Source organism: Phocoena sinus, chromosome 2 (assembly GCF_008692025.1).
Source record: "Phocoena sinus isolate mPhoSin1 chromosome 2, mPhoSin1.pri, whole genome shotgun sequence".
NCBI lineage: Eukaryota > Metazoa > Chordata > Mammalia > Artiodactyla > Phocoenidae > Phocoena > Phocoena sinus.
This window is the reverse complement of record NC_045764.1, coordinates 3306459-3450637: the sequence shown is the minus strand read 5'-3', so window position 1 is coordinate 3450637 and position 144179 is coordinate 3306459. Positions and strand designations below refer to the sequence as shown.

General features: G+C 46.4%; 1 long non-coding RNA gene across 2 annotated transcripts; it reads left to right on the top strand.

The window, feature by feature from the left end:
* The first annotated feature begins 27280 nt into the window (after positions 1-27280).
* Positions 27281-73594, top strand: LOC116746985. 2 transcript variants are annotated; one of them, XR_004347942.1, is made up of 6 exons: positions 27281-27465; positions 69734-69821; positions 69929-70044; positions 71490-71564; positions 72048-72133; positions 72361-73594. It is a non-coding gene; the product is annotated as an uncharacterized LOC116746985 (long non-coding RNA). The 2 variants fall into 2 exon arrangements; XR_004347943.1 differs by lacking the exon at positions 27281-27465 and adding an exon at positions 65850-66015 and having other exon boundaries at positions 72361-73077.
* The last annotated feature ends 70585 nt before the right edge of the window (positions 73595-144179 follow it).

Genomic DNA, 144179 nt, shown 5'->3' with positions numbered 1-144179 from the left:
AGTTGGAAATGTCTCTTTGCAGAAAGTAAACTTAGTATGTGTATATTTAAAATAAAATATCTACCCACTCATAACCCACATAGATGTAGGCACTTACTGTTTGGAATTGTTCATAGTAATTAATCTTACGGTCCTAGAAAACAATAGTGGAAACTCTTCTGGTTGTCACTCTTTAAAAAAAAATTAAAAAAATTTTTTTTCTGGTTGTCACTTGTTACCCCCGAGACGCACTGAATGCAGAGGGTTCTTCTGCTCCTTGGGTGATGGACATTGAAAAAAACTTTGCCATAAACACAGAGCAAAGAACAAAATGGAAACTGTAAACAACTGATTCCAAAGTGGACGGACGAGGTGTGGTTCTATTCAAAAACTTAGGAAACAGGGCTTTTGGATCTGGAGACAATGGCAAAAATTTAAAGCTGGTTTTTGTCTTAGGTTGAAAAATCACTTTTAGAAAACCTTTTGTAAATTGAAAAAGAACTTCCTTTGGTATCACCGTCTCCTTGCACGATCTTTTAGACACTCAAGGGCTGCTTGAACACGCCTGTGAGTGGAAGGCAGGGTGAGTGATCGTGAACTGAAGCAGATCTGGGGCGACCTGAGGCCGGTGGCCCCCGTCACCAAAGTCAGGGAGATGCTCTGCAGACCTGGGTTTCCCCAGGAGATCTGGGTTCTTGCCCAGCTGCCCTTATACTGGGGAATGCTGTGCTCTGGTGACTCTAAACTTCTAGTGAATTTGGAAGGGACATGGAAAGCAGAGACCCTCTGGCGCTCCCTCCCTGATTCCAGCCACAGGCAGCCAGCCAGTCAGTTCCAGAGCAGCTCTGGGCGAGGGGGAGCTTGGAGAAGACCCCGAGGCTGGGGGTCAGGAGAGTGCAAGGCGCTGGGATCAGAGAGACCTGAGTTCCGATCCCATATTTCTCAGCCGGAGTCAAAGCAAATTTCTTGAACTTCTAAGAACTTCAATTTCTTCATATGTAGAATTCAGACAATCACACCTTCTTTGCAGTTTTTAAGACAAGGATTAAATGAGAAAATGTCTTGGAAGCACCTTGCACAGTGTCTGGTTTACAGTAAGTGCCTAGTCAGTGTTAATCACAGGGCATATTACTCCAGCTGCAATCCTGTAATAAAACTTACATTTTTCATATATTGCGTTTTATTTGGTCCTTATAAGAACCCCGGGAATTGTGGTGTTTAACAGACATCCTTGCAGTTTAAGATGACACTTTTAAAATAAAATTCTCTCCTAATGATAACTTGAGCCCTGCCACTCCATGGAGACCCGGCAGGACCTGTAGGCCCTTATGTGCAACTGACATTTTCTATTGCAATTTTGTTCCTGTTTATTTTTCGATTTTTCTTTTTGTTTCACTGGAGAGGAAAGATGTCACTCAGTTTTAAATGTTAAAAGAGTACCAGTTGCTTTGCTACAATAAAACTAAATGTGTACACACAAATATAAGTCATGTTATTCCATTATACGAGAAGGGAAACCAAATTTCAGAAAGATCAGTGGCTGACGAAGGTCATAAGACAAGTGGCAAAGCTGGAACAAACCCCAAGTCTTCTGAGCGATTTGTTCAAAAACAATTTTGAGTCCATCCAATGTGTTAGGCACTGGGATTATGATGAATATTACCAGATATATTTCCTGCTGTCAGGGTGTTTATAGTCTAGTGAGGGATAGAGATATTAATTGAATGATCCCACTAATAAAAGTATAATTCAAAACTGATTTAAGTGCTCTGAAAGCAAGGAACCAGGTTTATAAAAGTGTATTTAAAAAGGGGTTTAGGCCTGGGATCAGAGCAAGCTTCCCTGAGGAAATGCCTTTGGGGCTGAGGTCAAAAGGATGAGTAGGGTTGCTGGTGGCAGAGAGAATGTCCAGCCCACGTGGGGGCCAGGGCGAGAGAGCAGGGGCTCCCAGGAAACGGGAGGAAGCAGAGCTGTGACGGAAGAGGGAGAGGGGTCAGAGGGGGTATGGAGGGGGTGATGGGGAGGCCGTCACGCTGGCGGTGTGGTGGGCATGGCTGCTAGCATCCCTTGACCTGTACCTGCCGAGCAGGCCCATCTGGGACCCCCTGACACCCATGCTTGGCTCGAGTTTCCCTGTGAATCTAGGCTGCAAGTTCAATCTAGGGCCAAGTGGTCAGGCCTGGGTCGTCCGCTTTCCTTGCTAGCTGCCAAGGCCATTGACACATGGGCCCCGTGGTGAGTGTGCTTCCGGGGGTGGAGAATGGGTGCAGCCCCGGGGCAGGCCTCCCTGCGGGAAGGGTCTTCTGCTGGGCGCCCTATCATGGTGTGTGTGTGGGAGGCAGGATTTAGTTTCTCTTTCTTTGCCCCAGGGGGCTGTTAAAGCTAAAACCCATCAGTTTGCCCATTTTAGGAACAGCTGTTAGGGTAAAAGCAGCTGAGATGCTTGGCAATGTGTCTCCTTGCAGGAGTCTGAAGTCCACCTGACCCTCTTGCCGGCTGCCCCACTCCCAGCTTGTGGACGCCTGCAGCAATCTGGGAGTGATGCGGGGTTTTTTTCTCTGCAGAGTTAAGTAACTGAAGAATTTTTTTTTAATTGTGGTAAAATATACACAACATAAAATGGACCATTTAAAGAGTGCGATTCAGTGGCATTAAGTATATACACAATTTTGTGTAACCATTACCATTATCCATTTCCAGAACTTCTTCGGCATCCCAAATAGAAACTCTGTCCCCATTAAACAGTAACTCCCCATTCCCCCTCCCCGAGCCCCTAGTAACCCCTCGCCCACTTTCTGTACGACACTGACTACTCCAGGTGCCTAGTATAAGTGGAATTGTACAATACTTGTCATTTTTTAACTGGCTTATTTCATTTATCATAACCTCCTCGAGATTCATCCATGTTGTAACGTGTGTCAGAATTTACTTCCTTCTTATGGCTGAATAATATTCCATTGTATATACACCATCTGTTGTTTATCCATTCATCCATCGATGGACACTTGGATTGTTTCCACCTTTGGCTGTTGTGAATAATGCTGCTATAAACACGAGTGTACAGGTGTCTGAGTCCCTGCTTTCAATTCTTTTAGGCATATGCCTAGGAGTGGAATTCCCGGGTCATATAGTAATCCTGTGTTAACTTTTTGAGGATCTGGTCATGTATGTTTTTCATTGAAGTATAGTTGATTTACAATATTGTGTTACTTTCAGGTGTACAGCAAAGTGATTTCATTATACATATATACGTATACATCTAGAGTCTTTTTTTCAATTCTTTTCCATTATAGGTTATTACAAGATAGTGAATGTAGTTCCCTGTCCTACACAGTAGGACCTGTTGGTTATCTATTTTATATATGGTAGTTTGCATCTGTTAATCCCAAACTCCCAATTTATCCCTCCTCCCTCCCCTTTGGTAACTATAAGTTTGTCTTCTATGTCTATGAGTCTGTTTCTTTTTTGTAAATAAGTCCATTTGTACTGCTTTCTTAGATTTCACATATGAGTGATATCATATGGTATCTGTCTTTCTTCACTTAGTATGATAATCTCTTGGTCCATCCATGTTGCTGCAAATGGCATTATTTCATCCTTTTTTATGGCTGAGTAATATTCCATTGTATATATGCACCACATCTTCTTTATCCATTCATCTGTTGATGGACACAGGTTGCTTCCATGTCTTCGCTATTGTAAATCAAATCATATATTTCTTGAAGTCAGTTTTTTCTTTTTTTTTTTTTCTTGAAGTCAGTTTTTCTGACATGAACTTCATGCCCTGGGCTCCTCCTAGCACAGCTCCTCAAGGCTGATCCTCTCTGCAACAGCGTCCTGCCTGTGTGGTCCTGTAACGCCTACACTGGCCCTGTGACCACACAGGCTTAGGTGCATCTCCTGGGATTTCCAGCAGGGCGAGGTCTGTGTCTACTGGACACGGTGCCTGGTGAGCTGAATGAATTCTCTTTGATGGCTATCTTATACTCTCCCTTTCAAGGGTTGTGGCTTTGGAACATGGCCTCTGAGAACTGTTTCCCCGTCAACTAGACTTAGTGCGGACGCAGCCTGATCTGAGTGCCCTGAGCTCAGCCCTGCCCTGACTCTGGTGCCTTGGACACGGCAGCCTTGGGTCTGCCCTGGCTTCTAAGGGTGCGGGCAGAGGGTGCGGCAGGGTGCCCCGAACTGAGGCACGTGCCGGTGCTGGGCACCACTCGCTGGCCGGGGCTGGGAGCTCGGCTGGCCTGGCCCTCTGGGCTCAATGCTGCTCCAGGCTCCTGGGAGCACAAGGGCTTGTGCCATCTCTCCAGAGGCCAGATCTGGAAACAATGGACCAGTCTTCTCTTTATTGCCCTTAGGGGTTTTCCCCATTTAAAAAATGATGGTAAAGTTCACAGAACATAAAAGCTACCATTTTAACCCTTCAGTGTCCAGCTCAGCAGTGTTAGTGCACTCACAGTGTTGTGCAACTTTCCCATCTGTTCTGGAAAGATCTTTATTTGTGCTCAGTAGAGGTTTTGCCTTTCTAAATGCTAAAGGGTTTCACGTGAAGGAGGCAGAGTGCCTCCCAGAGTGTGTGGGTCACTGGGCTGGTGAAGAGAGCATGTGGGCCACAGAACGGGCAGGGCGCCTTTCCTGGGCTCCTGTCACCCAGGCCTGCCCCCCACCCCCCACCCCTCGCACACACTTCGTTTGCACAGTATTGGAAGTCGATGTTCACCTTCCAAGGCTTCAGCATCTTTGAGAGGCTGCAGGAACAGTGCTGCTCTGTGAATAGTAGTGATTAATTCCTGCTTTTGTCTGCAGGAGGTGGTGAGGGTTAGTTGAGCCATGGCAAAACTGAAGAGCTGGAGCTGAAAGCTTTCTTATTTTTACTAAACAATCACTATTTTAAGCGGTAAACCCGTTGGCTTTTATTTCAGTGTCATTGTTTCAGAGCGCAAGTGCCATTTCAGAAATTAAGCAGTCACAAAGCAGAGCCTTGTTGCCTCGGGCACTGGGAAGGCCACCGAGGCACCTGGGTCCTGCTCTCAGCTTCATCCTTAACCTTGGGCACGTGACATCTCTGCAGCTCAGGTCTCCTCCTCTGCAAAACGCAGGAAGTAGGCTCAGTGCCTGCCGGGGTCTCTCCCCGCTCTGAGGTGCTGGGACCATCTTCCTTCCCACCATCAGGGGGAATCTCTGCACAGTTGTGGACTCAGAACTGCAGGAGCTGGAAGGGTCAGAAGGGACTAATCCTGAGCCCATTTTGTAGATGAGTTCATTGTGGTTCTCGGGGAGAAGTGCCTTTTAGCTGCGGCAGATGCAGGAGCAGAAGCAAACGCCCAGAGGGAACAAGCACACCTTCTCCCTGGCAGCTGCAGGACTGTCTGCACCAGGTGGGGCAGCTCTGGGCCCAAGTTGGCTGCCCTAGGGATTCTGTTACCAAACCGAACTTGGGTCCACTTGCCCTCGGCACAGCAAAGCCAATTTACTGACACCGGGTTGGGGGTGAAGGAAGGTATAGTGTTTATTGCAGGCATCAAACAAGGAGAATGGGCAGCTCATGATCAAAAGATTCAAGCTCCCTGATGATTTTCAGGGGAGTGTTTTTAAAGGTCACATTTGGGGGGAGGGCTGCAGGATGCATGACTTCCTTCTGACTGGTTAGTGCTGAGGTAACAGGGCGATGTTGCAGAAATCTCAATCATCAGCCAGTTCCAACCAGTCTGGGGTCTAGTGCTTGTGGTCAGCATCCTCCCCTTGGGGGCAGGGTGTCCTTAGTTCCTAAAGAACAACTAAAAGATACCCACCAGATTGTTACCCCCATCCCTGGAGGAGGAGCTAGGACCCTGTTCTGTTTCTTTGTGGCCGCACTGCACAGCATTCAGGATCTTAGTTCCCTGACCAGGGATTGAACCCGTGCCCCCTGCAGTGGAAGCACAGAGTCCTAACCACTGGACAGCCAGGGAATTTCAAACTGGGACTCTGTTTTATCCCTGAACCATTGTCGTTACTTTTTTTTTTTTTAATAAATTTATTTATTTGTTTATTTTTGGCTGCATTGGGTCTTCGTTGCTGCACATGGGCCTTCTCTCATTGTGGTGAGTGGGGGCTACTCTTCGTTGTGGTGCACGGGTTTCTCATTGCGGTGGCTTCTCGTTGCAGAGGATGGGCTCTAGGCACTCTGGCTTCAGTAGTTGTGGTGCATGGGCTTAGCTGTTACTGGGGAAGACGTGGGATCTTCCCCAACCAGGAGCTTGAACCCATATCCCCTAGCATTGGCAGCCAGATTCTTAACCACTCTGCCACCAGGGAAATCCCTGTCATTACTTTTCTTGTTTAACTGCTTTTCCTTTCTCTCTGCATTCCCTCACCTCCCTAATTAGTAACTGCTTAAATCTGCTCTTTGGAACTCAGGGAAGGCCTAGGAGACTAAAGCCTTTTTCTACAAACAAGAAATGGAGAAGCAGAGGGGCTTTTGTAGCCAGGAGGGCCCCGAGGGGTCCTGCTTGTTTTCAGTCCCCCCTTTCCTTTGACACTCCTCAGTCCTGAGGGGAGCTGGTGTAGGACAAGAAGGGGAATAAAGTTTTGGATAGAGAGGGTAATCATGAACTCAGCAGAGGACTCGGTTTTAGGGGGACTCGGGTTCAGTTCAGAGCCCCGGGATTCTCCCAGGGGCTCAGGACTGGGAGACTGGGGACCCCTGAAGTTCTCGCTCCACCTCTGCCCTCAGGGCCCTGTTCTCAGTGTTGGAGGACAGCCACTGACCCCTTCTTCCTTTTCCCCGTCTTTTCTTAGGCAGGAAGGCTGTTTGGGCCCCAGGTTTGCAGGAGCCTTCCCAAGACCTAGGCCTGATGTTGATTTATGGGGACACGGCTCCCCTGTGTGTGCTGGGCAGCATCCCTTAACGGGATCTGTCACCTTCCCTAACCGCCACGCATCTGGGGCCAGAGCAGCTGCCTCTGTGCCTTTGTCTCCACTCTCACCCGCCCAACAGCAGTGGCCCCTCTCCTCCCGCCTGCCAGGAATGAGAGCTCACGGCCCTGCCCACCAAGTGCTCGCGGTACACACAGTTTACGTGCTCGCGGTACACACAGTTTACGAGAGTGACAGTAAGCAAGTGTCCTTTGTAAACAGAGAGTCGTGGGTGGTAGCATTAGCTCTTAAACATCATAATCAACTCTCCTGGTGGCCTCTTAAATTTGTGTGAGGCTTTTCTTCTCCATGAAGTAGGAGGAGGCCCCAGAGCTGGTGAGAGTGGGGAGCACATGTGTGGCCTTTGGTGCCTCAAACTAAAGTGCAATCCCCAGCTCGGGCTGCTGAGAATCTGGGTCCCCCTCAGCACACACTTGGACGTGCACTCACAGACACACACATGTACACACACACTGCCACCCTCACTCACAGATGCATACATGAACACACGCATTCTCATATGCACACACCCACATTCACATATGCACACCCCCCCACACACATGCATACACCCACACGCACAACCCACACATTCACATATGCACACCCTCACATGAATACACTCACACATGCACACACCCACACATGTACACACACACACTCCCTCGCGTGTATCTCAGTGGGCTGAGCTGGGGGCCCAGGAGGCTGGTTCGTCGGCCACATGGGTTCATGGCAGACTCAGTTGTATTTCCCTGCATCTCGGCGCCCCTCCTCCTGTCAAATCTCAGAGGAGATCAGGTATGGACTGGGAAGGCCTGGTCTGGGGACTTCGGTGCTCGCAGCCCCGCTTGGGTCTGGGTGGGGAGTGAAGTCCCACCAGGGGGACGGGGTGTCCTGAGAGCCATGTGCCCAGCTGCTGCCCCCGGTGGCCTCGTGCCACGTAGGCCAATCTGCCCCGTCCTCGGTGGGTGCCAGAGTGTACCTTGGGACAGAGTTCACGACAGACACCCCAGTGACCTGCCTGCCGACTGGTCGGAACTCCAGCCGCGCTGCCTCAGAAATGGACTGCAGGGTCCCCAGACACACACGTGGGGCTCGCAGGTCCAGCTTCCCACTTCCGGGCTGTGAGGCGTCGGGCAATTTATTTATTCAGCTTCCCTGAGCTTGTTTCCTCATCTGTAAAAGCGAAGATGAAAGAGCCCACCTGGCCCGGGCTGTTGATGGGATTAAAGGGCAGCACGTGTGTAAAGGGCCTGTCGTCTGGGGCGCAATACACTGCAGGCGTGGGCAATAACATCTTCAGTTCCTCGTCTCTCTGGGCAGAGGCTTTGCCCCGCGAGCAGGCTGCTGGGCCCAGCGCTGGTTTCCGCAGCGTGGCCCGCGGAGCCTCAGCTTTTAGGTGAGAGTCTAAGAGGGAGCAAGCCCAGGCCTCGGGGGCGGCGCTGGGACGGCAACCCAGGGCCCCTGGCTCAGCCGCTTTGTCCCCAGGTCCCCGTGCTCCGGTGGGCGCGGGGTCTGAAGCCACCGGGATGGGCGGTCGGTCCCGGGTCACCCCAGGGATGTGCGCTGGGCCCCTGCCAGCCCTGTAAGGCCTCCCAACACGGAGATCAGGACGGAGGCCGGGGGCTCGCACCGGCTGCTCCAGGCCACCTGGGCGGGAGGCCAAAGTCAGCCCGGCTGGAGGGGGCGCAGGTGGGACCGAAGGGCTGAGCAGGCCCGGGGGGGAGCAGGGAGTGTGGCACCGCAGCCCTGGACCACCGGCCTAACGTTCCCCAGGTGCTGGCGCCTCATGTCTGCGTCGCTTGCGAAGACCGTCTCTCTCCGGACCCAGCACCCAAACCACGTTGTCGGACATGCGAGGCCAGGACGTGAAGTCTGGTGAGGTCCCCTTGGAAGAACCATGTTAGAATAACACAGGTCGTTGCTAAGACCAAGCTGACGGGCAGTCTACCGCCGGGGACAGGGCGGGATGCTGGGAAGTGGGCCGCCGCCCTGTGCTCGCCCTCCGCCGGCACCTGGTACCCGGCCGGGCTTCGCGCAGCTCCTGGCTCACGGGCTGCCCTCGTTAAGCCGAGTCCTGACTGCAGCCCCCCGTCTCCTTTCCCCCAAGCACAGAAGCACAGCTCTGCTGCTGTGTCCGCTCCCTCGCTTCCAGGAGGACGTGGGCACCCCGCACCCACTTACCTCGAGGGGGCAGGCAGACACAGGTGGTGACAGCATGAAGCATTTGCTTCCTGCCGTGTATGTGAATAAATGTCACGTGTGTGTATACACTTTTTTCGTTTTATTTTTAAAGTTATTTTATTTTTATTCATTTATTTTATGCCAGTGTGTCATTTTCATTGGCCCATTTCTGAACTTCATGGCCAGTAAAGTGGATCCCTTGGTCGCTATGGATGTCCCAGGGGTCCTATATGTCGTGCACAGCTGTTCTAGATCCTGAATAGTGGTGTTTTGCATTGCTCGACAACTCGAGTAGCCCTTTTATGATGTCTCCCACCAGTTACAATGCTTTGTGGGCCGCATGTAGCTGCTGTTCCATCACACTGCTTTGCTGCGCCGCCCGCTTCCACAGCTGGGAACAGAAGCCCAAGGGTAGTCTTATTATTTTGCCGTTGCCACAGGCCTAAGCCAAACCCTTCCAGGTAACTGGCCATGTCCAATTCACAAGGCTGTCCCTGAGTTAATGTCCCTAAAGCCTGTGTCTGTAGTTGTTTAGGGCTGGTGGCTCGGGGGTATGCTTGTCCTTCGTAGATAATTCAGGTCCTTGCGTTCTGTCTGTGTTCACCAGCCATCCCCGTGCAGTCAGATGCGCCACGAGGATGGGGCGGCTACTGTTAAACTGGAAAGAGACTGAGTTGACAGGATGTCGTCAATATTATACAGGTGATTCACAATGTTGTGCTCGTTTCTGGTATACAGCAAAGTGATTCAGTTATATATTGATATATATTCTTTTTATATTCCATTATTGTTTATTACAAGATATTGAATATATCAATAGTTCCCTGCGCTCTACAGTAGGACCTTGTTTATCCATCCTATATATAATAGTTGGCATCTGCTCATCCCAAACTCCTAATCCATCCCTCCCCCTCCCCCCGCCTTGGCAGCCACAAGTCCGTCATCTATGTCTATGAGTCAGTTTCTCTTTCATAGATAAAAGCCAGTTTCTCTTTCATTTGTGTCATATTTTAGACTCCATATATAAGTGATATCATATGGTATTTGTCTTCTCTTTCTGACTTACTTCACTTCATATGATAATCTGTAGATCCAGGCATGTTGCTGCAAATGGCATTATTACATTCATTTTTATGGCTGAGTAGTATTCCATCGTATATATGTGCCACATCTTCTTTATCCATTCATCTGTCGATAGACATTTAGGTTGTTTCCGTGTCCTGGCTATTGTGAATAGTGTTGCTTATGAACATAGGGGTGCATGGATCTTTTCGAATTATAGTTTTGTCTGAATATATGCCCAGGAGTGGGATTGCTGGATCATATGGTAGCTCTACTTTTAGTTTTTTGAGGAACTCCATAATGTTCTCCATAGTGGCTGCACCAATTTACATTCCCACCAACAGTGCAAGAGGGTTCCCTTTTCTCCACACCCTCTCCAGCATTTGTTATTTGTAGACTTTTTAATGATGGCCATTCTGACTGGTGCGAGGTGATACCTCATTGCAGTTTTGATTTGCATTTCACTAATAATTAACAACGTTGAGCATCTTGTCATTGGCCATCTGTATGTCGTCTTTGGAGAACTGTCTATTTAGGTCTTCTGCCTATCCTTTTGAGTGGGTTGTTTTTTGTTACTGAGTTGTATTAGCTGTTTGTATATTTTGAAAATTAAGCCCTCATTGGTTGCATCATTTGCAAATATTTTCTCACAGTCCATAGGTTGTCTTTTTGTTTTGTTTATGGTTTCCTTTGCTGTGCAAAAGCTTATAGTTTGATTAGGTCCCATTTGTTTATTTTTCCTTTTATTTTATTGCCTTGGGAGACTGACCTAAGAAGACATTGGTATGATGTTATGTCGGAGAATGTTTTGCCTATGTTCTCTTCTAGGAGTTCTATGGTGTCATGTCTAATATTTAAACCTTTAAGCCATTTTGAGTTTATTTTTGTGCATGGTATGAGGGTGTGTTCTAACTTCATTGATTTACGTGTGGCTATCCAGCTTTCCCAACACCACTTGCTGAAAAATGTTTTTTTCACCATTGTGTATTCTTGTCTCCGTTGTCAAAAATTAATTGACCGGGGCTTCCCTGGTGGCACCGTGGTTGGGAGTCTGCCAGCCGATGCAGGGGACCCGGGTTCGTGTCCCGGTCCGGGAAGATCCCACGTGCCACGGAGAGGCTGGGCCCGTGAGCCATGGCTGCTGAGCCTGCGCATCCGGAGCTTGTGCTCTGTAACAGGAGTGGCCACAGCAGTGGGAGGCCCGCGTGCCACACACACACAGAAAATTAATTGATCTTAGTTGTGTGGGTTTATGTCTGGGCTCTCTGTTGTGTTCTGTTGATCCATATTCTGTGTTTGTGCCAAGACCATGCTGTTTTGATTACTGTGGCTTTGTAGTATGGTCTGAAGTCTGGAAGGGTTATGTCTCCAGCTTTGTTTCCTTTCCTCAGGATTGCTTTGGCAATTCTGGTTTTTTATGGTTCCTAAAATATACATTTTAGGATTATCTGTTCCAATTCTGTGAAAAATGACATGGGTAATTTGATACAGATCACATTAAATTTGTAGATTGCTGTAGGTGGTATGGCCATTTTAACAATGTTAATTCTTCCAGTCCAAGAGCATGGGATACCTTTCCATTTCTTTGAATCATCTTGAATTACACTTTTATATACAAAAAAAATTATTGTGTATATCCTGTTTTTGAACCTGAGCTTTTCCATTTAGCATATTGTGACTCTGTTTCTGTATCTTTGTATATAGTCTTCTATAACATAATTTTTAAAAACTGCAAAGTATTCCCTTGTGGTCTCCAAAGTGAGGCACATGCAAGACAATCGCCTGGGGTGAGGGAAGGAAATGTTGCAACTTCCTCTGCTATTTATTTTTATCCCCAAATAAGCTGATGTCTGGACTCACCGTGTTGCTGCATGCAGTCTGTGAGCCTGATGGTACCAGGTGGTACCCATGGTCCTGGGGGAGGCTGGTCGGGGTGGGGAACCCCACAACTTTCTTCGCTTTTAGCAAACTGCAATTTACTGCAGTTTTTGATTTTTGGTTAGAGTGATCTCCAGATCATACTCTTTAATAACCGTCACAAAATGGACAGATGGCTGAAAAAGCTTCCTGCAAAGAAAATGTAGAAAGTGAGAGGAAAACAAGAAGATAATAGAATAGGTTCTTCAGTGTCTGGTATGAGCTTGTCATAGTTCTTGTTAGATGTAAGAACACCACCAATATAAACAGACCTGAAAATAAGTCAGCCTCAAATGTATCAACGTTTTGAGAGAATAATGGATATAGTAGCCATTCCGTTTGTAATGGCCTTACTCTAAGTGTACCTTGAGAGCTAATAAGAATATCACCATAGGCAGGACATTAAAAAAAAAAAGGCATTGAGAATATAACAACAAATTTCACCATTTTCCACCGATGTTTAAAGACAAGAAATATTTTCGAACTTATACGTTTTGACTCAGCTACTACTAATAAATGTTTAGAAGCTTAAAAGCCACTTACCAGGGTAAAACTGGCCAAAATAACATGTGGGGAAAATGTGGGGATGAACTTAAATGTAGTTTTTGCCAGAAAATACTACTGGATGATGCATAGAAAGCAGTTGCTGAATATTTGGAGAAACAAGTATTAGAACACACAACACAGTGTGGAAGTTTTGCTCTAGAGGTAGATGAAATCACACACGTTTTCAACATGATTTAGTTTACAGCATTTGCTGAGTTCTGTTTCAAAAACAAAACACATGAAGTATGTTTTTGTAAGCCACTACAAGAAGGATAACTGAAGGATATATATTCTCAATATTAAATAATGTTTGCAATAATGGTTAAAAACAGCAACAACAAATGTTGTTCTTACACATAGGTATAAGAGCAGATAGAAAATAGAGTGCCCGCTTTTTAAAAAAAATTCATTTATTTAATTTATTTACTTTTTGGCTGCATTGGGTCTTCGGTGCTGCGCGTGGACTTTCTCTAGTTGTGGCGAGCGGGGGCTACTCTTCTTTGCGGTGCGCGGGTTTCTCATTGTGGTGGCTTCTCTTGTTGTGGAGCAGGGGCTCTAGGTGCACGGGCTTCGGTAGTTGTGGCATGCGGGCTCAGTAGTTGTGTCTCGTGGGCTTTAGAGTGCAGGCTCAGTAGTTGTGGCGCACGGGCTTAGTTGCTCCGCGGCATGTGGGATCTTTCTGGACCAGGGCTGGAACCCGTGTCCCCTGCATTGGCAGGTGCATTCTTAACCACTGCACTACCAGGGAAGTCCTAGAGTGCCTGCTTGAACCACAAGGTTCTTGAACTTCAACAGATAGACGTAGACACATAGATAATAGTCTAGCAAGTGGGGAACAGTACTGTCCTTGGACCTGGACTGTCATGGTTCAAATTCCAGGGCTGCTGCTTGCTCGCTGTGAGACAGCAAGTTACTTGACCTCTCTGGGCCTCAGGTTCCTCACCTGTAAAATGGGGATAATAATTGTATCTACACGAGGGGTAGTTGAAAAAGTTAAGTGAGTTAATATATCTAAAGCGCTTAAACTGTGCCTGACCCATAGTAAGTGCTCCACTAATATCAGCTGATAATCTGCACCATGCTTGAAATTTATTTACAAACAAACTACCGTAGCAAAAGGAATTTGAAACTCGAGTGCAAAGTTCTACGCTGAATATCAGCGACGTGGCTCCATTTAGAAAATGAAGCTTTAAACATATAGTAGAATCTTTGTAATATTTTTTTAAGGACATAGGGAGTGAGCAAAAACGTCTTTTATGTACACAAAGTTTGGATGTGTATCATGTAGCAAATTACTTAAAAGAGCTAATAAATACAGGAATTTGGTGGCTTCTCATATTATGTCATTTAAGTTTCAAAACAAACACATGGGATCTGTCCCTTCAAGTTATGGTGACATTTTAACAATGAAAAATAAAATAATGCTTTTTGAGAGAAGTAGTTAGTGCATTTTGATTTCCAATGTTATGTGATTTTATTGCTGGAAAAAATGCAGTTATATATAAATACTCCCATATTTGCTCAGTTTAAAATGTGGAAACAGAAATTTCTAACTTGTTGAAAGATTTTCCCATGAAAGTTTTTGTGTTTTGGATGCATTTGTTAAAAGTATTAAAAAAATGTAGGATGGATTGACATCATAGAAATGGAAAATTTACTTAGCCCCATTCCAGAACAAATCTCTGTATGCTTAGTATATGAGAATGAAAAATTAACTTGATTTATTGTGTGCCCAATTATGCCTTCCTCCTGTTTGTATCTGCCTTCATAAAAGATTATTTTCAATCATGGCAGCTTTATAACCAAGCAGAGAAATACATTGAACTTTCAACAGTTGCATCACAAAGTGGTAATTACGGTAATTGAGCATGTACAAAATCACTTGCTCTCTCAAAGCCTAAATATTGCTGTGGTATTAATGAATAAAATAAAAATTAAAATATTGCTTAAAATGCCCATATTGTATGTTTTTTTTTTTTTTTTTTTTTTTTTTGAGTTACTCGGGCCTCTCACTGTTGTGGCCTCTCCCGTTGCGGAGCACAGGCTCCGGATGCGCGGGCTCAGCGGCCATGGCTCACGGGCGCAGCCGCTCCGCGGCATGTGGGATCTTCCCGGACCGGGGCACGAACCCATGTCCCCTGCATCGGCAGGCGGACTCTCAACCACTGCGCCACCAGGGAAGCCCCCATATTGTATGTTTTTAAGTGCACATAACATTTATAGTACCACAGTACCCATACGCAACTTATTATAAATAAATACACATTTATTTATCAGGATGTGCTCTCAAAAATTATGTTGGCTAGGGGTCTGTAACTGTTGACTCAAAGTAGGAGAGACCATTCAATCCTCTCTGATTGGGCACGTAGGTTGTTTCCCATTTTTTCTGTTTGCCTCATTCCTGGCTTATTTTTCTGGGGATGGATTCCTAGAACTGGAAGTGCTTATTCAGAGAGCCTATCCATTTTCAGGGAGTGTTTTATAGTTATTTATTTATTACAAATTGCCTGCAGAGACGGAGGAAATCCACAATATCTGATGTGCCCACAGGCATCCATGAGAGTGTTTCTCCCCAGCCCTGGGTTTGTCTTCATGTGATCTTATCTCCCTGGTGGAGGAGAGGACGGTGGTCTGTCTCAGGCAGTCATGAAGCCCAGGGGCCCCAGAGAAGGCAGTTCTGGGCAGGGAGCCTGGGTGACCTCAGACAACGGCCACCGAGAGCTTCACTTGCTTCAGGCCCTTCCTCTCTGCCAGGATGAGCTTCCCGGGGACTTAGCGGTCCAGCTCCAGGTGGTCAGGGGGGCGGGTGACGGATGGTGCGGGGGATGCGGTCACCTCCCTCAGAGGCGGGAGTGGGGTCAGCCAGTGAGGTTCTGTTTCTGGAAACTGTCTGTGGGATAATGACTGTTTACACGCTGCGGTGTCCAGGGATCAAACGCAGGGGGAAAGAAGCCTGCTGCACTCAGACCATGTGGAAAGGATTTCTCCCTCACAGGAGAACAAAAGCAACCTTGCCGAGGACGTGGGGCCCTGTCTGTCTGTCTGTCTGTCTGTCTGTCTCTCTGTCTCCCTGTCTCCCTCCCTCCCTCTCTCCCTCTCTCCGTCTTTTTGCCAACAGAGCAGAGTGGGACTTCCCACCAGAAACCAAAAAGGCCGACTTCGCAAGCAGGGTGGCCTCCCGGCAAAGTGCTGGCATTCTCTTCTCCATTTCTGGGTAGCCTCAGTCGGTGCTTTGCTCCACGTCAAGCTCGTTTCTCCCTCTGGAGGCCCAGACCTCACGAAGGAACAGCCGGTCCGACACAGGATTCCGACCAACGTATTGAAAGCGGCTCCTGGTGGAAGGTGTCAGCCTCACCCATGGCAGGCGCCTGGTGGCCTGGATCCCCTGCGCAGGGGCAGTCTGGGCAGTGGGGGACGATGGCGCGGTCAGGGAGCCTTTGGCACCGACCCTCAGCACTCTGGCACCCACCTGTGTGCAGGGAGGGTGCTTGGGGATCCGAGGGCCAGCCCTGAGGTTGGGATGGGGGTGGATTCTGCTTCCACCTTGTCTCTGGCCTCACGGGGAGCCCTGACCTGGGCTCTCAGCAGCCACACCCCCTTCTTCCTTCCTGGGCTCTCCTAACCCCGCTGCGGCTAGAGGGGACATCTAGGGATGTGGAAAAAGCCTGGGCTCCCAGAGTGGGGTGGATGCAGTTGTGGGGTCTGAAGCGAAGGCGATTTATCTGCTCTCTGGGCGCAAAGCACCTGGGGAGATTTTGACGCTTGCTTCGGGCCATTTACGTAGCCTGTCTCCAGGCAGCCAAAGAGCCTGGAAGGCAGACTGAACGCCGTCCCAGAATAAGGAGGCGGCGCTTAAGAGGTGAGATCAATCTCTCCTCTGGGGCTCTACTTGGTTTTTCATTGGTTCATTCAGCAAACATGACGATGGTTTAAAGCAGAGGGCTCCAATCCACTCACTGCTCACAGGACCTCACAGGCGGGCAGGACTTTGGACAGAATCTAGTTCATAGCTTTGCATAAGAGGTTGATTTACAAACCTGGAGGCCCAAAAGCAATACCCCAAGCTAGACTGGGTGGGATAACCGTCCCCTCCTGGGGCAGATTAAAGTCTACTCAGGCGGCTCAAGCCAAGAAGATTCCTCTCTGGATAATGCTACAGGAGCCCCAGGGCAGCCAGAGCGGGGTTTACAAATGTAAATCAGGTTATGCCTCTCTGCTGCTGAAACCCCAGGCAAAGGCTCCCGGCGGTCCAGTGGTTAAGACTCTGCGCTTCCACTGCAGGGGGCGTGGGTTTGATCCCTGGTCAGGAAGTCTTGCATGCCTCGAGGTGCGGCCAAAAATAAATAATAAAAATTTAAAAAATAAAGAATTCATTGTATTTAAAGTTCCAACTCCTCTGAGTACGAGGCTCTGGGGGATCTTGCCCTGCTTCCTCTGTGCACTTGGCTTCAGCCATGCCTCTCTCTCTGCTCCTGCCCCATCCAGCCTGAACCCTTCACGCTGTCCTGTGCCGGGAGCCCAAGCCTGCGCGCTCCGTGAGGCCTGGCCTTGCCTATCTCCTTCGCCAGTGTACCAGGGCCGGCACAGAGCAGGTGCTCGAAGTGTTGTTTAAATGAACGTGCAGTGCCCATTAGTGACAGGGTAGGCTCTGCTTTGAACCGGGTGGTAAAAGATTTTGGACTTTGTAGGGTGGAAAGGGATGCATCTTATTTTATTTTTCATTTTTATTTTATCCTGGAGTCTAGTTGATTTACAACGTTGTGTTAGTTTCAGGTGTACAGCAAAGTGACATATACATATATCTATTCTCTTTCAGCTTCTTTTCAAAAGGGATGCAGTTTAGCCCTTTGCCTTTTGTTCTTCTTCCGTTCCTCCTACCCCGCCTCCTTCTTTTGGCTAGACATCACCATCACCTTGCAGCTTCTATGCAGATGGTGAACCAGTCTGGCTGACTGCTGTGTGGCTATCTCAGAGCAGCCCTGGAGAAACCACGGAGGCACCAGCTTCCTGGAGAAGCTGGATTCCAGGAATTAACCAGAAAACTAGGAGAAACCACAGGAAGCCTGGGAAGTGTTTTGAATTGGCGCATGTGATGGGAAGGGAAGAGGCTGCAGCCCGGGTCAGAAGGTGGGCAGAGGCAGCGGGGCAAGAATAGACCAGGAGGCTTCTGAGATTTTCCCCTTGTCTCATGAGTGCTGAGATTGTGCTGGAGTTCAAGAAACACCTGTTGCTGGGGTAGAGGAGGTTGTCCGAGACGACAGGGAATGAGGTGGGTTTAGTAAAATAAAGGAATGTATCCTGGGATGGTGGTGAGACTTTGCAGGTGCCAAACCCAGTGGATTCTGTTTTGTGGATTTGGGAAATGAGAGGATCTGCTATACTGCTGAACTCCATCACTCTGATCTTTAAGGCTTCGAAAGTTTGTGAAAGCAGCTGCAAGTCCTGTAAAGCTGAAGCCTTTGTGCTGCAGAATCACTGGAATTTTCAGAGTTTCAGATTGTGGCCAAGTTAAAGGCAGCCTCTTCGTTCTTTTGAAAAGGAATGCACCAGAATCTCAGCTTGGTCCTGGCCTCTGAGGTTCCAGGGCTGGACTGTATGTTGCCAGTTATTACTGGACAGTGTGCAAGGAAGAGGAGGAAGACGAGGGGAGGCACAGCAAAAGGGGGTCCCCGAGTTAAGCAAGCAGCCAGGGCTGTCCACGATGGTGTGGCAGAAAGGATATTGATTTCCACCTGGCCCTGACAGCTGGGCGGCCTTGCACAAGTCCCCTGGCATCTCCGGACCACCCTCTCCTCATCTGTAAAGCCAGGGGGCTGGACGGGATTGTTTACGGCCGCTGTCGGCTCTGGCATCTGACGCTTCTATCAGTCCCCAGCCCAGAGCAGTCCCGGATCTCCTCGGCTTAGATGGGAAATTAATCTCCCTTGCAGATTAAACACCTATCGATTTTTTTTCCTCTGGCAAAGGGGAATGAGACAGCTATTTCTTTTCCTGCAGACAGAGGCAAAGAAAAAAAGCAAAATTAAATCAGCCTCCCATTCATTGCTTTCCTGTTCAAGTCTGAACGCTAAGCATCATTGGCTTCCGCCCGGGGGCGGGGGGCGTAACTCAGACTCCGCAGCTCAGAGAGATCTGGAGTTGGAAGGGTCCTGACAGACTATGCAGTCCTTCTCTCTAAGCTGAGGAATCAGAGACCCCCGGATGGGAAGTGACACGGAATCAGGTAGTGATGGAGCCTGAACTCCCGTCTAGACAGACAGACGTCCAGGATCAGCGCAGTCTGTTGGCTCTTCGCACAGACACCTTTCCAGGGCCGGTTACTAGGAGCTGCTCGGACTCTCGGATTGCTCCCTTATATATAGGCGATTAGATAATCTTGCTTGCTTTTTGCTTCTCCAATTGGAGTTTACGTTGACCTCAGTTAAGCCATCAGCCTAGGTTTCGTGCACAGAGCGCGGCTTCTGGCCTGAGGGGGTCTCTCCACTCTTTGTAGGGAGACGCGGCCGGTGATTGGTGGCTTCGGGGAGCGCCGGGGCGGGCGGCCAGTGGGGAGCGCCGGGAGGCGGGGCTTCCCGGGGCGGGGCGCGCGCGCGGTCGCCGTGGTTATCGCTCCCGCGGCGCCGCACGGTGGACGCCGGTTCAGTCTCCGCCTCGGTGCCCGGCCGCTTGAAGGAGGCTGAGAGCTCCTCAACGCCGCCCGGACTGTGCAGTGGTTTTAATTTCACGACTCCGTCCTCGAGTCTGTGCGAGCGCATCTGCATCACGTGCAGGGCTTCCCGACGGGACTCTGATGGTTGTGGCTCGAAGGGAGGCTGCTTCCTCGCAGGGCTCTCCCACCCGTGGTGGGAGAGCCCTGCGGCGCCTCGGGTGGTCCCTGATGGAGCAGAAACACCACCGCTCCCCGTGCGAAGGCCGTGGTCGCCCACCGGGACGCCTGCTAGGGATGCGGGGTGGGGGCTCACCTCGAGCCCCGCCCCCACCTGTGCTGCCACGCCCACCCTCCCGCGCGCAGGTGGGCGCTTACTGTCCGGCTCCCCCGGGGGCGGGCGCTGGAGGGACTTGAACCCCGCACCGCGCCGGGACTGAGGCAGTCTTGGGTATTTATCACCCTGCTGACCCCCGGGGCGAGGGCCGCGCCGTCAGACCACCAGGATGCTAAAGGTCAAGGCAATGAACATTCCTCAAGAACTTGGCCTCACAGTCCTTGTTCTCGGGACAAAACCTGGCCAGTCAGTACTCAAGGAGAGTTTCCCTCCTATCTTCCGGCCACTGAGAGAATAAAAAACTGAAAATAAAAACGAACCAGTAAGTGGAGTGTAGACGTCAGTCTCCTGTCATCTAGGACCTGTCTTGCATCCTGAGTGAGCACGGATGTGAAGGGAGTTGGTCTGCATCCTTTGCATTCAGAGTTTGTTTTCCCTCAGATCTTTAGAGAATTCCATTTTTTCCACGAGCTCTCATGACACAGTCTAACTTATGAATTGCACCAAGTAGAAAATGGACCCGTTTGACATACATCAATTCTGCAGTTTCAAATTTCACGGAGCTGGAAGGCCAGGAACAAGGTGTGTGAGCCTTTCAGGGCCTTGAACCTCCTCTCGGTCCCACCCTGGGAAAAAATGTGCTTTCATCATTACTTCTGTGCTCGAAAACCTCAGCTGATGCCCGGTTTTGCCCTCAAGTACTAAGAACACTGAGGGCTGCCCCTACCACCTGAGGCTCTAATGAAACCAAGCAGACGTGCTGTGTTGTCCCACGTCCAGACTCAGCCCCGCCCGGAATCCTTTCCTTTCCTCATCTGATTCCTCTCCACCCTGCAAACTCCCCCTTCTCCATCCGCATCTGGTCAGTCCCGCCCTTAACGGCCTTTGCCTCATTAAGTACTGGAAGAAAGGGCCTTTCAAATGGGAGGGCTGGTCCAGTCCTGGCGGAGGGCCTCCGGTTCCCACAGGGGCTGCCCCTGCCCTTCGTGTGGTCCTGGGTTTGTGGGGCAGCGTGGGAAGGGTCGAGGAGAGAGGGGTCCGTTTGGTGTCAGCGAACGGGGTGTGAAGGTGAGGTGGGAAAGTCGAGAGAGGTGCCAGCACATGTCAGCATCCTTAACTGCTGAGACCTGTTTGGGGTTTGTCCCAAGCTCCATAATAACCCTGGACAAGACACCAGAAGAATTTGGAGAGCTGGGTTCTTCCCTGTCAGTTTCTGACCGGCCGCGTCTGGCCAAGGAAAAGGACTTGGAGGGAGAGCATGCCAGGAGTGATGGGCCAGCAGGCTCCGCCACTAAGGCTGAGTCCGAGACCCAGGCAGGGCCGGAAATTGCAATTAGCTTGCAAATGCCGATCATTTCAGGAAAGAAAAAGGCCCCAGCGCTGCTTCCCTGTTGTCTCTCCCCTGCGCTGGCGCCCACCCAGACGGCCCTGGGACGGCCCCTCGGGCTTGCGGAACTGCCGCTCACCTGCTGCCGCGGGGAACCAGGCCCTCAGGCTGGGGGCAGGCCCCCCGACGGCGGGAGGAGGAGGGCCTTCTCTCCCGGGGTCCTCGCACTTTTGGGCAGCATTTGTAGCTGGCCTCCCAAGGAAACCCTGTAGCCAAATCGTGCAGAGTTTAAAACAGGGTCGGAGACCATTCACCACCTGAGAAGCAGGTGCTCTCCGTGAGAAGGCTGGGGCGCTGAGCTAACGTCAGAGGACACAGAGGTTTTCGCTGTTTTTGGCGATGGAGAGGATCGGGTGTGTTTTCACTTTCATCCTCATTTTGCTTGTAGGCTGTGGGTGGAAGGGCCTCCGTGACGCCTGCTCTAAGGATGCCGTCCATCACTTGACGGCTCGCGCAGGGCGCGTGCCCTGCACCCCTCGCACCCCTCTCCTTCATTAAGTACCGGGGTCGCAGGTGATTGTGAGTGGACCCTGACATCCAGTCAGCTTAGGGACCCCCCCCCCCCAGGAAGGCCTCCCCTAAGTCCAGGAAGAGAACGAGGTAAGGGTGTGGGCGGAGAAACAGGCTGGGAGGAAGGCGAGGGTTCTCTCGGGCCGGCCCAGACGCCCGGCGGCATCATCCGGGCGGGCACCGCCTTCTCCTCTGGCGGGGCTGCCGCGGGTCCTGGCGCAGGTACCGCTGCCTGCCCAGCCCATCAGGTGTCCCCTGAGAGCTGCCAGGAGGGACCTGTGGGCCCGGCACAGAGAGCCGGCAAAGCCAGTGGCCGTGTGGCAGGGCAGGAAGGGCTCCTGACCCGGCTGGGCTGTGGCCACAGAGTGGACGCGTAGCTTCCCTGGTGCTCCTGGAGCCTGTCCAGCTCTCGGCAGCTGTTTAAACCATACAGGCTTCTTGTCCCCAGATGATGGGCCACCTGGAACTTGGAGGCAGACGGAATGGGGTGAGCCCTGGCTCCAGCTTTATTGTCTGTGGGATGTTGGGCAGGTCTGTGTAACATAAAATGTGGAAAACGAGGTCTAAGGAGACAGGGTCACCCTGTGGATTAAATGAGATGCTGCCTGTGACGTGCCTGGCATTCAGGGGGCCGGGGGGCCCCAGCGGAGCCCGTCAGGGTCACATGCAGAAGCCCGAACGGTGCTCAAGAGCTCCCTGGAGAAGACGAGGACCCAGCGGGGCATCTGGAGACCTGCCTCTGGCTCAGTGGGTCACGGTCCGGGCGCGGCTGCCCCACCTGGAGACTGGTCTCTTGCAGTTGGATGGAGGGGCTTGGACTCCGTGACCCTCTCGGTGCCTTCCAGCTCCAACATCTTGTGATTTGTGACTCAGGGCAGAGATCTGTTTTAATGGGGCGCCACTGAAGGCTGGAAATAGCAGCAAGTGCCCATCGGACGTCACAAAGGGGGTTTCAGAGGATTTCCCCAGAGTTGGGGGGCGTTTTGTGTCGATGCACTCTGCCCTTGGAGGAGCTGTTGGTTATTTATTTTATATATAGTAGAGTGTATATTTTAATCCCAAACTCCTGATTTATCCCTCCTACCCTTTCCCCTTTGGTAAGCATAAGTTTCTTTTCTATGTCTGTGACTCTATCTCTGTTTTGTAAATAAGTTCGTTTGTATCATTTATTTTAGATTCCATGTATAAGCGATATGATATGACATTTGTCTTTGTCTGGCTTACTTCACTTAGTATGATAATCTCTAGGTCCATCCATGTTGCTGCAAATGGCATTATGTCAGTCTTTTTTTATGGCTGAGTAATATTCCATTATATATATATATAAACAACATCTCCTTTATCCATTCATCTGTCGATGGGCATTTAGGTTGCTTCCGTGTCTTGGCTATCGTATATACTGCTGCAGTGAACAGTGGGGTGCATGTATCTTTTCGAATTATAGGTTTCTCCAGATGTATGCCTAGGAGTGGGATTGCAGGATTGTATGGTAGCTCTGTGTTTCGTTTTAGGAGTCTGCATTTTGATCAACCCCCCACCCCACTGCAGGTGATGCTGACAGCTACACAAGGGCACACCTTTGGGACCCCCTGGAGCACCATGTCTGAGAAACAGAGGACACACTCTCCCAAACGTCTTAGCAGTGGGACAGAAATCGCCCCTGAAGCGGCCTTTGACTCAGAGTGTCCTGGCCAGACAGACAGGAGGGCTCTGTGACCAGCTGTCGTGAGCGCTTAGCAGAGCCTGCTGGGGGAGCGCTTCTGTGGGACAGCACCAGTGGGGCAGAAGGGGCTGTATGTGTTCGCCAGGGTGGGTGTTACGTAGTAGCACCGGCAGGGGGCTTAAGCACAGAAATCTATTTCCTCACAGTTCTAGAGGCTGGAAGTCAGAGATGGAGGTGTCGACAGGGTAGCTTTCTTCTGAGGCCTCGCTCCTCGGTTTGTAAACGGCCGGCTTCTGCTGAGCCTTTCACATGGTCATCCCTCTGTGAGCATCTGTGTCCCAATCTCCTCTTCTTCTTCTTTTCTTTTTTTTTTTTTTTTTTGTGGTACATGGGCCTCTCATGGTTGTGGCCTCTCCCGTTGCGGAGCACAGGCTCCGGACGCGCAGGCTCAGCGGCCACGGCTCACGGGCCCAGCCTCTCCGCGGCATGTGGGATCTTCCCGGACCGGGGCACGAACCCGCGTCCCCTGCATCGGCAGGCGGGCTCTCAACCACTGTGCCACCAGGGAAGCCCGCATCTCCTCTTCTTATAAGGACACTGTCGTATTGGATTAGGGCCCACCCTCATGACCGTGTTTTAACTTGATCACCTCTTTAAAGACCCCATTTCCAAATACAGTCACATTCTGAGGGGTTGGGGGGTAGGACTTCAAGCTATGAACTTTGGAGGGACACTTCAGCCTGTGGCAAGAGCACCTGGCGAAGAGGGGGGGCAACGTCCCACTCCCTCCCAGACTTGTCCCGGGGCCCACCCGGCCTCTCCTGTGCCCCGGCCTCTGAGGGCCCACCTTTGCTTGGAAGGGAGCCCTGGGCTTGCTGGAACCCTCTCCTGGTTCCTGTCCCATTTGCCCTTCACAACCATGCTGTGAGTGGGCAGGGCACGTTTATCTTTATTTTGCAGGGAAATAGAAGTTCAGAGAAGTTAAATGGTGGATTCGAGGACACCACGATTGGCGCCCAGAATACTGTTCTTTCCACGGGTCCACTGGGCACCTGCTATGCCTTCTGCGTCCTTATCCTTGGCTTCCAGGGACTTGGGTGCAATGCCTGAGGACAGCTGAGAGCTGCAAGGGGCCCACGGGATTCCATTTCTCTTTTGCTTTGATCACCTCTCACGCTCTTGTCTCTAAAGGAACTCCTGGGAGAATTATGCCCGTTCTGTGTCTGTAGCTAAGTGTTTTTCCCTTTTTGCCCCTATTAAAAGCACAGGGCTTGTCTCGTTCGTTAAAAAGACATGTTCCATTTGCCGTGGCGGGGATGGCGAGACAGCTGAAGAGCGGAGGAGACCAGGTTGGCTCACGTTGGGCTGGGCCGCGGGGCAGGGCCTCGGGGGGTGCATAGCCAAGCCGGGCACCAGTGAGCCACCTGGAGGACTTGTTCACTCTACGGGCACCGAACACGTGCTGTCCTAGGCCGCAAACAAGCACTGCCGCTGCTGCTGTCCTCGGAACTAGAAACGGAAACCGTCAAGGAGATGGACGATGACGTGGCAGTGTAGTGAGCGGAGTGATGAGATGCGAGCATCAAGGTCCTCAGTAATGGCAGCGCACACAGGGCAGCAGACGGGGAGGAGCGGGGAGGCAGGGGTAAGGAAGGAGCTGGGCAGGGAGTGATGCCTTCCCCAGCTGTGTGTGTGCGCGTGCAGACACACACGTGCGCGCACACTGGCTCTTGTGATGTCCTAGTCTGCGCCGTGTTCCCTGGAACCCGAGCCAGGCAGAGGGAAGCTCTGTGGGATTCCCAGGATTCCCAGGCTGCCCAGCTGCCCTTGGCTGGGGCTGGGGCTTCTTGGAGGCCAGCTGGAGGTGCTGCAGGCAGCAGGTGGCCAGTGGGGGAGTGACCAGGACTGGTGTCATAGGGCTCCCCACCCTGTGGTCCCCTGGTTGACAAGCTCCTCTGCCTAGGAGTTCTCCCGACACATCTCTGAGTCACCGGGGGTGGGAAGGAAGGTGGAGGCGTGATCTGCAAAACCCGGAAACCGGCAGCAAGTGGGCAGACATGGTTCCAAGCCACCAGCCTGTGCATGGGCTTGTGAGTGCAGCGTGACCACCTCTAGTGTCGTACCCTGACTTGGGGACTTCCCCAGAGGCAGGTCCTTGACGGCCTAGGCCCTCAGGACAGGGCTTTCTCCTAGACGTGGGTCCCACTAGTCACTGGGGAAGAGGTTCCCGCAGTGACAGGGCCTGGAGGTCACGTTCGGCACCACGCCACCAGCAGTTGCTTGGAGAGACGCAAAGCCCGGGTTGCCCAAGAGTCTTGGGCCACAGAAAAGTCCGGGCCCCTCAGTTTGTAAATCGCTCTCTCTGGCCAGGCCGAGGGCAGACCTGCTTGCCTGTTGGCTTTTGCACCATTGTGCTAATCAGGGGGCAATGACAGACTTTTACGCTCTCCCAGCCAGGATCATAGAATCGGGTCTGGATCCTTGATATTGGTTTCCTCCAAAAGCCAATTCCCCATCCCAGGACCGAATCCCCGCCCCCTGCTTCCCCATTTGGTCCAGGCTCTTCGGTCAAGGGCAGGAGAAGGGCTAACGGGCTCGGGGGCTGCTTCTTCACCAGCCGCCAGGGAGGCTCCAGGCTGGTGACTTGGGGGGGGACCCCTCGCTCATCTGCCGCTTGCGTCTCCAGCCCCGCAAAGCCCCCATCCCTGCGTCAGACCAGGCTGGATGGGACCCTGCCCCCAACCCCCCCACCCCAGCCCTGGCCGGGGCCCAGAGCTGCACGTCAGGGAGAGGCCCGAGGCGGAGGGGGGGCAGGGGACCGGGCAGCCTGGACGGCCGCCAGCAGACAGCTTTGTCTGTGATGCTTCTCCTTCCCCAGACGCCAGCTGAGGGGGAGGGGAGGGGAGACAGGCAAGAGAGGGGCGGGCTGGGCACAGCTGCGGGGTGGGCCCGCTCGGAGCTCCTGCATCCGCCCTCTAGATCCCGGGGCCAGGGGAGCAGATGTCTTGCTGGAGAGGCCCCCCCATCAAAGCCCCCCTGCCGGCCTCCCCGCTCCCTGCAGCCCAGCGGGGCAGGCGCCGGCCTGAGGGTCGGCCTGCCAGCTGTTGGCTCCCTCGGGCGCGGGCCTGGCCCTGCCTCGTGGGTGCCAGGCGGCAGGTGCTGGGCAGGGGCCCCGGGCCGGAGGCATCAGGGATGAGGGGCTGCTCGCGGGGCAGCAGGTGGTGGAGACGAAGGGCAGCTGCTTCTTCAGGATTCAGGCCCGGAGGGGGTCCGGAAGGTCCCCCGCCAGCAGCAGCTCCGACGTGCGCTAAATACCAGGTGGACGAGGGCATTAAGTCTTGGCCTAAACCTAAGAAGCCACGTCATCCCCTTTTCACTTGGAGAAACGCCCTCCAACCGTGGTCTCCCCCCCCCCCCGCCCCCCGCAGGCCTCAGACTTTCCCAGGACAATGCGACACAGAGGAGGCAGCACGTGGGTGCCGGGGGACGTTTCTCAGGCTGGCCTGGCGAAGCCCGCTCTGAAGCAGCCCCTGAAGCCTGCCGGGAGCCGCAGGAAAGGCTGAGCAAGTGGCCAGGGTTTCTCGAGGCTTCAGGCCTCTGCTGGGACCGCCCCGGCCCGACCTGCCTCAGGCGCCCTTCAGACACCTCCCCGAGGGCGGGCACCGCAGCAGTTGCGGGCTGCGAGGTCGCCATGGTGACAGGCGACAGCCTGCACGCCCCCACCCGGCAGGCCGGCTCCCAGCCTCCAGCCCACCGGCTGCCTGGGGCCTCTTTGCAGCGACAGCTTTCCCTCCGGCAGTTGAGTCACAGGGGCATAAAGGTGTCTCTGAAGGACTCTAAGGCTTTACAAATGTAAGCTAGTGTCCCCGTTCTAAATAAAACCAAACTCATTACTCAGGAGATAATAAACATTATGATGTTACAAAGAAGCTCGCCTGGTCAGAGTAGCCTGCTCCCTCCTGAGGGTCCCCCAGGCCCGGTGACTCATTCGTTTGTTTTCTGGTGTCCTGCTGAAATCTGTGCCTTAAGATCGTTTACTTTCATTTTGTCTTCTGAGGTGAACAATGACCGATAAGCTCCCTTCTCAGAAATCTTCAGCTGTTTTAAGGCCAATCAAATCTCCTCTTCCTTAAGCTGAGCCATCCCAATTATTCTGGCTCGGGCTTTCAATGACTGAACATCTTTTTATTCTTTCAGGAGGATATTGACGTATCTGCTCAGTAAATTAACATCAGCTGACTTTTTGGGCGCTTCCAAGTCCTCTTGCCGATAGAAAAAAGGGAGAGGACCAGAGAATCAGAGGAAAGGGTAGGGGAGCCATCTCAACATTTATCAAGGTAAGAGGACCGGCACGCATTTTTTAAAAAATGCATTACTTTTAACCGTTTTTTGAGGGTCTATTTCTCATATCTTTAATCATCTCTATTGCTCTTCCCTGAATCCCTTCTGGTTCTCAATGTCCTTTTCAAAGGATGTTCATCAGAATTCCCCATTATTCTGGTCAGGGCTCAAGGAGCTACATCAAATCATAGAAGAATTACTTTCGAACCTCTGTAAGTCATACAAGCGTCCTTTATTATAGCCCAGGTGTCAGGCTAGCTTGCTTTCTTTGCGTCTAGCAACACTCACTTGTTACTTCACGTGCAGCTGGTGGTCCACGGGGGCCCCTGGATTTTTGGTTTCGTTTTCTCTCTTCTAAACCTGTACCTAACCAGCAAGGATTTTTGTGTTTGTATGATCTCTCTGCCATTTTATTTAAAATATTTTCACTGAAGCAGAATAAACACATGCAAAAGTGCTCATATAAGTGTACAACTTAAAAAATTTTCACAAACAGAAAGAGCCCATGTAACCAACATTCAGATTAAGCGACATTACGTTGTCAACAGCACAGAAGCCCTTCCTGTGGTCTTTTACCACCTTTCCCCCAGTCCGCCTGTGATAACAGTCTCCTGATTGATAATGCCATAGATTAATTTAGCCTGTTTTCATTCCTTATAAAATGCAGTCAGTGTGTGCGCAGTTCTGTGTCTGGTCCGTGCATGGTGCCCTTCGTTTCCACTCTTTTATTAAACTCACCCTTTTCATTTGTAGGCCTAGGAGGATCTAGGGACCTGAGGACAAAAGCATTTTAGCCTCAGACCTGTCAATGTTGGCTGCAGCTAACTAAATGAGTCCCTGTGACACGCCAGAGTTCTAAGTTAGTCCCTGTGACAGGCCAGAATTCTAAGTTAAAATTTTACTTTAACCATTTATTGGTTATTTTATCCCTCTTTTTCCTCAAATCAACCATCTCCTCCCAGGTCATACTTTTATGTCAGGATACTCTCAGAAGACATTGCGTGTGTGTGTGTGTGTGTGTGTGTGTGTGTGTGTGTGTGTTACCATATAAAAAACACAGAAGGGGGTTTTAACCCTATGGGGAATTATTTCTGCTACTATGAAGGAAATGATTATAGAGAGCTGAGGCTACGTTTAGGGAGACCCTTAATTCAGTGGTTCCATTCAACATTTAGTCCCTAGTTGTGGTTTGTCTAATACACTGTAGGCATGGCAGAGGTCGAGGCAGGGAAATGAGGGTCCCCAGTACCTTAGGGCAAAGCTTCCCAACCTTTCCCACAACATGGCACCACAGAAAATACTACTACTTACATTGCAAACTGGGTACATAGAGGAGATATTTTTGTAGTAGTGGGTCACAAAACGTAATACAATGTTTTACACCATTCAGATATTTACAACAGTTACATTTATGTGTATATTTATATTTAAATATATTTAGTAAATATATGTAACGTATGTATTTCTATTATTATATGGATTTATATTTAAGGAATCGAATAACGCCTCCTTTTTCATGCCACATATAATGTTGACTTTTGTGTAGGTGATGATGTGAGTAGAATTTCAAATCCAAGCTAATTTATTTCCCATTAACCATTTTATTTTTTAAATTTAAATTTTAAAATTAATTCATTATTTTTGGCTGCGTTGGGTCTTCATTGCTGTATGTGGGCTTTTCATTGCAGTGGCTTCTCTTGTTGCGGAGCACAGGCTCTTGGCGCACAGGCTTCAGTAGTTGTGGCACACGAGCTCAGTAGTTGTGGCTCGTGGGCTCTAGAGCACAGGCTCAGTAGTTGTGGTGCACGGGTTTAGTTGCTCCACGGCATGTGGGATCTTCCCGGACCAGGGTTCGAACCTGGGTCCTCTGCATTGGCAGGTGGATTCTTAACCACTGTGCAACCAGGAAGTCCTGATACTACTTTAGAATAAAGCAGTTCTAACTTGCAGAGTGAACATGCCTTGTTAGAGCGATGCTTCTTCAGTTAGCTTAGACATGACTCAAAGGTATGTCACCCAGAATCGCAACAGAACTGTCCAATGTAAGTGAAGCTGGAGGTCGAGCTGAGCCTGCCCGGAGCCCTTGCCCACCCCCACGGTCCTTCTCCAGGCACATGGAACACAGGGTCCTCCAGCAGCTCACGGGCCCCTTGTCCATGAGCAGCAGCTGCAGACTTCGTGGCCTGCTGCCCAAGTCCAGGGCCAGGTGGTGGAGCCACGGGTGCGGGGCGTTGCTCTTGTGTGTGTGCCTGCACGACCGTGCAGCATGCCATTGGACCCCGCTCCCCCTGGCGCCTGCCCAGGAGCCTCTGGTGAGGCTGCTCCAGCTGCCCTGGAGGATGGGGTCCTCTCCCGGCTCATCCCCGGAGCTCATTTGCAGCACACTCCAGTTGGCTCACCATTTGGGACCTTCTTCCTAAGATGTTTCGGTGACTGAGCCCAGTGTTCCAGAACCCTTGACCCAGTCTGTTTGGGCTCCTGTAACAAAGTGCCATAGATGGAGTAAATTTATTTCTCAGAGTTCTGGAGGCTGGAAGTCTGAGATCAAGGTGCCAGCATGGTCGGGTTCTGGTGAGGGCCTCTTCCAGGTTGCTGACTGCAACTTTCTGTAGTAACCTCATACGGCGGAAAGAGAGGATCGCGCTCCTAGGAGTTTTTTGGTAAGGTCACTAATCCCACTCATGAGGGTACCACCCTCACGACCTAATCACTTCCTAAAGGCCCCATCTCCAAATACCATCACGTTGGGAGTTAGGATTTCAACATATGAATTTTGGGGAGACACATTCAGTCCATGGCACCCCTCCAGCAAGCAAGCTAGTGTCTGAACCAGTTGAGACCAGTAGAGCCCTGTTGGGCAACTTCTTGAGTATCTATTCAAAAGCTGGTGAAAAGGTGTCTGAACATGTGTGGGGCTGAAGACCTTTACACAGGATGCAGACGGGTGAACCATGGATTTACTTCATTTACTGCACTTTCTTCACACTTAAAGAACATTTTTTTTCCTTGTCTCAAGCAACATGAGGTCTATGGTAATGAATAAGGCATTCTGCAGGGAATGATGGTGCTGGCAGTGTCTTATGATCAGGGAAAGTGAACACTTATGTAGACTATGCATCTATTCGTACGAGGGCAAATCACTGCCCCCGCGGTGATGGAAAGGATTCAGTGTCATCAACCTGTCACCAGGTGATTGGCTATTCAGCTCAGGGAATAATACCATTTGGGGAGTCTATTCATATACTCTTCCGATCAATCTTCCGATCTCATTCTTTCTAAGTTCTTGACTAGTTGGCCAACCCATTAGTCTCTGCTCATGAAGCAGTGTAGATCCATACTTCAGTCGTTTCCCCTGTAATGGGTCAGAGCAGCAAACCCAAGTATGCTGTATGTTATCCCCCAAACCCACAGGTCTATCAAATACTGTATCTCTTTCTTTGTATTAGGAAGTGCATTTTGTCACTCATTCCTGACATCTTTCAGGGCCCTGGGTGCCTAGAAACTTTGCAATATGGAATGCTTCTAAACTTTCACAGGGTTTGTCTCCTGTTGCCTGAAATGCATGTATCTTACTAAGACACCTAAACTGTTTGCTACTTCCTGCTCACCAGGTCCAATTTGTACAGGTCATGAATTAAATACAGTGATGTTCTCTGAGAATCAAGATGATCAAGTTCTTGTGGACTATAGTACAACAGAGAACAAGATAGTCTATACAGCCCTGATACAAAGCCTCAGGTGAAAGTGTACTGTTGTCCCTGCCATGTGAAGGCCATCCGCTTAGCTGCTTGGAATTGAAGAAAAGCTTCCTGTAGCTTCATAGCAGGTGCCGGGGGTGTTTTTGATTTGTCCTAGTAATGATACCCATCTGGAACTGCTGTTGGACTTGGCATCAGCAAGTGACCAAATTCTCTACCATCTATACTCATTCTCTACGATCTATCTGGTTTCTGCCCCAGTCAAACATGAGTTAACTATTAATGTGGTCAGAATCACCACTCCTGGATCTTTTAAGTATTTGATGGTTACAGTAATCTGTGCCATTCTCCCAGGGTTATGATATCTCTTTGGGTTCTTTATCTTGGTAGTGGGGGGAGGGGGAAGTTCCTCTTGAAAGGAGACGGTTTCCCACTTGGTCCTTCCTGCCATGATGGGCTGCGTTCCATGGGTCAGGGAGCCACTGTGAGATTCTGTGAGTTACTAATGTATCTATTACTATTATGTGTTCTGGGGAGATAAGAACAGGATAGAGCCTCAGTCCTACTGAACCCACTGTAAGACAGACCTGATTTCCATGAGCTCATACTCTCACTGTGGGACCACTATGGAAATTTGAGTCTCCTGTGGTTAGCATGAGTATAGACACAGTATCTACTAGTCCCTGGAAGGTCTGGATATTTCCCTTTTCCTGTTCTGTTCAGTGGAGCCAGGGGTCTTTTGGGGAGGATTGGGGGAAGATTCATAGTATAGACCTATGGCTGCATTGCAAGCACTTGCTCAAAGAGACCCCTGCCCCCACCCCCCACCCCAGCTCCACCCCCCAAGTCAAGGGATTCTGGGCCTTTGGGTCCAAACACTGGGTAAGTTTTGATTCTCTACTATGATTTTGCCCACCAGGCCCAGAATTTTTCTGCTTATATATGTCAAGCAGCTTCTTAATAGTCTGTACATCTACTGCAGGCATAGTGACCCCATGATCAGGTAGCCAGGGCCGCAGATCCATAGAGGCCCAAACAGTCCAATGACCGCTCCAGTCTTACGTTATTACAACTGTGCACATTGTGTCTTTGAGACACCTGACCCCTCCTCTGCAGGGATCCCACTTTTTCCATTAACACCAGAGACCCTACTTCTGTTGCAGTCTCTCCCACTATCATTTCCTGCCTACAGAAAACAGACAAGAAGAGCTTTTCAAGGAGGCCTGTGAACACTTGACAGTGGAATTCTTCTGGCCTCATGAAGGGAGTTATCCTCTAGCCCTCCCAGGGAGTGTGGTTAGGTGTGGCTATGATGTTGTACAGAAGAGACCCCTCCAACATTCTTAACTTCCTGAGCCTTCAAATTTCCTCTCCTCCAGAATGTTAGAAAAGTCCTCCTTCACTGCCAGCCTCTGTGGAGTCCAGCATAGCTCTGAATGCCCCTCCCTGGGGTTCACGCCAGCACATGAAATCCTGAATCTTCAGTGAGCATGACTGTATCATCAAATTCTCTCCGACCCAGTTTTAAATTTTGTCCATCTCCATCCAATGCCCTTGGAACTCCCTCCAATAAACACGCCATGATTCCTGCTGGTTTCCCTGTGAAACTTTTGGCGTACAGTCTCTCTCCTCCTGTACCAGGCTTTGTCCTCCTCCATCTGGGCTATCCTAGGATACAACTCTGATTATGGGCCTGGAGACACTAAGTGTGTGGGATGGGTCGTGAGGCAACTTGGCAGCCACATCTGTCTCTGCTCCAACGTTCCAACCCATGAATCAGGGTCCCACCCTTCCAACCAGTGGAAAACATAAGAAATCTGGTGGGGTTGAAAATCTAATTGACTCTGTATGTCTGTCACCTTGTCCCCTTTATAATCAGTCCCTGGGCATATCTGCCCAGCAGAAGATCAGTAACTCCCTCAAGGCTACCATGGAGGATTTGGGGGTTTCCACCCATGTTCTGAGTTGGGCATTCAGGACCTTCACTTTGTCCCTTCTTTGTGTAGGTGTAGTCTCTGGGGGCTGTCAGAAAAGCCATCCACACCACAGACCTGTAATCACCATTGTCAGCACAGCCAAGGCACTCCATCTGCCAACACCTTGCCTTCTATCTGCATTCTTCCAATGCACTGCTGGTGATGGTTTGAGCAGCTTTGACGCCACCATAGTTTATAGATTACCTGTGTTCTATCTCCCTCTGGTAAGGGGGTTATCCCTGCACATCTCCAGTATGTGAGCAGTCCCATCCTAGAGTCTCACATGAGAGTTATTTTCCTCTGGGGCCATCTCTGGTACCAACGAGTTCATCAGTCAGGGTCCCAGTGGGAAAGGGAAAGCACAGTGAAGTGGTGTAACCGAAGAGGGTTTTTACAAAGAGAGATTTACAAGGTGTGAGCAGGGTAGCACCCTGGGGCTGGAAAGAGCTGGGATCCCTTGTCTTATCTAGGTCTCAGTGGTTCCCAGAACCTGGAGAGAGAGCTGTAGGTATAGGAAGCGGCCGCAGAAGAGGATCTGTGGTCTTGGGAAGGGGAATGCTGTTACTGGCAATCCTCAGCTCAAAAGGGTGAGAGCCTGAGAGGGGGAACTTCGATGTTGTCAGGCCCGGGCTGGGGAGGGGATGGGGAGGGAGAGGGACCAGCCTTTCGTCTGCGTGCTCTTCCGTGGGTACAGGAAATCCTCAAACTCTGTCTAGACTAGTCACCTCAAAACTGGTAGCGCACACTTCCTGATTTAAAAAAAGAAGTCACCTATTAAAGACACTTGGGGGGAAATTGGGGAAATTATTATTAGGTAATGTTGAAGACTGAAGTCATTCTTCTTCATTAGAGCATCTTAAGAAGATGTTGAAGATGTTTTGTTAAGTGTGACGATTTCTTGTGGATGGTAGGAAAACGTCCAGTTTTTAGGTGCAGTTTGGAAAATGTCATGTTGTCTGTAACATACGTTAAGTTGGTCCAGCCAAAAAGGAAAATATGTGGATGTAACATAGATGCTGCAACGCTAGCAGCTCCTTATTCTGGGTGGTGACTCTGTGGGTGGTCACTGATGTAGTCTTTTTCTGTATGTTTGAAATTTTTCAAAATAAAAAGTCAACAACATGGTAGGATTCTGTGGCCTCCCGTATCCTCAAAGAAGTGGTAGCAGATGGAAGCATTCAACAGCTCACAGCTGTTTGGCAACACGGGTGGGCAGCATTGCTCACCGTGGGGTCACTGTATCAGCCTGTATACAAATTACAAGGGAGCTGGATGAAATGCAGATTCCTGGGCACCGCCTGCCTGAATCAGGTTGTCCTGTGGGTGGGGCAGAGGCATTTGCATACGGGACAGCTTCCCTAGAAGAGAAGCGTAAGTGTGGTCAGTTACCAGTCCGACTAAGGGTCGAGGGCGAAGCATTTGGATTCTGTTTCCCACTAAATGGCTGTGTGACCTTGGGCAACTTGCTTAACTTCCCTGGGCCTCAATGCAAAGTGGTGACCTTACATAAAAGCTAGCTAACCAGAGCTACCTCGCTGGTTAGTTTAATTCCATATTGTATTTTTCTTAATGCTTTCCAAGGTGCTTTCCAGGTAAAGGTGATAAGCTAGGCGGTCAGAAAGAATAAGTGTTGTTTATCAAACATTCATTATGCGTATTTGTAAGCATGGTACGTAAAACACTGGGTCTGATGCTCAGAACAGTGAGAGAGACAATGGCGACCCCTCTCTTTCCAGGTGAGGAAATGTGCTTGTCCAGGTTTGTGTCAGTTTCCTGCCGCTGTGGTAACAAATTACCACAAACGGAGTGGCTTAAAACTACACAAATTTGGGACTTCCCTGGTGGTCCAGCGGTTAAGGTTCCACGTGCCCAGTGTAGGGGGCGCAGGTTCGATCCCTGGATGGTTGGGGAACTAAGATCCCGCATGCTGCACAGCGCGGCCAAAGAAAACACGACACAAATCTGCTCTCTTACAGTTCTGGAGGTCAGATGTCCTAAAATCAAATTCAGCAGTGCTGTGTTCCTTGTGGAGGCCCTGAGGGAGAATCTGTTTCCTTCCCTTTTCCAGCTTCTAGAGACAGCCGGCATGGCTGGCGAGGGCCCCTTCCTGTATCTTCAGCCTGGCAGCTCAGCATCTTCACATCTGCCCCTTGCTCTCTCTCTGACCTTTGCTTCTATTGTCACATCGCCTCCTCTGACTGTGACCCAGCTTTCCCCTTAAAGAACCCTGCGATTACACCGCCCCACCCCCCGAATAATCCAGGACCATCTCGCCACCTCAAAATCCTTAATCACACCTGCAAAATCCCGTTTGCCGTGTAAGTTGCATCATGTGCTAGGCTTACACTTTAAGATCAAAATGTAAAGCAAACATCAAGTACAGGTAAAACTAATCTTGAAAAAAATCCTTAAACTTAATTCATTAAGGCCACGGGAAGCTCAAAGCAGAGAATTAACCATTTGTAGGTCTCTTTGTTTTTCAGCTGTGGCTTCTTTCCCCAGGGCAGTGGGGAAAATATGGTTGACTAGGGAAGGTTAATGGAACAAATAGACATTTTCCTCCCTCTTTTCCTTCCTGTTTCGCTTCCTCTGCATCCCCTCCCTCCCTCTCTCCCTTCCGTTCTCAGGTACAGTTAAATACACTATAGTTAAATCCATGTTAGGGTCTTTCCCCTAGATGGATGCTCTGATGGGTAATTCCGAGACTGTGTCCGCTGGGGGCATCAGTGGGGCATCAGTAATGGCATCTCTTCCCATTTCTGTGATGAGCATCGGCTGGTGTAGGAGCAGCCTGAGCGCACCTCCCCCGGGCCTCTTGATCCCTGCCCTGGGGCTCTTCTGAAGCCTTGGCGTGGACAGCTGCTGCAAGCTGCTCTCACCCCCAGGTGTGCGATCTGGAAGCGTCGTTGCCTGGGAGGCCACTTGGATCTGTGGCGACGAGAGCCGCTGGGTGACGGCTTCCCCTTCATGCCCAGGTGGGCACTTGCAGAACTGGGTACCGGCATCCACCTCAGGGGACTTGATGACACATCGTCGGCCTGGCTTCCCTCCTTCCCTGTTTCCCACCCTGTGTCCTGCACTGCTGCTTCCTGGGATCACCTCGAAGCCAGCCGTCTCGGGCTCTGCTTTGGGTGAGACAGGCTGAGACCTGGGACGCGGGACCGTTTGCTGCAGTGCTTGCAGCTGGACAGACGTGTCCTCCAGCAACAGAACGCAAAGAAACTCTACAGGACGAGAAATAACTGCACACAGGCTCAGTCAGGGTAATTACGAACAGTAAGATTCAAAAAGGCCACAGATCAACTGCCACTTCTGAGGGGCTGGGTGCACAAGCAGGGGCGTACTGCGCATGATCCTTACCAGGGCACCACCGAGGGGGTGGGCCGACCAGCTAGGCCACGCCTCCGGCCCCACCCACCGATCTGCCTCCGCCCTCACCTTCTTTAAGGAACCAGCCCGCTCTCCTACCGGCAAGGGCACGCATTACTTGCTTTCGCTCCCTCCTGCTGCAGCAGGAAAGTCATGCCCGAATTCCTCGTCTGGCCTCTTATCAACTGCTGTTGACTAAAGAGTCCAAGGACCCGTGTCAGTAACACGGGGACACCCAAGGTAAGACTCCAGGTGCGCCCTGCTAGCAGGGTGACAGGGGCTCTTATCCTCCGTCTTAGTACCGCGAGGATCACCCTCTTCTAGTCTTCACTCGCCGTTACGCAGAACAAGGGAACCTCAGTGTTGTCCTAGCTTACATTTCTTTGACTGCTAGTGAGGTTGAGCGTTCTCTTTCCGTGGAAAGATTTTCTTCCATGTTATGTAATTCCTTCTTTTATGTTTTAATTATTGAAAGTATACTTAGAATTCTGGGGTTCTGATCTCACTGTGGATTGAGAATTATTTTTTCATACATGTTGTAATTTGGGTCACGTACCCCGTTATCTGGTTACTTGGGGGCCCCTCGGAGCAGTTCTTTTTTTTTTTTTAATGTTTTTTGTTTTTAAACGTATTTATTGGAGTATAATTGCTTTACAATGGTGTGTTAGTTTCTGCTTTACTCAGAGCAGTTTTGCATCTGTTTCTATCAGACAACAAAGGGGGATTACCATTCTAGGGCCACACTTTTGGAGGTCTAATTGACATACAACATTATATCCGTCTCAGGTGTGTGACATAATGGTTCGATATTTGTATACATGTGGGCTGATGGCCACAGTGAATCTAGTTCTTGACTCCTAACCCTACCTCTGACAACCACCAATCTCGTGTCTGTAACTATGAGTGTTTTTTTCCGTTTGGTTTTTAGATTCCACGTATGAGTGAGATCATATGGTATTCATCCTTTTCTGTTTGATTTATTTCACTTAGCATGATGCCCTCAAGATCCATCCATGATGGTGCAAATGGCAAGATTTTCTTCTTTTTTATGGCTGGATAATATTCCACATTTTCTTTAGCCACTTATCTGTTGATGGACATTTAGGTTGCTTCCATGTCTTGGCTATTGTAAATAATGCTGCTGTGAACATTGGGGGGTTATATATCTTTTCAAGTTAGAGTTCCTTTCAGATAACTAGCCAGAAGGGGAATTGCTGGGTCACATGGTATTTTTAATTTTTGGAGGAACCTCCATACTATTTTCTACAGTGGCTGCACTATTTCCATGCCCACCAGCAGTGTAAAAGGGTTTCCTTTTTTCCACATCCTGGCCAACATGTTGCATTTCCATTTGCACTTGTCTCAAGAGTTTTAAATTCTTCTTTTGATTTCTTCTTTGACCTGTTGGGCGTTCAGTAGCATGTTGTTTAATCTCCATGTATTTGTCAATTTTCCAGTTATCTTCTTGCAATTGATTTCTAGTTTCATACCATTGAGGTTGGAACAGGTTCTTGACAATTTCAGTCTTCTTAGATTTATTAAGACTTGCTTTGTGGCCTAACGTATGATCTCTCCTGAGAACATTCCATGTGCCCTTGAGAAGAGTACATGTTCTGCTGCTTTTGAATGGAAAGTTCTGTCAATGTTTGCTAAGTCCCTCTAGTCTGGTGTGTACTTTAAGTCCATGTTTCCTCATTGATTTTCTGTCTAGATGATCTGTCCATCGTTGGAAGCAGGGTATTGAAGTCCCCTGCTATTATTGTGTTTCTGTCTGTTTCTCCCTTTAGGTCTGTTATCGACCCCTTTAGAATGTTAGCTCCATGTAGGGAGGGATATTCTCTCTTGTGGTCATTGCTGGGGCCATAGCACCCAGCCTGGTATGTAGTCTGCACTCAATAAATGTATGTTGAAAGAGAGAGAGAGCGAGAGGAAGGAAGGGAGGGAGGGAGGGAGGGAGGGAGGAAGGAAGGCAGGCAGGCAGAAATGGGAGTTCCCTGATGGGGGTTCGGCATCCTCAGCTGTTGTTACCCTGGCTCCCCAGCTTCCTCTCTCTCTCCAGCCTCCCTGCCTCCATCAGCTGCCCATTCTCCTCCCACACCACTTTCAGGTATTCTGTGTTCTCTGCACTTTCACTGAGTCCATCAAACTCACCTCTGGGAAGCTTCAGGGCCAATCACTGTCTTGTTAATATCATGCTTGCTGCTGAAACACATAAAACCCAAAATTTGCTGTGACTTAACACAGTAACAGTTTATTTTCCTCTCACATTGTCATCCAGTGTGGCCATGTTTGTAGGTGACTGTAGTGAGTTGACCCACGGCCTCCAGAAAGGTGTGTTGAAGTTCTAACCCCTGGTACCTGTAGATGTGAACTTGTTGGGAAAAAGGGTCTTTGCAGATGTAATTAAGTAAGGCTCTCGAGACGAGAGCACCCTGCATTAACTGGATGGACCCCCAGTCCAATGACAAATCCTTATAAGAAGCATGAGAGGAGGGCTTCCCTGGTGGTGCAGTGCTTAAGAATCCGCCTGCCAATGCAGGGGACACGGGTTCGATCCCTGCTCTGGGAAGATCCCACATGCTGTGGAGCAGCTAAGCCCGCGTGCCACGACTACTGAAGCCTGCGAACCTAGAGCCCACGCTCTGAAACAAGAGAAGCCGCCGTAATGAGAAGCCCGCACACCGCAACGAAGAGTAGCCCCCGCTCACTGCAGCTAGAGAGAGCCTGCACGCAGCAACAAAGACGCAAAGCAGCCAAAAATAATAAGTAAAGTTTAAAAAAATTAAAAGAAAAAAGAAACACAAGAGGAGAAGACACAGAGGAGCCGACCACGTGAAGATGAAGGTAGAGAATGAAGTTATGTAGCTACGACCCTAGGAGCACCTGGAGCTACCAGAGGCTTGACGTTTCAAGGAGTCTCCTCTAGAGCTTTAGGAGCGCATGCCTCGGTTTTGAACTTCTGGCCTCCAGAGCTGTCAGACAACAGAGTTCTGTTGTTTTCAGTCATTAGGTAAGTGGTCCTTTGTTAGGCAATCCTGGGAAACTAACACGGTGACCTTCCTTGTGGTCTCCCGGGACCCAGGCCCCTTCCTTCAGGGGCTGTGCTTTTGTCTAGCTACACAGAGCCGTCTCAATGCTCCCTGCGCCTGGGGAAGACGACCATGCGTAAGGCGCCTTGATTTCTTAACCCCTTTAGCTTGGAGGGGACACGCAGCCCACCGGGTGCAACGCCATCTGGAGAACATAATTCCCTGCTGGGCAGCCACTTTCCAGTAACTGCTTGTCGCCATGAAAGGGCAGCACAGATCTTTGGTGGTCACCTGGCTGTTTCTACCAGGGTCACTTATATTTATTGTACGTTCAGATCAGTGTTCATCCTTGGCCTCAGCCATCTGCCCTTTACTATTTAGCCTAATTGGTGTCTGTCTCCCATTAAGGGAATTGATGGTAGCTGCAGGCAGATGGGTGAGGCGGAGTCCTTGAGGGTTCCTCCTTTAGCCTCTGCGATGTGAAGAAGATAATGGGTTAGAGCAGTTTTCAAAGACAGCCTTGAAAGGGGAAAGGGAACATCTCAGAAGCCCACCTGAGCATGAGAATTTTGTGAAACGGGAAGGGGAGGACAGCCTCGCTCATGTGGATCCAGGGACCATGGTCTGGGCTTAATATCGCTTCCCCTCTTACCAAGAACTGAAGTCCTAGCACTGCTACAGGGGACTCAGGGCAACTGCTGGGACCCTTCCCGGCCCCGCGCTTAGCATGGGAGGCGTGTAAGACTCAACCATTCCCGTCACCTCTTGGGCGCACCTCCTGGCCTGCCCACATCCGCGGTCGTGTAACCCGTGTGTTCACGGGCAGGACTTGTGGGTGTGTTCACAGAAGCAGTTCTGGTTTTGGTCTCCCACTGTCCCTCTGAACTTTCTCACAGCCGCTACCCTCCTTCTGCCCTGAGTGAAAAGTTCTGGTGGGTGCCCTGACTTTTCTGAGCACTGTTAGATCATTAAAATTGCTGTATGAACTTAAGTCCCAGACATAGCCTGGGTTCAGTCACTCCTAGAGAAGACCAGTCCAGACCCAGAACAAAACTCCATCTTCACCCGCAGGTCACGCTCCGCTCAGCTCCCTCAAGAGGCCTCCGCTGGCCGCAGGGGAGGTCGCCTCCATCCCAAAGACCTCCTCTTCTTTTTCCTTAGTTTGCACATCTTCCTTCCCCAGCTCGGTAATCTCTTCTGCCCTCTCCGAGGTTGGACGTGAGGGGGATGAAGAGAAGGGGACCCAGAAGTTCTTAGTCCGGTGGTGCCTCTGACTCGCTGACACCGCTGCCTTGGCTTTTCCAGGCTGGAGTCGGCACCAGCCCTGCGTCTCCAACTGCAGGGACACATCAAACTTCCTGACGGTCCCCCCGAAGCCTCTCCCAAGGCAGAGGGCAGAGACCTCCCCACTACAAAGCCACCCTTGAGATGAAGGTGGGACCCACAGCACCCAACTCTTGTTGTGAGTGAAGGGATTCGAGGTTGGGTCACCAGTTTTCAATTATCTACTTCAAAATTCTGCAAACGGCCTCAGATCTCCATCATAACGTAGCAGTTACTATAGCTTTGGTGCCTCGGCTGAAACGTCCAGTTTCACATTCTACTACGATAAGCACCATATCAAGGTGCTACACTAGGGGTTTTAGGAGCTTTGATCTTCACAGCCAAATTTCTAGGTGAGTGTCGTTATTCCCAATTTACAGATGAAGAAACTGAGGCCCGGTTCCTGAAAGAGCCAGTGCCAGAGTCTGAAGCCAAGTGTCTCCTGCTATGTGTGCTCCTTGCTGTGTCACACCCCTTAAAAGGGGTTGGGAGGAGGACCGTCCCCTGCACCCCTCTCTGAGGAAAGATGAAATGTGCTTGTCACAGTTGTCCTTAATTATTTATGTAATCATTCGCTCATAGTTCATTTTCCCGCCAGAATGTTGGCTCCATGAGCTCCACCCCTGGGTCTGTCTTGACCACAGCTGGTTCCCCAGCCTGGTCCAGCACCTGGCACCAGTGAGAGCTGCAGAAGTGCTTTTTCTATATCAGGCAGGTAGGTGCTTGGAGTGGAGATGGGCAAGGGTGGGTCTACGTGGGACATTAAGGAATCGGAGGAAAAGGGAGGAAGTAAGAGAAGAGAGGGCACTGATTTTTTTGTTTGTTTTGAATTTTGTTTAGTTTATTTTTTTATACAGCAGGTTCTTATTAGTTATCCATTTTATACATATTAGTGTATACATGTCAATCCCAATCTCCCAATTCGTCACACCACCACCACCCCACCACTTCCCCCCGTTGGTGTCCATACGATTGTTCGAGAAGAGAGGGCGCTGTTATGTGAGAAGGACAGAGGGGAGGGAAGTTTAGTTTGCTTGCAGGAAAGGATGTGTCAACAGCAGAACCATGGGGCAGAGCCTGGAGAGAAAGGTTGCAATGAGAGTGGGAGAGGCCCTCGTTCCAAGGAACTGAGGCTCAGATGGGACACCCCAGGGTGGGAGCATGGGTTTCCTGAGATGGAAATGCTTTGAACTTTTCTCTGGGCTCTACAACCAGTAAGAGTGAAATCAACGGCGGACAATCAGGGCATCCCATGATTTGTAGAGATTATTATCTCTTGGAGGTCCCTGAATGGGATCTGCCCTGATTTTTTTTTTTTTTTAAGACAAAAAGCCTATTGAGGGCCAGCACCAGAATTCTTCTTAGGGAGGAAATTCTTTTTTGTTTGGGAAAATATCTGGACTAAGCTCTTTGGGACACAAAACGAGACTGTGAAAGGCACATTTCATTTGCACAGCAAATGAAAGAGCTGTTTAAACTGGACTGCAGGAGAAGATGAAGAGAACTTGATCTCAGTGTGAGAGGCGCAGAGAGGAGGGGAGAGGACCCATGAGTTGGTGAAAGGCTGTGTGGCTGCAGGAAGCAGGAGGTCTCTCAAAGTGGCTGAAACCTGGGAGCTTAAATGGTCTCACATGAGGAGTGTCCTGAGGTCAGGGGTTCCGGAAGACCCAGGCTCTTCCCATGTCTCTGCCCCACTGGCCTTGGCCTGGGGACTCTCCCTCCTGGTTGTGCCGTATCTGTCCAACTCTGGGAAGATGGTCCTCATGCAGCTGCATTCAAAAGCAGGGCAGAGGGCTTCCCTGGTGGCGCAGTGGTTGAGAGTCCGCCTGCCAACGCAGGGGACACGGGTTCGTGCCCCGGTCCGGGAGGATCCCACGTGCCACGGAGCGGCTGGGCCCGTGAGCCATGGCCGCTGAGCCTGCGCGTCCGGAGCCTGTGCTCCGCAACGGGAGAGGCCACTACAGTGAGAGGCCGCGTACCGCAAAAACAAACAAACAAAAAAAAAGAGCAGGGAAGAAAGGGGAGTGGAAGAGAGCTTTTCCTTTCGTATCTTATTACTTTTACCAAGAAAGAAAATACGCTCCAGAAGCTTCTAGGAGACTACTACTGGCTAGCTCTGGTTTCCTGTGCCCACAGCTATTCCCATCCCTGGCCAAGGTCAATGGGATTTGAGGATCGCTCAGGCACATGGTTCACCCCCTGGTCCTGTCAAAGGGCTCACCTTTGAGAAGCAGGGCCCCATGCTTGAATAAAAATGAGGTTTCATTAGATGGGAAAAGGCAGGAGGTGGCTGTTAGGGAGACATCTAATGGTGTCTGACATGCGTGAAGAGCTCATGAGGTGGGCACTATGATGGGGGTGTAGCCACAGTGACTCTTCCAGTAAGAATGATGATATAAGATGGCTTGGTACACAGATAACCCTCCTCTGGGCTTTCAACAATTTGTACAGCTCCCTGTTCTCGCCAGCACCACGTGTGTGTGCCTGTGGGGACTCTGCCTGCTGGTGTTCATCTGGTAGCCGTGGTGGGCTCGCCCCGACGTTAACGCTGGCATCTACCTGATCGTCAGTGCCTGTGCTGTGTCACCCTGGGTGTGTGTAAGTCAAGGATGGTGTGACCGTCGTGTCTTGGTCAGAAAAAAGTGAGTCCAAGATTTCAGAGGTGGAGGCAAAAATGACATGACAACTGAAGCCCCCCAACGCACATGTGAGATCTCCGGGAATGCTCTGAACACCCGCGAGTCATGGAGAAGAAGGAGAGCCAACCTTTTCTAGATCTGAAGGGATGCGAAGATTTAGCTGACCTGCAGGTCATTGCTGCTCACCACTGAGGAGGAAGTACAGGCTCAGGGCCATTTCAGAGAAGACTCTGATGGGTTTCCCAGGTGTACTGTTAAGCACGCCTTCCATGATCTGGATTCTTCTTGCTCCTTCTCTTCAGAGACTATCAAGGTTTGGGGGAGGTCTGTGCAGCTGCAGCCCCTCAAGTCCCCCCCAGACCCCCCAGCCACAGCTTGCAGAGGAGTGGAGTCCCATTTCCCTCTCCCAGCTCTGGAAAGGACAGTGGGAGCTTCCACTTGGAAGGACCCTCTGAGAGCATGGAGGCAGGAGTCAGAGGTCCAAGGCTGGGAGGATTCTCTTGAGGTTGTCAGACAGGGGTCCCTACACCAGCCTATTTCCCATGAACTGGGCTCCTTCCCTAAAAGGAATTTTCGGGCACATCCTTCCTCCCATATGAGCTTCTGAGGCATATAGCTGCATTGGATTCTCTTGCATGTAGAGCCAAGGAGTTATTTGACAGCAATTGTGAGGAGCTCTGAACAAAACCTACAAAGACAGTTATTAAACGAATCCAGGACAAAGGCAAGAAGGGGTGTTAATTGTACCTGGCTTGACACCAGCCTAATTTCTCTGGCATCTTTCTACAAGTTGAAAGCGTGTAGGAGGTCCAGCTGATACAAAGAAGAATGGCATCTAGTTTTGCAGGGCAGGTGACAGCTGCTCTGAGGAACCAGACTCCTCTCCCAGCAGGCAAGAGGCAGAACCTCCCCTGAGGAGGCCAGTGCTGGGCCCCCACCTTCCAACCTCTTCTCCTCTTTGGTGACCCCAGATTCACAGAGCATTTGGGGGAGTTGTGCTCACCCTAAGGTTAGCCAGCTCCCTGGGCTCCTTATATCTTATTGCTCCACTGTGTTGGGCTCTGTTTCCCAAGTTTACCTCATGGCCCAAGATGGCTGCTTCAGCTCTAGCACTCACGTCTGCATTCCAGCCAGCAGGAAGGAGAAAAGGGGAAGATACGGGCCTGTCTCCTCCTTTCATGACATCTGGAAATTGTACACACCACTTCTGTTAATATCCAATTGGCCAGAACCCAGTCTCATGGCCTCGCACAGCTGTAAAGGAGGCAAGTTTGCCAAATGAGGCAAAGAGGCACCTGAGAGTAAAAATTATAACAAATGACAAAGGAGTCAGGAGCAGTACAACAGAATAAGCACAGGGCCTTAGGGAAGAAGGCAGCAGGGGCTCTGGGCTTAACACCAGCCTGCCCTTGGCCCATCCAGACCTGGCCCTGGGCTTTCTACAGGCCTGGGAAGCAGAAACTGAGGCATGGAGGGTATTCCCTGCTAGAAATTCCCTGCCTGACATCAAGGGTAGGTTGGCAACACATCTTTCTGCAGATTTCATGATTAGAACTTCTGAGGTAATAGCATATAATAAGGTTAATCATATAAACACTGTTTTGTTCTGATAATGTTTCATCATAAATGATCATGTCACCAAGTCCAAGCTCATACTGCTGACCACATGAGAGGCCAATAAATCGAGAGACAAGTTGTTGGGGGAATGAATAGCAACTTCCTTCAGAAAGCCAGCAGACTGAGAAGATGGGGGACTGCTGTCCCAAAGACGCATCTTACCAGAGTTAGAATTCAGGTTAGAATTCAGGCTTCTCTTATACTAAAAAGGGACGGGGTGTGGCTGCTTGTTGCAAACTTCCTGGTGCTGGAATCCTTTGTTCCTGCAGCTGCCCACGTAGGTCAGGTCACGATGTTCCTACAAACCTCCAACAAGACACGTGTTATTCTCTGTTCTGCAACGTTTTATCTCTATATGAAGGGAAAGGTGTTATGCCTTTAAAGGTCAGGACCTTGAGGATGGGCTATCCTGTATATTTCAGGCAATAGGTAACATTTTTAACTTGTAGCAAAAGCATAGAATACAAAGGTTAGCGTGAAAGAAACAGATCTAATATGGAGTCAGATTTGTTCTTCCCTGTCACAGTAATGCTACTGGCAACCAAGTTATACCCTTCATGGTGTACGTCACACTCAGGAGGCAGAAACATAAAGAGTTGTTTCCAGAAACGTTTAAAGTTTCTGTTTCCGCTTGCTCTCACAAACTCCACTCTCAGCATTAGTCCATCTGTCGCCAGGGAAGTGTGTGTGTGTGTGTGTGTGTGTGTGTGTGTGTGTGTGGTGGGTTTGTGGGTGGTGTGAGTGTTGCTAGAAGGATCTCACTTCTTTAAAGGCTTCACATCTACTCTTGATTATCTCCACATCATGCTCTAATAGTGCTGCATTTATTTATATTTTTATAAGTATTTAAAGTGTTTGTTAACTGTTATTATATTTGCAAAATTGCTTTGGCATTACTTAATTTTTTTTACATGGAGAGGCTCGCAAATGGAAGTGACTCACGTCTTCCTGTGTCCACCCTGCTGGGTGTATCTTGGCATTTCCTCTCCCTGCTCAGCACCACTGATCAGTGATCTGGGTGGTGTACCGCCCTCTCTCCAGCCTTGCTCACCCTGCACCAAAGATTCTCTGCCCCTCCCTCAGCCATTTTCTTTCCACCTTCATTAGATTTTGGTGTCAGGGTTATGTGATTTATTAAGTTACTTCCTTCCACTTTTTTGTACTCTCTGGAAAAGTTTGTGTGACATAGGAGTTAATCACACATCGACAATTTAAAGAAATCTATCAGGAAATCCATCAGAGTTCCAGGTCTGCTTTGAAGGTGGTTTCTGCGTAGCTTTCTCAGATGTTGTTCTTTTCAAGCCTTCTACGTGTTGTTGCATTGATTTGCATTGCAAAAGCTTTGGTTATTTATATTTACTAGGAGAAGCATTTTGGTTTTTCGTAGAGATTCTCAAATTTATTACCATAAAATTGTGAATAGTTTTAATCTCCTTTGTACCTTTATCTCAGATGTTTATCACTTTCTCATTCTAATTTATTAATTTTTTGTTAAAACTGTTTTCTTTATTATATTTGCCAAATGTTTATCAATTTTGTTTGTTGTCAAAGAACCAGGTTTTTAATTTACTTATTTAATTCATTTTTCTACTAATTCATTTTTTTCTGCTTTTATTTTCATTTTTAATGTATTTTCCTTATTAAATTTTTTTTTAATAATAAGAATATTTAAGGCTATGATGTTGCCTTTGAGTTTAACTCTTTTTAAAAACAGACTTTATTCTTTAGAGCAGTTTTAGGTTCACAGTAAAATTGAGTGGGAGGTACTGAGATTTCCCATAAACTCCCCTCACCCACACATGGCATCCCTCCCCCATTATCAACATCCCCCACCAGAGTGGTATGTTTATTACAATTGTCCAGCCTACACTGACACATAACAATTACCCAAAGTGCATAGTTTACATTAGGGTTCACTCTTACTGTTGTGAATTCTGTGGGTTTGGACAAATGCAAAATGACATGTATCCATCATTATAGTATCATAAGGTATTTTCACTGCCCTAAGATCCTCTGTGCTCTACCTGTTCATCTCTCCTCCCCTTTTATATCATCTTTGAGCCCAATTGGTTTCGATAGTGATCTCATTATTATTTTTTTTTCAAAATAGCCTGCCATTATATTCTTCAATTTCTTCTTAAACCATTGCTACTTTGAAGAGTATTTTTCAGTATCCATGGGATTAAGGTTTTAAAAATCATTGTTTTAGTGTAAAACATTGAATTTTGGATTTTTTCGTTTAAGATGGCAGATGAGGGACTGAAAATTTTATGACCAAAATTTTATTAGGAGATTTTATTTTTCTTAATTAGCATTTCATCAATTTTGTAACTGTTTCACATAAACTCCAAGAGAATGTGCATTATGTGTTTTAAAGAGCCATCAAATAAGTCAACATAAAACCATAGTGATCAGAAAATACACTGTGTATTATTTCAGTCCTTTGATATTCATGGAGACTTATTTACTGCCCAGTTTATGGTCTACTTGCTGAATGTTTCATGTGCACTTAGAAAGAATGTACACTATAGATTTGGGAGTTGTGTTATAAAAATATTACTTACGTAAAGCTAATTGAGCATGTTGTTCAAATAACCTATATTTTTACTAGTATTTTTCCCCATCAATTATTGAAAGAAGGATGTTAAAAAACCTTCCACTGGGCTTCCCTGGTGGCGCAGTGGTTGGGAGTCCGCCTGCCGATGCAGGGGACGCGGCTTCGTGCCCCGGTCCGGGAAGATCCCACATGCTGCGGAGTGGCTGGGCCCGTGAGCCATGGCCGCTGGGCCTGTGCGTCCGGAGCCTGTGCTCCGCAACGGGAGAGGCCACAGCAGTGAGAGGCCCACGTACCGCAAAAACCTTCCACTATCTTTGTGGCTTTGTCTATTCTTCCTTTAGTTCCTTGGATTTTTTAAAATTTAATTTAATTTTTTTATATATCAGGTTATTAGTCATCAATTTTATACATATCAGTGTATACATGTCAATCCCAATCGCCCAATTCATCACACCACCATCCCCACCCCACCGCGGTCTTCCCCCCTTGGTGTCCATACGTTTGTTCTCTACATCTGTGTCTCAACTTCTGCCCTGCAAACCGGTTCATCTGTACCATTTTTCTAGGTTCCCCATACATGCGTTAATATACGATATTTGTTTTTCTCTTTCTGACTTACTTCACTCTGTATGACAGTCTCTAGATCCATCCACGCCTCAACAAATGACCCAATTTTGTTCCTTTTTATGGCTGAGTAAAACTCCATTGTATATATGTACCACATCTTCTTTATCCATTCGTCTGTCGATGGGCATTTAGGTTGCTTCCATGACCTGGCTATTGTAAATAGTGCTGCAGTGAACATTGGGGTGCATGTGTCTTTTTGAATTATGTTTTTCTCTGGGTATATGCCCAGTAGTGGGATTGCTGGATCATATGGTAATTCTGTTTTTATTTTTTTAAGGAACCTCCATACTGTTCTCCATAGTGGCTGTATCAATTTACATTCCCACCAACGTGCAAGAGGGTTCCCTTTTCTCCACACCCTCTCCAGCATTTGTTGTTTGTAGATTTTCTGATGATGCCCGTTCTAACCAGTGTGAGGTGATACCTGATTGTAGTTTTGATTTGCATTTCTATAATAATTAGTGATGTTGAGCAGCTTTTCATGTGCTTCTTGGCCATCTGTATGTCTTCTTTAGAGAAATGTCTATTTAGGTCTTCTGCCCATTTTTGGATTGGGTTGTTTGTATTTTTAATATTGAGGTGCATGAGCTGTTTATATATTTTGGAGGTTAATCCTGTGTCCGTTGATTCGTTTACAAATATTTTCTCCCATTCTGAGGGTTGTCTTTTCGTCTTGTTTATGGTTTCCTTTGCTGTGCAAAAAGCTTTGAAGTTTCATTAGGTCCCATTTGTTTATTTTTATTTCCATTACTCTAGGCGGTGGATCAGAAAAGATCTTACTGTGATTTATGTCAAAGAGTGTTCCTCCTATGTTTTCCTCTAAGAGCTTTAGAGTGTCTGGTCTTACACTTAGGTCTCCAATCCATTTTGAGTTTATTTTTGTGTATGGTGTTAGGGAGTGTTCTAATATCATTCTTTTACATGTAGCTGTCCAGTTTTCCCAGCACCACTTATTGAAGAGACTGTCTTTTCTTCATTGTATATCCTTGCTTCCTTTGTCATAGATTAGTGGACCATAGGTGCATGGGTTTATCTCTGGGCTTTCTATCTTGTTCCATTGAACTATGTTTCTGTTTTTGTGCCAGTACCATGTTGTCTTGATTACTGTAGCTTTGTAGTATAGTCTGAAGTCAGGGAGTCTGATTCCTCCAGCTCCGCATTTTTCCCTCAAGACTGCTTTGGCTATTTGGGGTCTTTTCTGTCTCCACACAAATTTTAAGATTTTTTTGTTCTAGTCCCGTAAAAAATGCCATTGGTAATTTGATAGGGATTACATTGAATCTGTAGATTGCTTTGGGTAGTATAGTCATTTTCACAATGTTGATTCTTCCAATCTAAGAACATGGTATATCTCTCCATCTGTTGGTATCATCTTTAATTTCTTTCACCAGTGTCTTATAGTTTTCTGCATACAGGTCTTTTGTCTCCCTACGTAGGTTTATTCCTAGATATTTTATTCTTTCTGTTGCAGTGGTAAATGGGAGTGGTTCCTTAATTTCTCTTTCAGATTTTGCATCATTAGTGTATAGAAATGCAAGAGATTTCTGTGCATTAATTTTGTATCCTGCAACTTTACCAAATTCATTGATTAGCTTTAGTAGTTTTCTGGTAGCATCTTTAGGATTCTCTATGTATAGTATCATGTCATCTGCAAACAGTGACAGTTTTACTTCTTCTTTTCCAATTTATGTTCCTTTTATTTCTTTTTCTTCTCTGATTGCCGTGGCTAGGACTTCCAAAACTATGTTGAATAACAGTGGTGAGAGTGGACTTCCTTGTCTTGTTCCTGATCTTAGAGGAAATGGTTTCAGTTTTTCACCATTGAGAATGATGTTTGCTGTGGGTTTGTCATATATGGCATTTATTATGTTGAGGTAGGTTCCCTCTATGTCCACTTTCTGGAGAATTTTTATCATAAATGGGTATTGAATTTTGTCAAAAGCTTTTTCTGCATCTATTGAGATAATCATATGGTTTTTATTCTTCAGTTTGTTAATATGGTGTATCACATTGATTGATTTGTGTATGTTGAAGAATCCTTGCATCCCTGGGATAAATCCCATTTGATCATGGTGTATGATCCTTATTCTGTGTTGTTGGATTCTGTTTGCTAGCATTTTGTTGATGATTTTTGCATCTATATTTATCAATGATATTGGTCTGTACTTTTCTTTTTTTGTAGTATCTTTGTCTCGTTTTGGTATCAGGGTGATGGTGGCTTCATAGAATGAGTTTGGGAGTGTTCCTTCCTCTGCAATTTTCTGGAAGAGTTTGAGAAGGATGGGTGTTAGCTATTCTCTAAATGTTTGATAGAATTCACCTGTGAAGCCATCTGGTCCTGGACTTTTGTTTGTTGGAAGATTTCTAATCACAGTTTCAATTTCATTACTTGTGATTGGTCTGTTCATATTTTATATTTCTTCCTGGTTCAGTCTTGGAAGGTTATACCTTCCTATGAATTTGTCCATTTCTTCCAGGTTGTCCATTTTATTGGCATAGAGTTGCTTGTAGTAGTCTCTTAGGATGCTTTGTATTTCTGTGGTGTCTGTTGTAACTTCTCCTTTTTCATTTCTAATTTTATTGATTTGAGTCCTCTCCCTCTTTTTCTTGATGAGTCTGGTTAATGGTTTATCAATTTTGTTTATCTTCTCAAAGAACCAGCTTTTAGTTTTATTGATCTTTGCTATTGTTTTCTTTGTTTCTATTTCATTTATTTCTGCTCCGATCTTTATGATTTCTTTCCTTCTGCTAACTTTGGGTTTTGTTTGTTCTTCTTTCTCTAGTTCCTTTAGGTGTAAGGTTAGATTGTTTATTTGAAATTTTTCTTGTTTCTTGAGGTAGGCTTGTATAGCTATAAACTTCCCTCTTAGAACTGCTTTTGCTGCATCCCATAGGTTTTGGATCGTCGTGTTTTCATTGTCATTTGTCTCTAGGTATTTTTGGATTTCCTCTTTGATTTCTTTAGTGATCTCTTGTTTATTTAGTAATGTATGGTTTAGCCTCCATGTGTTTGTGTTTTTTACGTTTTTTTCCCTGTAATTCATTTCTAATCTCATAGCGTTGTGGTCAGAAAAGATGCTTGATACGATTTCAGTTTTCTTAAATTTACTGAGGCTTGGTTTGTGACCCAAGATGTGATCTATCCTGGAGAATGTTCCATGAGCACTTGAGAAGAAAGTGTAATCTGCTGTTTTTGGATGGAATGTTCTATAAATATCAATTAAACCTATCTGGTCTGTTGTGTCATTTAAAGATTCTGTTTCCTTATTTATTTTCATTTTGGATGATCTGTTCATCTGTCCATTGGTGTAAGTGAGGTGTTAAAGTCCCCTACTACAATTGTGTTACTGTTGATTTCCCCTTTTATGGTTGTTAGCATTTGCCTTATGTATTGAGGTGCTCCTATGTTGGGTGCATAAATATTTACAATTGTTATATCTTCTTCTTGGATTGATCCCTTGATCGTTATGTAGTTATGTAGTGTCCTTCTCTGTCTCTTGTAATAGTCTTTAAAGTCTATTTGATAGACTCCAGCTTTCTTTTGACTTCCATTTGCATGGGATATCTTTTTCCATCCCCTCACTTTCAGTCTGTATGCCTCCCTAGGCCTGAAGCGGGTCTCTTGTGCACAGCATATATATGGGTCTTGTTTTTGTATCCATTCAGGAAGCCTGTGTCTTTTGGTTAGAGCATTTAATCCATTCACGTTTAAGGTAATTATCGATATGTATGTTCCTATGACCATTTTCTTAATTGTTTTGGGTTTGTTTTTGTAGGTCCTTTTCTTCTCTGTGTTTCCCACTTAGAGAAGTTCCTTTAGCATTTGTTGTAGAGCCGGTTTGGTGGTGCTGAATTCTCTTAGCTTTTGCTTATCTGTAAAGCTTTTGATTTCTCCATGGAATCTGAATAAGATCCTTGCTGGGTAGAGTAATCTTGTTGTAGGTTCTTCCCTTTCATCACTTTAAGTATATCATGCCACTCCCTTCTGGCTTGTAGAGTTTCTGCTGAGAAATCAGCTATTAACCTTACGGGAGTTCCCTTGTATATTATTTGTCATTTTTCCCTTGCTGCTTTCAATAATTTTTCTTTGTATTTAATTTTTGCCAATTTGATTACTATGTGTCTCGGTGTGTTTCTCCTTGGGTTTATCCTGTATGGGACTCTCTGCACTTCCTGGAGTTGGGTGGCTATTTCCTTTCCCATGTTAGGGAATTTTTTTTTTTTTTTTTTGCCGTACGTGGGCCTCTCACTGTTGTGGCCTCTCCCATTGTGGGGCACAGGCTCCGGACGCGCAGGCTCAGCGACCATGGCTCATGGGCCCAGCCGCTCCACGGCATGTGGGATCTTCCTGGACCCGGGCACAAACCTGTGTCCCCTGCATCGGCAGGCGGACTCTCAACCACTGCGCCACCAGGGAAGCCCATGTTAGGGAATTTTTGACTATACTCTCTTCATATATTTTCTCTGGTCCCTTCTCTCTCTCTCTTCTCCTTCTGGGAGTTGCATGGTGTTGCATTTAATGTTGACCCAGAGGTCTCTTAGGCTGTCTTCATTTCTTTTCATTCTTTTTACTTCATTCTGTTCCAGAGCAGTGAATTCCACCATTCTGTCTTCCGGGTCACTTATCTGTTCTTTTGCCTCAGTTATTCTGCTATTGGTTCCTTCTAGTGTAGTTTTAATTTCAGCTCTTGTATTGTTCATCTCTGTTTGTTTGTTCTTTAATTTTTCTAGGTCTTTGTTAAACATTTCTTGCATCTTCTCGATCTTTGCCTTCATTCTTTTTCCGAGGTCCTGGATCATCTTCACTATCATTATTCTGAATTTTTTTTCTGGAAGGTTGCCTGTCTCCACTTCCTTTAGTTGTTTTTCTGGGGTTTTATCTTGTTCCTTCATCTGGTACATAGCCCTCTGCCTTTTCATCTTGTCTGTCTTTCTGTGAATGTGGTTTTTGTTCCACAGGCTGCAGGATTGTAGTTCTTCTTGCTTCTGCTCAGTTCCTTTGATTTTTCAAATGTGTTTTCAAGATCTCTTATGAGTTGCATGCATTTGTCTTCTTGAAGAATTAATCCTTTTATTATTAGGAAGGGATCCTCTTTAGTAATACTCTTTGACTAGTAATACTCTTTAACTTAATCCTCTTTGACTTAAAGAGTCAATACTCTTCAATTCAAATATTCTAGTAATACTATTTGGCTTAAAGTGTACTTTGTTTGATAAGTATATAGCCATACCAACTTTCTCATGCTTAAAATTTGCATGGTATGTTTTGTTTTCTACCCTTTTACTTTCAACCTGTCAATGTCTTTATATTTAATGGTATATACTTCATCTTGCTTCTGTATTCAGTCTGTCAAACTCTGACCCTTAATTGGAATGTTTAGTCCATTTTCATTAAATGTCATTATTATATGATTGGATTTATGTCTCCCAATTGAATTTGTTATTATCCATCTCATTAGTTCTTTATTCTTTTGATTCTTCTTTTCTAACTTAAAAAAACATTTTATTGAAATATGATTGGCATAGAAAAAACTGTCCATATTTAATGTACATACTTCATGAGTTTGGAGATAAGTACACATCTGTAAAACTGTGACCACAATCTATGCCTTAGACCTATCCATTACCTCCAGAGGTTTCCTCTTACCTTCTCTTTTCTTCTTCTCCTTTTTTCTTTTTTATTATAGGACCACTTAACATAAGATCTATACTCTTAGCAAATTTTGAAGAATACAATATGGTATTATCAACTATAGGCTTTATGCTGTACAGTAGATCTCCAGGATTTATTTACCTTGCATAGCTGAAACTTTGTACCCTTTGACTAATACCTCCTTGTTTCCCCCTCCCATATATTTTCTGCCCTTTTTGGGGTGTGGGTGAGCTGTGTAATTTTTAGTATTCCATTTTATATCCTGTATAGACTTTTTAAATCTTTGTGATATTTCTTGTAGTGGTTGCTCATGGTCAACCTTCTAATAATACACTACTTCATGAGCTGTATAAGAATTCCATTTGCTCCAGCCCATATTTTGTGTTCTTATGCTATAAAACCCACAATACATATTATTATTTTTGGTGTAAATGGCCAATAATGTTTTAAAAATTATTTTAAAGTATTATACACATGTATGCACATGCATATATGCATTACCACAAAGATGAAGTCTTTTATTTTAACTATTAGCACAGATATTTACCCTTCCTGCTGGTCTTCATTCCTTCCTGCAGATCTGGGATTCAATCTGTTCTATCTGGTGTACTGTTTCCCTTCAGAAAATACAACTCTTTAAGTCTGAAAAATCTTTTAGCATTTCTTGCAATGTAAGTATGCTGGAGACAACTTTTTAAAGTTTTTATGTGTCTGGAAATACCTTCATTTTGACTTCATTTTTGAAGCAACTTTGTATGGGGTATAGTATTTTAGGTTAACAATTTTTTTCTTTCAGTGTTAAAAAAAAAAGATATTATTCCATTGCCTTTTGCCCTCCATTGTTTCTGGTGAGAAATGACATGTTCTTTTTCTCTGGTTGCTCTTAATATTTGATTTTCAGTAGTTTGATAGTGATGTGCTGAGGTGTGGTTTTCTTTTAATTCATCCTGCATGAGATTTGCTGGGTTTCTTGGATTTGTGGATTTAGAAGTTTACTGACCATTATCTGCCCAAATATTTTTCCGCTCGTTTCCTTCTGTCCTCTCTTTCTGAGACTCCAATTACACATACATTAATATGTTTGATATTTGATATTGCCTCACAGATCTCAAATTCTTTGTTTTGTTCTTTTCACTCATTTTTCCTTTTGTTTCAACTTTAAAATTGCTATTGCTCTGTCTGTAAATTTACTGTTTTTTTCTTTGCTGAGTCCAGCCTGCCATTGAGGCCATAAATTGAGTGCTTTATTTGTAATATACTTTTTAATTTCCAGCATTTCCATTTGATTCTGTTATAGTTTCTATGTCTCTAGAAATTCCTCATCTCTTCATGCATGTTTTCCACCTTCCTACTAGGTCCTTTAGCATTTCTATCATAGTTATTTTAAAATCCCTGCCTGAAAAATTTTAAATCAGTTTCAGAGATAACTGTTTCTATTGACTGTTTCTTCTTTTGATCATAAATCATATTTTCTTGATTCTTTAGGTGTCTTGTAATTTTTTATTGATGCCAGTCATTTTATATAAAATAAAAACGGAGTGAAGTAAAGAATGTCTACCTCCAGGAAGGGGTACTAGAATTGAGGGGCTGAGTTAAAATTTGTGCGATTGGGTCTGGGATTTATTTATTTATTTATTTTTGGCTGCGTTGGGTCTTCATTGCTGCACGTGGGCTTTCTCTAGTTGTGGCGAACAGGGACTACTCTTCGTTGCAGTACGCAGGCTTCTCATTGAGGTGGCTTCTCTTGTTGCGGATCACGGGCTCTAGGTGCGCGGGCTTCAGTAGCTGTGGCTTGCGGGCTCTAGGGTGCAGGCTCAGTAGTTGTGGCACATGGGCTTAGCTGCTCTGTGGCATGTGGGATCTTCCTGGACCAGGGCTTAAGCCCGTGTCCCCTGCATTGGCAGACACTACCTCTCAATCACTGTGCCACCAGGGAAGTCCAAAATGACAGATATCAGATTTTTTAAAAATTTTTTAATTTTTTGGCCACACCATGCGGCATCCAGGGTCTTAGTTCCCTGACAAGGGATCGAACCTGTGCCCCCTGTAGTGGAAGCGCAGTCTTAACCACTGGACCACCAGGGAAGTCCCTTGGGTCTGGGTTTTATTGCAGCTTTATTTGATTGGCAAATAGATGAAAATGTTTTCAGTGTATAATCAGGACTTTCCCTTCTCTAGGCCTTGGGGATCTGAGTACTGATAAGATTCTGAGAATTCTTTGTTCTTTACAGCTTCTTTATAGGTCTCTCCCACTGCTTTATAGGTTATCAGAATTTTGAGTTATGAGGCGTCCCCCTTGCTCTCTGCTCTTGCCCCAGGCTTTTTATTCTATATAGAAAGGTTTTCCCAGAGCAGTTTCTCTCAGTTACCCTTCCCTGCCTTCGTCTCTTGGCAGTTGGAAATCCAGGGTACCTCAGACTGATTTTTCTCAGCTTTCCTGCTCTGCTCCCCGCTTCCTTCCCAGATTGGCTGCCTTGAACTTGGTGGGGGCCCCACATACTTCAGGCGATATCCTCCGAGATCTCCTGTCCTGCCTCTCATCCTTTGGCGCAGTGCTCTGAGGACTCAGTGAAATCTGTGGGGAAGCATCGGTGGTTGGGAACAGACTGACTTTGTGGCTGGGACTCACACATGGTTGTTAAAAGGCTTCTAAAGTTTCAGCTGTGTTCTCTTTATCCACAACTCTGGAGGATTCTCCCTCCTCCTGACCCTTTCCTAGAGACCAGGAGTGAGAGCAGCTGTAGGTGTCTTATCTCCCTCAAATAGCTGCTTACTTTTGGTGGTTGAACTCACTTAGGTTACTTTACATCCTCAGCTCCAAAAAACTATGGTTTTGTAGTTTATCCAGGCTGTTTTGGTTGTTAGGGTGAGAGTGAGGCTCTCTTGTGACTTTTATACCCTAATCAGAAGCAGACTCAACACAATATATTACCATTATTGTTTAAATCTTTTAATTTACTTTATCCACTATTGGTACATCAGAGATCCATTGAAATATCCCCTGGCAATTGTGTTTCTGTCAACATGTATTTGTAGTTTTCTTACATTATGTGATTTTTGCCATATTTGGCAAATAAACCTTTTGGTTATTTTGCTCAGAAAGCAATGGATTGAATAAATAAATCCCAGAATGGTTCTTTGGCACACCCCTAAACAAACAAATGAAAACCCATAAAAACAAATAATTCTCTGGCAAATTCAGTTGATTTTACCTTTGACAATATAAAATTATTTGATTCAATGATCTGTCCTAAATTCTACTTCTTCTGCTATATCAATATTGCCGATTCTGTTTTCTCTGTGTTCATGTTTCTTTTTAATCTTCATTACCACAATCTTTTTATATTTAGCACTTTTGGGCCATTTATTTTTAAAATTTTATTTATTTAATTAATTTATTTTTGGCTGTGTTGGGTCTTCGCTGCTGTGCATGGGCTTTCTCTAGTTGCGGCAAACGGGCTACTCTTCGTTGCGGTGCGTGGGCTTCTCATTGCGGTGGCTTCTCTTGTTGTGGAAAACGGGTTCTAGGTGTGTAGGCTTCAGTAGTTGTGGCACATAGGCTCAGTAGTTGTGGCTCGTGGGCTCTAGAGAGCAGGCTCAGTAGTTGTGGTGCACGGGCTTAGTTGCTCTGCGGCATGAGATCTTCCCGGACCAGGGCTCGAACCCGTGTCCCCTGCATTGGCAGGTGGATTCTTAACCAGTGTGCCACCAGGGAAGTCTGGGTCCATTTATTTTATATTTTAGGTACAACCGTTATAAGCAGAAAAGTTTTAGATTTTGTTTTTCAATTTGATCTGAGGCTTTGCAGAAATTTTAGCTATTTATGTTTATTGTCATAATTTGATGCTTAGTATGACTTTATTGATGTATTTATCAAATATTTATTGAACACCTTTCCGGAAATAAACACATGAACAAAGCAAAATCCTTGCATGTGGGGAGATCACAGTCTAGTAAGAGAGTGTGATAACCACCACTAACAATAACTTTAACCAGGGAAAATGAAAGAGTGATGTGAAAACTGGAGCGTGAAAACTTACTCCAGAGAAAAGCTGATTTTAAGTTCTAGTATATTATTCAGTCGAAATGAAATGAGGATACAAAACATATGCTTGTTCCTTGTTTCTTTTTATGGTTACATGGAGGACTTTTTTCCCTCTCAAGTAATATGTTGTATATATAAAGGAGTTTTCTTGGATCCTGTACTTGGTGTACCATGTTTCTGGAAGAATAATTTTATCTTTGCAACCGTTGGATCAGTTCAATGTTATTTCAATGTAATTTTTGCCTAGAGGTTGAGGATAAGGTATGTTATAGAATACTATTTTGTAGGCCAGTGGAGTGTTTCTACCCTAGAAAAGAATAATCTTTTTCATGGGAACGAACAAATTTCCATCAAACAGTTAAGGCCTTTCTGATTCTGGGAGGGTGGTCTGAGGAGAGAAAAGTTAAAATGTAACTACTTCAGATAATTTGCCTCTGAAGATAGAAGAAGGTGTCTTTTACAAAACTGCTGGCCGGCTGGGTTAATGGGAGGCCTAGAAGGAGATGGCATCTGATCCTCTAGCCTGCTCAGGATGGGGAAAGAGTCTAGAGCAGTGGCTCTGTCACTGTGTCTGTTAGAAGGGATGATGGAGAATGCCTTTGGCCTGGACCTTTAGACCAATAGTCAAGGATGAGTGAGTGTGGCATCCCTGAGTCTGTCTTCTGATAGACACCACAGAGGCTGGCTTGGAATTCCAGGCTGTGGACTCAGGACTCTGCTGTGTTTTGCAGCTGGAGAGAGGACGCTGGCAGAACTCAGGTACTTTGCTGAGAGCAGCTGGCAGCTCAGACAAGAAAAGGAACCTGGGTTTCCCCAGTCTGGAGCAGAGCCCCCTTTTCTGGGATGAACAAATCCCCGTTCTCCCCATTCCCGACCCCCGCATGGCTGTCAGTCAGGCGTGGTGGCTGAACCACGCCTTCATTGCCACCCTCAGCCCCTTCCACCCATCAGACGTAGGGTCACTCAGGTGTTGTACTGAAAACGAATGGATGCCCAACATTGGAGCCAGCACCAGTTTAGAGCTCACAGTTCACAGAGTGACCAAACGTCCCAGTTTGCCTGGGACAGTCACCCTCTACACTTGGTGTTTCAGCATAATTATTAATAGCTTTCCTTTTCACTCTCAACAGTGTCCACATTTAGACAACAAATGATATGGGTACTTTAGCTTCTCATCTGTGACAAGACCCATTCTTTAGCTTATACTGACACCTGTAGGCATGCAAAACGGCTTTGAAGAAAATGAAAACGTGGCAGGCTTTGCCCATCCTCAGTCTCCAGGATTTCTGCCCACCTCCTGAATATACCGAGAGCCCTAACTGAGGGGCATGTTCTAGAAAGGGGTCCAGGCAGGGAAAGACGTCCCCTGGAAGATGCTGCGTGCTCCGCTACTGTGAGCGTCCAGGGGTGCACTGACACTTGGAGTAACGTTTTGATCACTCCTATTGGTGACAGGAGTCACCCTCAGCTTCAGGTGAGAATATGAGCCCAGATGGCTCTATGAGCCGTGACAGATGTTGCCCGGGTTGGGAGATGTGATACGTGGGGCTGGTGAACCTTGAGGCTGCAGGTGTTCACAGCTGGGGAGGCTTGAGAGGAGAGTGTAGGCAGGTCAGTTTCAAGGCCCCCCGCTCATCTGCTGGAAATCAGGTGACCCTGGGTCTCCCTGGACCAAGAAGACACGCACAGTGGAGCGCGGATGTGAGCTGTGGTACCCGAGGGCCTCACATTCTCATCTCCCTCAGGCCCCATCATGACACCTGGATTCCAATCTGAACGTCAAAAACAACACGATACACTTAAAATTAAATTCTGAGGTCAGGACAGCTTCGGGCAGGTCTAATTTGTGTTCTTGGCTGTCATAATGATGGATTTGAGACAGATTAACCTGTGGGCTCCTGAGCCTAACAGCCCTGTAGGGCCCCCTCTCCCTCCATGAAACTGCCTTTAAGGGGGGGCCCCTGTCCCCCCACCGAGGCCACCCCTCCCGCTGCCTGACAGCCCTGAGCCGACGGCTCCTGCGCCCGGAGAAGTGAAAATAGACCGTTGTCGAGATAAGAAAGGAGGCTTAGCAGGCGTGTTTGCCCTACTCAGAGCAAATCAGGATGGGGAAGGGAAACACAGGATGTCTGACTTCCAGCTATTCTTGTAGGATTTTACTGCAGTTCTTGTTTTTGTCTTCTTCTTATTTTTTAAATGATGTTGTAAAGTCCCTGGCAAGATAGAGACCTTGGGCTTCACCGACTTCCTTCGAAAGGGCTTGCGCTGGATTCTTCCAGACTCTGAGAAAATCTTGGCCGTGCCCCCTGACCCGCATCTTGGGGATGGCGGCGGCTGAGCGGCCTGCCTCCTGGCTGTCACTGGCTGAATGAACAGACCAGAATGAGTCAATTCTCTGCCGTCTGCTATTTAAAACAACGGGTTCCTTCCTGTTTCCTACGCGCTGACTGAGACTTCTTCTGTGTTAGGGGAAAAAAAAGGAATTCCGGGATAGAGTGGGCCCTCCGCGACTGAATGAGCCATACATCTCAGCCCGCGGTGGCACAAAAGCTCCTAACTGTTTTATCTGTACAGATGGCTCTAATTTGGTGTTGGTGGCATGACTCCGTGAGCTAATTTTCCAAATACTTGGTTCATTGAAGTGGAAGAAAAAAAAAAAAAAAAAAAGCCCTCTAAGCCAAGCGAGACTCCTCCAAAAAACAGAAGTCCTGAATGTTTAACTGCAGCGTTGCTTCCGACGGGGCAGGAGGGGGAGTGAAAACCTCCAGGCTGCATCTGAGGGCGCCCTGGGCTCTGGTTCCTTTGTCCGCCACCCCGGGGAGATCCAAGCACCCACTGGGAGTGAGGCCCGCTCCCGCCACGACCTGGTCCCCGGGGGAGCTGGACCGGAGAGGGCCGAATGTGGCCTCAGATGATGGGCTGGGGTCTCTGCGATGCCACATCAGGGCCTAACTCGGGCTGCTTCTCTCTTTCTCCAGCCAAGTGTAAGGATGTAGGAGGGGCGTAACGGTGGTGAGTCTCAGCCGTACCTCCCGGGGCCGCTGCCGGGCCGCTGCCTGGCCGCTGCTGCGGCCCAATGGGCACCGACACCGTGCCGCTCCGGCCGCCCTGGGGCTGGGACTTCCTGGGGGCGACCGAGAAGCTCCGAGAGTGCTCGGAACACTGCGGGGACCTCGGACCCCTCGCGCATGCAGCAAGCACGCTGGGCCCCGTACCGGCCACGGGTGCTTAAGGTTAGTGGTTCCCACCCCCAACCCGAAGGGGCAGTCATCTCACCGCCCCAGGCAGGAGGGTAGGAGATGCATCAGGGTCTTCACTTGCCCAGGAAGCAGGCGAGGCGTCACAAAGGAGGCGCTGTAGAGCCGGGTCCTGAAGAAAGGGGGTGGGACCATATTAGGTGGAAAAGCACAGAAAAGCTGTGTGTGATATGCTTAAGAAACGGGCGCTTCCGTGGTGGCGCAGTGGTTGGGAGTCTGCCTGACAATGCAGGGGACACGGGTTCGAGCCCCGGTCCGGGAAGATCCCACATGCCGTGGAGCAGCTAAGCCCGTGCGCCACAACTACTGAGACTGCGCTCTAGAGCCCGCGAGCCACAACTACTGAAGCCTGCACGTCTAGAGCCCGTGCTCTGCAACAAGAGAAGCCACCGCAATGAGAAGCCCACGCACCGCAACAAGAGTAGCCCTGCTCACTGCAACTAGAGAAAGCCCGGGCGCAGCGACAAAGACCAAACACAGCCAAATATCAATCAATCAATCAATTTATTAAAAAAACAAAAACCAGTACCTACTTTATAAGAAGAAAAAGAAATGGTGACAGTGTCAGTGTCGTCTCCCAAGTGCAAATAGTTGGCACTCTGTAAATAATCGCACATGTGAAGGAATAGATGGCCGCCGTCTACATACGTGTGCGTGTGTGTGCACGTGGGTGTTCACGTGGGGGGGGCAGGGGGAGGAATATAGGACACAAGTCTTTGCCAGGTAGGCTGGAACCAGACTGAGAAAAACCTGTTGGCAAAGAAAAGCCTAGAAAAGTTTTCAAAGTCTCGAAATAGGTAAGAGTTGGCTAGAAGGAAACAACCAGACAGGTGTTTCTAAAGCTCATCGTGGACACTGTCTGGGGAAGCGCTGGAGGGGTGCAGATGAGAAGGTGACCGCTTGGGCTGAGGGGAGGGCAGTGGCCGTGGAGGCACAGCCAGCGGCCGGGCTGGAGCTGGACGGCAGGGGCAGCAGGGAAGGCAGGGGTCAGTGACCCTCAGACCCCTGGTTCGGGCAGAGGGAGGGGCTGGACACGCACTGGGTGCCGAACACAGGAAGCAGCAGGGCAGGGCAAGCAGGTGGGTTCAATGTCGTTGAATCGAGGTTCACAGGGGCAGCGGGACCAAGCCCATCCCGGGGTCGCTGGGGCTTGTAAACCTAGTGGAAGGCAAGGCAGGGCCCTGGAGGCGGGGCAAGGTCTCAGCAGCGGGGAGGGGAGGCCAGGAAGGAAGCCGGAACCGCCGGAGGAGACAGATGCTGGGGCCGAGCGGGGCGCAGAGCCCGCCTGGGGGTGGCGGCGGGGGCACGGGCTCCCAGCCACGGCCACGCGGCCCTCCTGCTTCTCCGCTCAGGTTTGGGCATCTGGACTCAGGGGGCTGGTGGGAGGGCGCAGGCACGGGGCCAGGGGCGGGCACAGGGAGGGACGTGTGTCCCTCCGACATGCTCACCCACACTCGGACCCCGAGGCCAGGTCCGCATCCTGGGCCTGAGCTCTGGCTCCTGGTTTCAGGAGGGTCCCCCTCAATGCGGTGGGAGTGAGGGCTGGAGGGCCCTGTTGCCAGGGAAGGGTGGGCACTTCCTACCATGACTCTCTCAGGACACAGGGCTCCCCCCTTTTCTCAGGGGCGTGGAGCACAGGGGGCAGGGTCCTCACAGGGAGAGGAAAGGGAAGAAGATGGTAGTTTGGACAAAGCAGAATGGCCCAAACCAGTGGGAGCCGGGAGCCCCCGTTGTGGTGGGTGGTGGAAACGCGCCCTTCCTCTGGCCCCACTGAAGGGCCACAGGCCTTTGCGAGAAAGGGTGGCCTTGGAGAAGACTTCAAAGAATAGAAGGAGGACAGGTACCCTGGTGGGGTCTCTGCTCCCGCCCCTCCAACAGCCGGACAGGCCGCCACGTCTGGATGAGGCCGGACCACCTACTCGAGACAGGGGCAGAGTGGGTGCAGGGCTGCTGTCCAGCTGGGATGGGAGAGAGAGGTGCAGGGAGGCCACAGAGGACTGGAAAGTCAGGTCTGAGCCACCCTGGAGGCGTCTCGGGCAGCCAAGAACGAGGTCTGGGACAGGCCGGTGGTGAGGTGGCCAGGAAAGTCCGAGGCGTGAGCCAACACCCAAGGGTTGTGTGCGCAAGGAAGGGAACAGGAAGCCAGTCCTGGGACGCACCTGTGGATGCGAGGCTGGCGGTCAGTGTACCCCACTGAATTCACCGAGAGCCACGATCACGGGCCAGTGGAGACGCTGGCCTCCTCCGTGGTCGGGGAGAAAAGAGCAAGGAGCTCTAGCTTGGTCTGGGGGATGAATAAGGGTGGAGTTAGAATGAGCTCAAAAGAGCAACGAAGCCGGTCAAGCCATTAGGCTGGTGCCTCTTGGCAACCCTGGGGGGGTCCCCACTCTCTGATGGAAGTAGCTTAGTCGCCTACAGGACTCACTGAGTACATGCTCCCTAAAGAATTCCCTGCACAGCTGGGGGAACCTCTGCCCCAAGCTTGTGGTCTGAAGGAGAAACCCTGGATCCCTTCAGAGAGTCTGGGGGAGCCTCCCGCCCCAGGTGCTGGCACCCAGTAAGGAACCGGCCCTGCTGAGGCCCCCCAGACTGCTTCACACGTAGAGGAGCCAAAAGGGCGCCCACACTTCAGGGCCTTCTAAGACGTTTTGTGTGTGTACGTGTGGACCATTGGACCGCTTTGTCAATGTGGTGAAGCCTATAGATATCTTCCCAGAAATGTGTGTGTTTTTTGAAAAATAAAAGGCATCTTTTGTGTGTGTGTGTGTTATTTTTAAATGGATAAAATAGAATACTAGATTAAAATTCGTACTCAAATATAGTTATTAAAGTATAAAAATCGTGATAATTTAATATGCACACCTCTTAATTAACCCATTATTTAATAAGATATAGGGGGAGGTTTCATAACCACCATCCTTTTGAAGTAGTGATGAGTATAAGTGATATTTTGATATAGGCAAAGTAACTGTATTATGATGTGAAAATATCTGACTTCTATCACAAATACTGCCAGTACTGATGTGACTTATTGACTACATTTATTATTGAAGAAAGTGCTAAGTTTAGAGAAAATAAAGATGTAAAGTTTTTTCCCGTTCAGGTTCACAGTTCTCTTGAATTCTATCTAAGGCTCCTCTGGGGATGCTGGACCTCTATTAAGAGCCTCTGTTTATCGTATAAAGCCATGGAGATTTGGGGGTCCATATGTTCCAACAGCAGCGATAGCATTAATTATCCTAACACATTCGTTGGTCTTATTTGGCCTGGAAGGGGCACCATCCCTATACAAGGAGCTTGACCTTCACATCGTCTTATTGTGGAAGCTGAATAATGCCCCCCAAAATGCCCATGTCCTCATGCCCAGAATTATGAGGATGTGACCTTATATGGCAAAAGAGACTTTGTGGCTGTGATTAAATTAAGGATTTTGAGATGGAGAGATTATTCTGGATCATCCAGATGGGCCCAAAGTTATCACAAGGAGACCAGGGACCCCCCTCCTGGTGGTCCAGTGCTTAGGACTCTCTGGGTTCAATAATCCCTGGTCAGGGAACTAAGGATCCTGCGAGCCGTGGGGCGTGGCCAAAAAACCAAATAAAAAAGAAGGAAACTGGACAGGAGTGGGGATGTGATGACGGAAGCAAGAGGTTGGAGTGATGTGAGAAGAGGCCACGAGTCAAGGGATGCAGGTAGCTTCTAGAGGTTGTGGGGGGCTCCCTGAAGGCTCCAGAAGGAACTCAGCCCTGCTGACGCGTTGGTGATAGGCTTCCGACCTCCAGTACCATCACAGATCTGGGTCGTTTTAAGCCACTATGTTCGTGGTAATTTATCACAGCGGCAGGAAGCGAATACGCTTACGTAAGACGCATCATCCCACTTCAAGACGTTTTGTGGAGGTGCCCTGTGTGCGTGAAGTGCCGTGGTCTCACTCACAAGCTGAGCGACTTTTTACACTTTCTACTCTGTGTAGCCACCCCGGAGCCAGGATATGGAGCAGCGCGGCTCCCAGAAGCCTCCCTCAGGGTCCCTCCCGGGCAGCAGCCCCGTGGGACCCCTCTTCTGACCTCAGTTCGTCTGCTGGTAAATAGGTGGAATCGTGCCTTACACACTGTCAGCGTTGCATCTGCGAGATGGATCTTTGTTGCCGCTTCTCGATGTCCGTGTTTAGTTTAGTCCTTTAATCAGTTTGGTAGGAGATTATTTTACTTATTCATTTATGTTGAAGTATAGTTGATTTGCAATGTAGAGTTTTAGGTGTACAGCACGGTGATTAAGTTATACATACATGTATATCTATTTTTTTCAGATTGTTTTCCCTCACAGGTGATTACAGCGTACTGAGTAGAGTTCCCTGTGCTACACAGTAGGTCCGTGTTTGTTATCTGTTTTATACACAGAAGCGTGTATATGTTAATCCCCAACTCCTAATTTACGCCCGCCCCCCAGGAAATTCTTACAAGCTTGCCCCCAGATAAAGGTGGAAATAGAGACACAATCCTCTACTCCCCCAGTTTCATGGCTGCCCTGAAATGGACTCCAGCCCTCAGATCTCGTCCTCGTTCCTCCCCCCAGAGACCAGGGCCTTGCTCAGCGGCCACAGGGGTGGCTATCTGGACTTGGATTTGTCTCCCTCCAGGACCCCTCTGACACCATTGCCTGAGCTTTTTGTGGTGAAGGTTGTCTTCAGCACCAGCGGTTCTGGGGACCTTTAATGTTCTCTGTCCTTCCTGCTGCCTCTGACCTTTCACCTAGGGTAAGTCTACCCAATCCCCCGGAACCACCCTGCACTCTCTCTGTCCCCTCCTCTCTCTGCATTTCCATCTACCTCCATCTGAGCCCTCCCCAGGGAGCCCCCTAGTCCTTCCCCACTTTGGCAACATTTCTTTAAGGCAACAGCCACCCTGGCCTTTCCAAGGATCCACCCGGAGGGTCCCTCACTCTGCGAGGTGACATCTTCATTGTATCCAGCCAGGGAAGCCTCATGGTGGGGGGGTGGAGGGGTGGGATTCCTCGCTGGCCCTTCCTGCCCCCTCGCCCCCGCTCAGGGTCCCCTCTGGCCTCGGCTCTGCCTGGAGAGGGTCCTCGCTGGGCCATGGGCCCCCCAGCCTGCGGCTTCCGGTTGCCAGAGCGACTCAGTGTGGCCACGCTGGGGGTTGGTTGGCGGGACAGCAGAAGAAGACGTTTCCGGAGCCACAGGGCCTGGGCCCGGAGTCCAGGGTGACGGGCCTGCTGCCGGACAGGCAGTCACCGCCCTCAGCCCCCGGTCGGCACCCTCGCCCACTGGCAATTCGCTGCTTCTGTTTCTAAGATCAAAATCTCCTGTTGATTACTAATAAAGCTGACAGGTGAATTCGGCCTTCGATCTGCAGTCAAGAGGGTTGCCGGTACCCTCACCCCCTAGTTTATTTTATTGTTTAATTTTTATTTTGTTTTGGAGTACAGTTGAATTACACGGTGTGTTGGTGTCAGGTGTGCAGCAAAGTGAGTCAGTTACACACATACACGTATCCACTCTTTCTCAGATTCTTTTCCCAAATAGGCTATTACAGAATATTGAGTTCCCTGTGCTCTACAGTAGGCCCTTGTTGGTTATCTATTTTGTATGTAGTAATGTGTTTATTTTATTTTATTTTGTTTTAAGCTTCTTTCTTTCTTTTTATTTTTTCCAGACGCGAAATCCAGTTTTAAACCATTTTTTTATTGAAGTGTACTTGATTTGCAACGTTGTGTTACTTTCAGGTGTACAGCAAAGTAATTCAGTTATACATACATATATATACCTATTCTTTTTCAGAGTCTTTTCCATTATAGGTTGTTACAGGATGTTGAGTATAGTTCCCTGTGCTATACAATTGGTCCTTGTTGTTTATCTATTTTACATATAGTAGTGTATTTCTGATAATCCCAAACTCCTACAAGAAATCCAGTTTTCAAGCTGTTGCCGTAGAGAATTTTACATTATTCCTAGTGTTTTCTCAAGCACTTTTTTTTTATGTCCAGCATTGACAAGAGTCTATTTTTATTTATTTATTTTCTGGCTGCACCGCGCGGCTTGCGGCATCTCAGTTCCCTGATCAGGGATTGAACCCAAGCCACAGCAGTGAAAGCCTGGAATCCTAACCACTAGGCCACCAGGGAACTCCTATTTTTAATTTTTAAAATTTTAATTCAATTTTTAAAGGTTACTTTCCATTGACAGTTATGACAAAATATTGGCTGTCTTCCCCGTGTTGTCTTATACCCAGTAGTCTGTGCCCTCCCCTCTCCCACCCCGTGTTGCCCCTCCCCCTCCCCACTGTAACGGCTAGTTTGTTCTCTAGATCTGCCTCACTCCCTCCTTTCATTGAACTGACTCCCTGCAAACTTCCAACGGGCCTGTGTGAGAAAGAACTACGGCCTGTGATTTGAGAATACGGGTCACAACCCAAACGGGGAGATGCAAGGAGAGTCAGGGGGGCCTTTACGAGTTTTATTTAGGGGATGACAGGGGTAGAACAGAAGAAGGGAAGCAGCTCTACCCGTGGGCATTTCCCCCTCCCTCTAAGAAACTCCCCCGTGCCAGGACCACGGACAAACCCCTCCCTGGAAGACAGCCTGCAGGGTTCTGTTTCACAAGCTGCTCCCAGGGTACAGATGCAGGCGCCTGCCTCCTTCTGCCGTCCTTGCCTCCTGGGAGTTCAGGTGCCTCGGCCTCGTCAGGGTTTCAAATAAGAAAGATTTGTTGTCCTCGCCCTCATTAGTTCTTTTTTTTTTTTTTTCTTAAAGAAAAATGAGCTCAAGAAAGAGAAGTCTGCGCATAAGAACGTCTCTAGGCCGGGCTGGAGAGGCTAGGAAGGAAAGCTACCTAGGATTCATTCTTATAAACATCATAATAAATAACACGGATTTCAACAGACGGCTATAAATAACATCTAATGTTTGCACTCAACAGTTTCAGGCTCTCAGGTGATGGCCCGGGACAAGTGGCCGCCTGGTCCTGCCCTGCTGGCTCGCCGCCCAGTCACCTAAGCCTCCCTGTTTTCAGAGGTTGTTTTCTGCATCTCTCTCAGAGACTGTAGGCGCGCCAGCCCCTCTCTCGCTGCCCCGGGCGATCTTGGGGACCTGCCCCTTGGTGGGAGGACATCTGACGGGGAGGCCACTGGGTTACCGGTTTCCTTCCTCAGCGACTCACAGGCCCGCAGCCTCGCAGATGTGCTCCCTGGGTTTGTTTTGATAGCTTGTTTGAAAAACAGTTCCTATCCACCAGCTGTTCAGATAATCATATTCCAAGTGGCAACCAACTGGGATTATTATGGTTGCTGTTTACCCTGACCAGCGTGGCTCAGCTGGAAGATATGGGCCTGGGTTGGGGGTCCCCTTTCTTGTTCTTGTGATTGCCGCCCAGATTGGCCGTAAGGAAGCCTCCTTTTCCGCTTTCCTCCCCTGGGAGCCCTGTGTTCCCCGGGGAGACGACGAGGGGCAGGGATCTGAGGGAAGCTTCGGGAACGTGGGTGTTCTTGGCATCGGTGACCCTCACCCCATATCAGACCGTTTCGCCGTCAGTACTGGGACTTTGTGTCCCCGCTTGTGCAGGGTTGGAGGGAAGGCCTGGCTCAGAGGTTGAGCGTGTCCTCTGAACTCTCCCTCCAGTGCCCCAAACCTTCCAGGCCTAAAATCAAACTTCCCACGTGCCCACCCAGCCCTAGCACCCCTACCCTCTTCCCTCAGCGTGCAGACAGCACCCACTGCTCCCCACGCACCCACACCAGGCCTGCTGTCCCCCCGGCTTTCCTGTCCCTTGACCCCCAAAGTCAGGGGTTTGCCAAGCCTGGCTGAGTTTCCTGGGGCCTTTTTTCCCTCTGCCTCTATGTCTTCTTTCCCATCTACACTGCCTCTGCCCACAGGTGCCCCGTCACCTGTCCCTTTCACCGTGGCAGGAACTTTCCATCACTGTCCCAGCCGTCTTTCCTCCTCTTCAACTGCACCCTCCCACCGCTGCTAGGCCCGGCTTCCTAACGCTGCCCTCTGTTGTCACTTACCTGCTCAAACCCCCTTAGCCCCTGCCCGCTGTGTGCAGCTCTGAGCGACGAGACCTTGTCTGCCATCCCAGGCCCTCGGCACCCTGGTTCCAACCTCACCTGATCTCCCTCTTTTGCTCGGTCCTGCTCTCTCCCGCTGTCTTGTCAAGCTCACATCTGTGCTTTCCAGCAGGGCTGATTCCAGGGGCTGCCCCTCCCTTGACAGATTCCATGAACGCACTTCCCGGAGTTGTACGGCCTGTGCGACAAGGGGGCCTCCGGGCCCTTGCACATGCTGCTTCCTTGCTCTGGAGGGCCGTCCTCCCCCAGCTGCCTGTGAAAGCCAAACAATTCTTCAAATGTCACTTCTTCCATGAAGCCTTCGGTGATCATCATTGCTTGAAAGGGTAGCTCATATTCACGGATCTCTGAAAAAAATTGTACCTTACGCTTATAATTTTCTTTGTATTTCAGACTTTGCTTAGAACACAAGCCTCCATAAAGACTATTGATTACTTTCCTGTATATCGTTTGCTGTGCCTAGCCCTGGGCCTGGCACATAGTAAGTGCTCCGTAAGTTTTTGTTGGACGAATGAAAGAATGAATGACTTATGTTGGGCTTGGCTCCGCCACAGCTCACTGTTAACCTCTGGTTGCATTTAAATTCAGGTACACGGCCTCTCCTCGTGCTTATTTACTACTAGAAGCAGAGAAGGATTGAATCAAACCCTAAAGATGGTCCCTCCATTACCCAGACTCACTTAATGCGAAGCAGAGATTCTCAGGTACATGAGTCCACAGAATACTAACTGGTCCACTGCAAACCATCGCTCAGAATGCTGGGCCCCAGGATATGTCTCCAGGGCACGGGGGTCCGGGGGGCAGAGGGCTGTGGATGAGGGAGCGTTGGGCCCCTGCCCCGCTTCAACAGGTCAGCTCTACTTGCTTCTGTGTCACACCGTGAGGTCTGGTAGAAGCTCTATTCAACCAGAGGCCCCCCGAAATTTTTTTAGGAAAAACAGAAACTAAGAAATATATATATGTAGTTCAACTGGGTAGACATCTTACAAGAAATGCCTGTCTAAACGTATTTGTAAGGTCCTTAAAGCACATCCCGCAGTGTCCAATCCAGAGCAGTCACCCACACTGCCACGGGACAGCCCCCCGCAAAGAGTCATCGGGTCCAAGTGGCCCCTCTGTCCAGGGAAAGAGCAGGAGGGTGGGAATCAGTGCCAGGCCTTAGCTCGGCTCTGCCACGAACAGGTTGTGTAACTTACACCAAGTGCTTTCCCTCCCTAGACGCTGCAGCTCATTTACAAGTGCAAGTGCGGGGTGGCCCCCCTTGGGAAGGCAGGGCCGCACAGTGGTTAGGGGCGTCCCGGGTGAGCCTGATGGGGGCGGGGGCCGCTGGGAGAGGCGCACCAGGGCAGAAGTGCCAAGTGCTGGGCGCCCCGGTCTCCGGCGAGCCTGTGGATCTGGGAGGCCCGCTCCAGCTCTGTCACTCGGAGACTGACTCAGCTGGCAGCCGTAGGGCCCGGTTGCCGGGGGAAATGCTGTCGGCACATTTATTCTGGGTTTGGATATTTAAAGAGCTGGGTGTGTGGCACGACATTTCGGAAGTGCTTGGGGAGGGAGGGGTTGCGGACCAGGGATTTTTTTTTTAACAGTTAGAGATAGCCTGTCCTGATCTCTCAGTCCACAAAGAATGATTTTCTTCCCTAAGAATCGGACGTGGGTTCTGCCCATTGTGTCTACCTGGCTGTGCAGCCTGGCAGGAAGCAGGTGGCCCAAGGTGGGACCTGGCTGCCGTGGGTCCCCATCCCAGTGCCACCCTGTCCCCTGGACGAGAAGCCTGGCAGTGGCCCCCGAGGTACCGGGAAGGAGGTAGAGCGGTGGTCCGGTTCCCCAAGGGCACCTGGGCAGTGCCATCTTCCACCTGGTGTGACACGATGGAGTGGCCTGGGCCCTCAGGAGTCTCGGGGCCCGGGTGACAGCACAGGGCCCCCGGGGACGCTGGGAGCGCGGGCTTCCTCTTCCTCACGGGCTGTTTGCACTGGCTCCGGAAACGCTGGCTGAAAGCTGGGACTTTGCGTCATTTTTTTTACTATTTGAACGGCCTCTTTGGGCTGCTTTTAGGAAGGTGGTTCTTTTGTCCCTTTTCTCACTCAGGATGTTGCTGCCAGTAGATTTCCTCACAGACGCTGTCTGCTGCCTTTGTTTTCCTTTCCAGATGCATATGGAGAAATCTTCCAGAACTGAGGCCCCCGTCAGCAAATTGCACCTGTGGTGCAGTGAGTGGCACAGGGTAATGCTTCTCTCATGACAGATTGTTTTCATTTCTGCTCACAGAGGTCATTTTGTCCACAAGCTCATGGTAGCACATTTGAGAAATAGAGGAAATAAATATAGGTGATATAGGAGGAAAATTAGTACCACCTGTAGTTCCACGCCAGCCAGAGATCTACACTTGGCAATCTGGCGTTGGTTCCTTTTTTTTTTTAATTGGGTTCATCCTGCACACAGTGTAAAGGAACTGGCGTTTCACGCCCCGCACTGTAGCATCAGCAATGTCCCCTGCCCTTGAAGCCTTGTGGGTGCAGTTTGCAAGCCTCTGTGGCTCTCCTTTAGCTCTGCCACCACCAGAGCAACCTCCAAGACATTAGCCCGCGTTAAGGAGGAAGGAGGACAGGAAAGCCACACCGCATGACCCGTGTTTGTATGTAGAGGTGAGACGGGTGGGATTGCGGGTGACTTTTATTCTATCATCGTTATCTTCTTTCTCTTCTAGAGTTTGCACGTTTTTCTGTAACAGACCTGAGAGTAGAGGCAGGTGATGTGATCCGAGGTGCAAGCTCAGTCCTGCCTCCCAACCAGGTGAGTTTCTTGGCCGCCCTGGGCCTCAGTTTCCTCGCCTCAACCTACCTCACAGGTACATTTTGAAGGTCAGGTGTAGGTGAAATGATGCATAAGAAGCCCAGTGAAGGCCCAGGGATGGGAACAATTGTGGCTTTACAGTATAATCATACCAATTCTAGAAGTTACAGGATTATAGGCTGAATTATGTCCCCAAAACATTCATCTGTTAACGTCCTAACCCCTAGGAGCTCAGAATGTGAAAGTATTTGGAGACAGGGGTCTTCACAAGGGTAATTACATGAAAATGAAGTCCCTAGGACCCTAATCCCATGTGACTGGTGTCCTTAAAAGAAGAGTTGATTAGGACGCAGACGCACACGGAGGGAAGACCACCTGAGGACACAGGGAGAAGACAGCATCTCCAAGCCAAGGAGGGAGGCCTCCAAAGAAACCATTCCTGCCGACACCCTGACATTGGACTTCCAGCCTCCGAACGGTGAGAAAATAAATTCTGTTGTTTAAGCCTCCAGCCCTTGGTCCTCTGTGATGGCTGCCCACGTGAACTGACCACAGGTCCTTAACTGGAATATCAGTGTCACCGTTGTTCATGGTCTGAATCTCCACCCTGAGGTCCTTACCATCTAAGCGCGCTGCTGAGAGAGCTCGTCTGAGCAGGACACGGCCCCGGCCCCCTTCCCACTCCTGGAGCCCCTCATCTTCCCAGGGGCCCTGCTCTCCTGCTTCCCAGGACTGTCTCTCCCAGGTGATGGCTCTCGACGACATCTGCCCTTCAATGAGGTGGATTTAAAACTCTCCAAATACCAACAGGAGACTGTGTTCGAGCCTGCTCCACTGGGATCACCAACATGAGGGTCTCTTAGGGTGGGGTTTTTTTTTTAATGTTTAACTTTATTTATTTATTCTTGACTTTGAAAATGTTTGCTGTGGTAAGAACACTTAACATGAGATCTACCCACTTAACAGAATTTTGTTTTTGTTTTTGATTTTGTTTCTTTGGCTGCACCGCACGGCTTGTGGGATCTTAGTTCCCTGACCAGGGATTGAACTCGGGCCCCGGCAGTGAAAACTCTGAGTCCTAACCACTGGACCACCAGGGAATTCCCAGCAAAATTTTAAGTCTATAATCCATCATTGTTTTTTTTAATTTATTTTACTTTTTATTGACGTAGAGTTGATTTACAATGTTGTGTTACTTTCTGCTGTACAACAAAGTGCTTCAGTTATAGATATATATTCTTTTCCATCATGGTTTGTTATAGGATATTGGATATAGTTCCCTGTGCTCTACAGTAGGTCCTTGTTGTTGTTTATCTATTTTTATCTATAGTAGTTTGTACCTGTTGATCTCAAACTCCTAATTTACTCCTCCACCATCCCCCTCCCCCTCGGCAACCACAAGTCTGTTCTCTATGTCTGTGAGTCTGTCTCTGTTTCGTAAATAAAGTCATTGGTGTCGATACGTATCGTGGATCATGTAAGTGACATCATCTGGTTGTAATCCACGACTGTTGACTATTGGTGCAGTGTCGTACAGCAGATACTTAGAGCTTGTTCATCTCACTTGACTGAAACTTTATGCCTGTCGATCGGTAATTCCCCATAATTCCCCTCTCTTTCCAGTCCCTGGCAACCAGCATTGCACTCTGATTCTGTGAATGTGACCTTTTAATTTCAGATACCTCACGTAAGTGGAACCATGTCTTTCTGTGACTTGCTTATTCACTGAGTGTAATGTCCTCAAGGTTCACCCATGTTGTCCCATTTTGCAGAATTTCTTTCTTTTTAAAGTCTGAATGGTGTTCCATCGTACGCCTCTATCACTTTTCTTTATCTGTTCGCCTATCGATGGACATCTTGACTATGGTTAGTGATGTCATAATGAATCCAGGAGTGCTAACACCTCTTTGAGATCCTGAATTCAATTCATTTGGATAAATACCCGTTAGTGGGATTGCAGGGTAGGATTCTGAAGACACGGAGAGGAGATCCCTGGAGCTGTGCCTGCAGTGCTTCCTCGGGTTACAAAGGCACCGCTAGCCCTGCACTGGGAGCACAGGAGAGTGGTTGGGGGTGCGGTTATTTTTGTCTTGCAAACTGCAGGCCAGGCCTTTCTCCTGGGCCAGGGAGTTAACCAGCGCACCTCGTCTGCTAAGTCATCCCCTTTTCGTTTTCTCAGGAGACAGTCTTATAAATCTGGCTAATAACTCCCATTTCATTTCCCCAAACTCCATGAGAGGGAAGTTATAATGAAGCTCAAATACTCGCCAGGTTATTCACGGGGAAGACCTCTGGCTTTTAAAAGATGCGTTTTAGGTGGCCAGATTAATCTAGCGGCACATTACAATACAGCCCTGCTGAAGTTCTGCGGGAGATTCCTGGCACCCGGCATTGTACCCTGCACAATGCTGCCAGCAGCGTGAATTATCTTTACAGGAAGAGGCGAGAATTCATACGTCAGGTGGAAAAGACCCACTGGTAGCGCCCGATGAAAACCCAGGACCCTCGTTCCTTGTCAGGGTTCTTCAAGGTTAGAGTCATAATCACACGACTGAGGGAGGACCAAGCACCCTCGGCCGGCCGCTCCCAGAGAAGGGCACCAGGCAGAGCAGCAGAGAATTTACGCGCTGCCTCCCTCCATCTGGCCCTGCTCACCCACAGCCTTGGAGAGAGGCACCTCCCTAGATGCGGAACGTAACTTAACGGGCAGCCACGTGGAAAACAATATGCTGATCTCATTCCTTTCATTACCTCCCTGGCAGAGCAAGTATGATCGCTGCTTTGTGTTCACTTAAGAGGTTGATTTGCAATGTAAATATATGCACTGGTATGGTATATACATCAATATAAAAGTAATAATAACGATGATGGTATCTATCACTAAATGAGCTCCGGACCCTGGGGAAGGATAACTACACAGATTATCTATAACCCCACGAAGCCAACATTATTTGGTTCATTTTATTGATGGAGAAACTGAGGCTCAGAGTGGTTAAGGAACTTGCCCAAGGTCACACAGCTGCTATGTGATGGGATTCAACCTAAGTTATAAGGTAGTATTTGTGGCAGGGTGAACCGAAGCTTCTCTCTGAACACTCGGCCCCAATCCCACTTGATCCCCACCAAGGTCAAGGGAGAAACTTGGGCATGGGAGATAGACAGGCCCCTGTTCATTGTTGTGTATATGAGGAAGCTGAGGACTGTAACGGGGAGAAGATCATATCTGCCTCCAAGAAATGCAATGTTATTAAGACACAAGTAGGTTAAGAGTAAGAGGATGAAAAAAGCTATGCTGTGCTAATCAGTAATCAAAAGGCAGCTGGAGAGAGAACATCAGTATCAGACAAAGCAGATTACAGAGCAAATAAAATATCAGGAATTAAAAAGTCATTTCATAACGATAAAGGGATCAATTAAGCCAGGGAACATAACAATTCCAAATGTTATGCACTGACTAACAAGGCTTCAAAATACATGAAGGAGAAATGAATAGAATTGCAAGAAGAAACAGACAAACCCACAATTACCGTCACAGATTTCAACACCACTCTGTCAATAATTACTAGAACAAGTGGACAAAAGATCAGCAAGGATGTAGACAACCTGGGCAACCCTCCACCAACTCAGCCTGATTGACGTTTATAGATCACATCACCCAACAACAGCAGAATACACATTCCTTGTTAGTGCACACGAAGGTTTACCAAGATGCATAATACTCCGGTCCATAAAACAAGTCTCAACACATCTAAAAAGATTCAAGTCATACAAAGTATGTTCTCTGACCACGGTGGAAGTAAATCACAAATCAGTAACAGATATTTGGAAAATCTCCAAATAATTGTACATGGAATAATACATTTATAAGTAACCAATGAGTCAAAGAAGAAATTATATGATTATCTCAGTAGCCATAGAAAAAGCATTTAACAAAGTCCAACATTTGTTCCTGATTAAAAAACAAAACTTCAGTAGTAGAAGGGAACTTTCTCAACCGAATAAGAGGCAGCTACAGAAAAAAAAAAAAAAAATGTATAGCTAACATCATGAATGGTGAAAGGCTAAATCCTTTCTTTTTCTAAAGATCAGAAATAAGACAAAGATACCTGCCTTCACAACTTCTACTCAACATTTTACTGGAGTTTCTAACCAGGGAAATTAGGAATGATTTTGTTTTAAGGGACTTTGGGTCACTTGCAAAAGTAAGCCCATGTTGCAAAAGTGAAAATGTGCTATGATGTACAATTAAAAAGAAATCTTACTGACCATGAAGATGTTTCTAGGAGCAAACTTATAGCATTGTTGCTGAAATGCATGCTGTCCTCCAAGAGAACTTGTTTATTTGGAATATCACTTCTGAAGAGATTGTTTGTCAAACAAAACCAAACAAAAATAAGTCAACTTCCTTTAGACCTAATCTCTCCCGTCTATCTTCAGTGGGTCATGGGGACTCCTGGGGGCTTCTGTATTCTTATGACTTCCTGGAGAAAGGCCAGACTTTGGCCTCAAATAAATCAACAAAAATGTGTTGTGCGCCCAGCATGGAGGTGCTGATGGAAGCAGAACATTGGCTTTATCCCTGGAAGAGTTTCAGGACTCAGTGACCAGTTTCTCCTGCAAATAAATTACCATCTCTTGTCAGTATGACAATTAATTACCAGGCACCTACGGGCTACGTTTAACAAGAAGTGCCGCATTTCTGCTAACGTTTTCTTTTCCAAACCTTCATTCATTTACTCATTCGACAGATATATACTGGGGCACTTATATTGTGCCAGGCAGTCTTCTAGGTGCTGGAGATACAGCATTGAAGAAAACAGACAAAATCTCGCCTTCATGGTAGCTTGCATTCTAGTGGGAGAAACATATGATAAACCTAATATAAATGAAGTAGATGGTATGTAAGAGGGTGATAAGGGCTCTGGAGGTGAATGAAGCTTGGGGAGGGAAATAAGAAGTACCTGCGGGTAGGGGAGGATTTACAACAAGGGAAATCCTCATGGAGAAGGCGACGTTCAAACAAGGACTTGGAGGAGGTGGGGAGTGAGACGTCTGGATTCCGGGGCAAGGACAGCCAGGCAGTAGTAATGGCCTTGAGCTGGGAGGGCTCCTGATCTTTTCAAGGGACACCAAGGAGGCAAAGGAAAAGACTGTCCGCCCGACTGAAGTCCTAGTCAGGTCAAATAAAGACGAGTCTTGCAAAGCGGGGTCCTCCAGGGAACCACCAGACAGCTACGGGAATAGGGTTTTGACCGTCTTCTGCCAGACGGCCGCTTTTCGCTGGGATTGAAGGCTGTTGGTTTTCAAGGCTACTGGGGAACTGGGGAGAGGGGGGACGAGAGTAAGGCAAGTTACAACACCATAAAGCTCACGGTTCTTCCTGAGATTCTGCCTTTTCCTTTTCCTAGTAAACACTCCCCGATAGCTGCAAGCCTTTGGTTCATTTTCTGAATTCTGCAGAAGTGGATGGTGACGATTTTTGCCACGGTTCTCAGAGAGGACGTTCAGAGGTCTTTACGCCATCCTTCCCGCCGACGCTACTCTAGAAGGGACACTTGAGGCTGGAAATGGACATAAACGAAGTTGACTAAGCAGGACGCACCCAGAGTTTTCCGTGGGTGTGCAACTGTGAGAGGGGAGAAATATTTGGCTGGCTCAGGGGTCCCAGGCGGCAGGATCGTGGGAATCAGGCAGGATGGATAGCTTGGGGCCATATCCGAACTGGCATTTGAAGCTTTTGAGGAGATAAGTGAACATGAATCTTTGAGGAAGATTAAGCTGGCAGTGGGTCCAGGAGGTGAGCTGGAATAGACGGAAGAAGACCAGTCACTTTAGACAGAAGGGAATATTTTGTGCCTGAGAGAAGCAATGGTAGCTTGGATGGGAGAGCATCCCCAAGGAAGCTTTGGTCCATGATGGGTTATTGCGGGGTGGGGGGGGCTTCTAAGTACTGTTGTTTTTTTGGAGTTATTGACAGTGAGACACCCCCGGCCCTAAGTTTCCTTCTTGCCATCCCAGAAATTATGTAGCTTCCAGTGGGGCCCTTTCGGCCTCACCCTCTTATACTGCTTGCTCTCATTAAGGACCCTCACATCTTGAGTATCTTGCAGTTCATGGCCAGTAATTCCCCCAACAGTATTACTGCTCCTGTGTGGGGAAGCACAGCTGAGTCCGCATAGCCAGGCTCTACCGTAAACACACAGGAAGTTCTTGAACCCTGTGGGGGCCCTCATTTCAGGAAATCAGTACGTTTGTCATCCGTTTGCTGGTGGGGTCACTGTGCAGAGAAAAGAGGGGCTTGGTGCTTTGCTTCGGGGATCACCGATAACCAGACCCTCCCCTGCAGGTACCGTGGCCGGAACGTCAGGGTTGGGGGAGGGGAACACACGAGACACAGCAGGTGCCGAGATTGCCCTGTGCTGTCGTGTCTCCCAGGTGGTAGGTCCAAATCCTTCTTCAGAACATTTGGGTCTTTTCAGACAACCTGAGAAAGACCTCCGGTTCCAGGCCAGCTCTGGCCCACAAAAGTGGAAAGAATGATTTGGCCAGACACTCAGCGTTTTTCCCCAGGTGTGTCCCATGGAATTCTGGTCCCACAAGTGTCTCCTCACAGAGAGGTGTGACGAGTGAGAAAGTGCTTCATTCTCCATTTCTTTCTAGAAGCCACGCAGTACATGTGAGCGCATCAAAGCTCTGAGAAGTCCTGCAGTAAAGGAACTCAGTGTATTTAACTGAGCATTTCCTAGTCGCCACTGACCCTGGGGCTGTTTCTCCACCCAGTTTGGGGTGAGGCCTTTAACAAGGGCCTCTTCGCCTACCCTGTCTTTCTCTGGTCCTACAAAGACGGCTGCCCTCTCGCATTGATGTCCGAGGGCTTCCATCAGCGCGGGCCCCTTGAAAAAAATGAGGATTTCAGTTAAATACGTAGCAAGTCACTCACCCAGAGGTCACAGCCCCGCTCTGCCTAATTGTCCCCCCAAATCCTGAAGGGCTTCCAGTTGCTCAGAAACTTGGAAGGCTCTATCCGCCGTCCTCCCTCAGACCTTCCTCCATGGAAAGTGGGGTAAATGGAACAGCACTAACCTCCCAGGATCGTGGAGGTTGCCTAACACATGTTCACGCAGGAAACGTGCTCGGAACAGCTCCTGGCACCCAGCGAGCTTTCTACGCAAGGAATGCCCACGTTTTAGCCGTTATCGGGAACTTACTATTATTCTGTGATGTTAGCGTGTGGCTCTAGTACTGTTTTTTTTTTTTTTGCACAAATGGTCAAATAGTCCAAAGCAGCAAGACATGACTGCAGGCAAACTCCCCATCTCTGTCTGTCAGTCGGTCTGTCTCTTTATACACACACACCCACACACACACTTTTACTCTGAATTCACCGACTCCCATTCACCTGTGTCTCAGGCCTGGGGGCCCAGTGACAGACCCGCTGAGGTATGAACTCAAAAGATGACCGAAAGCAAGAACAGAGGCTCTTTGGGGCAGATACAGAGGGGGAAGGGGCGGGGCCTGCCACCGTGCGGGACTGTGGTTCAGGGAAGGTCTCGACGGTTTTACGGGAACAGCGCAGCGAGCTCTGGGCCAGCCCCGCCCACCGAGGGGAAGAAGCACTGCCCCCCACACAGGAGGGAAAAGGATGTAAGCTCGGAAGGACATTCTCCCTGGAGGTAAAGGCTGGGGAAGGCCGGGCTCCCTGCCTCCGGAGGAGAGGAACGGGCAGTTTTGGAAGTGCCCGGCGCTCCCACCGGAAGCCGAGAGCTGGATTTCCCCTGTAAAAGCACCGCAGGACGGTGGGCCTTCTGCCTGTCACCAGCTAAAGAACATTTCTGAGAAAGCACAGCCTCCTTGAGGAATGGGAGAAGGGGGGAAGCCCAGGAGGCCAGGTGGAAATTTCCAAACAGAAAAGGCGTGTCCGTGACCCTCAGAGAGCAAAGAACAGGGCTAGCCAAGGAGCAGCCTGGGGAACCGGGCTGCGGGGCAAGGCGCCCTTGTCTGTGCGCGCTCGGGACGCCGGCCACCTGCTCCTATTTCATGACCAACGCTCCCCGCCCTCCATGGGTGCTTCCACTTCCATTGTCACCAGCTTACGAATTAAAGATGACAAAGGAAAAACATACTTCGGTGGCTGGCCTCTCTCCAGGCAAGAGGGAAGCTTCAGTTGGAATCGCTCTGCATGGGAGTTTTCCTCTTCCTTTTACCCGTCCCCAGGACAAGTGCAGCGCCTCTGACCCTCATCAATGCCTGGCCACCCGGGCCTGGCAATTGGGCAGATGCTCTTCACCCTGCCACCAAACAGAACGCAAGGGGGTTCCCTGTGGGCGCCTGATGTCTCACCAACAGAAAAGGGACATGTCCCGTTGCCAATGGGTCACCGTCTCCGTGCCCAGGCTGGGCGGGGCAGCAGTGCCTGGAGGGCGGGCCCTATGCCGGGGAGGCTCAGAGCTCTCGAGATGCCTGCATGCCGCCGTGTTACAGCCCAAACCCTGCTGTGGGGCCCAGGGGCCTCTGAAGGTGCTCCCCAGCAGGCTGCCAGGGCTCTCACTGCAGCGCGGGGGTGAAGATGAGCTCCCAGCTACCTCTGGGTTTACTGCTGCTCTCAGGAGGGCTTGGAGAGGACCTCAGACTGTACCCTCACTGCATCTCACAGCATCTCCTACAGCCAGGCCCCCCTGGAGCTGGCCCAGTCACCCTGGCGCCTCCAGCGAGCTGGCTGGTTCGCACGCTCTGCCCTGATTTGTGTCATTTGGTTCTGTTGGGGGAGCCTGTTATCCGCTGAGGCTTCTGCTGGGACAGGGCAGGGGGGATTCTGCAGCCCCCCGCACGCCCCCAGCCAGGCCCAGGGCTCTGCTCACAGAGACTGCCTCTCCAGTCAGGGTGCGTATCTCCCATCTGTTCTGGAAAAAGTCCCCGCAGGCAATCTGGGCCTGCCTGGGAAGCCAAAGCCCGGGTTTCCAGGATGGCTGGGGTCTGTCACAAAGCTCAGCTTGGTCTCTGCGCCACTACCAGGAGGCACGTGGACGCCAGTTCTTTGTGTCCGCTGGAAGAGACCGAAGGCCTGTGTGAGGAAGGGGGCCGCCCAGCTGGGACAAGCCATTTCATCTTGTCTTCCTGGAGGGTTAGGCAAGGCGGGACCAAGCCCTGGATCTTCCAGCACATTCTGTGCTTGGTGAGCACCCAGAGGCCCCAGCCACGTGAGGCCTGAGGCTGGATGCAGGGAGCCTGGACTGAACTGTGACCTGCGGGCCGGTGGCTTTTGTCCTCAGGGCTGGGTGACCACCTGCAGAGCTGGGCACCCACGGGCGTAGTGGGCGCCCACCTGCCCCAAGACCAAAGCCTCCAACGCCTTTGGTCCATATCACCCCTTATAAATAGCACTCACCTAGTCCCAGCGCTAAGTCAGATGAGGCTTAAAATAACCACAGAGGCAGCGCCTGGTTCACTGCTCCCGGTAACTCACAGCCCCCTCATTGCTAAATGATCATTTTCTGTGGCCAGGTCCCCTCTTTCCAAAGCTCTCGTGCTTGAATCAAACCCAAAGCTGTTTCTCTTTGGGGCCTGTTGTCGTCACGCGTTAGCAGGCAGGCCTCGTGCAGAGCAGTTCGGGAACTGTTGGCACCTTGTGCGTAAGCCTGCGTCTCCGCACTGAGTGGCCCCGGAGACGGGAGAGCTGCCGTCTATTCCTCTTTGTCCCCGGCCCCTTCCCTGTACCTGTCCCTCGGGGTTCACAGTCACGACCTGCTCTAACTCCTGGCTCTACCCACCGTAACCAGAAGTCCCAACACTCAGGACTTGGTTTCAGGTCAACCTCCCCACTCTGCTGGGGCCACAGCACCGGGCCTGTCAGCCACGGCGGGGTAGCCGGGGCCCCGTGTGCACGGCTGTACTTGGGTTTTCAACAAACACTGATTCGGTGTCAGCTAAGTGTCAGGCAGTGTGTTACGTGCTGGGGACACGAGGGAAGAGCCACGGTTCCTGCTCGTGAGGCGTTGGAGGCTTTGAACAGAAGAGGTAGAGCTGGTCCTTTACGCTTGTTTATTATTCATTCCAGCTTTATTGCGGGTCTTTCAGGTACCAGATTCAACACAAGGATGCTCCAGGTCCAACATGGAATGAAACTAGTCCCTACCCCCCAGGAGCTTGCAACCCACGGGCAACGTTAGATTCAGCAATGCATACAGCCCAGGGCACCACACACAATGGCAGAAATGTGCACAGTGGACGGGGGAGGGGGGCGCCCAGGGGTCGACTGCCGCAGAACACTCCGTCTGGAATTCTGGACACGATGCTGGAGTGGAGTTTTTCAAGGGCGATGTGGTAGATCAGAGGTGGCCCCAGGGTCTTTGCACTTCCCCCAGTCTGTCTGTCCTAGAATCTTCAGTGGGCTGATTCACTTGACCAGTTGGAGGCAGCACAAGTGATGTGCCGGAACTCCCAGGGCTAGGTGAGAAAAAGCCTTGAAGCATTTACTTCCAGGGTTTTGGAACTTGCAAGCAGTCTGACCGTGCTGGGGAGGTGACATGTAGGGGCTCTGACTGGCAGTCCTCGCAGGGCCTGGCCTCCCAGCCGAGGCACCAGACATGCGAGTGAAGCCATCCTGGTCTCTCCAGACCAGCCCATCTGCTGGCTGAGTAACACTGAGTGATATCACTGATACCAGAGGAACAGAAGAATCGCTCAGCTGAACCCAGCCCAAGTTCCTGATCGGCCACATGTAAGGCGTAAGTATGAGGCCTTGGGGCCTGCACAGCGGTGGCTGGTACCCCTGTGGTCATCCTCACATAACAGGGGCAGGGAGGGGGCTCTCTTGTCTTCCTGATCGCAGGGCTAGCACAGCCTGCGCCTCGGTTCTCCAGCCTGTCCTCACATAGGTCACCACCCTCCCTACTCCACAGTTCGGCATTCTTGCATTCACTGATTCATCCCCTGATTTGTTTGGAATATAATAGTTTGAAGTCTGTTCATTACACTAAAAACAGGTATTAACCACTTGTCAGGCCCTGGGTTCAACACGTAGGTGAATTATCTAATGTAATCCTCAGGACATCCCCCCATGAGGTCGTTAGTATAGCCAGTTCTGCTATAACACTCGTTTTAAAAATGAAAACTTGTTTCCACGTAATTAATATACTAGGGAACAACTCGAGCATGGTGTGAATTTTGCGTTCGCTTCCGTGATTTTGTCCACACGCACCCAAAGCTAGGTGAACGCAGAAGACTGCACCCAGCCGCCCTGAGCTGCACGGGGATCAAAGACGCAAACACACACAGACCCCCCGCCAACACCTCCAGCTACCTGGGTTCACGGCGAACAGGGAGCCACGCCCCTGCACACCAGGTGCTACCACTTTCCGTCCGATTTCAGGTAATCCTCCCCCACCTCACAACAACTCACTCACCGACACCCGCTTCCCAAGCAACTTCAGGTCTTATTCAAGGTAAAGCGCCAGACGTATTCGCAGTGCTTCGGAATTTCTAAACCACGGAACCTGTGTAAACCAGCGCTGCCATTTTTATTAGCTTTGGGTGTGTCCCTAACCCCATTTTCCCCGTAAGCCCTGTAGTTTTAATCGTGCGATTTTGCGTAGAGGGGTGATTTCCAGGAACGCCCTTGTCGGATTGTGGCAGAACCGACTGTACCCTTATCTCCACTTTAAAGTTGAGGAAAGTGAGATTCAGAAGAGTCTGGTCCACGCTGGTAAACGTAGGACCCCAAATCAAATTCCTGGCTGAGAAGCTGGACTCCGACTGGCCCTGTGCCCCTCCCCCGCCCCCAGGTGTTCAGCATCCTTGTGATGGGAAAGGCCAGGTGGGGGAGGAGCGCTCGGGACGCTTTCCTCACAGGTCCTTGCTCCCGGCCCCGCCCCCGGAGCAGAGGCCCCGCCCACCTGGCCGCACACCTGCCAGCACCTCCCACGAGAAGGGAGGGCTGAGCGGCCTCTCTCCCCTCGGGCTCCTCGGCGTGCCGGGCGGGGCCTGGCGCCTGCCCGGGCCTCGGAGATGCTTCTGGAGCCCGACGGGCCTGAAGGCGAGGCTTGGCTGCGGAGAGCTGGCAGGCGGAGCCAGGCTCTCGGGCAGCCCCACGGAATTCCAGGCACAGTCAGGACCCCCCACTTCTGATCAGAAGCCGGGAAGACGGTACCCTGCGGCCTGAGGCCATGGTAAGCTCCCCTAAGGGGAGAGTCAGACGCCGGCCCCTCCCGGCCACGCGTCCTGGATCTAAAGCTCTTCACCCTCCTTTGAGGGCTCTGTCAGGACCCTTCCTGGGCCTCCAGGGAACCCTCTACCCCTGCCATCCGCAAGACCCTCTGTGTCGTCAGGCTCAGTGCCCTGTGCTTTCCATGCTCCTTTGGTAATGAGCCGTGGCCCCTTTGTGATGACAGGGCTCCCGCGTACAGGCAGATTCCAGTTAGGGACGAGCTGTGTTCTCAGGTCAGTTGTAAGTGGGCCGCTGCAATCAGAACGCGTGTTCCGGTAGAAGCTCTTAGGATGGAAGGTGGGCCCCCAGGTGAACTTCTACAGGCCTGACAACCCATAATGCGGCCGAGCGGGGCCAGAGCGGGTCCAGAGCGGGGCTGAGTGCCGGGGCTCGCAGGACGGGGAGAGGAACAGAGTTGCTTCTGCCTGAGGAAGCAGCTGTCAGAAAAAACCCGAAGCATTGGAACGGGTGGATGGAAATGCTTCCATCTCTTCTGCATCGTCTTCCCATTTTCTGTTACCCTCCGCGGCCCAGGGCCAGTTTTGACACATTTTCTGAAGAAATGAAATGAGGAGCGGTGGGGAGTTGTCTTCAAGCAGGCCTTTGGCTACCACGTTGAAGGGGCTTTCGATTTTTTTTCCCTTTACGTCGTAACAGACAGACTTGGGAGGGGGGGAGATAGATTTAGATTCAAATATCTGAAGGAAGTTTATTGTTTTTTTTAAAACTGAAGTATAGTTGATTTACAATATTATGTTAGTTTCAGGTATACAACAAAGTACGTGTATATATTTTTTCCAGATTATTTTCCATTATAGGTTATTACCAGATATTGAATATAGTTCCCTGTGCTGTACAGTAAATCCTTGTTGTTTATGTATTTGATGTTTAATATTTACCTTGTATCTGTTAATCCCTTCTCCTAATTTATCCCTCCCTACCTTCCCTTCCCCTTGGGTAGCCATCAGTTCATTTTCTATGTCTGTGAGTCTGTTTCTGTTTTGTATGTAGATTCATTTCTATTATTTTTTAGATTCCACATGTAAGTGACTTCATATAATTGTCTTTGTCTGATTTAGTTCACTTATGATAATCTCTAGGTCCATCCACGTTGCTGCAAGTGGCATTATTTCATTCCCTTTTTTGGCTGAGTAACATTCCATTGTATAAATATACCACATCTTCTTAAACCAGTTGTCTGTTTTGGTTTTTTTAAATAATTTTTTTAAAGTTTATTTTATTTTTAGCTGCATTGGGTCTCTGTTGCTGTGCGCGGGCTTTCTCTAGTTGCGGCGAGCGGGGGTTACTCTTCGCTGCGGTGCGCGGGCTTCTCATTGCGGTGGCTTCTCTTGTTGCGGAGCACAGGCTTTAGGCATGCGGGCTTCAGTAGTTGTAGCACGCGGGCTCAGTAGTTGTGGCTCGAGGGTTCTAGAGCACAGGCTCAGTAGTTGTGGCTCATGGGCTTAGTTGCTCCGCGGCATGTGGGATCTTCCTGGACCAGGGCTCGAACCCGTGTCCCCTGTATTGGCAGGTGGATTCTTAACCACTGCACCACCAGGGAAGCCCAAACCAATTGTCTGTTGATGGACACTTAGGTTGGTCCCTTGTACTGGTTACTGTAAATAGGGCAGCTATGAACATTGGAGTGCACATATTTTTCCAAATTAGAGTTTTCACCTTTTCTGGATATGTGCCCAGGAGTGGGATTGCTGGATCATAGGGTAGCTCTATTTTTAGGTTTTTAAGGAACCTCCACACTGTTCTCCATAGTGGCTGCACCAATTTACATTCCCAACAACAGTGCAAGAGGGTTCCCTTTTCTCCACACCCTCTCCAGCATTTATTGTTTGTAGACTTTTTCATGATGACCACTCTGACTAGAGTGAGGTAATACTTCATTGTGGTTTTGATTTGCATTTCTCTCATAATTAGTGATGTTGACCATCTTTTCATGTGGCTGTTGACCATCTGTATGTCTTCTTTGTAGAGATGTCTATTTAGGTCTTCTGCCCATTTATTGATTGGGTTTTTTTTTTTAATTGTATGAGCTGTTTGTATATTTTGGAAATGAATCCCTTGTTGGTTGCATCATTTGTTAATATTTTCTCCCATTCTGTAGGTTGTCTTTTTGTTTTGTTTATGGTTTCCTTTGCTGTGCAAAAGCTTTTAAGTTTGATTACGTCTCATTTGTTTGTTTCTGCTTTTTTTTCTGTTGCCTTGGGAGACTGATCTAAGAAAATATTGCTACAATATGTCTGAGAATGTTTTGCCTGTGTTCTCTTTTAGGAGTTTTATGGTGTCATGTCTTATATTTAGGTCTTTAAATCATTTTGAGTTTATTTTTGTATGTGGTGTGAGGGAGTGTTCTAACTTCATTGATTTACATGTGGCTGTCCAGCTCTCTCAACAGCGCTTGCTGAAGAGACTGTCTTTCCTCTGTTGTATATTCTTGCCTCCTTTGTTGAAGATTAATTGACTGTAGGTGTGTGGGTTTATTTCTGGGCTCTCTATTCTGTTGATCCATATGTCTCTTTTTGTGCCAGTACCACACTGTTTTGATGACTGTGGCTTTGTAGTATTGTCCGAAGTCCAGAAGGGTTATGCCTCCAGCTTTGTTGTTTTTCCTCAAGATTGCTTTGGCAATTCTGAGTCTTTTGTGGTTCCATATAAATTTTAGGATTGTGTGTCTGGTTCTGTGGAAAATGTCATGGGTATTTTGATAAGGATTGCATTAAATCTGTAGATTGCTTTGGGTAGTATGGCCATTTAAACAATGTTAATTCTAAATATATGAAGGAATTTTAAATGACCCCAGTACTGTTGGAGAACAGCATGGGCTTCCTTCAAAGATGGTGATGCGTCCCTCATGGCTGTGTGTTTGGGAGGTGCTGGAGGCTGAGGATCATCAGTTGGTCAGAAAGTGAAAGCAGTGAGGGAATGTTTTGGTTGATGGGATGTTTTGGTTGACCCACGTGATCTAAAAAGTTTAAGCCAACATTAAAGTTTGGGAGCTTATACATAAAATATCAGATTTCTGGCGTCTGCTGAAAAATTAGAAGATCTGCCAACATGAAGCCCTCTTTTCTGCATGTTGACCAATCAGCCAGAGCTAGTGGTCTCTTTCCCTTGACCCCAGGCTGCGTTCTCTAATTCCTCAAAGTCTTTCCCACTCCTGCAGTGCATCCTCTTGACCAGGTCGGTTTAGCTCATTCCCATAGCCTGCCTGGCTAGTGTAGGCCTTGGAGTTGACACCCCTGCCGTAGAGGAAGCTCAACTATTAGCCATAGGCACAGCACCCGCTCAGCCTTACTAGCCCTGCTTTCTAACGGGAACTGCCCACCCAGAGCCCCTGCGGCCAAGATGGCTGTGTTTCGTGTTATGTTCCACCACTTTGGCCTGAGCAGTTTGGGTTGACACCGGATCCCAGGGCTATCAATTCACTGACTGATAGTGACATGTAATTACGTCCATCATTGGGCCTGGCGTGGGAAAGTGTGCCGAGCCAATCAAACTTTCCCTCTCAGCTTTAAAAACTGAGAAGTACAGTGTGAACCAGAAAGTTGGCAACGGTTTGATGTCAGGGAGAGGCCAGAGAAGTCACAGAGGGCCACGAGTAAGCTGAAAGTGGGAGGTGGTGGGAAGAAGGGGTTGGTTTTGGGAGGGATGGGAGGGAGTGTGTGGCCTGAGAGGCAAGTCTAGTCACTGGTCCCCAGAGCTGTCTTGGTTCCTTAGAGTTTTTCAGCTTCAGACCCAGTTGATGTGTTTTTCTATAATAAGCTCCTATGCCCTGCACTCAGGATAAGCTCACCAGAACCACTGTTCAGGCCTCTGCTAACTGGAGAGTCTGTGGTTCTACAAATTGAGTTTAAGGGTTTACCTCCATGGTATGCCCCCCACACTGTAGACGCATGACACGCGGTGGAACGACAGCAGATGCATTAGGAATCGATCTCTAAGACTATTTCCTCTCCTTTGTCTTCAAGTTGAAATATAGTTGATTTACAATGTTGTGTTAATTTCTGCTGTACAGCAAAGTGACTCAGTTATACATACGTGTATTCTTTTTCATATTCTTTTCCATTATGGTTTATCTCAGGATACTGAATATAGTTTCCTGTGCTGTACAGTAGGACCTTGTTGATCCATCCTATATATACTAGTTTGCATCTGCTCATCCCACACTCCCACTCCATCCCTCCCCACACCCCCTCCCCCTTGGCAACCACAATTCTGTTCTCTGTGTCCATGAGTCTGTTTCTGTTTCTGTTTCGTAGATAGGTTCACTTGTATCATATGTTAGATTCCACATATAAGTGAAATCATATGGCGTTTGTCTACTTCCTCTCCTTTTGTGTCTGCAGCAAAGGTATGCATACGATTTTCAAGGCATAAACATGCAAGCATCTTAAGATCTAATTTTATTGCTTATCATATTCCCAACAAGAAAAAAAAAGCGTGTAGGTAAAGCTGCTTGTTATATACATCTGTCAGCCCTAATCAGACAAACCCCGCTTAAGTGATAGAAGACTATTCAGAGGTTGTCATCATTCTTGTGAACCTGAAGAATATTTAACTTGTTGATTAAGTACTTAACATTACAAATGAATGCAAAACTGTCTGTCAGTTCTGGTGTGATTATTTTGGAAATGGTGTAAGTGTTCAGGTTGCCGTGACAATGAATGACCTTTGGGATATTTCGGGCTGCCGTGTTGCATCACCTTTTCTGTGGAGTTGCCGTGCGGGTTCCAGGGAGAAGCAAAGAATGAGGCGTATTATAATTCATCATGAAGTCGCTGATTTGTCTTCTTTAAGCAACTGCTGTCGAAATGAGATGACGAAGAACTTCAGGCTGTAGCTGCCCCAGTGAAGGGAGCTGAGGAAGGGTAAAGACAGTGTGTCACTGGGGAAAGCTGCCAGCTATGGTGGCGTCTCCCTGGCACCAGCCGAACACTCTGAAACCTGAACAGCCACGTCGATGGGGGACACACAGAGACAGAACAGCTGGGGAATTGAATGAACTTTCCACTTGGTAGCCTAGTCTCTTGGCGTCATAGAGATTAAGATTTTACTGATCTCACTGGACAATTGTTCAAACCTTTGCCACGCTCTGTTTTCGCAGATACTCGTTTCGTATTCCCAGGGGAAAAAAAAATCCACACCTGCTTAATCATTTCAAACACAATAGATAGAGGGCATTTATTACAAATTAGTGAAAAAAGCGGTCTCCCATTTTTTGCTAGAATTTCAAAGCTTTCCTCTGTCAGAAAACGATGGCTTGGCAATTTCTAATGATAAAGACAAATTAAAAGGAAAAACTGTCTGAGAGAGAACATTCTCTTTTTACATTTATTTTTAATTTACGTAAACTGCAATACAGTAAAATTTGCCCTTTGTGGTGTACAGCTGTGTGGGTTTTGACAACTGCATATGCCCACGTATTGTGTTTCCACGAGCATAATCATATGGGAAGAGTTCTACCAGTCCCAGATTCCCTTTGGAGGAGTAGCCCTTCCCTCCATCCCCACCCCTGCCAACAGTGACCTGTCCTCTGCCTTTATAGTTTTGCCTTTTCCAGAACGTTATATAAATGGAATCATACAGTGTATAGCCTTTTCGTTTATAGTAACTTAATTTATTAACTTACTTTTGCTAAAGTTCTACCCGATATAATGTTCTGTGCAGAGAGAAGAAAAGTGGGAAAAATATTTGGGGGGGCTGGGGGAATCTTGGAAGACAAGAACGAGGAAGTGGGGAAGTGGCTGCCAGCCTCACCCACAGAATTATCTTCATCTGTGCAAAGAATACGTCTTCAAGGAGGTGAGAACCCACTGCAAAGATCTGGACACCCCAACTTAGCTTCTGTGCAGAGCTCAAAGGAAGAATCCGTGGGCTTAGCCTGTGGCTGTCTGTAACTGCTGGGATCTGACCCAGGGCTGGGTAATTGACATGTGTAATTAGCTCCTGTTTCGTTATGAGGGCAGTTGTGGTGTAGGCAGCGTCAGGCTGGTGGAGAAAAGCGCAAATTAACTCTGCAGTTGTGCTCTGGAGCGGCCACCCTTGTTATGCTTTATCAACACAGCAGCTGGATTAGCCCCGTGTTCAGTTTGCTTTGCCTCATTACGATAATTGCCTTGTGAACAATGGCATGTTTCAGCGTGCTTCTCCTTACCAGGGGACAGGATTAGTTTGTACAAGTGAACCTGCTGGCGGGAGGGGCAGCTGGCTGGGCTAATATGTGGGTCTTGAGGTTGATATTAATTTTTTTTTTTTTTTAAGAAAGCATTTGAATTCAGGGCTGAGTTTGGGAAGGTGAGTTTAGATCAGAACTATATTCGGCCATCCAGTCACGCGATGCACACCGGTTGCATTCCTGTCGGGAATAACGTGGTCAGTTGCATGATGTCCGGGGTCTGGGGCTTAGGTTCCGACTCTTCCATGCATGTGCTAGATGGCTTTAATCCCTCTGCTCTGTAGTCCTGAATTTTTATTTCTATTTATTTAAAAAATGTTTTTCATTGAGGTATAGTTAATTTACAATGTTGTGTTAGTTTCAAGTGTACAGCAAAGTGATTCAGTTACACACATGTATTAAATATATGTTCTTTTTTCACATTCTCTTGGTTATACATTATTACAAGACATTAGAGTTCCTTGTGCTATACAGTAGGTCCTTGTTGTTTATCTATTTTATATATAGTTGTGTGTATCTGTTAATCCTGAACTCCTGATTTATCTCCTCCCTCAGCCCCTCGCTATCCCCTTTGGTAACCATAAGTTTGTGTTCTAGATCTGTGAGTCAATTTCTGTTTTGTAAACAAGTCCATTTGTGATATTAAGTTTTAAAAATCAAGTTAGATTTCTCTACTAGAGATTCTTGGAAGGCTCGCTATACATCTAGGCCCTGTGCTGGATGTATCCACACACTCACATACGATTAGCCCCATCTTTCAGAGGAAGAGATCTGTGTTCCAAGGATTCCCTTCCAGCTTTTCTGCCCCTCAAGGTTTCCCCCGTGTCTGTGGTCTCTTGATGATACTGCCCTTTCAGGAGCTTTGACGGACACCCTACGAGATGGTCACCGTGGTGACCGGCTTCTACTCAGAGGTGATGACACCTTCACAGGAGTCACACACTATGTTTTGTCAAAATCCGTCCTCCCAGGAGAGGCTGAGAGCTTCACAGCCACCCTGTGAAGTAGACTAAGGGCAGGGAAGCCACATCACTTGAGCTTCTTAGAGCCTCCTTGGATTGGCCACTGCCCAGCCTCTCCATGGGATCCTCCAGCTGTGGCTTGCAAGGAGGTTTAGGAAAGACGGCTGAGCCCTCCACCATCCTAACACACAAGGGACTGGTCCCACCTCAGACTCTCTCGAGGGGACCTTGATCCTCACAGCAGTGAGTGAGCCGCTGCCTGGGGGTGTGCTCTCCTGTGGCCCCAGCAGTGTCTGAAGCCCCCGTGAGTCTCTTTGCAAGTGGTTATTTCATGAAGACTGTGTGTGTGTGTGTGTGTGTGTGTGTGTAAAGTGGGAGGGAAGGTGCAAGAAAAGTGGAAAGACAGTGTGGTCTGTTCCTTGGAAAGTTTGTTGGGAAACAAAACCATGGTCATCTCAAGCATGGTGACATTGGTCCTTAGGATGGACACATCCCCACTGGGCCAGATCCTTGTAGGAGTGGTGGGGCTAACCTGGCAGGAGACAAAAAGCACGAGGTCTGGGGTCAGGGAACTGTGGCCTCAGTTTCCAGCTTCCACTTACCTGAGCGAGACCCTGAGCAAGTTCCTCTGAGCCTCAGCTTCCCCATCTGTAAAATGGAGCGTGGTATGAATACCCTCGTTGGGTTAGTGTGGTAAATAAAATCACGCCCCTAAAGCTAGTCAGCTGAAGACCATTTGACTCCAAAATCCACGCTCTTAGGCACTAGTTGGATACGAATGATTTCGTGTAAGTGTATTAGATAGATGACCCTGTGTGCGCATGGGTTTCTATGATGGTGAGCTCAGCTGAGAACGAAATCCATCGAAGTTTTTTCAGTTCTGAGGGGCCGAGGAGAAAGCCAGGAGGCTGCATGTGGGTGTGTAAGGGTTGTTAAGAACTGCTAATAAGTATTTCGAGTACAAGACAGCATCTTGGCTTCAACGAGGCTTCCACTTAGTAGGGCCGAGAGAGGGGTGGTCTTTTGGAGCTTTGTGACCAAGTGGTTTCTACCCAACCTCAGGCAGCGAGCGGTGAGCATATAGTGATCTGGACTGAGTATAAAAGCCTGATTATGGAGGGATTACGTGGCCTGGTTCCAGCCAGCTATTATCTAGTGGGTTTATTTATGGTTAGTCAAGTGAGAATGACAACACAGAGAGCCACCCTGCGTGTGATTTTATGTGAGCAGCGTGGTGTGATCCGAAGCCACATGGGCACCTCCCATCCCTCAGCTACACTGCAGTAAAGCGACATAGCAATCAACAACCGCAAACAACGTACACGTCTTCCCTAAGCCATTACCCCCATGCCTGCCAACAAAACCCCTAAACCGTGGGTTTTCAATACCTGTTTATAAGAAACCTGCCAGGTGCTCTTTTAAAAAAGAATAGTAAAAAATTACCTAAGTTATATGTGTTTATTATGGAAAAATGGGAAAATACGGTTAAGAAAAGGAAACATAATAATAGTCACCTTTAAGCCCCCTTCCCCCCCCCGCAAGGTAGCCGTGGCTAACACTTTGGTGTGTGTCACGTCAGGATCTTTTACATGTATGTGCACACATATACAGCACATGGAGAGCCACGTGCGGATGTTTATTTATCGGAATGCGGTTCCTCCACACACACGGTTTATAAGCTGAATGCTTCACATACTATCTCATGGATGTTTGCCAAGTTAGGAAGTCTTTGAGGTCCTGTGTCTCTTTATAAGGGGAGCTCCCTCCAACATTAGACATCGATCGCGTCCCTACAGAGCGTAGCCTTCCCGGCCCCCGAGTCTACCCTTTGGGTGGAGTGTGAATTCAGGGAGCTTGCGTTGGCTATTGGAGCCCCACGTACAAGAAGTCAGCTTCCACAGACACCGAATCAGAACCAGGGCTCTGGTGGCTGCCTCCTAAAAGTGGACGGGTCAGCTCAGCCTGCAGACACCCTGGGCCACATGTGCACATCTGCAATCCAAATAAGGCATCAGACCCTGAGCAGAGAATGGGCAACATAGCCTGCGAGGCTGGGAAATGCTTCCTTGTCACTTCTTTGGCAAGGGACCCGGTCTTCTTACCTCCGACCTACCACAAGCCTGCAGCTCTTTTCCCTCCGCGGGAAACCTCCAGCCTTGTGGACCCAACTCGAGCGCGACTTACTAGCCACCTCTGTGTTCCTTTGCTCTTTTAATGGACGTATAGTTGATTTACAATATTACGTTAGTGTCAGGTGTACAACATAGTGATTCAGTATTTTTGCAGATTATACTCCATTATAGATTATTACAAGATAATGGCTATAATTCCCTGTGCTGTAAATATATCCCTATAGCTTATTTATTTTATACATAGTAGTTTGCGCCTCTTAATCCCCTACCCCATCCTGGCCCTCCCCCTTTCCCTCTCCCCACCGGTAGCCACAAGATTGTTTTCTATATCTATCAGATTATTTCTGTTTTGCATACATTCGTTTGTATTATTTTTTAGATTCCATAGGTAGTAATGTCATGCAGTATCTGCCTGGCTTATTTCACTAAGCATAATAATATTCTCTAGGTCCATCCACGTTGCTGCAAATGGCACTACTTCACTCCTTTTTATGGTGGAGTAGTATTCCATTGTAGATATACACCACATCTTCTTTCACCATTCGTCTGTCGATGGGCATTTAGGGTGCTTCCACGTCTTGCCTATTGTAAATAGTGCTGCAGTGAACATTGGGGCGCATGTATCTTTTCGAATTACGGTTTTCTCAAGGTATATGCCCAGGAGTGGGATTGCTGGGTCGTATGGTAGTTCTAGTTTTAGTTTTCTGAGGAGCCTCCGTACTGTTCTCCACAGTGGCTGCACCCATTTACATTCCCCCCAACGGTGCAGCAGGGTTCCCTTTTCTCCACAGCCTCTCCAGTGCTTGATATCTGTAGACTTTCTGATGTGAATTCCTCTGCTCTCGAGGGCTTTCGTGCCAGGTCAGACCAGTGAGTCTTGGTGCCTTGATTCTGACACGAGCTAATCCTTGAGGTTCAGTAGAAGAGGGTTCTGATGTCATTTCGAAAGGAAATGGATGGAATCAACCACAATTTATCAACCTGCAAAACCTAGAGATTTCAAAAGTTCTCGCCAGCAGGTAAGGGTGGACTGTTTCTGAGGTGTGGGCTGTCTTCCTGGCTCCTTGCAGGGGTTCCTCCAGCCTCCCCTGGGGTTGGGCGGGGGGCTGCCTCTCAGCCTGCCGCTGAGCCCCAGCGGTGGGCGGGGCTGTTCCCTGCTGCCCCCTGGCCGTGTGCTCAGGGCTCTCGGTGGCAAGGGATGCTCGGCCGAAGCCGCTGAGGCCTAAGGAGGAAAGAATATACTGGGGGCTTTGTGCACTGGAACCCTGGGAAGGACGGTGGTGTGGGCAGGCCCCAGGTGGCCTCGGGGCTGGGGGGCCCGCCGTCCGCCTCCTGCCTCTGCTGGTCCCCGAGGGCCCATTTCATTCTCTCCGCGAGAGCATCTCTGTAGCTTCTGCCAACAGGGCCCTCGGGGCTGGGGAGGGGTGTCCGGCTGGCCTGGTTGGGGTCCCACGGCCCCGGCGGGTGGGCACGGGTACCGTGACAGCAGCCCCTCTACCGCCTCATGGATGGAATGCAGGGAAGGGTCACCGAAAGGCAGTGGCCCTTTCTCAGAAGCGGGCAGATATAAAAGGAGATAGACTCAAGCCTTCCCATCCAGCTTTATTTTTCAGCTCTGTGAGACAAAAGCCGCCCTCACCCTGGTCTCTCCTGGGTCCCCTTCATCCCCTGACCACCTCTGGTCACTTGCTCTTGCCTATGCTGGTTCCCAGGCCCAAAGGCCTCCTCCCCTCCCCGTTTATGCAAATCCCGCCCGGTACCCAGTACCCGGTACCCGAGGGCTGCATCTCATCAGGCAGTCAGTTCTCCCCCACCTCTTGCAGCCTCTGTGTGTCTCCTTGCCCCACTTGGAGTGACAAAGTGCCTCGCGTTCTGTTCCTTCTCCTGTTTCCCGAGCCTGTCTCATCTGCACAGCCCGCGCTTGGCCCCTTGCAGGGAGAGCTGACCCCTTTCCAGCTCTGCTTCCTCGTTTCCACGACTTTAGCCCGTCTCACTCTGGGAGCTCTTCCGCTTCTCCCGCACACTCGCGCCTGGCATCCATCCTCCCCACCGGCCACCTCTTAGTTTTTATCTCACTCGACCTTTCAGAAGTTCAAGTTTTCAATGAAAAGCTAACCACTCTTTCTGCCTTAAACACTCTCTTCTCTGGGATTTCATGACACCAAGCTCTCTTGTTTCTCCCCACTTCAGATACTCCTAACTCAGTCTTTTTAATTTTTTTTTTTTTTTTTTTTTTTGCTGTACGCGGGCCTCTCACTGTTGTGGCCTCTCCCGTTGCGGAGCACAGGCTCCGGACGTGCAGGCTCAGCGGCCGTGGCTCACGGGCCCAGCCGCTCCGCGGCACGTGGGATCTTCCCGGACCGGGGCACGAACCCGCGTCTCCTGCATCGGCAGGCGGACTCTCAACCACTGCGCCACCAGGAAGCCCCTAAACTTGTGTTTTTTATCCTCTAATTTTTGAGATTCATCACGTGGATATGTGGATCTCTACTTCATTGATTTTTTTTTTTTTTTTGCGGTACGCGGGCATCTCACTGTTGTGGCCTCTCCCATTGTGGAGCACAGGCTCCGGACGCGCAGGCTCAGCGGCCATGGCTCACGGGCCTAGCCGCTCCGTGGCATGTGGGATCTTCCCAGACCGGGGCACGAACCCGTGTCCGCTGCATCGGCAGGTGGACTCTCAACCACTGCGCCACCAGGGAAGCCCAGTCTTTTTAATTTTTAAAAATATTTTATTGGAGTCTAGTGGATTTACAATGTCGTTTTAGTTTCAGGTGGACAGCAAAGTGATTCAGTTATACCTATACATCTATTCATTCTTTTTTAGATTCTTTTCTCACATCCGTTGTCACAGAATATGGAGCAGAGTTCCCTGTGCTCTACAGCAGGTCCCTGTTGGCTGTCTGTCTTATATATAGTAGTGTGTGTATGTTCCTCCCAAGCTCCTAATTTATCCCTCCCCCAACACTTCCCCTTCGGTATCCATAAGTTTGTTTTCGATATCTGTGAGTCTGTTTCTGTTTTGTAAATAAGTTCATTTGTATCATTTTAAAAAAATTAAATTCCACGTACGAGTGATATCATATGACTAACTCGGTCTTCCTTAAAAAAACCCAGATTCCTTGTCTTCTATGACCAAGGCTCCTGCCCTCTTTCTGTCTCTTGCCGCATCACCGTCACCAGTTCCATGCCAATTACGTGCCCTTGACTCCCAGATTTGTACCTCACCTGCCTCTCCTGAGCTCCAGCCATATATACCCTGCTGTCCAGTTGACGACTCGACTTGTGTGTCTCACGAAGTGTTAGCGCGATAAATAAGATCGTGTGCTAAAGGTAACCAACTGATTAACGTGCCAATCTCCAAGTTCAGACGTCCAAAAATGAACTAATTCCCCAGAAATTTGCCTCTTCTCCAGGCTCCCCTCTCTGAGTAATGGTGCTTCTGTATCCCCAGCCGCTCGTGCCAGAGCCCGGCTTGACACGGTCCTCCCCTGTGCTACCCGAATCCATCACCAGGTCCCAGCTCTGAATTGCATCCCGCTCGCCTCTTTCTCTCTGTCGCCACTGACACCTCTCATTCTTCACCACCATCCTCTCCCTAAACTCTAACTCACCTGTTTTCTTCCTAGTCTCCCTTGCCATCCAGTAGCCAGGGATCTCTTCCCATCATCCCTCTGCTCCAGGGGGAAGTTATTGCTCTCAGTAGAAAATCCCAAATCCAAACCCTGTCCTATTCAGAGCTGATGAGACGCCAACCTCCTTCTCCAGCTTTATTTCCACACCGGCCTCCTGCCGACACTCCCAGCCACACCGACAATCTTTGTGTTCCTTTGGCTTCCCAGCCCCTTCGGCCTTCGGCCCCTCCCATGGCCTCTCCTATGTTCCTCAGTCTGGAACTTTCTTTCCTCACTCTTTGCCTGCATCTCTCAGGTCACAGCTTAGGTCACTCCTAAGAGAGGCTGTTCCCTCCCTTCCGCAAACTAAGCTGAGACTATGTATGATTCTCTGTCACAGTACTTCTCCTTTCCTATGTAGCATTAATGACTTTTTGTTCTATGTTACTTGTGTGATTGTTTTATTATATATTACTTATGTGTCCCACTAAATGTCCCGCTTCACGAAGGCAGGGGGTCGGTCTTGTTTCCCCAGGAACGCGGTGTCCGCGCAATAAGAGTATTGAATGAAGGAATGAATAAATAAATACAACTACATTTTAGTATCCCCCCAGGGACGGAGTGGTTTTTCATTGTTTTCACCCTCAGCCAAGAGTTTAATAAATACTTATTGACCTCAATACTGTATTGTGAAAAAAACAAAACAAAACACAGGAGTCACAAGAATAAGGAAAAGAATTACAGCGTTAGAAGTCTGTGTGATGGAATGAAAGTCATGGGCTCTAATATAATCAGTCTTGGCAAATGAGGGACAGGATTATACCCACAGGATCCCTGAGTTTGTGAAATAGCAATGTGCTTAACAATGTAAGTTTATTATGTTTGGAAATAGCAGATGAATTGGATGTACATCTGGGTGTCTGGCATTGTGTAGACAAAAACATCTGGATGATTGGCCAAACGCTTCAACTTAACTAATGTGTTTTGGAGCTGTGTAAACAGTCGCAGAATGACTCTGAAATTAGGTTTCTTGGGAGGTGGCCACGTGAATAAGTGGAGAAGGAGAGTTCTCTTTCCAGAAAGATGATGGACTAAGAGACCTGAACTCCCTCCTGTCCCAAACACACAGATGTTCTGGGTAGGTGTGACCCTTGGAGATTGCACAGCTGAGATCGTGAGTCTCTGAAACAAGGAGACTGAAAATGAGAGCAATGTGGGCCCATGAACTGACCTGGGAGTTTGTTTTCGGTCCTAGTAAGCCTGGGGGCTTGGGTTTGAGTTTGTTTTCGGTCCTAGTAAACCTGGGGGCTTGGGCTTTAACACGCATTTGAGGACAGGAGACAAGGTCTTGGAATCCTGAGAAAGGTCTATGTCAGGACGTTTGCAGAGCTGAACTCTCAGTGGAAAGGGGGATTAGGAGAAATCTGGCTCTTGGCACAGGGAGGAGACAAGGAAGCTGCCTCAGCTTGAGTTGAAGGAAACAGTCTCCCTAGAGAAAATTAAGCCCTGGGCTTGCCCTTGGGTTTTGGGTGCCAAACATGTCTTTACTCCACTCAGAAAACCTGCAGATATCTCTGCAAGGCTCAGGAAAACTGTGAGCAGAGAAATAAACATGCAAATCTGTCCCAGAGCGGACACCCCTGGAATGTCTGCCATGCTAAGTCGCCCAGCAGAGGCACTCTGACAGCAGTGGCCTCACTGTACTTGCTCAGAAAAGAAGCCTCATTAACGGTGAGCTCATGAGTTTAAAAAACTAGGAAACACACAGTGAAAGAATTTGCTGTGAGCAAGAGACAGCAGACACAACAAACAGCAAGACTCCAGTCCCATGAACTCGAGCTAATAAAGGCACAATCAGAGGGGGAAAAAGGTATGGTAAAAATGCTTAAAAACATAATAGATGGAATCAAGTCCTGGAGGGAGGATCAAGAGGCTGTAAGTAAGGAAGGTTTGCAAAATAATGAAATAGGCCTTCTAGAAATGTGAAACATATTCATTGAATGAAAGTCTCAGTGGATGGATGGGGCCCTGAATTAGCTCACTGGAGGAGAGAATTGTTGAACTAAAGATTAGAGGCTATGACCTAGAACACAGCGCAGAGATAAGATGGCAAACGCGAAAGGGAGTTTAAGATAATGAAAATGTCCAATACAAAGCTAATAAGAGTGCTGGTATGTACTCACTGGTGGTATCTCTTAGCTAATAAGATCTAAACAGAGAGAAAGAATCAGAGGAAATATTTGAGGAGAAAATAGATGATTCGGAACTGATTAAAGACATGAATCCTCAATGGAAAAATTCCAAGAATTCCCAAGCTGGGTAATCCCACACCAAGAGACTTCCTTGAATAACCGTTAAACGCTAAATAAAAGGAGAAAATCTGCAAAGCAAAGAGAAATATGAGATCACATACAATGTACCAGTGACTAGAAGGACAGCCGACTTCCCAATGCCAACAACAGAGATCAGAAGAGAATAGAATGATACCTTCTTAGAGTTATACTATTAATCAAGAGTGAGGGAAAAAAGTGAAAACCGTTTTAGCTAAAAATCATGTAGAGAATTTGCCACTCACGGACCTTCATTAAAAGAATGATCGAAAAATGTGTCTAAGAAGGAAGTAGATGGAAGGAAGGATAAGCATCTACTGGGTAAAAACAATAATGAAGACTTATTTGGGGACTGTTACAACAAGATGGATTGATTCACGTGTTAAGTGATTAGAATGGACATCTTTGGAGGCCACTAGTCTGCCTGTCATAGTGTGCTTGGTACTTTTACTTTCGGCATCCTAGTGGGCATGTCACCGGTGGTATCTCCTTGTGGGTTTAATTTGCTTTTCCCTAGTGACTAATGATGTTGAACATATTTTCATTTGTTTATCTGCCATTCATATATTTTCTTTTGTAAAGAGTCTGATCAACTTGTTTCCCATTTTTATTGGCTTATTATCTTTTCTTTAGTGAGTTTTAAGTTTTCTTTGTATATTCTGGATTTAAGTCCAGAACAAATAAAAGTTTTATGAATATTTTTCCCAGTCTGTGGCTTGCTTTTTAATTGTTGAACATTGTCTTTGGAAAAGCAAAAGCTTTAAATTTTGATGAAGTCCAATTTTTCAAGGATTTCTTTAATGGTTCTGCTTAATTTAGCCTACCTAAAAGGTCTTGGCTTAATTCAGAGTCATAAACATTTTGCCATATGTTTTCTTCTAAAAGTTTTATAGTTTTGGGTCTATATTTAGGTCTGTGATCCGTTTGAAGTTAATTTTTGTATAAGGTGTAAGGTAAGGGTTGAGTTTCATTTTCTTGCATATGGATATCCAATTATTCCAGCACAATTTGTTGAAAAGACTGTCTTTTCCCATTCAGTTATTTTGGTACTTTTCTCTTAAAATAATTGACCATATACGTATGGTCTATCTTGGGAGTCCCTATTCATTTCATTGTCGATACCACACTGTCTTATTTACTAGACTTTATTAGTAAGTCTCTAAATCAAAATAGTATAATTCTTCCAACTAGTTCTTTCTCAAAATTGTTGTGGCTACTCTAGATCCTTTGCATGTCCATATAAATATTCAAATCAGCTTATAAATTTCTACCAAAAAAAACTCTTCTGGGATTTTATTGGCATTTCCTTGAACTCATAGATTAAATTCAGTGGGAACTGACAGCTTAACAATATTGAGTCTTCTGATCCATGAACATGGCGTATCTCTCCATTTTTTTAGGTCATCTTTAATTTCTCTTGGCAGTGTTTTGTAATTTTGGGTGCATTGGTCTTGAACATTTTTTTGTTGTTGTTAAATCTCTCCCATAAAACTTTGTACATTTTTATGCCATTATAAATGGTATTGTTTTTCAATTTCAGTTTCCAGCTGTTAGTTCCAGTGTTTTGTATGTTGACCTTCATTTCCAGCAGCTTTTTGGTAGATTCTTTACGTTTTTCTCCGTAGATGATCGTATTGTCTTTATGCATTTTATTTCTTTTTGTTGCTTAGTTTCTTTGGCTAGGTACTCCAATATAACGTTGAAGAGAAGTAGTAAGAGTGAATATTATTGTCTTGTTCCCAATCTTAGGGATAAAGCATTCAGTCATTAAAGGTGATATCCGTTGTAGGTTTTCATATATGTCCTTTATCGGGCGGATAAAGTTTGTGTAGAATGGGTACTGTTTCTTCCTTTAAAGTGTATTAGAGTTCACCAGTGAAGCCATCTGGGCCTGGAATTTTCTTTGTGAGAAGGGTTATAACTACAACTTTATTTAAAAACAAACAAATACTGGGCTGTTCTGCTTATCTTAGTTTTTGAGTGGGCTTTGGAAGTTTGTATATTCCAAGGAGTTTGTCTATTTGATTTAATTTGTCTAACATATTGGTGTAAAATTGTTCATAATGTTTCCTTATTGTCCACTTAATGCTGCTGGATCTATAGCAGTGGCTTCTCTTTCATTCATGATATTGGTAATTTATCTTTTTTTTCTGACCACTTTGGCTAAATGATTGCCAATTTATTGAGCTTTTAAAATGACCAGCTTTTGACTTTGTTTTTCTTAATTGTTTTTAAGTTTCCTTTTTATTTCTATTTCATTGATGTTTGCTTTTTTATTACTTCTTTCCTTTTGCTTATGCTGGGCTTAATTTGCTCTTTTTTTTTGCTTTCTTAAGGTAGATACTTAGTTAGCTGACTTGTAAGTTACTTAGAAGTGTGTTCTTAAAATCTTGAGTATTTGATCATACTCCAGATATATTTCTATAATTGATTTCTAGTTGTGTGGAATTACATTGTGTTCAGATGAAGTGCTTTGCATGTTTCCAATCCTTCTAAATGTATTGAGACTTACGTTATGGCTCAGAATTTGGTTTATCTTGGAGAATGATCTGCAAACCCTTTAAAGTCATGTGTGATCCTGCTGTTGTGGGGAGGAGTATTCTCTAACTGATCAATTAGGTCAAGTTGGTCAATAGTGTTATCAAGTATTCTAGATAATTACTGATTTTCTGTTTGTTCTAACAATACCGAGAAAGGAGTGTTGAAATCTCCAACGATGATTGTGTACTTGTCTACATTTCCTCTCACTTCTACTAATTTTGGCTTCATGTATTTTGAAACTCTGCTATTAGGTACATTCATATTAAGATTTATTATATCTCCATGGTGAATTGACCTCTTTATCATTATGAGATGTCCTTCTTTATCTCATATAATCTCTGATAATATTTCTTTCTCTGAAACCTGTTTTACAATAACATAGCCACTCCAGCTTACTTTTATTTTTTTTCAAGTGAGAGAACAATGTATTAAATAGGATCTCATCCATGTGAAATTGGCAAACCAAATCATTAACATGGTATATTTGGGGGGAAAGGAGACAAAAAAGGGACTTTTGTTTTGACTATATATTTGTTATTGAATTTGAGTGTGGAGCCAGGGGTGATTTTTAAAATATCTTTTCTGTATTTTCCAGATTTCCTACAATAAACATATATTAGTTTTGTAATAAATGTCACCCTTTTAATAGTTGAAGCCAGTTCATTCATCACCAGTTCGCTTATCTTTATACTTCAAAACAGCCACAAGATTAATCAGCTGTATCTGTTACTGAGTTTATCATTTAGTCCATAAGGGAAATGGCATATACTATTATTTATAGAATGTGGTTCTCCTCTTCTGCTGTTTATCAGTGTTTGCCTCACAATAACTTTTTTTTTATGGTAAGTGTATGCTTACTACTATTAGCCAGCTGACTTTTTTTTTTTTTTTTGCGGTACGCGGGCCTCTCACTGTTGTGGCCTCTCCCGTTGCGGAGCACAGGCTCCGGACGCGCAGGCTCAGCGGCCGTGGCTCACAGGCCCAGCCGCTCCACGGCATGTGGGATCTTCCCGGACCGGGGCACAAACCCGCGTCCCCCTGCATCGGCAGGCGGCCTCCCAACCACTGCGCCACCAGGGAAGCCCACCAGCTTACTTTTGATTACTGTTCGCATGGAGTATCTTTTCCATCCTTTTATTTTTATTTATTTTTAATATAAGTTTATTTATTTTTGGCTGCATTGGGTCTTCGTTGTTGGGTCTTTGTTGCTGCACGTGGGCTTTCTCTAGTTGCGGTGAGCAGGGGCTACTCTTCGTTGTGGTGCGTGGGCTACTCATTGCAGTGGCTTCTCTTGTTGCAGAGCTTGGGCTCTAGGCACGCAGGCTTCAGTAGTTGTGGCACGCAGGCTCAGTAGTTGTGGCTTGTGGGCTGTAGAGCACCGGCTCAGTAGTTGTGGCGCACGGGCTTAGTTGCTCCGCGGCATGTGGGCTCTTTCTGGACCAGGGCTCAAACCCATGTCCCCTGCATGGGCAAGCGGATTCTTAACCACTGCACCACCAGGGAAGCCCCATCCTTTTATTTTTAACCTGTCCGTGTCTTTTCTAAAAATTAATTAATTAACTTACTTATTTATTTTTGGCTGCGTTGGGTCTTCGTTGCTGCGCATGGACTTTCTCTACTTGTGGCAAGTGGGGGCTACTCTTCATTGTGGTGCGCAGGCTTCTCATTGCAGTGGCTTCTCTTGTTGCAGAGCATGAGGTCTAGGTGCATGGACTTCAGTAGTTGTGGCACGTGGGCTCAGTAGTTGTGGCTTGCAGGCTCTAGAGTGCAGGCACAGGAGTTGTGGCACATGGGCTTAGTTGCTCCATGGCATGTGGGATCTTCCCGAACCGGGGCACGAACCCGCGTCCCCTGCATCGGCAGGCGGACTGTCAACCACTGCGCCACCAGGGAAGTCCCTCTCTCTGTGTCTTTACACACAAAGTGGATTTCTTGTAGACAACATATGGTTGGGTCTTGCTTTTTTTCCCCCCCAATAGGACAGTCTCTGCCTTTTAACTGTGGTGTTTGGAACATATGCTTTTAATGTATTTGATTATGTCATTGGATTTAAATCTATCATCTTACTATCTCTTTTCTGTTCATTCCATCTTTCCTATGTTTCTTTTTTCTCCTTATCTGTCTTCTTTTGGATTAGCTATTTTTAATGATTCCATCTTATCTCCACTTGTGGCTTATTACGTATGCCTCTTTTTTTGTGTGGTTGATCTAGGGTTTAAAATGTACATTGTTAACTTATAACTGTCTATCTTCAAATAATATTAAATCACTTCAAGTCTGGTGCAGGACATTTATAACATTACAGTCAGGTTTCCGTTGCCCACACTTGCCCATCCTTTACGCTGTCACTATTCTTAATTATCCTACATAGGTCATAAACCAAACAATATATACTGTTATTTCTTTTATTCAGTTAGCCAACTATCAATTAAAGAAATGTTAAACATGAGAAAATCCTTTGAAATTTACCCATTTTCCCCGTTATGGCCTGCTTCGTTCCTTTTGTGTAACCATCTGCCGTCTGGTGTTGTTACCTTCTGCCTGAAGAACTTGTGTTGATGCTTCTTGTAGTGTAGGTATGATGACAATTCTCTCAGCTTTTATTTGTCTCAAGTAAGAATGAATGTAAGGAAGAATGAGAGAGATAAATGTAAACCTAAATATTTTACTAATTGTGATACATTTTAATATCATTTTGATGCATTTTGTATCAGACTGGAATTTTTTTTTTTTGATGTGGACCATTTTCAAAGTCTGTATTGAATTTGTTACAATATTACTTCTGGTTTTTTTTTTTTTTTTTTTTTTTTTGGCTTTTTTGCCACGAGGCATGTGGGATCTTCACTCCCCGACCAGGGATCAAACCCGCACCCCATGCATTGGAAGGCCAAGTCTTAACTACTGGACCACCAGGGGAGTCCCCAGACTGGATTTTTAAAAATTGTGTTCTGTGCTTTTTACAAGAAACATACCTAAAACATAATGACACAGAAATGTTCTCAGTAAAGATACATACTAATTAAACTTATGAAGCTACATTAATAACAGATAAAGTACACTTTAAGGCAAAAAGCACTATTAGGAGTAAAGAGGTTTGTTACATAATGATCAAAGAAAAATTCAGCACAAGACATAAATCTGAAGTTTTAAGTACCTAATAATTTAGCTTCAGATCTTATAAATTAAGAATGGACAAAATTATAAGGACACATTCACAAAACTACAGTTTGGTAGGAGATTTTAACACCGTTTCCCTAGTCATTGATGAAATAGGCAAAAAATTTATGATATAGGGATTTGAATAGTGTAATGACAAGGCTTATATATTGAATATAAATCTATATCTATATATCTATCTATATGTAGGGAGAACCTCAGATCCAACAATTAGAAAATACACATTCTTTCATTCATGTAATTTATAAAATTTATAAGATTTATAAAAACGGAGAAAACTTTTAAAATGTTAAACATTTAATATCCCCCATGTTCTCTACACCAAAGGAAAAAAAGAAAAAATAAATAAATACCACAAGAAAACAAAAACCAACATTGGTAAAATTAAAAACCCAGTTCTAAATAACTAATGGTCAAAGAAAGAATCATAATAAAATTTTTAAAATTAAATTAAACTTGTGGGATACAGCTAAAACAGTTTTTAAAAATAGATCTATACCTTTAAATGAATATAATAGAAGTGGAGAAGTATAATTATTAATAAAAGAGCAACAGATTAAGTAGAAAGTGTGAGAAAAGAAATAATCAAGATGAGAACAGAAATTCACAAAATAGAAAACAAAGGTAGAATTGAAAAGATTAACAAATCAAACAGCTGGTTCTTTGAAAAGACTACAAGGATAAACAAATCTCTAGCAAGGTTTAGCTAGGGAAAAAAATAAGGATACTTAACATATATATGATTAAGTATGTACATATATATAATCATATATACAATATATACAAAACATATATAAGCAAATTCTGTGAACAAAAACATGACAACTGAAATTAGATAGACAGTTTCCTGGGAAAATTTAACTTATAAAAATCTACCCAGTAATAGAAAACCTACCTGGGTCTATAACCCATAAAGAAAATGAAATTGAAATTAAGTATCTGCTTGATTCCTATCCTTTGTAAAAACAAAATCCACTGAGTTCTGGCAACACTCTAAGGGACAGATACTTTCTATGTTATGCCAGTTGTTCACAGAATATTAAAATAAAGGGAAAGTCCCCCTCCAACTCATTTTATGAGATTAGTGTAACCTTGATACCAAAATTCAGAGAGGAGTAATAAGTAAATCATTGACAACCTCAATTATGAATATTGATACAAAATTCTACATAAAATATTAGTAAAATAAACCCATCAATATACAAAATACATTATTATCAAATTCTTGGGTTTTCTGAGAATACAAGAGTCACCCATTTTAATAAATTAATCATTTCAGTAGATGCCAAAAATAAATTTTATGTAATTTAAAACCCATTCCTAACGAAAATCCTTAGTACACTGTGAATAGAAGTGAACTTTCTTAACCTAATAATCTACCAAAACCCTACGGTAAACATACTTACTGGTGAAATATCAGAAGCATTCCTTTTTAAACCAGGATAAAGATGAGGCTATCTGCTGTCACAACTTACATTTAACATTAATCTTGAAGTTCTAGCAATAAGAAAAAAGAGCTGTATTGATTGGAAAAGAAAAAAAATCCTAACTAGTAATAGTTCAAGATTATATGTTTATTTGCAGATAAACTATTAGTTGAGTATGAGTATCTAAGCTGTTTAGACTATTAACTAAACTGCGGGCAAACTAATGGGAGAATTCAGCAAGGTTGCTGTGTAAGGCTTACGTACAAAACTTAATAGTTCTTGTCCACACCTGCATTTCCTAATTGCATTAGGAAATGCAATTACAGACAGTATTTTCTATAGCAACAAAAAATAGCAGTAGGATATGATGTGACAAAATAATAGGTCTTTATAAAAAATTATAAAATGTATCAAAAAATATCAAACAAGACCTAAATAAGTGAAGAGATACTGTCATGATGGAAAGGCTCAATATTATAAAGTTAATAGTTCTCCTAAATTAATTTATATATGCAGTGCAATTCCACTACTGACTGGGAATTTTCCAAATTGATCCTAAAATTATTATGGTAGAGTGGAAAAGGCCGTGAATAGCAAAGGTAGTTTTGTGGAAGATTAATGGTGGACCAAGGTGGGGGATTGTTGTAGATACCAAGACATTGTGAAGTTATGACAATAAAGACAGTAGAAGTGGTGAGGGATGGATGAACAGACCAGCGAGACAGAAGAAGATCCCATATTTGGTAAGTAACTTGGCATTGACAGAAGTCTCATTACCCATTAACAGAGAAGACATGGACTCTTCAATAAATAGTGCTGGGACAGTTGGCTCTCTAGAGAAAAAGAAAAGTACATTTTTATGTTACTTCAGTCCCAGATTACAGACTTGTATGAAAAGCTATAAAACTTTTAGAAGAAAACCTGCCAGAATACTTTTATGACATCAGGGTAGGGAAGCTGTTCTTAGGATAAAAAAAAGCACAAATGACACAGGAGAGGTTTGATCATTTGAGCGAATTAGTGTTAATCCTGCATCACAAATGAGACCCTGGACAAAAAGACAAGCCACCAAGAGGGATAACATATCCGCAATCCCTGTGAGTGACAAAGGATGAATCCACACCGTATAAAGGAATCATATTGTATAAATGAGTACAGCTAAGACAAATACCTCCACAGAAAAATGAGCGAAGGATGTGACCAGACCACTCCAGAAAGGAAACCAGAGCGCTCAATGTGGAGATCTCAGCCATAGTAATAATCTGGGAAAAAAAATTAAAATGGCAACAAGTTATCATTTATACCCTTCAGAAAGGCAAAATTTAGAAGTCTGATAAACACTGGCAAGGATGTGGGGGAATGGAAATCCCAATAGCCTGCTGGTGGGAGTATACATTAATACAATCCCAGAGGGAAGTGGGGTGTTCTTGTGTTTGAAGATGTGCATATGCTACGACTTGGCAATTCTTAAAGGAGCCATGAGCAAGGCTGTGCATGGCAGTCAGCCCTCTGTGTAGCAGAGTCATTTCACCAAGGATAATACCACGTGGTGTTTAACCTGAAACACGTAGTCTAAATTACCAACCATGCTCCCCACCCCCAAATACACACTTCTTATCCCCTTGTCTTCCTTAAATGTTCTCCTGAGCACTTACCACTGCCTTAGTATATTTTTCATATATACAATACTTCATATAAATCAGAGTATATATTTTACTTATCTTTTTTATTGTTCATCTCATGAACAATAGGGGTTTTGTCTCTGTCCCTTTTTTTTTTCAATTTCAGTACCCCACAAGTTGCCTGGTTTATTGTAGGCATTTGTAGCAAAAATAAATAAGTGAAACTGTAAGAACGTAATATTGAGTAAAAAAAGAAAGAGGCAAAAGGGCGTGGGTACCACACATGTAAATTTGAAAACACATAATGGCGCAAAGTTTGTGGCTACCTAATGTGTATGTATTAAAAAGAATTAAAACATGCACGTTCACTTCAAGATAGTAGCTCTCTCTGGGGAGAGCATGTTGGGGAGGCTTTGGAGTGGGACTTTGGTCTCATCTATAACATTGCATTTCTTAGCGAGTCCAGTGACCTGATGCAAATGTAGCAAAATGTGAACTTCTGTCATCTCCGGTGTCTGAAGCATTTTATATATATATTTTAAAGTTGCAGGTAAATAAAGAAAGAAGAGAAAGGTTGTCAGCTTATCTGCTTGTATTAAGGTTGTTCCTGGGGTTCTGACGCTAAGGCTGCCTTGGGTAGATGGAATTCTTCACATTAACCCCACTCTCCTGAAGGTCACAGATGCCACCCTAGGCCATCACGAACAGGTGTTTCTGGTTGTCTTCATGTTGGAAGATCTAATTCCGCCGTGTCTTATTTAATCAGGGCTCTCTTTTCCTGTGAGGAGAGGGCATCAAGTAACCGGAAGTGAGCCCTTCCCCGCAGTCAGCCCCAGCGGCCTGTCCCCCTCCCTAGGGCGGAAGAGCAGACACAGTCACCTCGTTGATCAGATGATGGGTGTCTGCCAGCGAAACAAGGCTGGAGCAGACACAGACATTTATTAACACAGATAAGTTTTTATTGCATTAAGAGGGAGTACTTAGAAGGCAGACTCTAGAGAGTAAAAGGATTAAGTCATCTTGAAACATTGTCCATCTGTCACGGGGGCTAGTAAAGCATCCTCGTGGCCATCTGATTCTGACTCTGATTCCGATCCACTCAAGTGCGTGGCATGGCAGCCAATGGCGGCAAAGCAAAGCGCTCACAGGCAGTTTCCAAGAAAAGCCTCTGTTGGTGACCGTCAGAGATCACCTACCTACAGGACAGTGCAGTGACCAGAGTATCCAGAGAATACACTACTCTGATTCCAGAGGAGGGTGACATGCAAGGTACCAGGATTTATTTAATTATTAAAAATACAATTAGAAGTGTCGATGTACTTTCCTTCCTTGATCAGTTTCTATCAATAAGGTTACACGATATTACATAAAATGTCCACCATCTTCAACCCTGTCGTGGTCATTATTATCCTCATTGTACAGAAAGGCGTGAAGCTCCAGGGAGGTTAAATACCGCTGGTCGTGGGGCAGGGGCGGGACTCCGGTGCCAGTACTTTCACCCCTTTCCGCTGCTTCTGCCCCTCCCCCTCTCGCCTCCCCACCCGCCCCGACACAACACAGATCTGCGACTCTTCGATGACCAAGCATCTTCGGCTCACATTGTGAATATGAAATTGTGTGTGAGGGATGGTTGAACATGTATTGAACTCAGATAATACTGTATAAACTGCTATTCCAATGATCATTTCTCTTTTCCAAGATTCCTAATTGGTTCTCTTTTCCTGTCCATCTTTTTTTTGTGTCTTATAGACCTGGTTATTTATTTAGTCCAGGGCCCAAGCAAGGTTTACACATTACGCTGTTTTTTTTTTTTAACATATTTATTGGAGTATAATTGCTTTACAGTGGTGCGTTAGTTTCTGCTGTATAACGAAGTGAATCAGCTATACGTATACATATATCCCCATATCTCCTCCCTCTTGCGTCTCCCTCCCACCCTCCCTATCCCACCCCTCTAGGTGGTCACAAAGCACCGAGCTGATCTCCCTGTGCTATGCGTCTGCTTCCCACTAGCTATCTATTTTACATTTGGTAGTGTATATATGTCCATGCCACTCTCTCACTTCGTCTCAGTTTACCCTTCCTCCTCCCTGTGTCCTCAAGTCTGTTCTCTACATCAGCATCTTTATTCCTGTACTGCCCCTAGGTTCTTCAGAACCTTTTTTTTTTTTTAATTCCATATATATGTGTTAGCATAGGGTATCTGTTTTCTCTTTCTGACTTACTTCACTCTGTATGACAGACTCTAGGTCCATCCACCTCACTACAAGTAACTCAATTTCGTTTCTTTTTGTGGCTGAGTAATATTCCATTGTATATATGTGCCACATCTTCCTTATCCATTCATCTGTCGATGCACACTTAGGTTGCTTCTATGTCCTGGCTATTGTAAATATGCTGCAGTGAACATTGTGGTACATGTCTCTTTCTGAAGTATGGTTTTCTCAGGGTATCTGCCCAGTAGTGGGGTTGCTGGGTTGCATGGCAGTTCTATTTTTAGTTTTTTAAGGAACCTCCATACTGTTCTCCATAGTGGCTGAATCAATTCACACTCCCACCAACAGTGCAAGAGGCTTCCCTTTTCTCCACACCCTCTCCAGCATTTATTGTTTGTAGATTTTTTGATGATGGCCATTCTGACCGGTGTGAGGTGATACCTCATTTTAGTTTTGATTTGCATTTCGCTAATGATTAGTGATGTTGAGCATCCTTTCATGTGTTTGTTGGCAATCTGTATATCTTCTTTGGAGAAATGTCTATTTTAGGTCTTCTGCCCATTTTTGGATTGGGTTGTTTGTTTTTTGATATTGAGCTGCATGAGCTGCTTGTATATTTTGGAGATTAATCCTTTGTCAGTTGCTTTGTTTGCAAATATTTTCTCCCATTCTGAGGGTTGATTTTTCGTCTTATTTATGGTTTCCTTTGCTGTGCAAAAGCTTTGAAGTTTCATTAGGTCCCATTTGTTTGTTTTTGTTTTTATTTCCATTTCTCTAGGAGGTGGGTCAAAAAGGATCTTGCTGTGATTTATGTCGTAGAGTGTTCTGTCTATGTTTTCCTCTAAGAGTTTTATAGTGTCTGGCCTTACATTTAGGTCTTTAATCAATTTTGAGTTGATTTTTGTGTATGGTGTTAAGGAGTTTTCTAATTTCATTATTTTACATGTAGCTGTCCAGTTTCCCCAGCACCACTTATTGAAGAGGCTGTCTTTTCTCCATTGTATATTCTTACCTCCTTTATCAAAAATAAGGTAACCATATGTGTTTGGGTTTTTTTCTGGGCTTTCTACCTTGTTCCTTTGGTCTATAACTCTGTCTTTGTGCCAGTATCATACAGTTTTAATGACTGTAGCTTTGTAGTATAGTCTGAAGTCAGGGAACCTGATTCCTCCAGCTCCATTTTTCTTTCTCAAGATTGCTTTGACTATTCATGGTCTTTTGTGTTTCCAGGCAAATCATGAAATGTTTTGTTCTAGTTCTGTGAAAAATGCCATTGCTAGTTAGATAGGGATAGCGTTGAATCTGTAGATTGCTTTGGGTAGTATAGTCATTTTCACAATGTTGATTCTTCCAATCCAAGAACATGGTATATCTCTCCAACTGTTTGTATCATCTTTAATTTCTTTATTAGTGTCTTATAGTTTTCTGCATACAGGTCTTTTGTCTCCTTGGGTAGGTCTATTCCTAGGTATTTTATTCTTTTTGTCGCAATGGTAAATGGGAGTGTTTCCTTAATTTCTCTTTCAGAATTTTCATCATTAGTGTTAGGAATGCAAGAGATGTCTGTGCATTAATTTTGTATCCTGCTACTCTACCAAATTCATTGATTAGCTCTAGTAGTTTTCTGGTAGCATCTTTAGGATTCTCTATGTATAGTGTCATGTCATCTGTAAACAGTGACAGCTTTACTTCTTCTTTTCCGATTTGGATTCCTTTTATTTCTTTTTCTTCTCTGATTGCTGTGGCGAAAACTTCCAAAACTATGTTGAATAATAGTGGTGAGGGTGGACAACCTTGTATTATTCCTGATCTGATGGAAATTGTTTCAGTTTTTCATCGTTGAGAATGATGTTGGCTGTGGGTTTGTCATATATGGCCTTTATTCTGTTGAGGTGAGTTCCCTCTGTGCCTAATTTCTGGGGAGTTTTTATCATAAATGGGTGTTGAATTTTGTCAAAAGCTTTTTCTGCATCTATTGAGACGATCATATGGTTTTTCTCCTTCAGTTTGTTAATAGGGTGTGTCACATTGACTGATTTGCGTTTACTGAAGAATCCTTTCATTCCTAGGATAAACCCCAATTGATCATGGTGTATGATCCTTTTAATGTGCTGTTGGATTCTGTTTGCTTGTATTTTGTTGAGTTTTGCATCTATGTTCATCAGTGATATTGGCCTGGAGTTTTCTTTTTTTGTGACATCTTTGGTTTTGGTATCAGGGTGATGGTTGCCTTGTAGAATGAGTTTGGGAGTCTTCCTCCCTCTGCTATATTTTGGAAGAGTTTGAGAAGGATAGTTGCTAGCTCTTCTGTAAATGTTTGATAGAATTCACCTATGAAGCCATCTGGTCCTGGGCTTTTGTTTGTTGGAAGATTTTAAATCACAGTTTCAATTTCAGTGCTTTTGATTGGTCTGTTTATATTTTCTATTTCTTCTTGGTTCAGTCTCGGAAAGTTGTGCTTTTCTAAGAATTTGTCCATTTCTTCCAGGTTGTCCATTTTATTGGCATATAGTTGCTTGTAGTGATCTCTCATGATCCTTTGTATTTCAGCAGTGTCAGTTGTTACTTCTCCTTTTTCACTTCTAATTCTGTTGATTTGAGTCTTCTCCCTTTTTTTCTTGATGAGTCTGGCTAATGGTTTATCAATTTTGTTTATCTTCTCAAAGAACCAGCTTTTAGTTTTATTGATCTTTGCTATTGTTTCCTTCATCTCTTTTTCATTTATTTCTGATCTGATCTCTATGATTTCTTTCCTTCTGCTAACTTTGGGCATTTATTGTTCTTCTTTATCTAATTGCTTTAGGTGTAAGATGAGGTTGTTTATTTTAGATGTTTCTTGTTTCTTGAGGTAGGATTGTATTGCTATAAACTTCCCTCTTAGAACTGCTTTTGCTGCATCCCGTAGGTTTTGGACCGTCGTGTTTTCACTGTCACTTGTTTCTAGGAATTCTTTGATTTCCTCTTTGATTTCTTCAGTGATCTTTTGGTAATTTAGTAGTGGATTGTTTAGCCTCCATGTGTTTGTATGTTTTACAGTTTTTTTTTTCCTGTAATTGATACCTAGTCTCCTAGCATTGTGGTCGGAAAAGATACTTGATACGATTTCAATTTTCTTAATTTACAAAGGCTTGATTTGTGACCCAAGATATGATCTATCCTGGAGAATGTTCCATGAGCACTTGAGAAGAAAGTGTATTCTGTTGTTTTCAGATGGAATGTCCTATAAATATCAATTAAGTCCATCTTGTTTAATGTATCATTTAAAGCTTGTGTTTCCTTATTTATTTTCATCTTGGTTGATCTCTCCTTTGGTGAAAGTGGGGTGTTAAAGTCCCCTACTTTGATTGTGTTACTGTCGATTTCCCCATTTATGGCTGTTAGTATTTGCCTTATGTATTGAGGTGCTTCTATGTTGGGTGCATAAATATTTACAATTGTTATATCTTCTTCTTGGATTGATCCCTGATCGTTATGTAGTGTCCTTCTTTGTCTCTTGTAATAGTCTTTATTTTAAAGTCTATTTTGTCTGATAGGAGAATTGCTACTGCAGCTTCCTTTGATTTCCATTTGCGTGGAATATCTTTTTCCATCCCCTCACTTTCAGTCTACAGACTATGTGTCCCTAGGTCTGAAGTGGGTCTCTTGTAGACAGCATATATACAGGTCTTGTTTTTGTATCCATTCAGGCCAGTCTATGTCTTTTGGTTGGAGCATTTAATCCATTTACATTTAAGGTAATTATTGATATGTATGTTCCTATTACCATTTTCATAATTGTTTTGGGTTTGTTATTGTGGGTCTTTTTCTTCTCTTGTGTTTCCTGCCTAGAGAAGTTCCTTTAGCATTTATTGTAAAGCTGGTTTGGTGGTGCTGAATTCTCTTAGCTTTTGCTTGTCTGTAAAGGTTTTAATTTCTTCATCGAATCTGAATGAGATCCTTGCTAGGTAGAGTAATCTTGGTTGTAGGTTTTTCCCCTTCATCACTTTAAATATGTCCTGCCACTCCCTTCTGGCTTGCAGAGTTTCTGATGAAGATCAGCTGTTAACCTTAGTGAGGATTCCTTGTATGTTATTTGTTGCTTTTCCCTTACTGCTTTTAATATTTTTTCTTTGTATTTAATTTTTGATAGTTTGATTAATATGTGTCTTGGTGTGTTTCTCTGTGGATTTATCCTGTCGGGACTCTCTGTGCTTCATGGACTTGATTGACTATTTCCTTTCCATATTAGGGAAGTTTTCGACTATAATCTCTGCATATATTTACACAGTCCCTTCTTTTTCTCGTCTTCTTCTGTGACCCCTATAATTCGAATGTTGGTGTGTTTAATGTTGTCCCAAGGTCTCTGAGTCTGTCCTCAATTCTTTTCATTCTTTTTTCTTCATTCTGCTCTGTGGTAATTATTTCCACTATTTTATCTTCCAGGTCCACTTATCTGTTCTTCTGCCTCAGTTATTCTGCTATTGATTCCTTCTAGAGAATTTTTAATTTCATTTATTGTGTTGTTCATACGTTGTCTGTTTGCTCTTTAGTTCTTCTAGGTCCTTGTTAAGGTTTCTTGTATTTTCTCCATTCTGTTTCCAGTGGATCATCTTTACTATCATTACTCTGAATTCTTTTTCATGTAGACTTATTTCCTCTTCATTTGTTTGGTCTGGGTGCATTTTTACTTTGCTTCTTCATCTGCTGCATATTTCTCTGTCTTCTCATTCTACTTAACTTACTGTGTTTGGGTCTCCTTTCTGCAGCCTGCACGTTCGTAGTTGGCATTGTATTTGTTGTCTGCCCCCAGTGGGGTAATGTGGATTCAGTGGTTTGTGTAGGCTTCCTAGTGGAGGCGAGTGGTGCATGTGTTCTGGTGGATGAGGCTGCACCTTGTCTTTCTGGTGGGCAGGACCACATCCGGTGGTGCGTTTTGGCAGTTTCTGTGAAATTATTATAATTTTAGGTAGCCTCTCTGCTAATGGGTGGGTTGTGTTCCTGTCTTGCTAGTTGTTTGGCATGGCCTGTCCAGCACTAGAGATTGCTGGTCATTGAGTGGAGCTGGGTCTTACTGTTGAGATGGAGATCTCTGGGAAAGCTCTAGCTGATTGATATTATGTGAAGCCGGGAGGTCTCTGGTGGTCCAGTGTCCTGAACTCAGCTCTCCCACCTCAGAGGTTCAGGCCTGACACCTGGCCGGAGCACTGTCAGCCACATGGCTTACATGTAAATGGGTTAAATTCTCCAATCCAAAGGCACAGGGTGGCCAGCCTTCTGAGCTCCTCTCGGTCCTCCAGCCGGGTGTCGTCCTCCAGGCCTGGGTGATATGGAGAGCCTGCTTTGGATCCAGGTCCAGCTGCATTCCCTAACGTCTAGAAGCAGCAGCTGACACCCCCATCCTCCCCTATCCCTGCCGCAGGTCATCACGATCCTGTCCATCTTTTCTTGTTTCATTGCTTCCTAGTTTTGTTGCAGAAAGCCTTGTTAATATCCTCGCCTGGCCCTCCTTTATGCCTTCAAGAGCTACACGTGCTCATTGTAAATTCCTTTGGAGAGGTTGCTTCTGTTACGTGCATTTACACAGAGGAGGTTTCTCTGTTGATCATTGCTTGTAGGAGCCCTTTCTTGGGGCTACATTTCTGGCATTCTTTAGAACTTTGTTTGCAGGGTGGCCTGGACTGGAAATTGTTTCTGATTTCTCTCTCCCTGGTTTTATGGTTGCCTCTACCGTCCACCTGAGATGGCCCATGTCCCTGACTTGGGGCTCTGTTCCTTGGTGGTAGGAACCCAGGTGAAGCTCTCTCTGATTCCTCCTCAGCTGTGAGCATGCTTTATGGTACCAGCCACGCTCTGCCCTTCCTGCCTTACTCCCTCGAGCCAGCTCTGGTTTCGCACCAGGAAAGGGAGGCCTTCAAACCCATTCCCCTGCAGGATTGAGTTTGGCCTCCTCTGCCTGGAGCGCCACAGACCTGTGGCATCCGCATTCACCACTGTGTGTCTGTTCAATTTCTAGTCCTTGTTTCTTTTGGTTCTAATCGTGACCCTGTCTTTTTTATATAAAGAAAAATTCATCTCTAAGTGTCCTGCTTGGAGAACAGAGGGGACTCCAAGGGTAAACTCACAATATCACTTTGACCTGCAGCCCCAAAGCTGCTATTAATTTCTGTTTTATTTTTTGAACAGGAATGAATGTTTTGTTTAGCTGTTTTTCCTGTCTCCTTTTATTTTTATTTCACCTAAAAGGAGAATGCAGAACATACTCCACTCCCTGTGGAAAGTCTCGATTTCTGATGGTATTGGCAGGACGGCGTGGATTTTTTTTCAGAGTTTTATGGTAGCACATTCAGCTGTAACGGGTGGAGTCTGGCCCATTCCTGTATTAAGAGGGCTAAAAATTGGAGGAAGGGAGGGAGGGGATGAGAGCTACATTCCGCCTTATCTTTAGCATTTACAAGAACCATATAAATGTATTCAAAACCCCTCAAGCAGGAAGAGAGTAGTAAAACCCATGTGTTCATAGGAAATTCCGGGGCTCTTTGCTCTGCAGTGGGGTTTGGAAAGAACCAAGAGGTTAATAGCCAGAAGGGAGGTGGCCTGGGGGCCTAGAGGGGCCCACGGTAGCTCCCCCCGGGGCCACCGTGCCGGGTCACCCCTCTCCAGCTTCTCCTGGGTCCCTGTGGATGCAGAGTGACATTTGTGAGCCAGGATGGGTTGGCGGCCTGCTCTAGGCCTGACGCCTGCATCCTTGTGTCTGGATTTTAAAGGGTCTCAGGGTTGAGCAGTTGGGGAGACTGTCTTCATACTTGGCCGCCCTCCACTTTCCACAATAAAATAGACACATATCTGAATCTTCAGGCAACATGGCGCAGAGCTCGAGAGCACAGACCCAGAAGTCAGGAGAACTAGGTCAGCCTCGCAGCCTGGCCACTCACTGAGCTGTGACGCTGGCTACTCAGTCTCCCTGGATCTCAGGCCCCTTGGCTGATGGTAAAGTGGGGCTAAGTATCTGGCTCAGGGGAAGCCTCTTGTGAAGATTAAAGGAAGGAATGCGTAGTAAGCACTTAGCATAAGGTAAATTGCTCTGATTTGCATTATTTTATCATCTGGGCTCAGAAAGGCATGGCAGGCAAAGTAGAAAGCCAACATTTTTGTTCCTGGGCCAAGTTCCAAGCACTAAACTCTCCCTCCCCCGAGTCCCCACCCCAGCCCTAACCGGGATGCTCTTTCAAATGAATCTTGTAATTCTAATTGCACGTCTGTGTCTCTTAAGGTTTATTGGGTCTTGATTCCCGTTCCCAGTCTACCTGAAATGCCACTGTTTCCATTAAAGTCAATGAAAGAACACATCTCCCCAGGGACTCAAAAGCCTGCTTGCCCGGCAGCCGTGAGGACCCTGAGCCTGGGTGAACCCGAATCTCATCACACTCCCACCCCCACCCTCAGCCCACTGAGAAAAGACACTGTCCAAAGGAAGCACTAGTGACCACTCGGATCTGTGGGTCCCGTGCTGCAGTGCTGCCCGCCCCACAGCCTCCACCCTTGAGGAGCTACGTGGAAGGTGAGAAATTGTTCTCTCCACAAACTGCAAAGGGCCCTGTGCCTCCGTTTTCAGCGTGAACCATGTCTGTTGAGGAGAATCACAGAACTGCCTCTAATATGACTCCTGCTGTAATGGAAGCGAGGGCGAGAATATTTGTGCTATTTTCAAGCACAGTATAGCTAGACTGTTTGTGCTCCAGGAATGTAAATATGGTTAATCTTCAAAATAGGATTAATCTTATTTTTTTTATTTTTTATTTTTGCGGTACGTGGGCTTCTCACCGCTGCGGCCTCTCCCGTTGCGGAGCACAGGCTCCGGACGCGCAGGCTCAGCGGCCATGGCTCACGGGCCCAGCTGCTCCGCGGCATGTGGGGTCCTCCCGGACCAGGGCACGAACCCGTGTCCCCTGCATCGGCAGGCGGACTCTCAACCACTGCGCCACCAGGGAAGCCCTAATCTTATTTTAATCGGTGGAACTTTTTTCCATTAACTAATTATTGCTTCTCTGCATTGCCTACTTTTTTCCCTCTTTGAATCAACAAGCTACTTTCCCTAGTCAAACCTAACATTTTAGAACTAATTTTTCTACGGATTGGCTCAAATTCTCTAATGATTTGCAGAGTGTGCTCTGAGGGCCCCAGAGGTCCAAGGACCAGGGTGAGTGGGCAGGCGAAGGAGGTGGGGAGTGGCCAGGGTTAGCGAGGCTGCCCTACCTTGTTTTAATCCAATCAGCCTGAGTTTTATATAACACATTGGACTTCTGTGTAAGATTTGCTTGAAGGAAGAATTCTGCTATTCCAAAACAGCTATTCCACTGCATTTTATGTGTGGTCACACCTAATGGATTGTTAATGTATGAGTGTGATTAAAAGGGTGTAACTAGTTTATCAACCAGAACTCATACCTGATGTAAGTGGTTCCCCTTTGAAGTTATCACATTAAGACACTATAGACGTATCCCTATGATATTGCCATTTCTCAAAGCATTGTGGCATTTTTAAAAGAATTGATTCCAGGGCTAATTTGTATATTCCTTTGGCTTTTTTTTTTTTAAACTAGAGACAGAATCTCATTCATAAAATGGAGATAAAAATAATACTTCTATTGTCCTGATGAACAGAGGAAAACTATGTAGGATTTCCTTGGCAAAGTGTAAAACACTAAACAAATCTTAGGTTTTAAAAAATTCTCTGAGGGTGGATTAGAATTTTTAAATGGCTCCAAATCATTATGAATGAGAGCTATTAAACTAGATGGATGATCAAACTAGGTAGTGTCGTGTAAGTGGTCCAAAACTAGGAGTGACTAATGCAATGGGGTTGACTTTCTTGGTGGTTTAACCTTGACTCTGAACGCAATTCCAGAAGGATAGCTTTCAAGATTAGAATAATGCTACAAGGCAACACCTTTTTTTTTTTCCGCCGCAGCGTGCGGCATGCAGGAATCTTAGTTCCCGACCAGGGATGGATGGACCCCTCGCCCCCTGCCTTGGGAGCACAGAGTCTTAACCGTTCGACTGCCAGGGAAGTCCCCAGGCAACACCTTTGAAAGACACCATTGGTAGACATGCTCTGCTTGTTAACATTGTAGCCCCATTTCCGGGTATGGGGCTTTGGAGAGTGTGGGTCCCCTATGGCAGTGACCGTCCCTAATCCTTGCCCCCAGAACCTGGCACGGCAGCTGGCAGGAGACAGGTAAAGAACAGATGTCGGTTGAAAAATAAAGCTTTTTCAAGGCTAAGTATGTACATATTTATAGAAATATTGATTTTTAAAATATTTTTATAAATAGCAAACAAGATTTGAAACCTTTATGTCCCTCATATCTTTGCTCTTTGTCTCAGGTTTTCAGATGACCCAGAGACGCTAAGCGCCTCATGCATAGTCACACAGTAAGCACATGGCAGGGTGAGGACCAAACCCGGGGCTGCTGACTCCCGGCTCAATGCTCCTTGCATCCTACCTTGTTGCCCAGGACCCAGGCCAACTTCCTGGACATGTGGCCTGTGCATCCACCCAGGGCCCCATGCTTGGTTTAATAATCTGCTATGCCTGTCTTGATATTTTTAATAACTTTCAAAAAAGGGGCCTCACCTTTTCATTTTCCTCTGGGGCCCACAAATCATATGGCCTGTCCTGCCAGGACCTTTGTGGGTATGATTCAAGGATTCCTCATGTCTCCTTGGAGGACTGTGTTCCAGAACCACGACTTTCTAATGCTCTACCTTGAGGATCAAAGACAGAAGCTGACAGCAAAGGAGGATGACCCAGGGCTCGCTCTCCTTAGCCTTGGCTTCTCTTTGGTGCTCCATTCATGGCAACTGCCTACCGGTGACGTCTTCCAGGCCAGCTCTTCCTGGGGCACCCCCCTGTGCTGGGAGATGGCCTGGAGCAGATGCCAGCGCCACCGCCAGAGTCGGCCAGCGTCAGGGTAGCTGGTTGAAAAGTGAAGAATCCTCTCCTAGGCGCAAGCACTGGCTGTTTGGTGGTATATTGCCAAGGGAGTTTAGCTATTGGTTGTGTTTATTTTCCTACTGACTCAGCTGATTTTTCAGTGAAATGCCTGAAATGAACCGTTGTCTTCCACGTTGCGTGGGGACAGCTGTTGGTTTTTGTTGTATAGGGTTGGTTTCTTTTCTGGTGGGATCTCGCCAAGTCATCGACTCAGCTGGTGTGACTAAGCGTGACACCTGCTCATAAAGGCTAAGTTATCAGCTTAACCGTCTTCTTCCCTCCAAGGCTGGTCCTCGGCAGTGCTAGGAGATGGATAACGCCTGTCCACACGCTCCCCTTTCCTCTGGCATTCCCTGACACTCTTTCTCATACATAAAGTGCCCACACGCTCAGGGCCACCAACACGGCCCCGCCTCGGCCTGGGACATTGCTCGGCATTTTCAGTGCTGCTTCCCCATCGGTTTACCTGTGCCGGTCCTTATTTCCTTGGAGATCGTGCTCGCTGCTACCTGACGGCGAGTGCTCTGCAGCTGATGCCTTTATCCCAGTGCCTGTCTGTGTCGGCACGAGAACCACCCAGGGGCTCACCGGTGACTGTCCTCTGGGTCATGGTTGGTGGGTGCGATGCTCTTAGGGAACTGGACTCCCCAGAACTGACACATAGGACAGAGGCCACACTTCTGAGAACAGAGAGAACTTACGCATCAGAGGCCAGTCATCACTGTAACTGAGCAGGGACAGGTTGGCCCCTGGGGACACGGACCCACAGAGGTCTGTGGCAATGGCGAATAACCATGGAGTTCCCAGGGGCAGGAGAGACAGGAAACCAGTGGGTGTTGCTTGACCTATAGCAGTAAACGAGATCAGGGGTGCTAGGCAGAAGGTGATGGCGACCACCGAGGTGGACATGGCCATCCCTTGCCCCAGCGTCCGGGACTAAGCCTGTTCTCAGACCCAGAAGCCAATGAAAGGGGAGGCCGGGCTTCCAGAGGAAAGACCCAGCAGCACCAGCCAGGTGTGCAGCGTGGATATTCCTCTGATCTGTCCCCAGAGGAGCCGATGGCTATTCCAGAAAACACGCGCTGGAAGAAGGGATCAGTCAGGGTTTTGGAGGGCTTTCGGATCCATCAGTCTCCAATGTATCAGTTACCTGTTGTGTCACAAGTCACCCAACACTCAGTGGCTTAAAATGACAGTTATTGTTTATTATGTCGCTATTTCTGTAGATCAGGAATTGGGGCCTTGTGAGGCATTATTGCCAGGAAGGCAGCCCTCGGCCGCGGACGAACAGGAGCTGAGCCTCAGGGGCCCGTTGGGTAACCGCGCCGGGTGCTGGCTCTCTCCCTTCCAGCCCCGTGGGCCCACTTCCTGTTGGTACCTCCTGGGATATGCCCCCCACCCACTCACACCCCTGAACCCAGCCCAAGATGCAGGCCCTCGCGGAATAGGATGAGGGCCACTCTCTCACCTGCCTGTCTTTGGGGCAGAGGAGGGCAAACCTGAGGACAGGCTGCAGGAAGAGCCCCTGGGTTTTAGCTGCCCTTTAAGGAAAGTAGTGAAAAATCAGCCCTTCCCGGGTTATGCTGCTATGGTTTGTGCTACTCAGAGTAAGGGACAGCATCGCTGTCACCCTCACCGCAGGGCACAGACCAGGGGTTGGTGACTGACTCAGAGACAGTGATGCCACAGGTTGGACACTTCAGAAGTGGATGGTACTCCAGACTGTGTGATTATGCTGACAGATGAGCCCAACAGACCCGCTGTCCGGGAACGTAATGCTGGGCAGACAGAGAGGGCAGGTCAGTGACTGTGTCTGGCTCCCACTGCCCAGCAGGTCTGTGGCACACCGCGGGCGGCAGTGCTGCACATCCCATCACCTAGGATGTGCTGGGCACCTGCTGGCCTTGTGACCTAACGCGCCACCTGCAACATCAGCATCTTTCCAGCCAAGGTCTGAGTGATGTCCCAGCAACGGTCTCAAGGCAGCATCGCCCCTTGGGTCCATCAAGGGGTATCACAACCCACCCTCCCCCTCTCCAGCCAGGTGGCCTCCGTGATGCTTCTCGCGTGCAGGACTCCAACTCCAAGGGGATGCTCTGAGCAGGAAGGTGGGAGGCCCGAAGCTCCAAGTCCACATTGCTATCCGCGTGTTTTCCTGCGGAACCCGGTGCAGTGGTTCTCAGCTCGGCCCACCCAGTATTCTCATTGAGGGGCTTTTAGAAAATATATATTTGCCTGGATCCCACCCCTAGAGATTTTAACTCACATGTCCTGCTTTGAGGCATAGGCATTGCCAAGTTTTAAAAAGTTCTTCAGGTGACTTAAAAAGAAGACTTTATTTTGGGACTTCCCTGGCGGTCCAGTAGTTAGGACTCCGCGCTTTCACCCTCGAGGCCTCGGGTTCGATCCCTGGTCGGGGAACTAAGACCCTGTAAGCCGGCAGCGAGGCTAAAAAAAAACCCCAAACTTTATTTTGAAATAATTATAGATGCATAGGAAGTTGCAGAAAAAAGTCCAGAGAGGTGCCGTTTCCTCTTAACCCAGGCTCCCGAGTGGTAACATTTTGTGTAACTACAGTAAACTGTCAAAACCAGGAAACTAACGGTAGTACAACGCACAAAGTGTGTGCAGACATCACTGGTTCTGCCAGCATTCTGCGTGTGTGCCTGTGCGTGTCTGGGCACATCTCTGTGTGTGTAGACCACCTGCACCCCCCTTCTACCTTGCACCAGCCAGCCTTCAACTCTCCGCACTTCAGTTCCATTGTTTATAAAACCAAAGAGCTCAGTTCTGTTGTGTCTGAGGTCTCTTCCAGGTCCGTTGGTGAAAATCGGGCAACTTGGGTTTGGTTGCTCTGAGTCGCACGGGTAGAGCCCTGGGGTGGGTGTGGTTGGGGCATCTCGAGGGGCCTGGCACTTGCAGGTGGTGGCCTAGAAGCCTATGACCTTGACCAGTTGGTTCCTCTTGACCAAGGGGACCACAGCCTCATTGCTCATTGGCTTTGAAGGTAGAATCTTGCTTGCAGACTCTTGGGTGGAGGTTAGGTGCCCCCGGTAAGAAACCAGGACCTGAGTCACAGGGGCTCCAGGGAGACTCGGGAGTGTCCAGAGATCAGGAAGGGGGAGGGAGCTCCCAGGCCTTCAAGGTCAAAGGTCAAGAGTTGAGGTACGAGTTTCAGCCCCCTCCTTGGGTAGAATTAACGTTGGAGCTTCTTTGGAAACGACTTAGAAAAACTGCTTTTGGAGTCAGGCCAGATGTCACTCTTTACTAGCTCTGTGACCTTGGGAAAGTTGTTGCATAGCCCTGGGCCCGTTTCCTCGTCTCTAACGGGAGGGTGACAGTGTCACTCACCTCCTGGAGGAGCTGGGGCTTAGGCGACATAGAGCCCCAGTGCATGCCTGGCGTAGAGCAAGCGTCCTGCATGGACCATGTGCTGCCTCCCTCCCCTCCCCACGCTGTGTTCTGATGCTTTGACAGCTGGGGTCTTGCTGACCCAGAGGGACTGCCCCTCCCATGCTTAGCCAGTTCCTAGAGACAGTAAACAACCTGGCTGCAAGTGCACTCTTCAAATACAGACCAGCCAGTCCGGAGCCACACACCCAGCCACTTTCTTAATCGGCTCCTGCACTCGGGGCTGCTCTCGACCTGCCCTGATCACCCCGAGGCCAGGTACCAGGCAACTGGGGCAGCCCCTATGGCTCAGCCTGTGGAAGTGATGCAAGCCAGCCAATCCTAAGCTGCTTGGCTTCCCTCACCCTCCTTCCCACGGGAGCCACAGTAAAGGCTCCTCCCACATTTCCCCTCCCTGGCTCTGTCTCCTGACAGGTGCTTCCGTGTGTGACCCCGTGGCCCCCCATGGCACGTATGCATCCTCTTCTTGAGAACTGTGACAAACTGTCATTTCACCGGCAACCCCTCCTGATCTATTGGCCTTATCGTACTTCAAATTTTCTATTAATACACTAGTTTATTAGACTTTATTTTTTAGAGCAATTTTAGGATCACAGCGAAATCAAGTAGGAGGTGGAGGTCTCCCATATACCCCCTTCCGCCACACGTGCATGGCCTCCCCCATTATCAACACCCCGACCAGAGCGGTACCCTTGTTACAGCTGATGAGCTACACTGACACATTCTGATCAATACACTATATTTTAAAACATCTAAAAATGCGCACTACTGATACTGCTTGTGTATACTTGTTTGCGTTGGTTGGTTTGTCAGTGTATTCGTCTAACCTTCCTGGGATGGCAGACCCCAAAACAGAGGTAGTCCCCGCCTCGGAGGCATTCTGGGTCACCGACAGTTGGAAGCATTAGGGGATGAGAGCAAAGTGCTGGGACAGAGGCAGAGCAGGTGAGCAGCTGGCAGCCCTTCTGTAGCTCATTTTTCAAGGAGAGATAGTCAGAGATGATCAGTTTACCAGGAAAGTATAACAACTTGGAATCTTTATATGTCTGTTTTCACCTACCAACATCACCTTCAGATACCTAAAGCAAAAACTGACAGTCATAAGGAAAAGTCGACAGATCCACATTCATAATGGGAGAATTCAAAGTATTTCCCTCACTAAATGGCAGATCAAAATAGTGCCAAATAATTGGTAACAATAGAAGATCTGAACAACACCATTAGTAGATATATAGAGAGAACCCTTTACCCAATACTTTAAAAATAAACTTTTTTCTTCAAGTATACATGGAGCATTTTCTTTTTTTTAAGTTCTTTTTTTATTTCATTAATTTATTTTTTTTTCAGTTTTAATATTTTTAAATTGAAGTACACTTGATTTACAATGTTGGGTTAATTTCTGCTATACAGCAAAGTGATTCGGTTACATACATCACATGCATTCTTTTTTATATTCTTTTCCATTATGGTTCCTCATAGACTATTGTATATAGTTCTTTGTGCAATACGGTAGGACCTTGTTGTTTATCCATTCTGTGTATAATAGCTTACATCTGCTGACCCCAACCTCCCACTCCATCCCTCCCCCAACCCCCTCCCCCTTGGCAGCCACAAGTCTGTTCTCTATGTCTGTGAGTCTGTTTCTGTTTCATAGATAAGTTCATTTGTGTCATATATTAGAGTCCACATATAAGTGATATCGTATAGTATTTGTCTTTCTCTTTCTGACTTACTTCATTTAGTGTGATAATCTCTAGTTGCGTCCGTGTTACTGCAGGTGACATCATTTCATTCTTTTTTACGGCTGAGTGGTATTCCATCGTATCGACGTACCACATCTTCTTTATACATCTGTCGATGAACATTTAGGTTGTTTCCATGTTTTGGCTCTTGTGAATAGAGCTGCTATGAACATAGGGGTACGTGTATTTTTCTGAATTAGAGTTTTGTCTGGATATATGCCCAGGAGTGGGATTGTTGGATCATACGGTAGTTCTATTTTTAGTTTCCTGAGGAACTTCCATACTGTTTTCCATAGGGGCTACACCAACTTACACTTCCACCAACAGTGTAGGAGGGTTCCCTTTTCTCCGTGGAGCATTTTCAAAAGGTAATCACACGTGAGGCCACGAACGCACCCTGATAAATACTAACACTTCTGTACCATCCCAGCCATGTTCTCTCAATACAGGGCAATGAAATGAGAAAACAAGATGAGAGGGAAAAATCCCCAAATTTTCCATGTATTTGGAAACGTTAAAGCACTTCTAAATAATTCATGATCAAAGAAGAAATCACTTGGAAAAGAGACATAGGAGGGAGAGAAGAGGCAGGGAGACAGGTGAGGGGTCAATGGGAGCAGTTGGCTTGGGTTAAAATGGCCATGGATGAAAGAAAAATGGATTTGTGATTTGTTGAAGAGGTAAATTTGGTAGAAAGAAAGCGTACTGTGGCTCTCTCCCATCTTCCTGACTAAAGCATGGAATCTCCTTCCAATTTTCTGTGGCATCTCGGTCAGGCCTGGGGAGATGCTGGCCCCCGGCATCTCCAGCATCTCCAGGTCAGTGTCTGGAGGCACTGAGCACAGCCTGGACCTCTCCCTCCCCCGCCCTGCTCTGCACGGGTGTCTGTACCTTTTCCACGGCTCTGAGTCTGGGAAATCTGGTGTGTGTGGCTGAGGGACACGAGCTCCACTCATCCCCATGGTACTTTCCTGGAAACCTGATGAAACAGTGTTATAATTAAGGTCACATCCTGACCAAGGACTTAGCAGCAGATAACTCATAGACCTGATGCCCCCACCATGTAAATATTAATGCAATGGTTATAGAATTAAGAGATCACCTAATCCAACCTCCTTAATTTACGATTATACTAAATGTTCCATAAAGATAACCATGCCAGAGTTGCTCACCACTATATTTTCAGGACTAGCACAAAGAATAAGATACAGGTGTTCTAATTGTGTTTTCTTAGATTCTGTCTTTGTCTGCTTGGCATCCATTCATCACTGGGCCAATTATGTTAACTATATTTTCTCCCCCCAGCTTTATTGAGGTATGATTAACAAATAAAAACTGTACATATTTAAGGTATACAGTGTGAGATTTTGATATACCTTGGGAAATGATCAAGCTAACTAACATATCCATCACTTCATGTAGTTACTTTTTATGTGTGTGGTGAAAACATTTAAGATTTACTTTGAGCAAGTTTCAAGTATACAGTAGAGTATTTTAGTCCCCATATGGTGCATTAGATCTCCAGAACTTATTCCTCTAGCATAACTGAAACTTTGTGCTCTTTGACCAACATCTCCCCATTTCCCCCACCACCCACCTGCCAGCCCATAGCAACCAACATTCTACTCTCTACTTCTGTGAGTTTGACTTTTTTAGCCCCACGTATAAATGAGATCATGCAGTATTTGTCTTTCCATGCCTGGTTTGTTTCACTAAGCCTAACATCCTCCAGGTTCATCCAGGTTGTTGCAGATAAAAGGATTTCCTTTTTTTTGTATGGCTGAGTAATATTCCAGTGTGTGTGTGTGTGTGAGTGATATCTTTTATCCATTCATCTGTTGATAGATACTTGGGATGGTTCCATATCTTGGCTGTTGTGAATAGCTCTGCAATGAACATGGGAGTGCAGATATCTTTTCAAGGTAGTGTTTTCATTTTCTTAAGATATATACCCAGATGTTGGATTGCTGGACCATATGGTAGTTCTATTTATGATTTCTTCAGGAACCTCCATACTGTTTTTCATAGTGGGTGCACCAGTTTACATTCCCACCAGCAGTGCACAAGGGTCCCCTTTCTCCACATCCTTGCCCACAAGTGTCATCTTTTGTCTTTTGATAATAGCCATTCTAACAGATATAAGGTGATACCTTTTTTTTTTCTTCTTTTTGGTTTTGATGTGTATTTCCCTGATGATTAGTAATGATGAGCGTTTTTCATGTGCCTTTTGACCATTTGTATATCTTCTTTTGAGAAATATCCATTCAGGTCCTTTGTCCATTTTTTAATCAGGTCATTTTTTTCTTGCTATTGAGTTGTTTGAGTTCCTTGTGTATTTTGGATATTAACTCCTTATCAGATATGGCTTGCAAATATTTTCTTTTATTCCATAGATTGTATCTTCACTCTGTTGATTGTTTCCTTTGCTGTGCACAAACTTTCTAGTTTGATACAATCCCATCTGTTTATTTTTGCTTTTGTTGCCTGTGCTCTGTTTTCATATTCAAAATATCATTATCTACACCAATGTCAATAAGCTTTTTCTCTATTTTTTCTTCCAGTAGTTTTATAGTTTCAGTTCTTAACGTTTATGTCTGTAATCCATTTTGAGTTGATTGTTGTATATGGTGGGAGGCAAGGGTGTAATTGCATTCTTCTGCTGTTGATATCCAGTTTTCCCAGCACTATCTGTTGAAGAGACTGTCTTTTCCCCCATTGTGTGTTATTGGCACCTTTGTTGAAGATCAATTGACCATAATATGTGGATTTATTTATGGGCCCTCTATTCTTTTCCATTGGCCTATGTATTCGTTTTTATGTTAGTATCATACTGCTTTAGTTATTATAGCTTTATAGTATATTTTCCTGCTAAAGATTGCTGTGGCTATTCATGATCTTTTGTGGTTCTATACAAATTTTAGGATTATTTCTGTGAAAAATATCATTGGAATTTTGATAGGGATTGTCTTGAATATGTAGATCACTTTGGGGAATGTGAATATTTTAACATTTTGATTAATTCTCTAACATGGGATATTTTTCCATTTATTTGTGTCTTTTTCAGTTCATTCTATCTGTGTTTTATAGTTTTCATTGTACAGATATTTTACCTCTGTGATTACATTTATTCCTAAGTGTTTTAATTTTTTGATACTACTGTAAATGGAATTTTCTTAATTTCTTTTTCAAATAGTTCATTGTTAGCATATAGAAACAGAACTGATTTTTGTATGTTGATTTTGTATCCTATAACTTTACTGTATTTATTAGTTCTAACAGTTTTTTGGTGGAGTCTTTAGGGTTTTCTATATACAACATCACGTCATCTGCAAACGGAGACAGTTTTACTTCTTCCTTTCCAATTTGAATGCCTTGTATTTATTTTTCTTGCCTGATTGCTCTGGGTAGGACTTCCAGTACTATGTTGAATAGGAGAGCATCCTTGTCTTGTTCCTAATCTTAGAGGAAAATCTTTCAGCTTTTCACTATTTACAATGATGTTAACTGTGGGCTTGTCATATGTGGCCTTTATTATGTTGAGGTACATTCTTACTATACCTAATTTGTTGAGAATTTTTTTTTTAATCATGAAAGCGTGTTGAATTTTATCAAATGCTGTTTCACCACCTATTGAGATGATTATGATTTTTATCCTTTCTTCTGTTAATATGTTGTATTGTCACATTGATTGACTTGTGTATGTTGAAACATCCTTGAATCCCAGGGATAAATGCCACTTAATCATGGCATATGATCTTTTAAATATGATGTTGAATTTAGTTTGCTAGTATTTTGTTGAGGATTTTTGCATTTATCTTCATCAGGGTTATTGGCCTGTAATTTTCTTTTCTCATAGTGTCCTTGTCTGCCTTTGGTATGAGAGTAATGCTAGCCTCATAAAATGAGTTTGGAACTGTTCCTTCCTCTCCAGTTTTTTGGAAGAGCTTGAGAAGGATTGGCATTAATTCTTCTTTAAATATTTGCTAGAATTCACCAGTGAAGCCATCAGGTCATGGACTTTTTTTTGTTGGGAGGTTTTTGGTTACTGATTCAATCTCCTTACTCATGATTGGTCTATTCAGATTTTCTATTTTTTCATGATTAAGTCTTGATAGGTTGTAGGTTTCTAAATGTTGATCCATTTCTCTAGGTTAAGCAATTTGTTGGCATATAATTGTTCATAGTAGTCTTTTAATCCTTAATATTTCTGTGGTATTAGTTGTAATATTTCCTATTTCATTTACAATTTTATGTATTTGAGGCTTCTCTCTTTTTTCTTGTCTAGCTAAATAGTGGTCAATTTTTTTTCTTTTTAAAGAACCACTTTTTGTTTTATTGATCTTTTAAATTGTTTTTCAAGTCTCTATTTCTTCTCTGATCTTTATTTTCCATCCTTCTGCTAACTTTGGGCTTAGTTTGCTCTTCCTTTTCTAGTTCCTTGAGTTATTAAAGTTAGGTTGTTTATTTGAAATCTTTCTATTTTCTTATTGTAAGAATTTATTTCTATAAACTTTCCTTTTGGAGCTGCTTTTGCTGCTTCCCATAGTTTTTGTATGTTGTGTTCCATTTTCATTTGTTTCAAGGTAATTTCTTTTTTTGCGGTATGCGGGCCTCTCACTGCTGTGGCCTCTCCCATTGCGGAGCACAGGCTCCGGACGCGCAGGCTCAGCAGCCATGGCTCACGGGCCCAGCCGCTCAGCAGCATGTGGGATCCTCCCGGACCGGGACACGAACCCGTGTCCCCTGCATCGGCAGGCAGACTCTCAACCACTGCGCCACCAGGGAAGCCCTGTTTCAAGGTAATTTTCATTTCTTTTTAAATTTATTCTTTGACTCATTGATTATTCAGATGCATGCTATCAATTTTCCATGTTTGTGAATTTTCCAATTTTCCTCCTATTATTCATTTCTACTTTTATACCACTGTGATTGGAAAAGATACCTGATATGATTTCATACTTCTAAAATGTGTTAAGATGTGTTTTGTAGCTTAACCTATCATCTATCCTGGAGAGTGCTCAGTGTGCACTTGAAAAGAATGTGTATTCTGCTGCTGTTGGATGGAATGTTCTGTTTGTCTGTTAATTCCATTTGGTCTAAAGGGTAGTCCAAGTCCAATGTTTCCTTATTGATTTTCTGTTTGGGCCATCTATGCATTGCTGAAGTGAGATATTTAAGTCCCCTTTTATTATTATATTGCTGTCTATTTATCCTTCCAGCTTATTAATATTTGTTTTGTATATTCAGGTCATTCAATGTTGAGTACATACACATTTATAACTGTTATATCCTCTTAATGAATTGACCCCTTTTTCATTGTATAATGGCCTTCTGTCTCTTATGACAGTTTTTTACTTAAAGTCTATTTTGTCTTGATGTAGATTTGTCCGGTCTGCTCTGTTTTGGTTTCCATTTACATGGAACATCTTCTTCTATACCTTCACTTTCACCCTATGTGTGGACCTAAAGCTAAAGTGAGTCTCTTGTAAGCAGCATAGAGTTAAACTGAGTTTTTTAATCTATTCATCCACTCTGTGTCTTCTGATTGGGAAATTTAATCCATTTATATTTAAAGTAATTATTAATAGGTAAGGACCTACTATAGCCACTTTGTTAATTAAAAAATATTGCTTTGTAGTTCCCTTGTTGGTTTTTTTCTTTATGATTACCACGAGGCTTACATAAAGCTTCTTATAACATTTATTATAGTCCATTTTATGCTGATAACAACTTAACTTACAACCACATACAGAAACTCTACATTCTTTCCTCTCCTTATCCTACATTTTATGTTTGATGTCACAGTTTACATCTTCTAATATTGTATATCCATTAACAAGTTATTGTAGCTATAGTTTAAAAAATGCTTTGTCTCTTAACTTTTATACTACAGTTAAAAGTGATGTATGTACCACCATTACAGTACTAGAGTATTTGAATTTGACTATATTCTTACCTTTACAGTGAGTTTTATACTTTCATATGTTTTCATGTTGTTGCTTAGTGTCCTTCATTTTAACCTGAAGAACTCCCTTTACAACTTCTTATAAGGCAGGTCTGTTGGCGATGGACTTCAGCTTTTTAATTTTTAAATATTTTGGTCTGGGAAAGTCTTTATCTCTTTTTAATTTCTGAAGGACAGCTTTGCTGGGTATAGTAATTTTGGTTGGCAGTTTTTTCTTGTGACACTTTGAATGTATCATCCCACTCTCTCCTGGCCTGTAAGATTTCTGATGAGAAATCCACTGATAGCCTTATAGGAGTTTCTTTGTATGTGACAAGTCACTTTTCTCTTGCTTCTTTCAAAGTTCTCTCTTTGTCTTTAACTTATGAGAATTTGATTATGATATGTTTTGGTGATGATCTCTTTATGTTTAGTCTATTTGGGGTTCTTTGGGCTTCATGGATCTGGATGTTCATGTACCTCTCCAGATTTGGGAGGTTTTCTCTAATTTTTAAAAATAAGCTTTCTGTCCCTTTCTCTTTCTCTGCTTCTTCTGGGACTTTAATAGTATCAGTAAATTGGTTTGCTGATGGTGTCCCATCAGCAAATTCTTGTAGGCTTTCTTTTTTTCCTGCTTCATTTCATTTTCGTTCCTCTGACTTAGTAATTTCAAGTGACTTGTCTTTGGGCTTGCTGATTCTTTCTTCTGCTTGATTGAGTCTCGTGTTGAAGTTCTCTGTCAAATTTTTCAGTCCAGTCACCACATTCTTCAGCTACAGAAATTGTTTGGTTATTTTTTATTGTTTCTCTTGGTTAAGCCTCTCATTTTGTTCATGTATTGTTTTTCCGATTTCGTTTAGCTTATCTGTGTTCTCTCGTAGCTCACTGGGCTCCTTTAAGATGATTATTTTGAATCCTTTGTTAGGCACTTCATAGATTTCTGTTAATTTAGGATCAGTCATTAGTGCTTTATTTTGTGCCTTTGGTGGTATCATGTGTCCCTTATTGCCTTCTGTGTATTTGAAGAAGTAGTCACTTCTCCCAGGCTTTACACACTGGCCTTTGCAGGGAAAACTCTTCACCAGTCAATCTGTCCAGAGATTCTGGGCAGGCCAGCTGATGGGTTCCATAGGCTGGCTTGCTGCTGGATGGAGTCCTTAAGGGGCTGGACTTTTGCCTAGGCCACTGGGTGGGTGGGCCTGGCACCTGGGTCCGTTGGGGCCAGCCTGGTGCCTGGGTCTTCAGGGGTGTACCTGGAACATGAGTATACTGGGATGGGCCTGGAGACTGGTCCACAGGTGTGGGCTGGGATGCTGGGTCCGTGGAACTGGCCTGGTTGCTGGGGTCCACAGGGTCAGGCTTGGAGACTGGGTCTGCAGGGATGGTCCGGGAACCTGGGTCTGTGGGGGTCAGCCTGGAGCTGGGGTGGGCTTTGAGCCCCAGTCCTCAGGCCAGTTTGGCATTGGGATGGGCCTGATGCCTGGGTCTACAGGGATGGACCTGGTCCTGAGTCTTTGGGGGCTGGCTTGGTACCAGGGCCCACAGGAACAGGTATGGAGCCTGGATCCATGGAGGCTGGCCTGGTACTGGGTTAGCCTGGAGCCTGAGATCATGGTGACGAGCCTGGAGCCTGAGTCTGTGGGGGTTGACCTGGGGCCTGGGTCCATAGGGGAAGTCCTGGAGCCCAGGGCCTTACATGCTGGCCCAGCACCAGGGTTCACTGGGACAGGCCTGATGCTGTGGTCCACAGCAAAGATGGGTGTTCATTTTACTCTCCTTCCTCCATGAAGTGGGTATCTTTTTCCATGCTGCACTGTAAGGAGTTGGGGGAGGGCTGCCCAGAGCCTTAGTCCATTCAGGCTGCTCTACCAAAATACTACAGACTGAGTGGATTATAAACACAGAAATGTATTTCTCATGGTCCTGGAGGCTGCACACCAAAATCAGGGTGCCAGCATGGTTGGGTTCTGGTGCACTGCAGAATGCTGACCTCTCTCTGTGTCCTCACGTGTTGGAAAGGGCTAGGGAGCTCTCCTGGCCCTCTTTTATAAGGACACTAATCTCACGCATGAGCGCTCTACCTCCCAAAGATCTCCCAAAGGCCCTACCGTCTAGCACCATCACAGGGGACATTAGGTTTCAACATACGAATCTTGGGAGAACACAGACATTCAGACCATAGTACATGGGTGATGTGAAACTGTCCTTCCTACCATCTTCATTGCATCTTTTCTTATTTCTCTGCTCTACTCAGGTGCTGTAAACTCTCACCTGGATTCCTGAGCCCTTGTGAAGGTATTTCCATGAGTGGATGCTTGTTCAGATTGATGTTTTTTGAGGGACAAGGGCTGGGAACGATTTTGCCATCTCGCTGGTGTCACTCCTAGTGAGTATACTTTCCTACTTTATGCATTCTTTTTTAAAAATTATTTATTTATTTATTTGCGGTACGCGGGCCTCTCACTCTTGTGGCCTCTCCCGTTGCGGAGCACAGGCTCCGGACGCGCAGGCTCAGCGGCCATGGCTCATGGGCCCAGCTGCTCCGCGGCATGTGGGAACCTCCCGGACCGGGGCACGAACCCGTGTCCCCTGCATCGGCAGGCGGACTCTCAACCACTGTGCCACCAGGGAAGCCCTTTTTTTTTAATTTTTGAAAAATGTATTTTATTTTTGGCTGTGGTGGGCCTTTGTTGCTGCATGCGGGCTTTTCTCTAGTTGTGGAGAGCGGAGGCTACTCTTCGTTGTGGTGCGTGGGCTTCTCTTGTTGTGGAGCAGAGGCTCTAGGCGCGTGAGCTTCAGTAGTTGTGGCATGTGGGAGTTGTGGCTCTTGGGTTCTAGAGCACAGGCTCAGTAGTTGTGGCTCACAGGCTCAGTAGTTGTGGCACATGGGCTTAGTTGCTCCGCAGGATGTGGCATCCTCCCAGACCAGGGCTCAAACCCGTGTCCCCTGAATTGGCAGGCGGATTCTTAACCTCTGCACCACCAGGGAAGCCCCTATTTTATGCATTCTTGATACTCTGGCATTTGGGGGTCTTATAGACTCTGGGCGAGACTGCCCTTCCCAGAACTAGCCAGTTCTTAGAGCTAGCAAAGGGTTTGGGCGGGGGCACACCTTTCCCATGCAAATCAAACAATCCCAAGTCTGTCCTCAACCAGCGCTTTATCTAACTCTCACACACCAGGTCAGTATTTTCTCTGCCCTGAACCATCCCGGGGCCAGGTACCAGGCAACTAGAGACCACCCATATTGCCCAAAGCCCACTGGAATTATTCAGTCTAGTCAATCCTGAGCTCTTTATCCTACACTGCTTCCTGCAGAAGCCCCAATACAGGCTCTGACTCGGCTTTTCTCTCACTCCCGTCTTCTGCCTCCTGAGCATCCTGCGTTTCCCCTGTAGCCCCAGCCCTGCTTGGAGTGCTGTGTTCCTTTCTCCTGGGAAAGGTATGTAATAAATTCTTCTTTCAATGGCGTTGGCCTCTCTGTGTCTCCTCCATAAATTAAAATCCCACAGTACATTTCAGAACAGAAGGTGTCTAATAAATACACGACTGTCTCAATGAACGAAAGAGTGAATGGATGAATTAAAAATAATGTCCACAGATCTTAAGTGGCTTGTCCAAGGTCACCCAGCCAGGCAGCAGTCAAAATCTGAAACCCTCTGTCTCTCAACTTTTATTTGTTGCTGCCTTCCTTTGGGACTCAGAGTACTTGCCCTGTTGGTGAACAGGAGCTGGCATATCTAAAGAATACACACAGCCAAAAAAAATACAACTCTATCATATCGTAAATTTGATCTCTCGAAACCATTTTTTCAGGCTATTGCAAAATAAAATGTGTATTTCCTTCATAACTGTATTTGCTTTTTCAGAGTTTAAGAGGTTTTTAGGGATGATTCCTGCGTTTCTTTTTGAAAGCTGTTTCGGATTCTTGTTAGTGTCCTTTGATGCATGCGTTTTTAATTTTGATGAAGTCCAATTATCAATTTTAACTTATTGCTTGAACTTCTGTTGTTATATTTAAGAGACCATTGCCTAATCCAAGGTCATAAAGATTTATCCTATATGTTTCCCTCTAACAGTTTCACGGTAAAAAATGTAACATTTGTGTATGCCAGCTGTAGTACCGGACTGCTGTACTTTTCAGGGTACTGTACTGTAAGATTAAAAATGTTTTCTTTAAAAAAAAAATTTAACATTTGGAAAATAAAATAAAATAAAGCTGTTTCATGGAGAGGTGAATGGAGGCCCTCTTTTTCTTGTAGTAAGTTGCCCTGCAGCAAGCAGAAGCTTCTAGAACTGTCCCACCAGTGAATCTTCTCAAAGGCAGTTCTTGCATCTTCCAAGTTTTTGAAGGCATTGCTATGGGACTTCAGCGGGGAGGGCTTGAAGAACAGGGTCTCTGGAATCTTTTTCATGTTGTTTCAGTGCTTTACCATCTTCTACTACCAAAGGCAGCCTGAAGGGTGAGAGTGAAAGGGAGGCAGCAGCAGCAAAGGTCTTAGAGATTGAAGACCTTCTCCTGTGACCTTTCTTCCCTTCATTGCTGCCCGAGTGCAAGAAGCCCTGCAGGTTAAACCAAGGAATGACTGTAGGCTTTGGGGAACTGCTGTTCTATGAGATGATCTGAGTGGCGGAGGATGAGAGCAGGGAAATGCAAGCTAGAAACCAGGGACTGTCTATATACTGTGATGGCTCAGAGAGGAGTCCTCACGCCGGTCAGACTTGGGTTTGAATTCTACTCGTATAACCTTAAATATGCTGACTAAGCCTCAGATGTGCATCTGTATAATGGGACTTACGACACCCACCTTCCCCCCTTATTTTCAGAATTCGATGACATAGTAACACAGAATCAATTAAATGCTCACCAAAAGGAAGCTGTTGTTGCATTTCTTGGGCAGATCTACAGGGAAGTGATAGTTTCACAGAAAAGGTCTTAAACGTTTGATGTTGATGTGAGCGTGGCTGGTATCTGCCCAGGGCCAGATCACCTTAAATGCCCAGGCTTGGAGACTTCAGGGCGGGGGAGAGAATTGCAAATTTGGACAGACTCGCAGAATCACTCCTTCCCGGAGCTGGGAGATCTGCCAGGGGAGGCCCAGCAGTTGCTGATCTCATTTCTGTGTTCCCTGTGTGCATCTTGGGACAGAGGCTGGCTGGTCCCCAGCTCGCACCACAGTTAATGGGATGTGCTCAGTCCTAGGAATTTGATAGTCAACACCGGACAGGCGTTACTGATCACCTACTGTGTACAGTGCGCTAGGCTTACAGAGTCTATTCTTGTCCCTCCTCATGAACCAAATGAGAAGCTGAACTCGCCTGGAAGCAAACAGGCTGGAAACTACCTGCTTCTGTCCAGGGCTGAGGTTGTCCAGAGCACTGTGGAAAAGAGTCATTGTTGATCATAAAGTCAGTGGCTCTTTGTGACTTTCCAGTACAACTTAACCAAAGGTCATTGCAAAACTTCAGGAGGAAAAGGTAGAACAATGTGATTTTCAAAGCTGTGAGTTTCTGAGAATTAAAAAAAGTAATAATTCAAGGGTAATTTTTCAAAGATAAGTGTCATCCTATTGAATTTTTTCTTATTTGCATAAATGTTTATTTTTAAACTTTAAAAACAGTGTATGCACTCTTACCATATGCAAAAATTAACTCAAAATGGAGCAAAGACCTAAAGATAAGAGCTAAAACTTCTTTCGTTTAGGAAAAAACATAGGGGGAAAGCTTCATGACATTGGAGTTGGCAACAGTTTTTTGGCTGACACCAAAAGCACAGGCAATAACAACAACAACGAAAAATAGACAAACTGGACTTCCACAAAATTCAAACTTTTGTGTATCAAAGGGCACAATCAACAGAGTGAAAAGGCAACCCATTGTATGGGGGAAATATTTGCAAATTATGTATCTGATAAAGGATACATAATATCTAGGATAATATCTAGAATATATAAAAAACTCCTACGACTCAACAACAAAAAACAGTTTGATCCAAAAATGGACTTGAGAGAAAGGACTTGAATAGACATTTCCCCAAAGAAGATATTCAAAGAAGACATAAAACAACCAATAAGCACATGAAAAGATGTTCAACATCATGAGTCATTAGGGAAATGCAAATCAAAATCACAAGATACCACTTCACACCCGTTAGGAATGGCTACTATCAAAAAGTCAGAAGATAGCAAGTGTTGACAAGGAATGAAGAAATTGGAACCCTTGTACTTTGCTGGTCAAAGCGTGAAATGCTGTGGAAAACAGTTTGGAAGTTCCTCAAAAAGTTAAAACTGGAATTACCATATAATCCAGCAATTTCACTCCAGATAATATACCCAAAAGAACTGAAAGCAAAGACTTGAACAGATACTTGCACACCAACGTTAATAGCAACATTATTTACAGTAACCAAAAGGTGGAAACGACACAAATGTCCATCAACAGATGAACGGATAAAAAAACATGTGGTATATATATTCAATGGAATGTCATCCAGCCCTAAAAAGAAATGAAATTTTGACACACACTGCAACATGAACGTACCTTAAAGACATTACACGAAGTGAAGTAAGGCAGACACAAAGAGACAAGTATTGTATGAGTCTACTGGTCTGAGGTACCTGGAGTAGTCAAACTCCTAGGGATGGATGGAAAATGAAATGGTGGTTTCCAAGGGCTGGGATCAGGGAGATGGGAAGTTAGTGTTCAAGTGGTACAGAATTTCTGTCTGAGAAGATGAAAACGTTCCGGAGATGATGGTGGTGATGGTTACACCACAGTGTGAATGTACCACTGAACTGTGTACCTAAAAGTCGTTAAAATAGTAAATTTTATGTTATGTATATTTTAACACAAAAAGAGATGAAATTCTGATATACAGGATGCAACATGGATGAACCTTGAAAGCATGCTAAATGAAATAATCCGGACAGGGACTTCCCTGGAGGTCCAGTGGTTAAGACTCTACGTTTCCAGTGCAGAGGGCGCAGGTTCAATCCCTGGTTGGGGAACTAAGACCCCACGTGCCAGGTGGTGCAGCCAAAAAAAAACAAAAACAAAAAAGAAAAAGCAAAAGAAAGAAAAGAGCCCATGGTGTCCTACAACACACACAGTTGGGGCATAAATGACACATGGACAATCCAGATACTGTATTTCATCGCCTAAGATGCCATCGGCTTAAAGATGCATATACAAAAGGACAGATATTGTATGATTCCACTAACATGAGGCACCGAGAATAGGCAGATTCATAGAGACAGAAAGTAGCATGGCAGTTAGCAAGGGCTGTGGGGAGAAGGGGTACTGGGAAATTACTGTTTAATGGATTTCTGTTTGGGATGATGAAAAAGTTCTAGAAATGAATAGTGGAGATGGTTGTACAACATTGTGAATGTACTTAATGTCACTGAACTGTACACTTAAAATGGGTAAAATGGTAAATTTTAGGTTGTTTTTATTTTACCACAATAAAAAAAAAGTAATATGTGCTCAAGTTAAAACCATCACAAATACAAAATAATATCAAATGAGAAGGGAACACCTTGCCTCCCCTCCTCTCTCCCTCCTTTTACATGTCTCTCGTGGTTCTCTCTGTAACTCTGAATCACCCATGTATGTCTCTGTGCCTTGATTCTCCCAGTGTAGATGGTGTCTGGGCCTCCTCTCAAGGATGGATGAGGGACTGAGAGTACTTCCGTTAACTCCCATCAACCCTCTGCCTCTATCACCTGATTGTGGATATTTACACTATACTTTTGGATATTCTAGTGATTAATTTTTAGCTTTAAATAACACACTTAAAACTTTTTTATTATGAAAATTTTCAAACATATGCAAAAATAGAAGAGTGTAGTAAGTCCCTGTGTATCTGGGACATAGCTTCTACTTGGAACCCATAACCAATCTTATTTTTTCCATATCCTCATTTACTTCTCTCTACCAATTATTTTGAAACAAATGTTAAGACATTGTATCATTTTACCTGTAAATATTTCAGCATGTATTTCTTTTTTGTTTTGTTTTGTTTTGTTTTTTTGTGGTACGCGGGCCTCTCGCTGTTGTGGCCTCTCCCGTTGTGAAGCACAGGCTCCGGACGCGCAGGCTCAGCGGCCATGGCTCACGGGCCCAGCTGCTCCGCAGCACGTGGGATCCTCCTGGACCGGGGCACGAACCCGTGTGTCCTGCATCGGCAGGCAGACTCCCAACCACTGAGCCACCAGGGAAGCCCAGTATGTATTTCTTAAAAGTCAAAAAGATACAGCATAATTGCAATGCCATTACTGCACCTAAAAAAAAAAAAGGAATAATTCCTTAGTAGCCAGTTACTGTTGATATTTCAGTCTCAGTTTTTTTCAGTTTGTTCAAATCAGGATCCAAATGAGGCTCTTACATTGCAATTGCTGGACATGTCTCTTTAGACTCTTTTAATCTGTAGCTTCCTTACTCCTCTTTTGCTTCCTCTTGCAACGCAATTTGTTGAAGAAACCACGTTGTTTGATCTGTAGAGTTTCCACAAGTCTGGCTTTTGATGATTGCATCTCAGTGGTGTCATTTAAGTTGTTTTTCCCTTGTATTCCCCCCCCCCTTTTTTTTTAAAGAATTAGGTTTTTATTATTTTTTATTTTATTTATTTATTTTTGGCTGTGTTGGGTCTTATTGCTGCACACGGGCTTTCTCTAGTTGTGGCAAGCGGGGGCTATTCTTCGTTGCGGTGTGCAGGCTTCTCATGGCGGTGACTTCTCTTGTTGCGGAGCACGGGCTCTAGGTGCACGGGCTTCAGTAGTTGTGGCACGCGGGCTCAGTAGTTGTGGCTCGCGGGCTCTAGAGCACAGGCTCAGTAGTTGTGGCGCATGGGCTTAGTTGCTCTGCAGCATGTGGGATCTTCCTGGGCCAGGGCTCGAACCCGTGTCCCCTGCATTGGCAGGTGGATTCTTAACTGCTGCGCCACCAGGGAAGTCCCTTGTATTCCCTTTTATTTCCTATAATTTGGTGATTACAGACTTGCTCAGACTGAGCTTTGATTTTATTGCAAGAATATATATAGTTCTGTTAACTTCCACCAGGTGGTACATCATATCTGGTTGTACCTTTGTAAATGATTCCCACAGCCACCGATGACCATTGCCTAGATCCTTCGATTCCTTAGGGGTCATGTTGATCTCTCAGTCCTTATTCACTTGGTAGTAGGAATGCTTCTATAAGAAGAAATTTCCCCTTTGACTATTTGGTTATCCTAAAACACAGGAAAAGCAGAAATAATTGATTGACTCTTTTAATTACTGAAAAACTTTTTTAATTACCAGTTTTGAAAATGTTGAGTGGATTCCCGAGCATCCTCTAATGGTTACCTTTGAGTTCCTTTTCCTTTGAGGATCATGAAGAACCCATATTGGATTTGTTTCAAGCCATTGCATTTCAGTTCTTACTGATGTTCAAATTGTCCTGTCTTTGGCCCATGAGAGCCTCTTCAGCTTTGGTCCTGAGTCTTCTTGGCCTGATTCTAAGGGTCTTTGGTAACTTCCTCATTTTCTAGGATGAGTAGATGTCCCAGGCTCCTGTGATACATTTGCTGCCCCAGGCCTGGATTAACCATTTCTCTTTTAGTAGAAAACAGTATTTAGAGATCACAGTTTGGGCATTTGAGTGCTCAGGGCTACTAGTTTGTTTATTGTTAAATCTTTATTTCTAAGTCCATAAAATCCAGACCGTATTTGTTAACTCCCTTCCCCAGAGCCTCATTCCCAAGGGGCCTACTTTTTTTCTTCAACCTTGTCCATTTCTGTCAGTTATACAACGACTTTTACACATCTTCAAGACTTGTAGCCTTGACATCTGGCTCTGAGACTATGATTAATCTTCCTCACTTTGTCTGTAGACTGATTATAAAAACTGGAAGCCAAAACCCACCATTTGCAAAATTATAATTACGTAAATATCATCTACTGATGAGCCTCAAAACAGGACGATTAGATCTATCACAAAGGAAGATGTGTTCCTATTCCACTACGCTGGAGCTCTGGAATGAAATCTTTGCAAACTTCATGGCTGAATGGATTCTTTTTTTGTTTTGTTTTGCGGTACGCGGCCTCTCACTGTTGTGGCCTCTCCCGTTGCGGAGCGCACGCAGGCTCCAGATGCGCAGGCTCAGCGGCCATGGCTCACGGGCCCAGCCGCTCCGCGGCATGTGGGATCTTCCCGGACCGGGGCACGAACCCGCGTCCCCTGCATCGGCAGGCGGACTCTCAAGCACTGCGCCACCAGGGAAGCCCTGAATGGATTCTTTTTATAATTACAGTCGATTGCTTAATGTCACTTTTTATTCTGATTCATGTTTGTACTATGATGTTGTATGGCTATTTTCCCTGGAATTTCTAGCTGTTTTATTGTTGTTGTGTTGAAGAAAGAAACATATATGCTTTCATCTGATTAAAAATTTCTAGGTTCCTAATCATAGAATTATGTAATGGAACTCACTTGCATTTTGAAAACTTACATGGTGGAGAACTTTGGTACTTCTCATTTTAATTTTGACACACTGTTTTTCAGGCCTGTTGCAGAGTTTCAAGCTAAGATTTATTTCAGTTGCACTCCTGAGTTAATTTCACTTTTTCGTGGATCACAGATATTCCTCTCTCTTGGATTCCTATTTGCTGTGATGGCACGCATCTTCAAATACTTTTTTGTTTTTTTTTTTTTTATTTTTGAGGTTTATGGACGATAAACTTTCTGATTTCTTCCCACCTGAAACTATTTGATCTCCTCTTTGATCGGTAGTTTGGCTAGGTATAGATTCTCAGGTCTGAAATATATCTCTCCTAGAATCGTCACTGAATTTCTCCGTTGCCTTCTAGCATTTAGTGTTGTCAGTTATAAATCTCATATCTGTCTTTGTAGCAGCTCTTGGTAGTAGACAACTCACCATCCAGTCTTCCCTTTTCCCTTCTTACCGAACCCTGATTTTGTCCGAGTGTCAAGGCCACTGTTTCGCCTTCTTCCCCAGCCCCAGGGGAGGACTCATGATTTATGTAAACCAATCATGGTAAATCCATTCTTCACATCAGAGATTGATTTAGTAATAGGCTTTTGAATGTCTCTGCTTGAGGATGTGATGATTCTAAATTGTTGCAGCCATGCTGTGACCATGAGGAGAACAGAATGTCAGAGACAGAATAGAAAGACTAAAAGAATCTGGGTTATTGATGATGTAATCACACAGTTGAATTTACCAACCCTAAAACTATCTAAGTTGAGGCTTGAACAACGCGGGGGTTAGGAGCACCGACCCCACCCCCATGCAGTGGAGAATCCACGTATAACTTTACCGTCGGGCCTCCCGTATCCGAGGTTCCACATCTGGGGATTCAGCCAACCGCAGATCATGCCGTACTCTAATATTACTTAACAAAAAAAAAATCCAAGTATAAGTGGGCGCACACGGTTCAAACCCGTGCTGTTCAAGAGTCAGCTGTACTTTACACGGTCAGATTTTTCTTTGTAAGTAGATTTTAGACTGTCTCTTAGTTTGAGGATCCCTTTGCCTCTTGAAGAGATCAGATTCATTGCTCTTCATAACTCGTATCTTGAATCTTTGGCACCTCAACGTGGCTGATTTTTGTGCTAAACATGAGGCCCCTCAGGCCTAATGTCTCTCCGACCTCTTCTTCATGGAGGGATAAGGAACTTAAAAAAAAAAAAAAGAAAGTAAAGCGTCCGTACAATAAATGTGACAGACTTGCAGAACTGAAGAGGCTGTCGAGAGTTAATTTGGTCTGCTGCCCTGACTCTAAGCAGGTCTCATGAGAAACTACCCCGTAAAATTGCTTCATATGCTTTTCATAGACACAGAAATGTCATCACCTCCCTTTGCCGTGGTGCATTCCAGTGCGTTGATGCCAAAGAAAGAGGCACGGTTTTAGAGTTTTACGGTGAAAGAAATGGGGTGGCATTTGTCCTAATAGAACCAGTTGTTAGTCTTAGCATGTGGAAGCATTTCTTGTTGCAAGAAAACCAGCTCATGTGCAAATTGATAACATGGAAAGATTCAGGGAATTGAGAGTTTGAACTGCAGAAATGACTTGGTTTTGCGACAGGTTTCCTAGAAGGTTCTTTAAAACACAGAGCTCACCAAATGGATTAAAAACGGAACTTCATTTCGAAAATAAAAATCCCAAATACTGCCTGTCTAATGGAGCGTTTGTTTTAAGTGACCGTGCTGTCAGATTTACAGACCCCTCTATTAAGTGGTAGATGTGGGGAAGCCTCTGTTTTGGGAGTGGCACTTGCCTTTCCCCACGGGGGACTTTCCTAGGGTGGGACCTGCTCGGCAACCCTAATTCCTTCCACATGGAGGCTCCGGCATCTGCAGTTGTAAACCATGACTCTTTGACACGCAAATCCCAGATGGTGCTTTGAATTTAAGGCCCATATTGCCTGCAGATTTCCATCACATGTGGTTTAAGTTTTTTCCGCATTGTTGCTCAACGCTTGCTCATTGGGGGGGAAGAAAAGTAGATAAATATGTAACAAAAAGAAAAAAACTCTCATAGCTCTATGATTGTTAATATTTTG